We start from the raw sequence: 102,874 nt of genomic DNA, 5'->3' as shown, positions 1-102,874 counted from the left end.
TCGAGCTTATACAGAGCTCTTCAGGTCTGGGCAATTTACCTGCAGTATCACAGCTAAATACAAGATGAAACAGATTGTTTAGCATAAGTAGTTAACGTAGCTTGGTCCTGCTTTGAGCAGGGGGTTGGACTAGATGATCTCCTGAGGTCCCTTCCAACCATAATAATCTATGATTTCAAGGGACCATTCAAGGCGATGGGGCCCCTCCACTTATAAGGAAGAAAGGAAGGGAGAGGAAGTAGCTTAATGGGTTACAGATTGTTGTAATAAGCCATAAATCCAGTGTCTCTTTTCAGTCCATGATTTTTAGTGTCTAGCAAAGATATGAATTTAAGCTCCCAGGCTCATCTTTAGAAAGTGTTGTGCAGGTTTCCTTTGAGGAGGAAGACTGAAAGGTCAGATACAGAGTGATCGTTTTGTCAAAAGTGTTACCCTACCGGTGATGTGATGATTTTGTCTTTTATCATTTTCCTGTGTGAGTTCATTCAAGAGTACAATGATTGTTTGTTTGGTTTCAGCCACATAGTTGTTGTTGGGGCATTTAGTGCACTGGATGAGATATGCTCAAAAGCTTGTCTCTAGAGACCTGCAAATTTGCGGATATCCATTTGATATCTGCCGCTATCTGTAGACCGTGTTGGCGGATCGGATGCAGATACGAATGTTGTATCCATGCATGGCTCTCCTTGTCTGGCTCACCAACAGAAGTTGGTTCTATTAAAAAAAAAAAAAAAAAAAAAGACCTCACCCACCTTGGCGCTCTCATATCCAGGGACCAATAGGGCTACACCACCACCATACATTCATGTAACTTTCATTTCTAAAAGTGGGGAGGGAGGACTTTTGTACTCTAGCAGCTATTAGTCCAATATCTGGCAAGTCAGTGAGAGCTTCTGGGAAAAATTAGGCTAAAAGTATTAATATAAGAACAAACAGATTCTAAAAACAATTTATTTGAGCTGATTTGTACATTATAGCAAAATTGCATTATTCAAGAATAAGTTACTTGTACAGTACATACAGAAACAATACATAGAAAATCTACTATACAAGAATTCTGTTGATGAAAAGTAGAGCTTTGAAATAAATGCACTTGATTCCAACAAAACCCTTGTTGGCCTTAATTTGCCTATGGGATAAAAAGGCAGTGAACGATAGAATGCAATCGCAACTCTTACGCTGTGGGCATGTGCTGGCTAAGATAACATCCTGTTCTCATACAACAAGTTTGTACGTTGAAATATGGAATATTGTACTCAAACTTGTCAGTCAAGACTGAAAGGCCTTATATGCATAGTAAAGTAAAACCACATCGGCTCTAAACTGACAGTTTTCTGTGGTCCAAGGAATATCAACAGTCAGTCAATATTGCATCACAGTGGCACAGACTAGGCTGCTTTAATTCTTTGATGATGTTGGCTTTGATGCTTCCTCTGCTGACCTGGACCTGGACCTTTTCCTCAAAGCTTCACTGTGGAACGCAGCCTTGAAGCAGAAGGATCAATAAGGTTGCTGTCGGTGTTTTAGGTACCCTGTTCTTACACGCTGGGTTAGCCTTTCCCTGTGGGGTTAGCCCATTCAGTGACCTAGACCAGAATGGTACTTCCATATTGATAACACAAACTTCTCTTGCATGGCCTGTCTACCAGGAGGACATTCAAGAGTCGCCCGTAGGCAGTGCCCGTTTGTCAGCAAATAGCAAGTAAGGCTCTCCATACGAAGAAGAGGGTGTAGAGTTGGGGGTGGGAGGGCTGTTTCTGTTTTGGCACAGCCAGTAGGCTCTATCACAGTTACCTGCTAAACCAGGCTTCTGCCTGGCAATAGGCTGCGCTGGCTGAGGCACTGCATACTGTTACATCTTCACTGTGGAGCACAGCCCTAACGCTGCTATGAAAAAAGCAACGTTTCACTAGCCCAGCCACCTGTTATTTCTGTGGAAGACCAGAAATGCTGGACTCCTTTACGGTGCCAGCCCTTAGAGAAGCTGTTTTCAATCAGTCGGCCTCAGAGGTAAGACTTTGGAAACAATCATATTTAATTTTGTGTGCCCCTTCTCCGGACCCTGAGACTCTGGTAGGGGCTGAGAACCTAGGTCAAAGCAGGCAGCTTGCTGGCAGTGTTCCCCGGTATCTGGTAGTTCCAGGGGAGAAGGCAACTGCTCAGCTGCTAAGGTGAAACATGCAAAAGTTCAGTGTCACCCTTTGCCTTTCCATCCTGCTAAGGCTGTGACTACTGAAAGCAACTGTCTTGAGAACGCTTCATAAATGCAGCTAATTCCTTGGCCTACAAGATGTTGTTAATGTGCTTTTAAATATAAAAAAATCTTATAATAAAAGTCAACGTTGAAACATGCCACACACCTTCACTAGTTACTTGGCAAAAAGATCTTAGAGAAGTCCATAAAATTACTTCGAAGTCGTGTATGTTGCAAGGGCTTAACATTTTGTCCCCAGGTTTCTACTAGAGCATTGTGTGTACTGTGTGAGTTATGAAATAGTTTCCCTTCCTCTTCTGTATGACCAGGACTAAGTCAGACTTTGAAATGCATCACAAGCCAACTACCTTTTAGCAAGGATGGAATTCTGAGAAGTTTGGCTTCCCACGACCTGGGAAAATAGATTAAAGAACTGACCCTGCAATTATTGTATAATTGGTTTTAGGACCCCAACACCAAAGTGAGGGGGAGATGAGAGGCTCTGTTGGAGCAACACAGGGAAGGACTGGAAGAATATTTGCCCAGTTAGGGAAAGTAGACCTTTGGCTGGAGAAGGAAAGGAATGAGATGGGTCAAACACTGCTGGGGAAGGCTGGAGGTGGTGAACAGTCAGTCTGTTGTTTGTTAGCGTTCGGTGTACAATTCTTCAGATTCCATACACAATCCCCTTCAGCAGTGAACTGGAGTGGTCTGCCAGCCTTTCAGTCTGGATTATCAAGCTTCTTCCTAGCTTTGGCTAACTTGACAGTGAAATTCTAGAAGGAAACATCTGCAATTTGGTGAATAATCAAACAACTTTCCAACTAGGTACCAGGAGAAGGAACTTACAGTCACGTGCTTGGATTTGTTTGCACAGGAGCACTGAATGAATGACAATGAACTTGGTGTATATTGTATTAAATAAGAAAAACAAGTTCCATTTAGTCCAGAAAGAAGGCCCTAGCAATTCAACATAATTCCAAATGTGTGTGTGTTTGGTTGCTGGCACTTAAACAATAAGACAGGCCAAAAATCTCAACCCAGAAGCAGCCTGGGTGCTTTGTTTACCCACAGGCATGAGAGCTGTGATGAGCATTCCGCCTTCACACCCCGTTCTGTCACAGCCACTCCTGCCTTGCTCTGATCATGGAATGAATACTTTGAGCATGCCTGCCAAAAGTGCAGGTTGGTCAGTGGGACATGTTGATGGCTTTGGAGCAAGGTTTAGCCTATAAAACAAGCACCTCCTAAGGGTTGCAGAGAGAAGTAGCCATCTTCCACATTGTTCTTCTATTTAGTGCTTGAACCTCGTTTTTTTTTTTTTAAAGTCCAAGGGGCAGATCCTTGGCTGGTGGCGTGTCAGAGCTCCGCTGAAGTCACCCGGGGGCAATGGACAATTTACTCCAACTGAGAAGCTACCCTATGGGCTTATAAGTGGACTCAAGTTTGTCAGAGATGGAGGGGAGTGAATTGTTCGGCAGAAACAATCCTGTGGATAGCTCTGCTTACTGAGTGTAAAGGAGCCCCAGTATACTATAGCCTATCACTTTGGGCCTGAGAAATACCTTGCCTCGGAGACGTCCTAGGACAAGGGAACAGAGATTGATGGAAGCTTCAGCAGCTTCTTTTGCAAAGCTGGGATGAAGCTGAGATTGTCTTGGTTTTCCTGTCCCTTGCAATCTGCTTGTGCCTTAGAAATGTGTTTGGTGAGGATAAGGGCACTGGCCACTTGAATTCCGTTCATAAAAAATAGAGATGGCAGAATTCCAGTTTCTGGTGGTGCAGAAATCTTGGTCCCATTTATGTATATAGAACTTAATTCTATGGCCAGAATTTAAGGGCCTTTCCATGAAGGGAGACACTGACTTGACAAAGTGCTGTCAAAAGTGACCTAGAGGGAACAGCATCTTTTGCGAACTTCCAGTAATTGTAAGACACGTACTGGGTGTACAAAATTCAGACATCAGAGGGGCTTTTTAAGTTGAATGTCTCTATGCTTTTTTAAGCGTTGCTCCCTTAAGCCACATTCCAGAGAGTCTCTTCTACCACAGAGCCCCTTCTGGTGTGGCTCAACTCTGGCGTAACTGAAGTGCTTTACCTTGAAAAGAGGTTGGGTCTAGTGACAATTTTAGGGGTTAGTGAAATTACCTATTTATTGCTTGTGAATCTATAAATCTTAACTCCTAACATACAGCTCTGCACAGACCTGTCTCTCAGTAAAGAAGCACAAAGGCAAATATGTCACATCTCCTCCTGTAACTGTAATTCTAACTGAGGAAATGCCAAAGTCTAACCCTAGTCACAATAAGGTACAAGAAGAAAGGGGGTCATTAGTGCATCCCCCTTTTGGGTAACTTTGTTCCACCAAAGGGGTTCATGTTGCTTCTCCATAAATAGCAAAAGCGCTGTCAAAAACCCAACAGTCAAAGTGATTTTCCTGAGACCTACAGGCAAGGGGAATATTGAGGAGAAAAGGTTACACCCAATCTGGCTGGAAAACCATGACACTCATGCAAATAGAACTCCCCTAGCTTTACTTAACAAAATATGATCTAGTATTTGAAGAGTTGTTTTTTTTAAATGCAAGCAACAGTGGCTGGTTATCAACACCACTCCTGCTTTGAAGAACCAACCTGCAGTAACATATTTGGAAAAAAACTTTTGCTGAACTCTAGACTTGTGCCTAAATTTCCACAGCAGAAAGGAAGTTTTACGCCAAGGCTATGACAAGATGTCAGTCTTCTCTTTTGTCCTCTGATCAGTTACATTAAGCCTACATTAATAGGAGGAAGTTAGTGTTCACTTTTTAATCGTGACTAACAGATTAAGCATTTCCTTTGCCCATGGCTGCAGCCGTGGCTTCAACGGCTCCACTGTTCGTTTTGTTTTTTTAAATGCTAACGTGCTTTAAGTTAAAGCCTGTACTCTCCATATCCAAAAGTAATGAATGAACTCTTAGGTTAGCGATAAGGCTACTGCTCTGTTAGAAATATGGAACTATGACTTATGCAATTGCAGCACATTCCTTGGCCATCACGAAGTGACTTTTCTTTGCTTATGCACAGCCCAGATCAGTAACTTGTCACAAACTTCAAATCCATTTTTGTCCAATTATGTGGATGTAATGGAACCTTCTGGTTTCTTTTCTGGGCTCTGTCCATGTCAAAAAGGGCAGCGAAGACCAAAAGCACCTGTGACAGAGACTAAGTGAGATATTAGCCTAAAGGGCAGAGAGCCTGGCATGTTAACAGGAATGAGGTGTAAACAGTCATAAGAAAGCTTTAATATGTAAAACAGGCCCTTTAACAGGCCTAATAGAGGGATCACACCCATAGTGGAGTGAACAATTTATATATCTTACCCCCTCCCTTACCAAAAACAATAAATCCCAAATTACATTCTTTTCATAGGCTTCCCAAAATCTATAGCAGAAGTTCTCTAACAGGGCTCCAAGCCAAAGTGCGTGGTTTCCACCCCTCCCCCACATCGTGTCAGAGTGGTGTGTATTGATTGTCAATAGCCCGAATGTGGCCCCTGCCAGGGGAATCCAGCTCGTAGTCAGAGTCCCGCTGTCGGCTGGAGCGCGTGACGGCCACATCGTTGTCTCGGAGGCTGTTGGCCAGTTCTTCAGGAGAGGGCACCAGGTGGAAAATCTGTTCTGGCTGAGAACTGTGGTGAATGTTGTCTGTCATGTCTAGCCAGGGACAGCTGGAGGGACTGAGGGGGGTAAGGTTGAGTTCGGAGCTCCAATTAGGGACGGAGAATGGGAGCAAGATGGTGTTGCTTGAGCCCAAACCTACAGGGAGAAATCCAAGCATTAGATAACTGGCCAAGGTATGGGCAGGATCCTAAGAGAAACCCAAGCCCTGTTGGCTTAAGACCCACAGCTGAGGAAACTTACCCTTCTGTGTCCTTCCTAAGCACCTAGCCCTTGATCCTGCATGTACCCTGGCCAGTTATCTAATGCCGTGGGGGGCGTGTCAGAGGGAGTGATGGCACTAGAGAAGGTGTATGGTTATCCTGTCCACACTCTCTGGCTGACTCTCCCTGTTCATGGCAGCTCCTACTTCCCCCCGTTGGCCAAGGAAGCAGCAGGGGTCTGGAACAGAGAGCTGCTCTATACTAAAGAGCTGGCTGCAGAGGCAGAGCAGCCTTCAAACTGGCTCTACTTGGAAAGGTTGGGTAAACCTCTCCTTGGTGCAATGTACAGATGGAGGGGTGCCTCCCCCTAAGGTGTCCGTGCCACCAAAAGCATCCGGGGCTGCTCCTGCTCAGCCCATGCTGGTTGGCAGAGGCATTCAAGCTGCAGCCTACAGCTCCAAAGCCTGGAGGTGGCGCTGCTGCGCTCCACCTCTGGTGACCTGTTCCATGCAAAGGAGTTTGTCCGACTCCTAGAACAGCCTGTTCTGAATCAGATCTCCATGAGCCGGCCATGGGAAACAGGCTGAGCCGCCCCTGTGGTCAGTGGTTAGAGCAGCTTCTCTTTTAGAAAGAGGAAACATACACAGGGTGACTTTCAAGCTTTTTCTATCTGTAGAGGCGCTTCCTGCTCTGAATACAGGCTCCCAGGCCTTGCTGCACCTGTCTGCCCCAAGGAGCCAGTGCGATCACTCAGCTAATGAGTGCTGCTGCCATTCACTCCTGCTGAATGCAGGAGGGAACTGGGCTTATTTAGTCTGCTCTCAAATCCCCCCTCACTCTTCTCTTCTGCAGCCTTCAACTGACTGAAGGTGGTTTCCAATGAGGATGGAGCTCGGCTGTTCTCAGTGGTGGCAGATGACAGATCAAGGAGTAATGGTCTCAAGCTGCAGTGGGGGAGGTTTAGGTTGGATATTAGGAAAAGCTTTTTCAGGAGGAGGGTGGTGAAGCACTGGAATGGGTTACCTAGGGAGGTGGTGGAACCTCCATCCTTAGAGGCTTTTAAGGCCCAACTTGACAAAGCCCTGGCTGGGATGATTTAGTTAGGGTTGGGCCTGAGGTCTCTTCCAACCCTCATCTTCTATGAGTCTCCCTCCTCTTGCTACCCACTCAGTGACCAGCTACCGGCACCAGCTCTAGGAATGCAGTGGCAGCTTTGCTCATGTTTGACGGCAGAGCCCATAGCTACCAAAGGGAGGGAGTGAACTCTTCAGGGCAGAGCTCCCTCTAGGAACCTAGGACCTACGATTTTCAGCAGGCCTCTTGGTGCCTGGCCCATACTCCTCCCCTTATTGCTTGAGGCCTGAATTACCTCCTGCTTCAGTTCTGTTCTATCTACTCTTTCCCTGCAAATTTGTATTCACTTTGCCAGAGCTAGAGCCTCCAGCATCTGAAAGGTCTGTGCTCATCTAAGTTGGCTTCACACCACAGCATGGTTAAAGAGCACAGTGGTTAATTGTTCTCCATGTCCACTGAAGACAGAACAAGAGGTAACTGGCTTAGACACGAGGAAAAACTTTCTACGGATAAAGCTCATTAAGTAGTGGAGCAGGGTACCAGGGTGACGGTGGGATTTACATCACTGCAGGCTTTTGTGGGAGAAAAACTTAGTTCTCACCTTTTGTTGGGTGCAGCAAAGGCAGATACTTTATTATTTTAAGCAATTGCATAGAGGGAGAGTGTGTGCTAGGACACAGGGTTTTCCCCTCCTGGCAGGTCTTTCTACAGGTAAACAATTACAGGAAGCATTTATGCTTTTTGTTACATATAATAATAAGCAACAGCTGCATTTGGTTTATATCTAGGCCATTTTAATATCTTATTTTTCTCACTTCTATTTAGACACTAGTCTGCATTTCACCTTATTGACACAAGGTTGCAACACCTTCTCACACAGTGTTTTTTTCCACTCCCCTTACCTAATCCTTGCTTTTGCAAACCTCGTGTTATTAGGATTATAGCTAGCCTAATTCTTGCTAACAGAGGTAACTGTTTACATTCAAATCCCTGTCAGTTCTTGCTCTACTTCCACCTTTCTAAGAACAGGCTGGACAAACACCTGTCTGGGATGGTCTAGGGTTACTTGGTCCTGCCTCAGCCCAGGGGGCTGGACTCCATGATCCCTTCCAGCCCATTTCTGTGATTCTCGGGGTCAGCTAGGCCCTTAAGATTTCAGCCACACTGTGTTACCTGACCATGGTTTTAAAATGTACAGAAAGAGGAGGCGAGTTCAGGACACAACGCTAAACTAAGCTTAGCTTCTCCCCCTTTCCTTCCATGGCAGTGTGCAGTTCTGCTTCCCACCCTCCCCTACCCCCGTCATCTGACTCTCCAACGCTTGATCATAAGGCAACTGAATGAAAGTGCCAGGGGCTCTTTGGAGATTTGTTCTATCCAATCGAAAACCATTCGAGCAGGAACATGCCTCTCTAACCACTTGGGGGTCACAAGGCAGCACTCCAGGCTCGGTCAGGACCACAGTCTACCCACCTCCACTGAACCTCCAGGAGGAAGTTAGCTAGAGCTCCCCCCTTTGGACTGCACTCAGTGGGACTCTTAAAATCACAGCTACTGGGCTGCCGCACCTGCACTAGGGCAGTGTAACCCCACTAACGTAACGGCCCGGGGGCTGCGTTGCCACTGCACAAAGCTGGGCAAGCAGAGCGAGTTGGCCTGGGGCCCGCTGCGGGCGGCCCGGAGAGGCAGACCATTAACCGCATTTCCTCCATAAACCTAGTGCAGAAGCAGTGCTGAAGTTTAAATAACCTGACATGTAATTAGTCTAGAGTGACCCCTGCAAAGCAATTGAAGTGTGGAACTGAAAGGTTCTGCACCTCCTCTAAAGGCCACCTCACCCCTTTCAAAGGGGGAGGGGAGGGAGTGGTAAAAGCATCTTTCACAAGCTGCTTTAAGTCAGGCGAGGGCAGAAGCAGCCAGCAGAGCCAGACGCTGCACCTGGAACCTGAGGCTCCTACATTCAAGCCTGTGCTGAACGAACTGCAGAGTCCAGTGGGGTAACACCCACTGCAGCAGGAGGCCAGATGGCTGCTTGAGGAATCCTGCTGGCCTGGCCTGGCCACATGTCGCACCAGAGGTGTGAGGGGAGACTGGGTGGTTGGCACAGATTTTTGCTCTTAGGACAAAGAGGAAAAGCACTGCTGATACACACTAGGCTGGGAAACTAAAGGGTTGACATAGAGGCGCCTGTAAATGGAGGCTCTATCATTGACACTTGGGATAAAAAATACCTGGTGTTATCAGCTCTCTCCTCATTCGACGGCAAGGTGTGAGCTCCTGCCAGAATCGCTCCCCTCCTGGGTAAGCGTGTCCAGCACAGTGCACAGATGACAGCAGCAAGGAGCGTGGTGTTGCTAGGCAGTGGCACCAGCTGCTGAGCGCTGGGGGAAAGGGAGGGGAGTGGCAGGATAGGCCTGTGGGCTAATTTAGTTTAGCCAACAGGCCCACAGCCCTGGCCCAAGGGGCCAGGATCCACCTTTGACGCCTGCGAGCCATCCACTGGGCACCCGGCTGCCGGCTTTGCTGAGGCACTGAGGTAGTGGCGGGAGGGGGGGGTCAGCCTGATCATTATGGGCCATGTTGAACGCTAACCCTGTGGTATTAGTGTGGCCACAGCCTCAGATGGGCTCCAGCAGCTACTCTAGGCTGGGCTTGGGATTAATTCAATAATTAATTAAGCCACAGTCTAATGCTTTGGCTCAATTAACAGACCGGATGGTCCGAGCAGCATTGGCTGGTTGGAAGATGGGTGAGGCCAGCCGGCCCCAGGGGCGTGCAGAGAGGAGAGGCTGGCAGCTTCTCAGAGCAGGGGGTGCAGCAGCTGCCCCAGGAGCGCCTGCCAATTGCAGCCATGCCTGGAGCCAGGGATGGGGTCGGTGGGGGGCAGCTGCTCTCCAGTGGGGCAATGGGGGGGGAGAGACAAACTTCCCCCTCTGGGACATGCACACGCAGCCCCCCTACCCCCTCATACCTTGGGGCGATGGGATGACCACCACGTAGCTGGAGAGCTTGACGTTGCAGGCCGCGCCGCACTCCAGAGGGATGGGGCACTGCTGGAAGTGATGCAGCATGTCCAGGATGGAGGGGAAGCGCAGGTGCTGCACCCGGCACTGCCCCCGCTCGGTCAGCGAGAGCCGCAGGTGCTGCGAGGGAGACGGGCGCGTTACAAAGCTGCTGGCTCAGCTGGGAGGGGGGAGTGGCAGCGAGCTGGGGCCAGAGGCTGGTGGCTGGGCACGGGCAGCAGAATTGAGCCCCATCTGTGTCACCGGGAGCAGGTCCTTTGAGCCAAACACAACCGGTTTGCAAAGCCGGAGTTTACTTTCCTCGGCAGAGGCGGGTTCTTTCCTTCCCTCACCCCAAGAGTCGGACCAGCCTGGCCTTGGTCAGGTTACGTCCTGTGCTGGGAGGGGTGGGACTGTCTCCTGCCATGAGGGGATGGCAGGGCAGGGGCGGGAGCAGCCATGTTTCCCCAGGGGCTCTGAGCCAGCCGCTAGTGGGGAAGGCTTCTGCAGGCAGGCCTATGGCTGTTCAGAGCCTTCTGCGAGGGACATAGGCCTCCAAAGGCCAAACATTGGAGCTCAGGAGAGACCTGAAAATTGCCCTGCCTCTGGGTCTTGGCTCTCAACCCTCAGAGCATAGGCCGGGTTGTTGGAGTCAGACACCCTCAGGGTAGAACAGCCCAAAGACACACGGGAGCCTCGACCCAGGGCGCGTTAGAAACAAGGCTGCCCAAATACCACTGCTGGTGCTCTCCGGAGGAACGCTGGCTCAGCAGGGAGAGGGGGCTGGGCCGGGGGGTTCGGGCCCCTCTCTGAATGGCAGCGGTCTGCATGGGGAGGGCTCAGGTGTCCATCGAGTCGGCCAGAGAGAGGAAACCCTGAGCAGAAAAGCAGGGCTGGCGCCTCTCGCACCTCCTCCCGCACAGGCCCTACCTTCGCTCTTCCTTGGAAATTGAAGGTGAGGACGTATTCGCCCCTGCGGGTTTCGCTCTGTCGAACAAGGAAAACCCCGTGGCCTTCCAGCCCCCGCAGCTGCACAAGTTGGGCGGCTTTGACACGCGAAATGGGGCCGTGGAACCAGGGGTAGGACGAGAGAAACTGGTCGGTTTTCTGGCAGGACGGCTCTGGCTGCCCACAGTGCATAGCGCCTGGGGAGGAAGAAGAGCATTAGAAGCACGGCCGTGGGGACAGGCCCGGCGGGAACAACACTGCCACCCCATAGGCCAAACTCTGAGCAGGGCTGAGGGGCTCTGGGAAAGCTGAAGTCTTGGCTACAGCCCAAGTGGGCCCAGCTGTGCCATTCCCTGGCAGGCTGCCCACCCCCACCCACCCTGTGGGACCAGCGCCTTCAAATCCCCACTCAGCAGGGCAGGGCAGGGCAGGGCAGGGCTCCTACTTTGTTGCTCTCTGGAAAGCACCTGGCACAGCTTGGGCAGGACTTGGAGCCAATAAACCATCCTGAGCCGGTCAAACAGCAAAAGCCCAACTGGTGACAATGAGAACAGGAGCAGCCCTGAACACATGGATCTGGCTGGCCCTAGGCCCGCCCGACGCCTCGTCCCCCTCGCCACACCCCTGCTTAGCTGCTGTCTCACATCATTACTGTGCGTCATGTGCCTTAGTGAGAGAAGCTGGTTTCCCCCCCACTCCCCCAACATGCCGTGTGACGGGCTCCCCCAGCACCCTGCATGGTTTAGCTTTGAGTCAGTCACTGGCCACTTCTGCTTTATCCAGAGCCTGATTTACGCCAGGTCCTTCGCCTTGCGGTACCGGCATTCGGCAACAGCACAGAGGGAGCTGTGTGACACTGAAACGCAGTGTTCAAACGATCAATAAAACCCTTGTTTCCTGTCAACTCAACCTGAGACCCAGGCAACCCTAGTTCCTCTTTCCAGGAAACACAGGCACCAGCCTGACGTTTCAGAGTTGGAGCAGGAGAGAATCTCAAGCTCTCCCTCCGCTCACCCTCCAGCTCCCAAAGCAGCTGCCACCAGTTCCAGAATGGTTCTGGGGGCCATGGTTCATATTTAATCTCTTGGCTGGAAAGAAGGCAAAAGCAGGGTGCTAATCGGCCCCTCCCGCCTCAGCCTCCCACTGGCACGGTGCTGTGAATCAGCTTTGTGTGTCAGCGCCTGATAAGTAGTTTCTTGGCAGAGGATTGGGAGCACATGTCTTGCAGGGACAGGTGACCAGAGCGGGAAACTCTCAGAATCCTGCTCTGCAGGGGCCCAAGGGTGCTTAGCTCCCTCCCAGATCCAGGGGAGTTTAAGGGTGTTGAGTCCTTCGCAGGATCAAGCCCCCAATTAGCAGTTCTACCTTCCCCAGAAGCTGTGTAATTCTCTAGGCTAGTGCTCCAGCTGCTGCCCCGGGCTGGTTGTTCCTCATTCGCTCTCCAACCAGAGACCCTGGCTAGTTTCCTGGGGCTCCTTGCTGGGCTTCAGCATCAGCTCTCTCAGGTAGGAGCCACCTCCGCCCCGACCCACTGGAGACACTCCCTGGGTGACTGGCACTAGACACCCCTGCAAGTGGTGCCCCCTGGAGCCGCTCACGCCAGCAGTGAGGTATGGCTGGGAGCCCCAGGACTGCTGCAGGCTGGTAAAGGTCTGTCTGCTCCGTTAGCCCTTAGCCATCAGGGACTCTCCCATGCAGGGCACTCACCTTGCGTAAGGGAGTCAGTGCTGCCAGTGGCAGGGCTGGATGTCACAGTGTCAGAGTGCTGGCCTGACAGCAGCTCTACATCGGCTCCCCCGGACCTGCCAGGAAGACACAGGAAGGATGTCACAGCTTCCGCCACTGAACCCAGGTGGAGAACAGGCTGCTCCGCTCGGCAAAGCACCAGGGCAAACAAGAGAAACACAGCTCCTTTTGTGCAAACGTGCCAGGCAGAGAGACTGCCTGGACGCAAACGTGACAGCTCAGCTGCTGCCCAGAATTCAGGGCTCGTGAGGATACTAAATGCTGGGAAATTCCAAGTGTTTTTATGAATTAAAAAAAAAAAAATTCGAGGGAAAAAAGTTTCTAAACACTGCGGGGCTGCAGCACCATGGGGTCCTACTGCAGACGCATTCCCAGAGCCATCCTGAGCAACACTCCCAACTGGCTGCAGGGCCTGGGCCATCAGCCAGCCTGCCGAAAGGAAACACACAGCAGCGCTGGGGAAAACCCAGCGAAGCGCTGCAACCCCCCTGCTAGAGTCGCAGGCCTCACTAGTAACACAGGAGGGAGAGCGAGAGATGTGTGATTTTAATCTCTCTCTCTCTCTCTCTCACACACACACCCGCTCCCCCCCCCCCCAAATGACAGAAATGTCCTCTGACCATGCGCAGGTCGCAGCCCCGCCTGCTGCCTCAGTTTCCCCATCTGTCTCCACCTGTGTGAAGTGCCTTCAGGTGGTAGATGGGGATGCTCAGGGGAGGAGAGAAAGGACAGAGTTGGAGGTGGGGGTCTGCCTGGCCAACCAGGGACGAGTATACTGCTGGCCTGCATAACTGGAGAAATAAAGTGCTGAGCTCCTTGGGGCTAACGAGACTCGGCTGCCAGCCCTGGAGCTGCCCAGGGGTCGACTCAGTGCACTGGAGCAGCCTGGGAGGCACCCTTGGCTTGCAGCAGATGCTGTATTCAGCCCCCACCCCCTCCCTGAGTTTGAGGTAGGGGCAAGTTTCCCTGCTTCAGAGTGGGCCTCAGCTCCCCCCTTGGGTACAGGTGCACCGTCCCTGCCCCTGAACAGCCTGTGAGCTCTCGGGACAGGGCTGAGGTTGAGTACTCAACACGATGGGGCCCGGCTCCTCTGGGCACAGCTGCGATGCAAACAGGAACCAGAGGAAAAGGACACATGCTGCCCTGGAAATGCATCAAGTATCCCCAAAATACACAGGGGCAGGGAGAAGATCTCAGGACCCCTGGAATGGTGCTGTGCCCTCTAAGAACTATTGGAGCTGACCCCTGCCCAGATCCCACCATAGGGAGTGGTTACAGCCCTCCCCCCCCCCACTTCCACATAGGTACCATCCCCACGTGCAGCAGACTGCACAGCACCCCCCAGCCCCTCTCTCCCCAGCCCAGACAGCCCTAGCAGCAGATGGCACTGGGACAGGTGCAGACTTCTACCCAGCAGGGCTCTGCACCAAGATCTGTGAGTCCCAATGTCCCCAGCCTGCCAGAGGCTGCGAGGCCAGCCCGAGTGCACTGAGTCTCTGTGCAGCTACTGCTACACGGGGCTGATGCTCCCTGTGCAGCCAGGACCCAGGTTCTGACAAGTGCTAGTCCCTAGCGGGGGGATTCAGGGCCAAGGGCTGAAGCAATCCATGGGGCCTCAGTAGGGCTGGAGTCAAACCAAGGCACGCTGGGTTCCCAGAGGCCGGGCTGGAAGCAGGCCCTAAGTCAGGGGTTGGCAATCTGCAGCACCAAGCCGATTTTTAATGGCACGCTGCTGCCTGCTGGGGTCCCGGCCCCACTCAGCCCCCCCACCCATCGCTATCTCCTGTGGGGGCAGGAGGCAGACGGTTGGTCTTGCCAGCAGCCAAGCTCCCCACTCCCCAACTTCTTCCCCAAGCATGGTGCTTTCCTGCCCCTGATCAGCTGATCGTCCTTGCAAGGGGTGGGGGGGGGGAGCGGAGCCACAGCTTGCTTGCTGCTCCGCAGAGGAGGCAGAGAAGAGATGGAGATGGGCCCCTGGGTGGAATCGGGGCATATCCCTTCCAGCCCCCTGCTGTGAGAACCCTAGCCCTCTGCCCTGACCCCTGAACCCCCCCACACCCAGTCCTCTGCCCTGACCCCTGCACCCCCCCACACACCCAGCCCTCTGCCCTGACCCCTGAACCCCGCCACATACCCAGCCCCTCCATACCCCGTGCCCTAACTCTTGCACCTTCCCACATCCCCACCCCCATCCCGAGCACCAAATGGGAGCTCCTGCACCACCACCCCCCACACACTCCCATCTGCACCCTCGGTCTGGGGTCCCAGCTGTCAGCCCCACTCAGCCCGCTGCCGATCTGGGGTCCCGGCTGCCGGCCCCTTGCCAGCCAGGGTCCCGCAGGACCCCCTCAGCCCGCTGCCGAACTAGGTGAACGGAACCCCAGACCGGCAGCAGGCTGAGCGGGCCGGCGGCATAGGATTTGCATTTTAATTTAATTTTAAATGACGCTTCTTAAACATTTTGAAAACCTTGTTTACTTTCCATATGACAATAGTTTAGTTATATAATACAGACTTACAGAGAGAGAGAGAGACCGTCTCAAAAACGTTAAAATGTATTACCGGCACGCGAACCCTTACGCTGAAGTGAGTAAGTGAAGACTCAGCACACCACTTCTGACAGGTTGCCGACCCCTGCCCTAAGTCATGGGAACAAGGAGCACAGCAGGGACGGGGGAAGCAGAGCGCTCCGTAAATCACAACAGGGCTCGGCCCTGGCACGCCACAGGGTATTTCAATAACAGGAAGCGCCTTGCTCGCAGGACTGGGCGATAGCCGGGCCAGCCGGGGCTTCCGGTGCTTTCTCCCCAGGGAGCGGCACTACCACCTCGCTGTGCCAACCCAGTGCCCCTCAGAGCCAGGCCCCCCCGTCTCTCCTGGCCTTCCAAGCAGGGATTTGGGAATCACGCCAGCCGGCCCCTCCCGGGAGCTTTGGGAACACAGGCTGGCAGCTCCCCAACACGAGCCAGGGAACCACAGTCCCAGAGCTCGAGGCCCAGAAAGAGGCAGAGACCAAGCTCACGGAGCGCAGCAGCACAACCCAGGCTTCGGGGCTCCCCGCCACGCTCTGCTGAGTCCTTCCATCTCGCTCAGGGCTAGGGCCCAATTACTCCCCAGTATGGTTCCCCAGCCCAGGTGACTCACACCAGGGATGTGTCTCACCCAGCATGGCTGGGCTGGCTCACCACTAGCCCAAGGGAGCCCGGCAGAGCCCAATTCCCAGGCAGTGGGTGGGCAGGGGGTCAGGACGGGGGGAAGACCGCGCCCCCGCCCTCAATCCACAGCAAGGCCCAGGCTCGTGGGACCCACAGGGCCGAGCTCGGCCTGGGAAATCGCCAGCCACACATGCAGAGCAGGCCCTGGCAGCCTGAGCGGTGAGTGTGTCCATGGGGGGAGCAGAGCCACGTGCCCGTGGGAGGAGGAGCCTAGGAGGGGAGATGGTGCTCGGGGGCTCCTGGGAGGCGGGACAGAAGAGCAGCCCAGCTGGGAGATGTGATGTTCAGGGCAGCAGCTTGTGTTGACTGAGCCCTGCTTGCAGGGCTCCAGCTCACCAGCCCTTCACCTCCTTCCCCAGAAGCACCCACAGCGCATCCCCCACACCCTGATTTGCAGAGTGCACCGGGCGGCACAGGCTGGTGGCAGCTGGCACAGGGGCCAGCCCTCCACCCAGGGAAGGGAGCCACTTGCTCTGCCCTCCCCTCGCTGCCATCCCAGCAGCAGCGTGCCGGGGGTGAGTAATCCCAGTCCCCAGCCAGCCCGGCTCCTGGCAGGTGTTCAGAATATCTGGCTCTGGCCACTTGTTAGGAGGCCTGGCTGCCAGGAAAGGCTTGGCTGGCACTTGGGGGAATCCCCACGCACCCGAGGGCAGGCTCCGAGCCACAGTGGCAGAGGAGTCTCCAGGGACAGGGGCGTTTCCGTTTGCAATGCAGACCGTCCAGGGGATCCTCAGCTGGCAGGAGGGGCTTCCTTCAGCCCCTCAAGTGCTCCCCCAGCCCGCTGTGGACCTGGGCAAGCTCCTTTAATGACACTAACTCTGTGACAGGCGTTTACGGTGGCACTGGCTGGCTGTATTTCCATATTAGTGCCCGAGCCGGGCAGCTCTGCCAAGTGTGCCAAAGTCCCAGTCTCTGTCACCAGCGGGGGCTTCGCGTCAGGGTGACGGATCCCGAGGACCCCACCCTCCACGGGCATTGACCCCGTGAGCAAGTTCCCCCTCCCTATTGTGTTGGATTTGAAATCCGACATTTTCAGCACAGAGAGGGGAGGGCGCAAGTGGCCCAGGGAAAAGCCTGGGCAGGTCTCCCAGGGAGCCGCATGGCACTGGGCTAGTCTCACCTGCCCCCACCGGCTGCAGGAGGCTGGAGAAGCCAGGCCAGCCACTCTGCATCCTCGTAAAGGGCTTTGGACTGTGGCTTCTAGCACCTGTGTCTTGATGCAGCCTCTTCCTAGAGCCAAGTTCTGGGCACATGGAGCCCTGGGGCCTAGCAAAACTGTGGGCAGACTGGCCTGGAGGGGCTCACTCACCCAGCTCGGCCTTGCCAGCTGCAGGCCCTGCCAGTGACTCCCCTGCAGCCCTCGCTCAGGGTGTCTGGAAATCCCGGCCCAGAGACTCCCCTTCTCACCGGGCCCACGCATGGCTACAGCAATGGGACAGCTCCATCTTGGGATTCCCAGAGCACAGCTCTGCCCGGACCAATGCAGGGCCTCAGCCCCTTCCCTTCCCTTGGCCTCCAATGGGAGCCAGAGGCCCAGAGCACCCAGCAGGGCTGGGCCCTACATGGGCAATGTTTTCAGGAGCTCAGCTGACCTGCCCTGTGCATTTGAAGGGCTCAAAGCCGCCCAGCCACCGAGAGGCAGAGAGTCAAAAGGTCTGTGTCCTGAGGCCCGTGGACGGGAGGTGGAGTTTGGACAGGGGGAGCAGGAGGAGGGTAACAAGGGGCAGCTCCTCCACCATCTGGCCTGGACATCCCTTCAGCTCTGCGTGGGGAACGTGTGCACAGGCGATGCCCACTGGAGTCTCAGGCAGGGGCCCAGCCCCCAGGGAGGCAATCGCACCCATCGAGTGTAAAGTGTCAAGAGCCAACTGTTCCCAGTGTCACATGAACTAGGGGTCAACCAAAGCAAGTGCTCAAGCAACTGGCCCTAGCGCTCCTTACCCTCGGGTCACACATTCCTTGATTTCGGCTGTCCAGGAACTCAGCTGCTGCTCGTCCCCAGCCTCGAATACAATGTCTGTGCAGTTATTCACCTAGACAGGAGAGAAGGCAAGTATTGGACGGACGCCTCATGGCACGAAATCACAGCTACCCTGTCCCACCCGGGTCTCCACGGCCCACCCCACAGGAGCGGGGATTTCCGCCTGGGTCCTGAGAATCAGCTACAGTATCACTTCCTTCACAGCCTCTCCCACCAGCCCCTGGGAGTTCCCTCTCTGTTCTTCCCTCTGGCTCTCTGCTTCCCTGCCCCACTCTCCCTCCCACCCCAGCTGGGCAGCCATCTCCAGGGGAAATGATTCATAGCCTCTGCAGCGGAAAAGAAGGGGAGGAAGGAAACTCTTGTGGGGAAGGCACTGGCTCCAGGGTGGGGAGATCTGGGCCACTTACTTCCTAGAGGAACTTGGCCACTTATGGCCTCACATTCCACCTGCCCTTCACTGGGCCCCCATGGCTGGGTGGCACAAGTGACTGTGGTCAGAATGCTGTGCCTGCAGTCAGGGAACTGAAGAGTAAATCCCACACCATGGCCCCTGGAGCCAGCGGTTCTCAAACTGCACTGGCCCCCAGAGTCTTGGCTAGCTCTGCGACTTGTACCCAATTGCTTTTGTGGGCATGGGCCAGGACGTTGCCAGCCCCTGGAGGGAGAGGGAGAGGACTGCTCGGGGAGAAGGAGGCCAGGCAGCAGAGCGGCACCAGAAGCTAGCAGATGGGAGGGGGAGACGTGTGCTTCACACAGGGAAACCTCAGCACAAACGAGCCAGAAGCCAGTGTGGCAGTCACACCTCTGGGAGCCTTGGTCCCCAGTCTAAGGATGAGAAACCTCTAGCAGAAGAACAGGGGCAACTAGGAGCGATGGCTGCTTCACCAGGTGCCCACAGCAGCATGGGCACAGCTTAGGGGCCCCGCACATGCGCCTAAAGGAGCGGATACATGTGACAGGCTGTTCTCCCAGCTTTGGGATAGGCAGCAGGCAGAGAAGGGGACGACAGTCTGGGGAGGGGCTGGTGCCAGCTCGGTCGTCCCCACTTGGGGAAGGAACGGACAAGCGCTGCTATGAAGAATCTGGTCACTGCAGCATCTATAGAGCAGCAGTGGGGGCGCGCACCAAGGAGGGGGTGACAGATGACAAACCGGCTCCTGGGAGCCCCCAGCCCAGATGCTGCCAATGACACAGGTAGCATTTACCATCCTTCTGCTAGTCTCCAGGGGGCCAGATCCCCCCGCAGCTCAGTGAATTATCCACACAAGGAAATACCCTGCATCTAACCAGCGTGACTGCGAGCTGAGAGAAAGCTACCAGGGAAGGCAGCAGCCTGAAGGGAACACCCAGCCCAAGCCAGCAGCGCCCACTCCCCCGCAAGCAGAAGAGGAACTGAAATCTGGCATCAGAGCTCCAGCAAACACGTGCTGCGAAGGGAGAAGGAAACCCCAGAGCCTGTGATGTGTCCTGAGGCAGCTGCTGAGTCGGTGCAAGGAGGCTGCTTGCCCAGACAGAAGGCGTCTGGCTCTGCTCCACCTGCACACTCGGACTGCAGGCCCCGGGGCTGTTTGAGCAGCAGCTCCAGCACCCATTGGAACATGCCGAGGCTGCGCCTGCAGGGAGAGCCACAGAGAACCACGCTCGCTGTCCTGTACACGCCCCAGAGCTGTCTCTAGGGACAGGGCCTCTGGGCTCCCCAACCCTAACTCAGGAGCCTCTGCTGGGCCCCTTGGTACTGGCAGGAAGAGAGCTGGGGATGCGGCAAGGCTCTGGCAGAGGGCTCCGCTGTATGACGAGCAGGAGGCACTGGCTGGCGCAGCATGGGCGTCAGCCCTGTAAAGTGCCCTTGCTGCCCCAACGGCTGGTAACTGCTGGCCTGTTTGAACTCGGATCACTGACAGGGGCAGAGAACGAGACACAGATTGAGGTCACGTGTTGGGCCGGCCCTGGACTTTCACAGAGCGTTCGCTCTCTGCTGCAGGACTCTGTCCGGGGCTCAGAGCCAGGCAGTAGATCTCTCTGGCCCCCATCCCAGGGGTCACTGCCTGTAGAACCCTACGGTCAGTCCTCGCAGGCCTTCCGTAAGGGCAGGGGAGATGCAGGCCCTACCTTGAGTACAAAGGTGTTCATGTTGTCTGGCATCTCGAGGCGGGTACATCTCCGGATCTCTTGGACGGCGGAGCAAGTCGTGAGCAGCTTGGGTTTGGAGCACTGGAGAGAGAAAGAGAGATCACTGAGCACGCAGAACCAGAACCCTGGCACCCGGAATGACACAGAGCCCACCCGGAGACTCTTAAGGCTGGGCCTCATCCTTTGTGATGCTGAGCACCCTCAGCTCCCACCGCCCGGCATGGGAACAGAGGGTGCCCACATGTGGCAAGAGGTGCGCTACAGGGAAAGCACCAAGACCTGCTCCTAATGGGAGGTGGGAGTGGGGGGGAAATCAGACTTCAGCTCCCTTCTGACCTGACTGAATTGCTACTAGCAACCTTGTGGTGAAAGGCTCTGGGTCCTGCTTCCTGTCTCCAGGGGCATCCAGCATATCACCCAGCAAAGACATACGTTGCGTGCCAAGATAGTAATATTCTACGGAGGAAGGTTAAACTAGTGAACAGTTCTCATCTGCTCTGCAGCACTGCATCTTGGCTGCTGTTCGTGACCCCTGCTGGAGCCCATTTTGGCTTCAGTTACATAAGACAAACTTCAGAACAACTTCTGAGGCAGCCCCTGGCATTGCATTTTAACCTCTACTGTCCAGATCTGCAGAAACACAAACCAGTCCTTTGTGCTTAAGCAAATAACTGGCACAAGCTACCAAAACAAGGCAGAGGTTCTGCAAGGAATCACAATCAATGTTTTGCACAACATCTGGCCCTGGCACCCTCCTCTCAGACACGCGGCGCAGTCAGCTTCCTTGCAACCTCCTAATGGGATAAAAACAACAGACACCAGCCTGAAGGCAGCTGATCTCTAACACACGAGCTGTGCTCTTGCTCCTAAGCTTGCAAATCTGGGCTCCTTGCTTTACCCAGAGAAGAGCTTCAGAGCCTCATTGTTTACCCCCTTTCAGGATCGAAATGTGCAAGCAATTGCTTTTTAATCAACAACAACTATGGGAAAGTACTGCAAAAGTAAACTACATTTCTGCATAATCTGGTTCCCAGATGCAGGCTAAGTTTCCTCCCACAAGTCAGGGCTGCCAAGTTGCATGGCCCTGCTGCCATACGTTTTCTAGGCCTCCTAACCTTTCATCTTCGTCGTTCTTGGAGAACTAAACGATCAGCCTGATTTTCAAATCCCTATTTATAGGCCAGACTGCACAGAGCGCAAGTGGAAAAGGCACCAACATTTCCAGGGCTGTTCCCAATTAGGCCTTTTGTTGCAGCCTGAAACATTGCAGTTTTGATGCTGCAAATCAGGACCCAGTACTCAGCCAGCATGAAAGGTTCGCATGCCTCCTGGTACCCCCGGGCAGGATTCTGCAAACAGCTATCAAAAACAGAAATTCTCCGTGGCGGGACTTCAGTGGAGTTACAGCAGGGGAACGCTGGGCCTGTGGACTTGAAAATCTGACATGGGATGCAGCTCTTTAAGTTTAAAAGGCATGATCAAGATTTTCCAAAGTGGCTAGTGATGTGGGATGCCCAATTAGACACACCTTAAAGGGGCCTGGTTTTCCAGGCATGGATGATCAGTGTTACAAGCGTGCTCTTGGTCTGAGTACATGTAAAGACATGTAACAGGTAAGGTGCCAGTAGAAAATACACAGTGTCACATGGGTTTGCTACAATGAGAATGTCGTGCCCTGCAAATGGCTCCCTCTGAGCAGCTCTTCCCATCAGCTCTAAAGATGGGGTTGGATGCACCCGGAAGCCCCTTTAAGGTTCTGGGGTTGGGCACCCAAACTCAGTAACCCCTTTGTAAAATCTTGGCCCGTGTGTTTTTCAATCCCTCACCCCCCGTTTTGTTATCCAATTGACTAATACACAGGAGAGGATTAGAACTCCATGAATCCTAAACAGCGAGTTTACTTTTCACTGTGCTTGCTGTTTGTTTAAACCCAGATCTGGCCCCAGAAAAACAGACGGGAGAAGAACTCGGGCCTTCCACTTAGCACAACGAGAACATTGAGCCAGTTCCTAGCTGGCCAGAATTCCCACCACCAGCATCAGCGGCACATCCTCACATTTTCCTATTCCCGGACATCTAACGAGAAAGCGCCCGAGTCCGATCTATCCTGGCAGCCTTGGATACATTCCTGACTCTTGCGTGGGCTGCTGCGCTGGCCTCTAACTGAAACATCTGTTCGATGACCCTGAAAATCCCTGAAGGTGTAAAAAGGATCACAGGAACTGCTGCTAGGCTGGGCTGCTCAGCTGTGGTTTAAAAGAACCAGCACTTCTTCCCTTTCCCCGGGACAAATCTCCCTTAGCCCCAGGCTCTGGACACCCTTTCAATCCTAGTTATACCTATAGGGTTTATGGCCCGCTCCAGGGAGGGGAATTCCACCCTCTGAAAGCTACGCAGAGTGCACAGGACTTGTTTAAATAGGCAGAGTAAGCTGGTGGAAGGAGCCAGTCGACCTGACTTCAGTAAAAGGGCAGAGACCCAGACAGCCCTGTTGCAGGAACATCATTGGTCAACCCTTAGAAAAGGGAGGGACCAAAAGGAACGAGGCCAATCAGTCAGGTGGGGTAAATCAAACGGGGTAAGAAACGGGAAGCGCCAGTCTGTTGGAACCCTGGGATGGTGGGTGGTCCCCCAAAGGAACAAAAGGCCTGCCCCCGCTGATGAGGGAGAGCCAAGGGGGTCTCTATAGAGCAGGTACAGTCTGGGCAATGGTAGGGCAAACATTCCCCACCCTTTCCCACCATCATCTGCTCTGTTCCAGCCTTTGCTTCCAGCAAGGGGGCCAGTTAATACTAACTTGGCAAGTGGTTTCTATGCTGTGGACACCCATCCACGAAAAACCCTCATGCTTCATGGCATGAGCCAGCCCCTGTGAGGGGTCAGGAAGGAACTTACTCTAGGGGCAGGTCACTCCATAGATGGCAGCTAGGGGGGTTTCTTGCACCTTCCTCTGAAGCAGCCTTGTCAGACAGAGGACCTGGATGACGGCTGAAGGCGCAGTGCTGTGATCCAGTTGTATTAACATCAGTAGGACTAGTCACAGGGCAGGAACCTGGATGCTCTCTCTGGAGCAGGAAGAAACAGACTCAAGGGGAAAAACCCAGCGGGGATCAATCCATTTGTCAGAACCACATGGCTTTTCAGATGGGCCTGTATGTGTGAAAACACTAGCACTGTTATTACTTCGTCTTGAAACTAATGAGCCATTTTGAAATCCAAGTGAGCAAAGCTAGTTAAGGAAGGAAACCGAGGCAGTGACACCCCTTTATATTTTTACCAGAAACCCTTCGCTTCTGGGAGCAGTTACCAGCCTCAGCCAATGACCTGGGCTTTTCCACCGGGATCTGAGTTAACATCTTTGGTTGAGATGAGCTGCATGATTCATTGGTGTCCAACAGAGCAGCAAGGAAGTAATCCCTGCAAAGCTGCTAACAGATGGTGCCTTCGTGACCAGCGCAGAAAGTGTCCCTATGCCAGATTGTCCAGCCCTTGAGAATCAGGACAACTAATCACCCCAAAGACTGGCCAGCTCCACGCAGAGAGAAGTCACCAGGCAATTCTCTGGAACTACTCCCTACAAAGCCAGTCAGGACTCTGGGGGAGCCTCCTCTCTGAGCAGACTGTCTCCAGAGAAAGAAGTTCACACAGCTTCAACCTTCCTGGGCCTGACCTCTGACCATTCAGCATCCCCTTCCCACACCGTGCACTTCCCACAGTGAGTCCACCCAGGCGGGGTCCTGGGGAAGCCAGAGGGCCCTGCACTCTCAACTCCGCAGTCAGACGTGACTCTCAGCCAGCCAGTAAAACAGAAGGTTTATTAGATGACAGGAACAAAGTCCTAAACAGAGCATGTAGGTACAGAGAAAAGGACCCCTAAGTCATGTCCATTTTGGGGCCAGGGAGGCCAGAGCCCCGGAGGTCAGGGGCCAGGAGGTCACCTGATCTCTTTGTTCTCCAACACCTTCAGTCGACACCTCTGCAGAAGAGGGGCCCAGGCCATCGGTTGCCAAGAGACAGGGTGTTGGCCATTCTCTGTGCAGACACCATCACACTAGCTCTCTAGGGCTCTGTAACAATCACACCCCCTTATCCCACCACCTAGATACTTAAGAACTGCATGGGGGAAACTGAAGCACCCACACAGTATTCAGAGAAAACTGTAAGACCATTCCCACTTCATCACACTGTGTCAATGGGGTATTTGGTGAAGGGAAAACATGTTGAACAAGTGCAATTATAAATGAACAGTGGCAAAGCTGGCTTGGTTCAGCGTCTGCGAAACCCTCACTCAGATGAAACACAGAGATTCAGTCTGAGGCCCTGAACTTGGAGCAGGTTGGCACTGTGGTCTCAAACCAAGGGAGTGGGGAATTATGCCCATCAGTTTCACCTACAGATTGCTCAGCCAGCCTCATCCAAGCGCTGAGGAAGTGGCCACTGAACGCCACCCGCGCGGAGCTCACTGCCACGAGAATGAGGCGCAGGGGCAAAACCTGCCCCGTTCGAGGGTTTGGGTGTGGGGGGAGAGGGTGGGGGAAATTTTGCAGGGTAGTTCCCTGGTGGCTTGGACTGAGCCGGCTTTAGCCCGAGCAGTAAACTGTGCCTAGGTCTGAGAGACACTGAACTCAGCATCCGACTGATCACTGCCCTACCCCATCCGCCCAGCTCCAAGGCCACTGTTCTCCCAGCCAGTTCTCCAGGGGCACGGCCCCAGGCAGGAAAAGCTCCTCTCCTACCTGGCACTGCCAGAGCATCCCAGGGATGTGGCTGGCCTGACGGAGTCACTGAGCAACGTCCTAGAGCGTGCCCACTATTACCATGCTGGGACAGGACACACACAGGAGGCCATGCTGACGAGAGGCCCTAAACTGGCCATTTCCCGCCCGTCACAGTCCCACACCCAGCTCAGCAACAAGGCAGAGATAATAGGTGCACTTTGAGCTACGGCCCACAGGTCACCAGCGTTCATGGGCCAGATTCACCTGGGCTTGATATGGTGCATTCCACTGGCATCACCAGAGCGGCTCTGGATTTACACCCGTGTGACTGAGGGCATAATCTGCCCCTGGGTGTCTCAGTCAGCCCACAAGAGTGACCTACCGAGCTGACGGCGATGGGCCGCTGCTCACCCCGAACACCGCGCTGAGAGCAGCCCACGAGAACATCCCGAAGGCAGGCCACAGGTGGAGGAGACAGGTGGCCATGGAGCCAGCTGGGCCTCACTAGGGAGAGGAAGTCAGTGCTTTGAATAGCACCCAAAGCAGCTGGGACGATTTCACTCTGACATCACACACGCCATGCTTCAGACGCAGGCTCGCCACCGAGTTCTGGCAGAGACTCCTTTCCTCCCAGCCCCATGGGCTGCACTGCACAGCCAGTATGGGGATTTCACAGCCTCCTCTGGGAGTCAGGATCTGGGGCATGAAGGAACGCTGGCCGGCTCTGCTGCAGCTACTCCTATGTTCCTGCCATGCCTAGAGATGGACCTCAGCCCGAGCCCGGATCCAAACCCCTTGGGTTCTGGGGAATTCTCCTCTGCCCCTCTTTGGCTCTCTTACTGCACGGCTGGGGGCAGACATCTCAAACAAAGCAGAAGGGCAGCCACTGAAGTCGCAGAGAGGCCGCACGGTCTGACTCCGGCATGAGAACAACCCACATGCTGAATGTTGCGCTTGCTTCGTGCCCTCCGGGAACCGAACCCCATTAGGGCACCATCACAGCAGCCGTGCCCACCCCATCATCACAGCCCTGGGAAGGCTTCATCCCTCCGCGTTCCAGCAGGCAAACAACTTGCTTCCCATCCAGGGGCCCAGTCCTGCTCCCATTGAGGGCACTGGGTGTTCTGCCGCCGAGGCAGGACTGGGCCTTGGAGAGTTATTTTTCAGCCCACCATTCCAAACTCAGACAGAGGCTTTGGCTTTTTGGGATTTGTTTCAGTCAGTTTTTCCTACACCCCCGTCTCTGATGTTGGGTTTCCCATTCTTCTGTGCACATCTGGGAGCTGGGCCATCTGCAGGGCAGAGTCTGAGGCTAGATTGGACGAGCTTTCGGGGAGAGGAAGCAGCGAGATGTGCATAGACAGAGCTCTGCTGGGGAGAGACAAGGGGTTCTGCTCACTGCTTGGGAGACATGCATGAGAACTGGATCAACCTGAAGGCCTGGAACCGGGTTCTGCCATCCCTTCCTTGTGGGAGTTAACACTTGCTCACGGAAGTGGCTTTGTGGGAGCTGGGAGAGGGGGCTGCTTTTGGGAATCAGAGCTACTCATGCAAGTAATGCTTTTCCAGCAGGCACCAAAAGCAAACAACAGCCAGAGTCGCCTCCCCTGAGATTAACCGGACAAGACAAAAAAGAAGAAAGATAAAGTCTACAAGAGCACTCCCAAGGCACGTGGCCTGTGCTGAACAAAAAATGGCTGCCAAGGGTCCTTTGAGATTTAAAAGTGCAATACACAGCAAGCAGATGCTTCGCCATTACATAGCAAGGGAAGCCACATGCCAGAGTGGGTTTGTAGGATCGCCCCAACCCACTCTGCTGTCCCAAAGTGAGGGGGCCTCAGAAGGAGCAAGCAATAGGGACAGGAGGAAGGGGAACCAAGGGTTATAAGCGACAATATCCCATTGTCATGCAAATCGCTAGTGTCAGTGATGACCCTAGTGATCCAGAGGGATAAAGACCAGGAAAGAGCGACAGAAAATCTGCAAAAGAGAGAGAGGCACCTGCACTTAACAGTGACTAATTAACCCCTCCAGCTCCAATAGCGGGTCACCAGCATTAGCATCTCTGTTCCAGATGGAAAAACTGAGGCACAGAGAGGCATTTAAATGACTCTCCCAATGTCAGAGCTGTGATTAGGGCTCTGGAGAGCCTGGCTCCCAGCTCTGTGCTGTACCCAGAGCAGCCATCGCTCCAGGCTGCCCTGTGTCCGTGGGCTGGCCTGGCAGGACGTTGCTGGAGGATACTGATTTTATGCCTAAGCCTTGCGGCTGACCTTTCCAAAGCCAGCTTGGGGATTCCCAGTGGAGACGCAGCACGGAGGAAGAGGCTGGGGCGTGTGAAAAGCTCTCGGCAGGGTCAGCGGAAATACAAGGCCCTGGAATAGCCTCTATCCCTGTGGGTAGAAATGAGCTCCCCCACAGCTGAGCGCTGGAGCCATTTCCTGAGGCTAAGCCATGCCACTGTGACATTGCCTGTGGGCATGCAGTCAGCAAAAGGCCCAGCGCAGGGGATTTACTGTCCCTCGGTGGCTGGCCGGGCCAGGCCTCATCCCCACCACCGCAGGGGGATGGGAGTGACGCAGAACAAAGCCAGTGACAGAACTGAAGTCAGAGGCTACGGCGCGGTACCAGAGCAGGTACTGGGGAGTGCTGAGCTGTTCTGGGAGCTCGGCTCACTGCTCCAGCCTCTCACCCTCCGGCCTAGCTGATCACATGTGCTGACTCCCCAGGATACTTCCAAAACCATTGGGAAAATGTCCCCATTTGGGTGCTCAGAGCAGGCCCACGCCCTCCAGCACTTCCCCTCCCTGCATGACTTCCTACCTATCTCAGGAGCCCCCTGAAACCCGCTGGGCCAGTGTCCCCACTTGGATGCACCAGAATAACTCCATTGACTAGGGCAGGCTGTTACAGAGATGAGGTGGGTGAGATAATATCTTTTCTTGGACCAGCTTCTGCTGGGGAGGAAGGCGAGTCTCTGGAGTGAGCTAAAACATTTCAGTCTAGTAAATTGAGACTTGTTAAAAAGAAAAGAAAAACAAGAACACAATATCGCCCAGCTCCCTGTGAAGACTGACAAAACACAGATGTGACAAGCAACTCCACCCTGCAGTTCTCACCAGGCAATCTGCATCTGATCAGGAGAGTTCAGCGTTGGCTGGTTTTAAAGGCTTCTTGTCTGCTTGGGTTTTGGACATCAGATCTTTGGCTCTCAATTCCCACTGGAAGCCACTGAATGGAATGGTCAACAGAATTGGGCTCCCAAATCCCATCTGTGCCTTTGAAAATCACCCCCCTTATTTACACTAGCAGATTCCATGGACAACTGGAAGGATGAAGACATCCCAAGTGCCACAGAAGCAAACCCCAGTTAACAGATAGGGGAAGTGATTTTGATTCAGACTGATCAGAACTCTTCATTCCTGACTTATTTTTCTCAGCAGCTGGTTAGGAAAAAAGCCTCCTTGTTAAGGCTTCAACTTCTCCAACCTCTTCAGCTGAGGACAGAGAAAGTTCCCTAGAGACATCTCTAAGTCATCCAAACAGTTCTTCAGCAAAAAAGAGGGGGCTAAGTCAGACCACAAACAGAATCTTCCTTCTCTCTTTAGGAGGGAGGGCATAGTAGACCCTCATCACAACATTCAAAACAGGATGAAAGGGCACAAGGCACTGCCCACATGCTCAGGGTTTAGCTGATCACCATATCTGGGAGTGGGAAGGAATTTCCTGCAGGGCAGATTGGCAGAGGCCCTGAAGGTTTTTCGCCTTCCTCTGCAGCATGGGGCACGGGTCACTTGCTGAAGGATTCTCTGCACCTTAAGGCCTTTAAACCATGATTTGAGGACTTCAATAGCTCAGATATAGGTTAGGGGTTTGTTACAGGAGTGGGTGGGTGAGATTCTGTGGCCTCCGTTGTGCAGGAGGTCAGACTAGATGATCACAATGGTCCCTTCTGACCTTAAAGTCTATGAGTCTATGATCTCTCCCTTGCATCTCCTCTTCCAGCATCAGAGGCTTCATACAGCTGGGGATGAATACAAATATTCCAGATCTCCAGGAGTCTGTGCCAGCCTCACAGAGCTTTAACATGTCTCACTTGGCTCCTGGGAGAAAACATAGTGTGGATTTCAAGTTTGGAGCAAAACCCTGAGCAGGGAAGCATTTGTCCTGTGGTTGGAGTTTTGCAATTCAAGTTCTCCCCAGGTCGGGTGGCATGTAATTTTAACAGGGTAGCTTGAGCTCATCATAGGACCTGTGGGCAGAGGACATGGCGGGGGGGGGAGCTTGCTTCTAGACCTCATTTGATCACTCTGTAGGTCTGTAGGTGATTTAAAAAAAAAAACCAAACAAACCCACCCACTAGTTGCATTTTTAGTTAGTAGTATATGTTCAAAGCAGGCCAGCCACATGCACTTGCCAGTCAATCCTGTCTGAACAATTTCCCTGACATACAGAGAACAGGACTGTGGATTCATTGCCATTTAAGGTATAGAACAAGTCCTTGACCGTTAGAACAACAGGAACAGGGATTAAATGGTGCCTAGACTTTGCTGGCCCACATGTATGTCACCCACTGATAGTAAGTTAAAATCCACTTTTATTTAATCATTTACGCTGTTTGCTTGCTTTCTGGCTTTTCACTGAGCAGAAAACAGGCCAACCAATTTCAGTGCCTGGTTCTCAGGCATTCCCACAAGGTTGCAAGGACTTTGTTGCAAACAACAGAGTCACATATACAGCTGTGCAAACAAACCCTGGTTTCATATCAAATTTAAAAAAAAATCACGGAAATTTTTACGGTGACCTGACGTTTTCTAAAAGCCTCATTATTACAAAATCAGTACCTGGGACATGCACTAAACCAGAGCTGTCCCTTTAAAAGCCGCCCTCTTCTATAAACAGCACAGGGGCCGACAGGAACAGCTCGAGGCAGCTGGCATCACAGGAACTGCCGTGCAATGTACAGCTCCACAAAGGGTGGAATTAACAAAGTGACCAGAAAGTAACAATAATAGAAAAGGGAGCTAATGCATTTCGGTTAGAGAGACAAGGAATACAATATGCAATGGAACGAGGCCTGCTGCCATGGCAGCACTGGGTCTTTTGGGACACCTTTATTTAACAAAAACCTGCACTCTAGTATTGACAGCAACAGTCCTCAACGACTGCACCAGTGCTCCTGTGTTTTCAGCTGTCAACAAGAGAACGCTGGGGACGAAAGACACCCTAAGTAAGCCTTGCCTAGGAGCTTAGCTGATCTACCCGGCTTTGAGGATAAAGTAGGAGAAACAGCATGAAAACGAAGCCATCTAAAAACCAGATGTTGAAGGTCAGCCGTAATGCATGACAAATACCACAGTGTTCTACAGTACGGGCCAAACTACGCAGCCAATTCAGAAAACCACTAATCTAGTGACTGCAGTAATGGCTCAACCCCCTGTAGCAATGATAGGGGACCCAGAGGCCAGCAGAGTCTATCCTGATAGGGGACGTTCCGCAATAGTGACAGAGTCTGAACTCTTCAGCTTCACACCCAACGAGGGAAATGAGAAAACAAAAGAAAAACCCCAGACTGGCAGAGCAGATTTGTCTCTTTGATCTGAACTGGGCGACATGGGTCCCAGCTCAGTGCAATCTGCAGGTCTGTCAGCAGAGACACTCTAGGACAGGGGTAGGCAACCTATGGCACGGGTGCCGAAGGCGGCACGCGAGGTGATATTCAGTGGCACTCACACTGCCCAGGTCCTGGCCAGTGGTCCAGGGGGTTCTGCATTTTAATTTAATTTGAAATGAAGCTTCTTAAACATTTTAAAAATGTTATTTACTTTACATACAACAATAGTTTAGTTATATATTATAGGCTAATAGAAAGAGACCTTCTAAAAACGTTAATGTATTACTGGCATGCGGAACCTTAAATCAGAGTGAATAAATGAAGACTCAGCACAGCACTGCTGAAAGGCTGCTGACCCCTGCTCTAGGAGGCTAACAAACCCGGGGATGGATTGTTTTTTCAAAGCTGTGCTTCTGTTCTCTGGGAGCGCCCAGCACTGCAAGACATACAGGACTGAAGTGCTAGAGGAGCTTAAAAGCAGTTTTGGTTGAGGAAGGACTTCCCCAGAGCGCCAGAGGTGTTACTGGGGGAGATTCCTTCAGAAGAGCTGGACTGAGCCAGCACACCTCTGCCCTGCACTGGCCGTACAGTCACTGAAATGCAGCTACCTCTAGAGTGGCGCTGGGCAGCTATTGAACAGCTGACAGCAACACTGTACAGCGTGTGCTAGGATGAGAAGAGATGTTTCACTACCTGGACCAGGGGGAATGCAGGTAAAACGTAATGAGGCCTGGACACTGGACAAGACCCTGGTCCCCCTTAGTCTCTTCCAAACACAGGCATTATTACAGTTCTCCTGCTTGGACAACGCTTCTTTCCAGACCCCAGCTCTAGCCTTTGAATCCCTCCTTTCAGTCAGCTGCTACATGAAAGCACAAAGGATATGAAGAGCGCAAAGGATGCAGCAGCTGACAAATCAATAGGTGTTGTGTTGCAGGACTAGATAAAAGCGAGAATACAGTCTCCGACGGATTTCGTTCCCATTGTGTGGAAACAAACAATTCTGACCCATTAGAAATGGGATCTCCGAAGCCGTGCATGCATTCAAAGCAAAATGGCCACGGCTGATGGGAGAGGCTGTCTTACCCCTGTTCTCGTCCAACGCCTTGGATTTTAATCAGGGCTGTTTGCCCTTCTCCCCAGATCAGTTGGGAGAGTATAAACCACAGGTCTAGTTGCTCCCCCCTCCGCAGCATAACTGTTACAAACCACAGCAGCTGTTTCCTAATATCTTGCATGTGAATCCTACCACCCCTCCAGCAAGGCCTGTAGATTGGTCAGCACAGAATCTGCATGGGTGACACGTAGGAGGACTGTGTTCTGGACTCAAAGGGGCAGTGTCACAAATCAGGACATTTCCAGAAATGTTCTCAGGGTGGCAGGTGACAGACAAGCTCTCACTCACACACACACACGCAATCACAGATCAATATGCATGCCACACACAATCTCAACACACACACAAATATACTCAGTGCAGTAATATGTGCGCACCATATTATGAATGCCCTTCACTGGTTATTCTAAGGATAGTGCTTCTAGATATAAGAAATGACAGTTTTGGACTACATTACCCATAATCCTTAACAAGAAATGGGGCGTGAGGAGTCGGGGTTCAATGAGCGAACTGGATTGTTGTCAACAAACCTCAAGGGCTCTATCTTTCTTCCTGAAAAACCCACAACCCCCACATGTGCACAATATACCACAGTGAAGAGGGCACAAGGTTGTCTCTCAACACAGTAGGGGGTCACATTCTGCCTCCCTCCCACGTCGGTTTAGTGAAACCCTGCTTCTCATCCTAACGAATGCTGCGCAGCGTTGCTCTCAGCTGTGAAATAGCCGCCAGGCTCCACTCTAGAGGCAGCTGCATTTGAGTGACTGCACAGCTGGCAGGGCCGGCTCTAGCAATTTCGCCACCCCAAGCACGGTGGCATGCCGCGGGGGGCGCTCTGCCGCTCGCTGGTCCCGTGGCTCCGGGGGATCTCCCGCAGGCGTACCTGCAGATGCTCCACCGGAGCCGCGGGACCAGCGGACCCTCCACAGGCATGCCTGCGGGAGCTCCACCGGAGCCGCCTGCTGCCCTCCTGGCAACCGGCAGAGTGCCCCCCGCGGCGTGCTGCCCCAAGCACGTGCTTGGCGCGCTGTGGCCTGGAGCCGGCCCTGACTGCTGGGACCGTTCTGAGTGAATCAGCAGTATTAGAGCGTAAGCTCTTTGGGGCACAGACTGTTTGTTATGTGTTTGTACAGCACCTAGCACGACTGAGGCGTTTTGGTGCCATCCACAGTATACATGCTCTATAATAAGGGATTCCTGCAGACTGTCCCCCCAGGAGCTGCTCTCTGAAGATTAACTGCCCTTTGGTTTCACTGACTGAGACCAACCAGCAAAGCCAGCCCTGCTTGGGGCCAAGCAGCACTGCTAGGCCAGCAAGCTGCCCATCCTTGGGATCCAAAAATGCTCTAAGTATGGTACTTACACAGCTGCCATCACCACAGTCTCAGGGCACCTCACAATCTTTACCGGATTTATGATTAGCTGAAAGTTTGTGCTGTCACACGGGTGAGGCAGAGGGGCCGAGTAATCCACAATCTGTGCTGTCTCCCTAAAACAAGCCGTGAAACCACTGCACGCAAATTAGCTGCCCAGCAGGGTCGATGATGGGTGAGTGAGATAAAGACGTGGTACACAGGAAGGCTAGAAACAAACTGCCCTTTGTATCCTGGCCTGTCCCAGGGGAACAAAAGAGATCGCTCTCAAGTGACTCCTGTTACAAGTGCCCTGCTGAGCGACTTGGATGGACGCTGGGGATGCTAGGAGGCAGCAGGGACTAGATTAGCCTCCACGCCCCTCGAGCCCGTGCAGTGCAGCAGAACAGGGGGTCGGGAGCCCACAGATGCATAGCAGTGGTTGAGAAACTCCTCTTGACCAGACTCCGGGAGAGCCAGCATTTTCCAAGTGACTGTTTACCAAGAAATCAGCCTCCCCTCCCACTCCCACCCTGCCCGTGTACACACATGGGACACATGGATGCATTGTGTTTCTATTTACTTTCTCTGAGCAAAGGAAGTTATTCTCAGTGCTGCTTCACAGAAGCTGTTTACAGGAACCATCCCTACCTAAACACTGACAGGATGTACGTCCAGCACAGGAAACCAGCTCCGCCGAATCTTTGGAGTTTACTCTGGGAGCTTTTAGGGTATTCTAGGAAACAGCTAAAATACACAGTTTACATGGAGCTGGTGGGTTGGCTTCCTAAAAGTGCTTCCAAACAAACAAAGGTTCATCCCCATGGAGGGCTGTGGGTGGGAGGTGAACGCACCACTCGCAGATACAGCCAACCCCTTTGGTTTATTCCCAGAGCATGGTCACGAGGCCTGCTTTAAATCCAGGGATCTGGAAGGGCATTCTGGCTCTCAGCACACCCATAATTAATTTACCGTGCACAGCACTTGCTTGCAGGATGGAGGTTTATCGATAGCGGATTCGTTCCTATTACCTCATTAATAGCTTCTAACATATCTGGGCTGGCTGTTTGTGCTGGACCATCCCATTTCCCCACAACCCACCCCTTTGAGTCATTCCCTCTCTCTAATTCTCACCTCCACTCTTTTCCCTTTAATGTATGATCACCTCTCGTCCTTTGAGAAGTTTTACGATGCTGCACATCACAGCTAGTATATATAGAAACAGAACACATCGCAATTAACTGGCATGTGTATAGAGAGACAAGCAGAGACATGAGATAGAGACAGCTACCACTGCTCTGTACTGAATGGAATCAGAATTGCTGAAGTGTGTGTCATATGCCCTATACTGCCAATAGTTGAGAGATTCTCTTCTAGCTCAAGTGGTCAGGGCTTCCGTTTTTGGAGCAGGAGGCTCTGCCCTTTATTGCTGCATGGTCCACAACTTTGCAAATAGCCCCTGGGTGCGCTACACTGAAAAAAAAGACCCACAGCAGTCAGTCTCAGAGACCTGGTCAACTGACTCAGGCTTGCGCTATGGGGCTAAAAGTAGCAATGTAGACATTTGGGCTCGGGCTACAGCCTCCGCCCTCCAGGGAGGGCGGAGGCTCCCAGAACCCAGGCGCAGCTAGAACATCTACACAACTGTTTTTAGCCCCGCAGCGCAAGCCCAAGTCAGTTGACCTGGTCTATGAGTCGCTGCCATCTGACCTCCCATACAGCATAGGCTACCACCACCACCTGCATACTACACCCACCATACATCAAGCCCTATGGTTTCCCACACTGCTGTCTTGCTGAGCTCTCCAGAAAGTGTTATCTGCTGCCGGCAATTAGAAACAGGAAATAATAATTCTCAGCCCTGATGTGGGCAGTTCTCTCTCAAAACCAGAGCACCGAGGCAGGGAAAAGACATGCAAGTGGATCCTGGAACCCCTGAAGTCAATGGTAAAACTCTCACTGATTCCAGCAGGGCCAGGATTCCACCCCATGGCACAGAGAACACAGGAAAAACGGGCTGACAAAATCGATTTCAGCAAAGCACAAGGCCACATTTTCAAAGATGCGCATTACGGCTATGCCTACAAAACTCTTGGCATGCCCACGTGTACAAGTGCAGGTTTGCAATCACAATCTATGTGTGTATGCTTACGCATAGCTGTGGTCACAATCCACCTGCCAGTTTCGACTCCTCCACGTAGAACTGACCATATGTTGGCCTAGGAGTTCTACTCTCCTTGTACATGTAACTGGGACAACTAAACACATCTGGTTACTCATTTTTGTGCTTGGCAAAATTAGATTTATGACTTCCTCAAGCTTAAAGGAAAAGCTGTGCTCTCTTCAGGCGGAGATCTGCAGGATGGACAAGTTATCCTATTTTTCCTCCACTCTGAATGTTTTGTTACACTGCTGCCAATGCTCACAATACTTAGGGTGTTTCTCAAAGCCCCAGCTTCTGGAGTCAGGTGATTATCGAGTTTTTGCGTTTTTTTTTAAAGAAAAGTTTTTAGGACTCCTGATTGCAGAGAAAAGCTTGAAAATGAGCCACGGAGTGCACTCTAAAGCTCAGAAACCAGAAAGAAAAAAACCCCACACATTCATTTTTACACTTCGTGATTTTTAAGCCATTCATGGAGTTGGGGCCTGGCTCATGATTTCGGAACTTTTGGGGTTGACTATGCTGCTGTTACCTTGTCCTTCCATCCACCCCGTGCTCAGTTCATCTGTCTAATCTCTGTTGTGATACCTAGGCTTCGATCTCTCCAGGGCATGGCCAATCCATACGGTACCTAGCACAAAGGGTGAGCTGATTCTTGACTGGCTTCCTGGGCACCACCATGATACAAGTAAATATGACAACAGCACACCACCCTGTGGATCCATGTCGATGCAACCCTCCACAAGGAGGGGCAATTCAACACAGCCAGCGCATTCCTGGAGATCAACACGGGACATAGTGTGCACTCAGGGTCTTGTCTGTTTCAGAGGCTGCATGCTGCTGCAGCGTTGAGGAGGAAACCTCTCGGCAGGCCTCACTGAAATCTGCAGGCTCAGAATGGAGCATCAGGGTAGCTCCTGCCATTCCATCACACCCCTCTGCCTTTGCCAGCCTCTTCCAAACACCAAGGGAGCAGCCAGAATGCTAGCACCTGGGCCCCCACTAGCTCAGCTAATTATCTGCCTCTGAAACAAAGCTCTCCAGAAAAAGCTCTTGCTACAGAGCTACAGTTCAGCAATTACAGAGGTACTGGTCTGACCAGGGCTGCCCCGGCCAGACAAACACACGGCTCTCAGCTCTTCATTCAGCATGGGCTCTGTCAAAACACACCCAACACAGGACCTCCGTGGCAGCGCACCCCTCGTCACTCTGGGCCATTTCAGATCCTGAACCAGAATCAGTGGGGTCCCGCAGTATTACACAGAGGTATCCAGCAACAGGGCCAGAGCCAGCCTGTGGTTTATGGAAGGAGTCTCTCCCCTTCCTCTCAGCCTGGGTAGCCCCATAGCAGTGAGGCAGGACTCCTGCCTCATGAACCCGAGTGCATTAGGAGAGGACGACCGAGCTGCCAAACCAGCCCCTCTTTCCCAGGGTATCTGTCTTTTTTTTTTTCCAGCTTGGAAAAGAGACAACTAACGGGGGATAAGATAGAGATCTATAAAATCATGACTGGAGTGGAGAAAGTAAATAAGGAAGTGTTATTTACTCCTTCACATAACACAAGAACTAGGGGTCAGTAAATGAAATTAATAGGCAGCAGGTTTAAAACAAATAAAAGGAAGTATTTTGTCACACAACAGACAGTCAACCTGTGGAACTCCTTGCCAGAGGATGCTGTGAAGGTCAAGACTATAACAGGGATCAAAAAATAACTAGATACGTTCATGGAGGATAGGTCCATCAATGGCTATTAGCCAGGATGAGCAGGGATGTTTGCCAGAAGCTGGGAACAGGTGACAGGGGATGGATCACTTGTTCTGTTCACTCCCTCTGGGACACCTGGCTTTGGCCACTGTCAGAAGACAGGGCACTGGGCTAGATGGACCTTTTGTCTGACCCAATCCGGCCATTCTTATGTTCCCACCCCCCGTCTGTCCTGCCCTGGTGGGCCAGGGCTCCCTTCTGGCTCCAGGCGTAGCCCACAGCACCTCCCCTGAATGCTCGATGGCAGGAGGTGAGAGAGACATAGGCAATGTGCTGAGATGGCAGCGAGGGGGGCAGGAAGGAGTCAGTTCTCAGGAGATTGGGCTCCTGAGCTTCAGCTGACATGGGCCCTATTTCCAGTAGAGTCAGGCCAGTCTTAAATAAACCCCTGAGTGACCCCGGCAGCTCTGCCCACAGAACCCAGCACTGAAGATCCATTCTCCCCTCTCCCACTCCACACATGCCAGGTTATGGTTTGACGGCAGACTGGTGGCCTACGTGACCCAAGTCTGGTTCTCTCAGCCTCCACATCCTTACATGCACCCCCCATGTCCACTGGCTCTAATGGCACCCCTGCTGTCAGTCCCAGTAGGGCGGCAGAAGATGGCACGCGCCGCCAAAGCTCCGCTCTCCTCTCACCTCTGGAGGCGAGGTGCGGCACACAGGCAAAGACACGGGCAGGTTAGTGCTGCTACTGGCGATGCTGGACCTGTTTTGTCAATGCACAAAGGATTTTCAGCTGCCACCCTGCAGCAGGCTGGGAGTCAGGAGGCCCACAATATCTGAGCACCAGACAACCATTAATGCCTTTATTCTCCCTGTGAAGCTATAACCCGCCTCTGCTGATGAGTAACTGAGGCACAGAGACAAAGTGACTTCCTGAAGGTCAAAGAGGAAATGTGTGTCAGAGCAGGAAATTAAGCTTGGATTACTCAGGCTAGCCCCTAACCACTGGACGTCCTTCCTCTCTGAAGCGACCTGGCCGCTAGTCCCAGCTTTGCTACTGGCTCACAGCACAGCCATGGGCCTGTCACTCAGTCTCACCCACCCGCTGCCTTTGAACAGGGCTTTGGGATGCAAGGGGACAGCTGGCCACCTGAGGGCCAGCTGTGAAAGTGGGAAGTGTGGGTTCCCCCCAGCCGGCCTCGGCAGGCTGATGTTTGGTGCAAGTTTCTGCACAGCGCGTCTGGGGAGTCCCTGGAGGCTAGAACCCCCTGTGATGCAATGGGACGCTGGCGCTCATCCCTGCGTAAGGTGCCAAGACTTAGCCAAGCCAAGAGAGTTTCCTTCGGGCTCTCTCTGCCATTGCCTCTGCCCAGGAGCCAGCGGGGAGGGTGTGGGGCTCTCCTATTAATGATCCTTTGGCCTTCCGCACAGCAGGATTCTTGTTTCTGGGATGGGGGGGGGGGATTTTTCAGGAAGGGCCTGGAGGGGCTGCCAAGTTAACTGTTTTCAGGCTGACAACTCACCCTCCCACCCCAGCCCCAGCCCAGCTGGGTGTAACGGGCCAGCGCTGCTCTCAGAGGCCAGGGTGGGTGCCTCTTTAAGGCAGCAGAGATGCTGGGAGTCCGGTCCTCGCCCCCAGCCTCCTGCACCTGCTGTCAGCATGGGTGGGGGCACAGGGAACGCTGGTGCTGCTTACATACGGGGGGAGAGGGGAGAAGCTAAAAGCCCCGAGGAGGCACTCCAGGGCTGGAGCATCCACTGAAAAAATTAGTGGGTGCTTAGCACCCACCAACAGCCAGCTCCCCCCGCCCCTCCGAGCCTCCTGTCTGCCGCCATCAGCGGTTCCGTAGCATGTGGGGGGCGGGATTGGAGATGGGAGAGCCTGTGACCTGAGCCCCATCAGGGATTCAGCTTCAGGCAGTGGGGCTCGGGCTTCAGGCCCAGCAAGTCTAACGCCAGCCCTGGCAACTCCATTAAAATGAAGCCCTGACCCAGAGTTTGCAAACTGCTGTAGGGGATAGCGTCCTATCTGCCGGGAAGCAACCAAGGGAGACCAGTCTATAAAGTGCACCCGCTGTGCTATTGACCCCTATGTCCTGAGAGTGCACACGTCTCCCCGAGGAGAAAGCCATGGCTGGGCCGGCATGGTCATTTAACACACAGATAAAATGAAACACACCAGTCTTTGCAAGCAATCACCCCTCCTCCACATGCTCCAGACAATCCTGGTCATGGGTTTTCCTTGGATGCTCGCTCTAGCCGGGCTGTCAGATTCCTGGCACCAACAAGAGCCAGGCTTTCTTTAACAATAATAGAGTTTTATATCCCTGGGTAACTTTTATATTATTACTACTTAGAGAAAATGAACCATCCTGCATATTTCTTTTGTCTAGGAAATCAATTTGAGTGGGATTCTTCAGGGCTGGCGTCTCCCTCCGGACAGCCCTTCCGCCTACACACTGCGCACCACTTCCAGGAAAGTTTGGCGTCCGTTGTTTTCTCTTCGGGGGCCAACTCAGCGATGATCTGAATTATTAGCACTGAGTTGCGCTCACAGAAACAGGAGTCCTGTCTGAGATATTTGTAACCTAATTTTAGCTCGGGGGGTGGAGGGGGGAGGAGAGACAGGAAATAGACTCGTTAGTTGCAGATTAACCAATATTTCTAGGCCAAGAGGAACATAAGAACTGCCCCAGGGGAGTAGAGCAGAGGCTCATCTAACCTAGTATCCGGTCTCTGACAGCATCCAGATGCTTCAGAGGAAGATGCAGGAACCCTCACGGAATATACTGCCCGGAGCGATGGGTTCATTCTAACCACGTGCCCTCAGCTGCTATCCTGAAGCAACAGGCTTTGCACCCCTATGTTAATATATCATCTTGCTTTACTAACAATGTCTTATTATCCACAGAAACAGCCACATCTTCTCTAAATTGCTTGGCCTCAATAATACCTTGTGGCAATGAGTTCCACAGGTGATCTTTTTAATATGTAAACTGGGTTAACAACAAAGCCTAACTACAAATGTCACCCTACTGCACTGATGATCATTGAAGCACAAACATCCATTAATCAGGGAGTGCAGGTGGAGCTTGGGGGTGTGGGTGGAGTTTGAGTAGAGCACCACCTCCCCCCCGCTCCCCTGATCTGATCCCCCAGCGGCAAAGACGAGAGCAGCATCAGAAACCTGGAAGGGACAGAGATAAGTGGCCCCATCCCAGCCAATGCTGTTCAATAGAATCAGGCTGGAGCAGGGGAAATGCATGCTGCACCCGAGGGGAACAGGCTCACAGACACATTCGCTGCCATGTCTCCCCTATGGGTAACATGTCCCCAGGAACAGATGGGCCTTAGTCCCTGCCCCAAACAGGCCACGGCTGAAACCCACAGCCACAGGCGCTGAGTCCATGGGTGTTCCAGGGCTCAAGAACTCAAAGGAAAAAATATAGGGGGTGCTCAGCACCCACCAGCCACAGCTGTTCAGTGGGGCCTGGAAGAGGCAGAGTAGGGGTGGGGCCTGGGGCAAAGCACCCATCGGGAAAAATAAAAGTCCTGGGCCCACAGCTACTTCCTAACCAGGCCCGCACACAGCACAGGAGGCTCAAGGAGCCCCAATGAACATGCAGTTCACACACACACACACACACACACACACACACACACACACACACACACCCTCCCCGCAGCTCAGTTAGCTCTGGTACAAGCCCAGGATAAGAGAAGGAGCCTCCACAGCAGGACTGCAAGTCTCCAGTCTCCACTAGCGGGCGCTCTCTAGGGGCCTCAATGGAAGCCCACATGCCCTGGCTCCTTCTGAAATGGGACTAGTGGAGGACCTGATTCTGCAGCCTCTCCTCATGCTGAGTAGCTCTTCTGCCAGCCTCGCTGGCTTCACCCGCGACGACCATGGAGGGGAAAGCTGCTCAGCATGGGGGAAGGTGGCAAAAGCAGCTCCTTGAGCTATTCCACCAAGGTAACTGGGACTGCTCATCCCAGAACATCCGGAACGGACCTCGAGAAGCCATCAGGTCCATCCCCCTGCCCTGAAGCAGGACCAAGCACATCTAGACCATCTCCAACAGGCATCTGTCCAACCAGTTCTTAAAACCCTCCAATGATGGGGCTTTCACACCCTCCCCTGGAAAACCGTTTCAGAGCTTTGCTCCCCCAAGAGTTAAAAAGCTTTTCCTAACAGCTAATCAAAACTCTCCCTGACTACAGGTTAAGCACATTGCTTCCTGTCCTACTTCCACTGGCTCCAGAGAACAATGGATCACAGTCATGTCACTAAAGTGAGCGGGACTGGGCCCCATCCCAGGATTTGCACTCAGCACCAACCCCAGACTGGCTCCCCTAGTGTAAAGCTCAATCTCCGAATCTGCAGGAATCCTCATGGCCAAGCCCCTCTCTGCACCAGCATTCATCACCTAGCTGGCTTCACCCCATATGCTGAGAGCACCGCTGTCACACAGGCTGGGATTGAGTATCCAAACCAAGTTAGTTTCACTCTGACAAACCATCGAAGACGCACATGACAAAATGCTGAGCAAACGCTTCTATAAACTCTAATAATACCCACTGACGTCAGCTTTCGGTTCCTCTGTCATTGAAGGAAACCGGTGCAAGGTCTGACTCTCAGCAATACTGACTCAGAAGCTGTTTGGTAATGATGGCTGGTCCAGCGGCTGAGCAACAAAGCTTAGCCTCACAGATGATGTAGGCACAGTAGGGATTACTCCAGAACACGACCATCTGTGTGGCCAGCGTACCAATGGCAGCTGGGTGCAGCCTGGACACTGCACGAAATGTATGGAAGAGGTTTCCCAGACTGAGTATACCTGTAGTATTTGAATATTGGGCATGTTAACAGGAAGTGGATTATGACTTGAGGTTGCAAGTACTGATCCCATCTTCGCTCTACACTCTCGTCCTCCTCCAGCCCACCCGGGGCAAGGTGCTGCCATGAGGACGGAGAGTCCAGTGGTTAGAGCATTAGCATGGGCCTCAGACCAGCTGTGCCCAAGACTCCCTGTGTGACCTGAGACAACTCACTGAGTCTCTCAGCTCCCCGCTGTACAATGGGGTAATAGTACCGCCCTGCCTCCTGGGTGCGTGAGGAGACTGTCAGGTGCTCAGATACCACAGGGACGGTGACCTCAGTGTCAGGGACCGCGGACGTTGAGCCCTGGCCCACTGGGCTCTTAGGAGATGGTGAGTTCTGACCTGCCACCCAGTGACCGGCTGAGAGCCCCCAGAACAGCAGCTGACCCCTGCCAGAGGACTCCAGTCCTGGGCTCTGACTGGTTCCCTGCTTCTATGTGAACTAAGCACAGGAACAGGAAGTTGTCCCAGCGACTGGGTTCCCCCTGCTTAGGACAGTCTCCCTTGCGCTACCTGCTCCTACTGCCCGGCTCTGATCTCCTGGCAAGCTGACCTTGCCTCCAGCCACCTGAGTCTCAGCCTGCTCTCTGGCCTGCCTCAGACTCTGACTCCTGTATCTGACCCAGCCTGACTCTTGCTCTGACCACTAGGTCAGCCTGCCCATGTCCCAGTCATACCTAGGGAGAGGGCACATTCTGGAACCACAGCAGTGGCCAGCAGCGCTCCACGGCCCCTTGGAGTTCCGGCCTGGCCAGGGCTCCAAGCCCCTTGCTCATACTCAGAGGACATCCCATGCTCTGCCTTGGCTGAGGGGGTCCTGCCCATGTGCTCTGTCTTTGCATCTCAGGGCGGGGGAGGCTGCTCCATGGCTGTCATCAGACCACGCTGCAGCCTGGCTCTCGCAGCAGGAGGGAGGATTCCTCGCAGAATGGATTGTGGTTTAAGGCAGCTCTGACTTGGTCAATCCTAAACCTCGTCTGAGGTCTGATCTCCCCTGGAGACTCTCTCCCCTTGCCCGATTGCTTAGTGCCACAACTGCGAAGCAGCACCATGGGGAGCGGGCGGGCGCGGCTGTGCGGTTCCATCCCCACACTCTCGTGGGGCTTGTCACCTCCGCTGCCTGGGGAGGCCGCTCTTTTCTCCTGGTCCCAGAGCTCCCTCTAGCACTGGGGGATCTGCAGTCAGTCTAGCAGCCCAGACTCCAGGGCAATTCTCCATCAGGATCGAGTCCTAACAGCCGTCTGGGTTTTTCCACTTCGGCTCCGTCTACACTTAAAACGCTACTGCACTTCAGTGGAGACACCCTCTCCAGCCTGGGAGAAGTTCGCCCGTCATCGAAGAGCAGGTGGCTAGGCTGGAAGAAGACTTCGCACGGTCTACACCAGGGGTTAGAGGTCAGCATAGCTACCTCTCTTGGGGCAGTGGGTTTTTCACACTCCTAAGAGACGCAGTGATGCTGACATGTGTGTCCAGTGTAGCCCAGACCTCCTTCTAAGTAACACTCTTGGTTCTTCTTATAAACTCATCTCCTTACTCCCCGTAGCTGCATGGCTAAGGAGCTGGTGAAGTCAGCCAACGAGCCATTCCTACTCAGCTAACGCGGAGGGTACACGCTGGAACAGCACTGGGGTTGTGGGCATTCATCTTTTAATAGAAGTATTATACTGAATGACAGGTTCAGTCTGCAGTGCACTGGACCTGCCCTCATGTGAGGGAGAGCCTGAACTGAGTTCCCACGGGCCCTGACAACGGCAAAGAAGGGCGGCTTTTACCTGTCCCAGGGAGACTGCTAGTGTTCAACCACAGCCTTCTCCTGCAGGGATCCAAACAGAGATTGTCCTCAAAATCCTTACAGGCGGCACTCTGCCTTTGCTCAGTGCTCACCACCCGGGCTGGGGTGGCGTTTGCAAGGAGATGGCCAGCTCTTTGGGCCACAGGCTTTTGTTCTGTGTTTGTTCAGCATTTAGCACAATGCACCCCCACAATACAAATAAATCATAGTAATAATTAACTTTACCACAGTATCTGGGGCAGTCTCTATGCTGAGTGTGGGCGACGCTGCGGTCATGAAATCAGTCAGAACGGAAAACTCTAAGAATTCTGATAACGACTCCCCCCACCTCGCTGTTTAACAAAAGGTACACAAGATAGGACCTTGCACAGCAACACACACACACACACACACACACACACACACACACACACACACACACATTTTTAAATGTCACAACAAGCTCTGTGGAAGCCAGTGGTTGTTGCCTGAATGGCTGGATTCCTCTAAAAGTTGGTCTTTAAAACGTATACCACAGAGTCATCCAGAAAGGAGAGAGACCTGTGACCTTGTCCCATCCCACATCCTGTCCCAGCAGCACAGTTTCCCAAGCCATATCTACCAGCGCTTTGCCTGGTCTAGTGTGAAAGGCCCCAAGTGACGAGGCTTTCAGCAGGTGTATAACATTCTGCTCTGAATGACTGACGGCACCGCTCCCCAAGATGAACATTTTACAGCCACTTTCAGCAATTTATATTTTAAATTTGCTCCGGTGTTTTTAAATTCTCAATGTGGATAATCACCTGGAAGGGTCTGGGACAGTGGCAGGTTTTTTTGGCTTCTGCAGCAAGACCTTTAGGTGGGGACAGTTTAAATACAGTGCATCACAGAACAGTCCCCCAAGACCTTGTTTCTTTGGGACTAGTGGAGTGGGTCCTACCCAGGGCTTTGGAGAGGAGGACAAGAAGAGGAATTTTCGGCAGAACAGAAGGTATAAAATTCATAGGGCACACAGCCGTCTTAGAGCGTGGGATAGTCTCCCAGGGAAGTGGTGGAAACCGCATCCCTTTGGATTTTAAAACTAAGGGTACATCTACACTACGGGATTATTTCAATTTTACATAAACTGGTTTTGTAAAACAGATTGTATAAAGTCGAGTGCACGCGGCCACACTAAGCGCATTAATTCGGTGGTGTGCGTCCATGGTCCGAGGCTAGCGTCGACTTCCAGAGCGTTGCACTGTGGGTAGCTATTCCATAGCTATCCCATAGTTCCCACAGTCTCCCCCGCCCCTTGGAATTCTGGGTTGAGATCCCAGTGCCTGATGGGGCAAAAATCATTGTCGCGGGTGGTTCTGGGTAAATGTCGTCAGTCATTCCTTCCTCCGGGAAAGCAACGGCAGACAATCATTTCGCGCCATTTTTCCCTGGATTGTCCTGGCAGACACTATAGCACGGCAACCATGGAGCCCGTTCAGCTTTTTTTTTTTTTTTTTTTTTTTAACTGTCACCATATGTCTACCTGATGCCGCTGACAGAGGCGATACTGCAGCGCTATACAGCAGCATTCGCTTGCTTTTGCATGATAGCAGAGATGGTTATCAGTCGTTCTGTACCGTCTGCTGCCATTGTAAATTGGCAATGAGATGACGGTTATCTGCCGTTCTGTACTGTCTGCTGCCATCATGGGTGCCCCTGGCTGAGGTCGGCCGGGGGTGCAAAGACAAAAATGAGAATGACTCCCCAAGTCAATCCCTCCTTTATGGTATCTAAAAATAGAGTCAGTCCTGCCTAGAATATGGGGCAAGTGTACTAGAGAACCAGTGTATCAGAGAGCACAGCTGCTCCATGTCAGATCCCGCAGAAATGATGAGCTGCATGCCATTCACGGGGGTTGCCCCTGCAACAACCCAACCCGTTGCTTCCCTCCTCCCCAATGTTCCTGGGCTACCGTGGCAGCGTCCCCACCATTTGTCTCATGAAGTTATAAAGAATGCAGGAATAAGAAACAGTGACTTGTTAGTGAGATAAAATGAGGGGGAGGCAGCCTCCCGCTGCTATGACAGTCGAGGCAGGACATTAAGAGGTGTGGGGGACAGGAGCCCAGCATCCCGCTGCTATGACAGTCCAGGCAGGACATTAAGTGGTGCGGGGGAGAGGAGCCAAGCATGCCGCTGCTATGATAGTCAAGGCAGTACAGAATCTTTTCTTTACACAGGAAAGGGAGGGGGCTGATGGAGCTCAGCCCCCAGTTGCTATGATGAGGACGGTTACCAGCCGTTCTGTACCATCTACCGGGAATGGCTGGGAATCATTCCTATTTTTACCCAGGTTCCCCCGGCTGGCCTCACCTGAGGCCAGCCAGGAGCACTCACGGGCTGATGACAAGGATGGCTAGCAGTCCTACTGCACCATCTGCCACTGGGGAGGGGAGAGGAGCAGATACTGCTCTTCACTGCCGCAGCATCGCGTCTACCAGCAGCATTCAGCAGACATAGGATGACACTGAAAGAAGTCAAGAAATGATTTCTTTCCCTTTTCTTTCATGTGGGGGGGGAGGGAGTAAATTGTCGAGCTATACCCTGAACCACGCCAGACAATGTGTTTGAACCTACAGGCATTGGGAGCTCAGCCAAGAATGTAAATATTTTTCGGAGACTGCTGTGGACTGTGGGATAGCTGGAGTCCTCAGTACCCCTCCCTCCCTCTATGAGCATCCATTTGATTCTTTGGCTTTCCGTTATGCTTGTCACGCAGCACTGTGTAGCCTGAAGATTTTTTTCAAATGCTTTGGCATTTCGTCTTCTGGAACGGAGCTGTGATAGAACAGATTTGTCTCCCCATACAGCGATCAGATTCAGTATCTCCCGTACGGTCCATGCAGGAGCTCTTTTTGGATTTGGGACTGCATCGCCACCCGTGCTGATCAGAGCTCCAGGCTGGGCAAACAGGAAATAAAATTCAAAAGTTCGCAGGGCTTTTCCTGTTTACCTGGCCACTGCATCCGAGTTCAGATTGCTTTCCAGAGCGGTCACAGTGGAGCACTGTGGGATACTGCCCGGAGGCCAATACCGTCGATTTGCGGCCACACTAACCCTAATCCGATATGGTAATACCAATTTTAGCGCTACTCCTCTCGTTGGGGAGGAGTACAGAAACCGATTTAAAGAGCCCTTTATATCGATATAAAGGGCCTCGTAGTGTGGACGGGTACAGTGTTAAATCGGTTTAACGCTGCTAAAATTGGTTTAAACGCGTAGTGTAGACCAGGCCTCAGTGGGCTAGAAACCATCCCACAGGGAGCAATCCTTCATTGACAAAGGAATGGGATAGACTTGCAGCACATCTTTTCCATCATTGATTTATAGGCTCCAGGAGGAGAGAGAGAAAAATCAAACCCAGTTTGCACCTTCTGTGCAGAAAGGAGAATCTGCAAAGAGTGACTGAAAGACACGGCATTACGGAGGAATTCGGCTAAAGGAGCTCAGAAGAGAAGTAATGTAGAGAGATAGAGCTTCTGCCAGAAACACTGGAAACCTTGATGGTTGCATGTTGTTTTTATTCCTTTCTACTGAGGACAAAACATATTCTTAGGCCGGAAATGCAACATGAAAGAAACCTGCCCTTATCAGCTTGGAGCTCCGCTGAAAGAAAGTTCTTAGAAGTTTCACACGGAGCAGATCGTGCAAAGGGGTCAGAGAGTGGTGCTCAGAAACTGCATGATCACATCCACAAATCAGTGTAGTCAAAGAAATGTGTGAAAAAGACAATGCCAGGTGCTGGGGACTTCCTGAGCCTGCCAGAGACCTGCTGCAGAACTCACAGCCTTTATGCAGCAACTGTAGGGTAATTAAAAGCCATCGCTGCTAAACAGGCTGCTGAGCTGTCCTGGGGTACGGCAGCAGCAGGCGCTAACCAAGGTGAACAGCTATTTCGTCCTCTCCATGGCAACTGGAGCTTGATTTACCATGGGGCTTTACAGAAAAGTGTCTCTACAGAGGGCTAGCAGATCAAGGAGGGACTTGGTGGAGGAAAGCGTGGAGTCATGGTGAGCTAAGGGAGGGAGGGGGAGCTGCATGGTGGAAAGGATTCAGATGCCATGTCAGTGGCTTATAGAAAAGGGCTCTATCCTCTGAGCTCCTCCTGCAAAGGAGACTGCTCTCAACACACACTGACTTAGGAGGACTGAGGACACGTAGCACGTTACACAGATCAGGCCTGCTCCGTGTACAGTGAGAGGGGTTTGTAGTGTGCTAATCTGAGCACAAAGCTGCACCCTAACCTCAGCTCTGACACTAAAATCACTGTGTAGCCCTAGGCGAATCACACCACCCTTGTGTGTTCCCCTGTCTGTAGAATGGGGATATTAATCCAGGACTGATCCGTGCTGCCAGAGAACAGCGAGGGCTCATTAGTTAACTTTCGCAAAGCGCTGCGGGGATCTCGAGTGTTAGCCGTGTACAGCTCCAAACACCTGTTGAATGCTCCTCTGTTCTTCTGGGATCCGCGCTTCTGCTGCAGCCCTGCACCTGCTTTCCTGGCACTGGGACAGAACCAGTTCCCCGAAAAGCACGTTTGCAGTGCGGTGGCTGGAGATGAAGCTCATTGCTCAGAACTAACATCAGGTTCCTTCTCAGAGCAAATACAGGGAAAAAAAAAAGTATTTCAAAAGGAAATGATGCAGCGCAGTGATAGGGTGACCAATGCAAACTCAGGCTTCAGAGAACTGCCTAGCCACAGCCTGCATACGTACCCACCCCACCCCGAGACGGGTCACCTGATCTCAAGATACATGGGTGAGATGGGAAATCGTACCGAGAAAGGGATTTCTGAGTAACCAGAACTGCACACTCAACACTCTGCGTCCAGACGGCATTCAGGAACCACAGGGTCATGCTTCAGAACAGGGTGGCAAAGGCACTCGCATGAGTCATTCTTGAACATTTCTAGCATGCAGACGGCAGCCTTCTCGACTCAAGGCATACGTGTAGCAGCTCCTGTGAGCTACACTCTGAGGGACCTGGCGAGGGAACCCTGGAATCTGCAGGAAGAAGGGCTGGTGTTTCTCTGGGGTGCTCCCGCCCCTGTCTCTGTACTGATGTTTGGTCGGGGTGTCACTGAGCCACGGCAGGACAACGTTTTACGTCAGACACCTGCCACCTACACTCATTAAAGAGCTCCAGGCACAAGAAGGAAGCTCATTGAACCCTGGCATCCTGGCCAAGCTCCCTAAACACATGGCCCTGTGGTCTGCCAGGTGGAGATAGTTTCATCACCTCTGCATACGCACCCAGAATCTCTACAGTGCCCCAGGGGGCATGGGGGGATCACAGACAAATACAAGGGGATGGGGTCCTTGCCTAGCAAAGGGCTTGTGAACTCTGGGCCTTATCTGGCCGCTCTGGACCTTATCCGGCTGCCCTTATTCTGACAAGACATCCACAATCGTGAAAGTGCAAGGGAATCACGTGCCTGAGGGACAGGCCTACAGCTCCCCCAAACAATACCAGTCACTCCCAGCGCAAGATGGGGCCAGCAGAGAGCAAAGGCAGACGTGTCTCTGCCCATCTACAAACCTCAGACAATGCCAAGCTCTCGGAACAGCAGCACTAGCACCCTGCAAAGGGGCTGAGCGCTCCAACCAGGAGCTGGTTCTCCGCACAGCGCTGGGAGCGGGATGTGCCCCACCAAGGGGGATATGGAGGAGCAGCTGGGTTGGGGGGGGGGAAGGGGCAAAGCAGGGAGATGATAGTGAGAGGGAGAAACGGAAAGGGCAGACGGGTGGGCAGCAGAGGTGACACGTAACTGACCGCTGCGTGGCACTTGCCTGCACTCACCAGCCATCGCCCACTGGAAACGAGAGCCAGCACACAGCGGGGGATGTGCTGACAGACCAGCAGGGGGAGCAGCTGGCCCCGCATACTGCATCTTCACCCCGCTACCAGCCTTACACGTCCATCCTCATCATCAGCCACTGGACCACGCCCCCCGCTGCTGGGGGGCGGGCAGCTAGAGAGCAGGAATCCAGCCAGCAGTGGGACATGCCAGTATGGGCCGGGGGCAGGGACACCTGCAGGAGGGCTTAAATACGGGACTGTACCTTTAAATACGGGACTGTACCTTTAAAAATGGGATGTCTGGTCACTCTAGCATTAGCTTACTTAGCAGGAGCATTTGGCTCACGCTCTGCCAGTGCCACACTTGTTCTTTGCCCCGGCATGAGCCATCTCGAGACGTCCAGCTGGCTTCTGGGAAACCTGCTCCACAGAACTAGGAGGAGGTTGAGAAATTTGAGAGTTCAGAGAAGAGCCACAAGACTGATGATAGGATTGCCTAACAGTGAGACTCCAGGAGCTCGATCTACTTAGATTAACAGAGAAGGTTAAAAGGTGACCGGATGCAGTTTGTAAATACCTGCGGGGAGGACAAAAGTGGCTCTTTGACCTAGCAGACAATATGACACGATCCAACGGCTGGAAGTTGAAACTAGACAAATTCAGACTGGAAACAAGGCGTCAATTTTTAACCATGACAATAATTAACCACCAGAACAACTGACCAAGGGCCCTGGTAGATTCGCCACCGACCCTTAAATCAAGAGTGGATATTTTTCTAAAAAAAATCTGCTCTGGGAATTATTTTGGGGCCGGGCTATAGCCTGTGCTATACGGGAGGTCAGGCTAAATGATCACTGGTCCCTTCTGACCTTGGAATCTACGAATTCAAGGATCCCAGAGAAGATTTGGTTTGGCTAGAGAAACCCCAGCCCTCCCATGCCCTTGGCACAGCAGCAAAGTCATGACTTTGTCCCCGTGTGCAAAGGCGACCTCCTGGATTTCAGCCACACACGTAATTGCTCATGAAGCAAGAAAGCCACGGGCCATAAAGCTTGCACCGGCCTGCGAAGTGGAACCATCTGCTAACGTGATGGACGGGTCTGTTTGATGAGCTGAGCAGGGGCAGGTCTGGAGCTGCTCATCCTTGCCATCCTTCCTAGTAGGGGGCTGCCCAAGTGCTACGTGTAACAGGGAAGGGTTCCAGGGCTCACAGGAAGGAAGGGACGTTAAAGCAAAACAAACACATCAAGATGATTTCCAGTGGCTCAGCTGATGAAGTCCTGCTAGCACAAGGAATCACAGCCCATGAAATTCACTACAGCAAGGTGCTGCCTGGCTAACGCCAAATCAGTCAATGGCACATAGTTACTCGGCTAGAAATTTGCAACACTGAACAAAATTAAAGAAAGAGGGTGCGGGGGAGGGGGGAGGCTCTGAAAGAAAGGAATGGTTTGAACGAATGAAATGTAAGCACTCCATAAACCAATGCATCATGGTTTCATCCGATGCTCAGGTTCTTTAGGGAGCGCTTGCTCTCTGGGCTGGGGCAGTGCGCAGACAGTAAAGAAAGGGGTCCGGAAATCAAGAGCGTGTGAATGAAACGCCACTTTACCAAAGAATGATGACAATGGTAAGATGGCCACTGCTGCCTGGGCTCTGCGGCTGCTTTTTCTATAGTCTGAAGCAGCTCTCACCCAAATCAGTTGCTTTGCAATGTCTCTTTTTTCCAAGCCTCATAATACTCACAAAAAGAGACTGAAGTCTCAGCTGTTCAGCTCCATCTCCCCACCTCACATGCCCTGACATGCGACCGCCCTTCCAGCGATGTTTCTTAGAAAACAGACCCTGCACGGTGCTAAAGTTAAGAACGGTTCTGAAGCGAGGGCAAAGGTGAAACTATGGTGTGGAGAGACTTCATGCCCCCAGCAATCAGTGGCTGCCACAGTGGAAAGCAGAGTTAAAGTGTGTGCGATTACTATCTGCATGATTTGAATGTCTAGGAGCCCAGTCACATCATGACACCATGTGCTAGGTGCAGTACAAATGCAGAACAAAGACAAGGGACAACATGTAGTTAGACAGATAGGGCTGTACAAGGAGCGGAGCCTGATGGGCATGAATGATGCACTGAGACATGAACATTCTTTTGCTGGAGTTTCAAATGCGCCATTGGCAAATATTTTAAACTCTGCAATTTTTACCAAGAGCTGGTTACAGGGGTAGAGAAGAGCCAAGTGAAGACCTGCACGGCCCCTGGGGCTAAATGCTTTGGAATGGGCACATCTGAAGAAGGGGGAAAAGGAAGACATGAGATTTTTGCCTGCCCCTTCCAAACACAAATGAGAAACACGACAGCTCACACTAAGTGGCAGATCTGTGGTTGCACCGGAGAGAAGACCTTAAGGTCAAGTCAAGGTCACAGCTGCACGACCCGCTTTGAAGACTTAGCTTCTCCAGTAAGAGCACAGGGTAACTGCTGAATTTCCGGCTTGAAAAATCTCCAGTGCCAAACATTACCACAGCTTCTTTTCAGTTTACTTTCTTTAATACTTATGTGTCCTGAAGACTGTAGGCATGGAAACTAGTCTGTCCTTGGAGCTGCAGTGGGGAGGGAGTTCTTAAGAGCACAATGGAGGTTCCCCTGGCAGAAGTACTAAAGCAATGCTCCTGGGGTAGGAGACAGGCCCATGCTATTTGCTCCGAAAGAGCACTAATCTAGAATAGATTCTGTTCCCATTCCGAGAGACCTGCCAGCAGAATGCAGAAATGCAGCTTTCTGGTTTGTTTGTTTTTAAACATAAAGTACAATAAATATATTTTGACCAAAGTCACTCATGGAGAATTAGTTGACGCAAGCTTGCTGGTTCAGCTACATCATCCTAAAGCACTAGATTCTGTCTCCACACCCTGGCATGTGTCCAGTGCTAATTAACTCACGGGTTTCTTTTATTTGTTATTAAATAAAATTTATTCCAACATACTCACATGCCCAAAAGGTATAATTTAAAAAAAACAAAAAAACAAAAAAAAACAACATCCCTTTCCACCCTTCAAATCTTTCCATTCACCTCAGGCAACTGAAACGATCTGCTGTAAAAGGAAATGTGGAGATACTAATATTGGGCCATTATTATCGGCTTGTTTAAGGCTGTTGTGAAGGGCGACCACTGTAGCAAAGATGTAATGTTCCATCGTCCCACTGTGATCATCTCAGAAAGGAAGGACGCTGTAAACTCACAAGAGCCTAAAACGCAGACGTGGAGTAGGATGTGTGTACGCATCCGTGCACCCTGGTACTTATATGGCCATCATGATATGATCGCAGGCAGATACAGATACTAAGAGAAAGCAGCATCCTGGATTTATCTCTGTAAGGTCACCACAAATAGCATCACTGTGACGTCAACACCTTTTGCAGCATGTTTTTTTCCCTCGGGGCAGGGAGGAATAGAGCAATCCCACAGTGATCTTGGGGTGACCTGGAAATTCCCAGCAGAGAGATGCTCCCAGCTGTTTGTTAAATTTGGTTTGAAGCTTACAAAGCTCACGATTTAAAAAACTTTCCAGATCCACCCGCCTACACACCGAGTCTGTCCCAACTCTCCTGGAAGTCAACGGAGAGACTGCCACTGGTTTCCACAGGCGCTGGAAAGAATTCATGGAGAGTGGGTGATACTGAGGCTCTCTGGGCTCTCCCAGCCACTGATGGATTCCACGCAGTCCCTGCGCTAGCGAAATACCAAGGACCTGGACTTGGCCTTGGCAAGTGGCTCTGCATCCAGACATGCTGCAGGATCCCACCACACACAACGAATCATAGGGGATGGGACAAGAGAGAAGGGGGGATTTGTTGAGCAACAGAATGAGAAATGGCAAGTAACTCCGGTTGCTGATCGGGTGGCAAGCAGGCTGTCGCTCAGGCTGGGGATTTCCCGGATTTCTTCTTTCGGTTCTACTCTTAATCACGACAAAGCCACCGAGAAAAAAGAACCAAAAAGACAGTGCAACAAAACAGAACAGAGTTTCGCAGGTTCTTGCAAATGGCAGGTCACAGCTGAGGCCTGCGAGTCATTATGCAACAGGCCAAACCTCACCCGTAATGACCAATCATGGCCCAACCAGGACACCCTGCATGGCAGAAGGCTCCACGGGGACGCACTGGTTCCCCCACAACGGATAGATAGTTAAAAGAACCACTGGGAGGAACAGATGACACCATCTGAGAACCAAGCCCTGCACGCCTCACTCAGGGTGGAGGTTTCTAAAGGGAGTTGGGAACATTGAGCCTGGATGGGATTTGTGTTCCTAAATCACTTGGGTGTTTGTCACCTCACCCCAACCCCTATCTCGGCAAATCTCCCATTGACTCACTGCTGACATGTGCCGGCTCTGGCCCTTACCTGACCATTTCCTTCATTTGTACAATAGGGGGGAAGAACTAAGCAGTGCCTGCTATTCCCCCCACGCCCGCAGCAGAGGACAAGCCTCAGCCGTTAGCTGACCGTGAGACGGTAACCAGGTCACGTCTCCTCGGAGGGGAGCCCCAGGCCGAAGGAGCGAGAAACATGTCTTCTGTGTCAGGTTGTGGCTCCAGTTTGTTGGCAGAACCGGGGCTCGGTAAGTAAGAGACGCCACCGCTCGTTCCAACAGACTTTTCAGGCCATGATCAATGATGTGAGAGGCCCATTATAGGCCAGGTACGTAATTGCCTCCAGAAGGAGCCCAGTAAGTGCCATCCTGGGCTCTCAGCCTGGATCTACTGCTCACAAGCCTTCCTGTGCGGGGCTTTGGACTGGAGACCTCAGACCGAGGACTATGTCCCCAGCATCTGCAAGTGGGGACCCCTTGGAAGAGGGAGTCTGAGCCCTTAAGACACATCGGTCCTCATCTCTCGCCATCTCCAGGTGCAGTGTTGTAGGTCCCCCACAAAGGAACCCATGGGACTTATGGGTGAAAACCCCTCCATTTCCAAAAGGCAAAGAGGCCCGTTCCCTTCACTTTTTCTCATGCGGTTTCCCCTTTACTTGTTATTTTCTTTGCTTCTCACTCCTCTCTCCCCCCCCGGGATCCTTCTGCTCCTTTGAATGGCTGTTTGACTTCGGCCACTTAAGGCGGCTTGGCAGCCCCAGCCCCGGGGGATTCCTCAGGGGATTCCTCAGGGGTTACACAAAGTTTTGCCAAAGCTAACACGGAGTCTTGTTTTTTCATTCAGTTACAGTTTTTATGAATAGATTTTTTTATTCTCCATATGCCCCTTTCCCCCTGCTCCCTTAAATCAGCACCACGCCTCTTGCTGCTCACTTGTCTCTCCCCCTAAATCTCTCTCCGTCCCCGTTTTTTTAATAAAGGCTTCAGTAGGTCTCTGTCCAAAGGAGATTCCCTGGAAGGGGTTCCGCTGATGTACGTAATCCATCTTGCCGAGAGGGACAGCCAGGTGGACAGATGAATCCTTCCAATAACCTAGCCGCATCGAAACCGGGGCTTTGGGCCACCTCACTGCTGTGCTCAGGCCAAAGTTTTTCACAGCCCTGAGCGACGTAGCTAGATTGATCCAGGAGTGCTGGAAGCAGCCTAGAAGAGTGGGCCCCACTCCTTCCCCAAGGCCCCACCCCCACTCGCTCCTCTCCACTGCCTCTTCCCTCATCACTCGCCCCTAAGGTGAGTAAAAAGTGATGGAGCCATGGTCCTCTTGGCCCCTGTTCCATCGCCCCTGGACTGATCTCATTTTTAAGTGTAAACCAGGCCACAGTACCATCTTGCACCCTATCCGTCCCCCACACCACTCCCCATCCTCCTCCTCTCGGCTCCTGGTTGCACTGGAGTAACTCCATTGATTTAGCAGGCGTGACTCTGGATTTACACCTACGTGACCGAGAGCAGAGTCCAATCCGTGTCCTCCTAAGAGAGATCGTGAACAGGACCAGCTTAGCCACTGCCTAAGCCTTCGCTCGCAGATTGTTTGCACAGAGTAAGTCCCTTCAGAGCCCATAAATGAAAGGGACATGCAGAAGGTAGGAGAGACAGGCTCCTTGGATCCCCCTACTACTGGCGTCTCAGATTGCTTAAGATACTGAACAGGCCCTGGACTCTCCAGATTTCCTTCCTCTGCTCCCAAGTAAAACCCCGAACAGACCCAACGTTAGGCCCAGAAGCAGGGTCTTCTTCAAAGCTGATTCCCAAGTGCTGGAGGAGCAGAGAGCCAGTGGACAACCTCCACTGCACCCTAGCCCTTATGTCAACAGCTGCATTGCGGTAGGGGCCCCAGAGCCAGCCAATGAGGCCAGGCACTAGCTACCTGCCGCCCCTGCAGCCTCTGTGCACAAGCAGCACCAAAAGGGGTTAATTCAGGTGGTCAAGGGGCCATTCTGAGAGGTGAGTGGGAAACACTTAACATCCAGGTGCCAAGTCTCAGTGATGAACTTTACTGTGGGGTGTTTGTCTCACACAGCATCTCAGCACCCAAGCACCTGACCATGGCTGCCCTGCGGGAGTATCCTCACAGCACAAACTAAGCCCCCAGAAGTGCCCAGAAGTTCCCAGAGCACACCAAGCTCTGGGTAAAGCCTGGGCTGGGGCCGGTCTCTCTTCTCTGGCCACTGCTAAGCCCTGGCAGGAATTTAGAGAGGTTGCCCTGAGGGTAAAACAGATACAAATCCAATAAACTGGTAGCTTAAGACAGAGTTGTAAGGAACAAACATCTGTACCATTTACTCCCTCTGCAACATTAGCAACGTCTGCAAAAATACAACAGTATCGGGTCCCATATGAAAGACCCACTTGCTCTTGTCAGCTAGCTACCTCGCCAGCGACACCTGCACTTGTGCCCACATGCAATCAGTAGCGTCCTGACTGTAGTAGTCGTTTTAAGGCTGTAAAGGCTTCCAGTCCAGTTATCTTCATCCCTCAGGTAAAGACCAACCTCTAAACAGGCAACTGATTTTGACATCCCTTGGGTGGTCCTTTCAGACTGGCTCCATTGCATACACTTCTCTACGCATCACACTCTTCTCTCATGTTTTCTCCACCCCACGCCTTGGTCGGGGGTCTAATGGGTTAGACTAGTACTGGCCAGCAGAGCCACCCCCTCCTTTCCAGCCTCTCTGATGGCAAAGGAAGCCTTCCCCGCCCCCGTGTCTCAGTGCAGGACTGCCCCTCTCTGCCAGCAGCCAGACATGACACAATAAGAGCTGTCAAGCTGCCAACTGCCCCCATCTGTCCCAGTGGCGTCTTCACTCTGGAGTCTATTGATGGAAGTGCTAAACTAGGATGATTTTTCTTACCCAGAAGTATCGATCTGCTCTTAGTTTGTGTGTGGAGTACGAGGCTTTGGAGGTGTGGGGAGAGCCTGGGTCAGGAGCCCTCCCTACTCCATCCCTGAGTCTCACTGGTGGGTTCATTGGAGTGTGAGTTGCAGAACTGGAGAGGGATGAGCCAAAGTTGCAGCACGGCCGGTGTGAGAGAAGCCGCGCTCTGCTCCGACTTCACACCAGCTTGGTTACACAGCACTGGGCTTCCTAAAAAGACACCGCCCCCGACAACAGACTCCTCATCTGCATCCTGGGGCAGAGTCTGCTCCCACTGCAATCAGTGGTGCACAATCCCATTGGATTCAGCAGGAGCATGCTGAATCCTGCCCTCAGGACACCCCCTGCACATGCTCCAGGCACAGACAAATCGTTAGATTCTAGGGGGGAAAAGCCAAGCTGAGGCAGTGAGGTGAAACCATAAACAGCTGTGCAACCAAAGACTGCAGAGCAGGAGAATGCTGGGTCTTGCCAGGGCTTAGCTGATAGCATGTGGGAAGAAGCAGGGAAAGCCCGTGCAGTAGACACCTGCCCAACAAGTCTTGTTAACCATGCAAGAGAATATCCCACCTGCGTGTCCTCTGGTCCCAGTGTGGGACTGCATCACATGTGAGATGAATCAGGCAGTCTCAGACTAGTTCCCTCCTCCCAGGGCAGACCAGCTGGCGTGATCGGCCCAGGAGAGTGCAGGTCCAAGGAAAGCAGAGGTGATGGCAGGGCAGGACTCAGAGGAAATGGGCTGGGCTCTAGACTCAGCATTGGTGCATGATTTACAGCGCTGAAGTGCTCACTGTGTTTTATAAACTGTTACCAGCTTGATGCAGAAACCACTCAATGAAGTTCTCTGGCTCAGGCCACACGGGAGGTCAGACTAGAGCAGGGGCAGGAAAACTTTTTGGCCTAAGGGCCGCATCGGGTTTCGGAAATTGTATGGAGGGCTGGGTAGGGGCCCCACCCCTCCTTCTTGCCCCCTGACAGCCCACTCCACCCCAGGACCCCTGCTCCTTTTACCCCCCACTGCAACCCCTGCCCCCGCCGCCCCATCCAACTCCCCCCCTCCTTCCTGACAGCCCCCCAGGACCCCTGCACCCATTCAACCCCCCCGTTCTCTGCCCTCTGACCACTCCGATCCCTATCCACACCCCCTCCCCCTGACCACCCCCTGAACTCCCCTGCCTTCTATCCAACCCCCCCACTCCCTGTCCTCTTACCGCACTGCCTGGAGCACCGGTGGCTGGCGGCACTATAGCTGCGCCACCCAGCTGGAGCCAGCAGCGCCACTGCGCAGCGCAGAGACCGGGTCAGGCCGCGGCTCTGCAGCTGCGCTGCCCTTCCACCCAGAGCACTGCGGGGGAGGGAGAACAGCGGGGGAGGGGCCGGGGGCGAGCCTCCCGGAGCAGGAGCTCAGGGGCTGGGCAGGAGGGTCCCATGGGCCGAATGTGGCCCGCGGGCTGTAGTTTGCCCACTTCTGGATTAGAGGGTCAAAATGCTCCCTTCTGACCTTAGAATCTAGGCACCTCTCTCCTCCCGCACTTGGTTACGAATTTCCAGTCATTTAAATGTCCTATGCAAAGATCTATCACATCTTCCACTGATCTAGACACTACAGGAGCTAGATAGTACAAGTATTTCTCCAACAAGTGACCGTATTATGCTGACAGTCTTAAAGGCCCTTTTATACATGTGCATTCCTGATCTAGCACCCTGTCGCAATTCAGGAGGAAGTAGAGATCCTTCTGAATTCCCCTCCTGTACTTCCCAAACTACGACAACCCCATCCAGCAGCTGGCGGCTTCCCTACAGAACGACATTCTAGACTGTTTGATGCAGAAACTTCGTGCAAAGAATGCCTTTTTGTTTTGCTTCTTAAAAAAAATGTTTAAACTGTATCTTAGCTGTTTTGAAACATAGCTCTCTTTTTAGGATTCAAGTGAAAACCTGTTTTTCTGGGTTAAAGTACAGGCATTCCTCATTACACACAAGCCTTCATACTCTTGTGGTTAGCAGCGTTTGTCACCTTTAACACCTTTCCTTTAGCCTAACTGCACTGCCGATCACACAACAATAATATTCTACAGGCTAGGAAATGAGGTAATGTTGTCTAATGGGTTAGATAACTGAAAATGGGAGTCAGGATTCCTGGGTCCTGTTCTCAGCTCTGTCACGGACACTACATAGCCCTGAGCAAATCCAAACCTCTCCAAGCCTTTTTACCTATTTGTAAAATGGAGCTAAAAAAGTTGTTCTTGATCAGCTGTTACCAGAGAAAAAAATAAGCAGGCTTTTGTAAATAAAAACCTACCTGAAAGAAACCCCGCAATCTGACTGCAGAACTACCCCAGGGACTAGACAAAAGGATCTGCCCATCAGAAATGGACTTTCCTAGTTTTAAACAGATACCGTAGTTCCAATCTGAAATGCTGACTTATAAACAGAACACTCAAAGCTCTGCCATTCAAATTGCAAACAGCTGCTAAATAAGAAATTAATTAAAATAAAAAACAGGCTCCAAACCACATCAACCAGCCAAACATGTTTTTCTTATTAACGAAAGCTCGGCGTGCTGAAAGGAAACACATCCTTTAAAGGGCTGTGGCTGGAAATTAAAATTGCACTGGTGAGAACTAACTCATGAGCAAATTATAGAAGCTCTTTTGCATCACTTGCATATGACTAACCCTCTTTGTCCATTGACAAAAATGTCAATAAATAAGGCAGAGGTTGGCCTGTTTCCTATGCAGGGTATGAATATTTACTCATTCACTACTGAAAGTCTCAAAAACCACAGGTACTTTCATTCTGATCGAGATTGAATGTCAGCTATTCAGCTGGTTAGCTTTCAGCTGGAGTCTGAGGCTGCAATTCTTCTCAGTTTTTCAAACTGAGAGTTCAGAGAGCACAGCTAACCTCAAGAGGAGTTATACAGTCCAGGAGGGGAAGACAGATTATACTGGCACAGGGAAAAGCGGCTGGAATACCATTGTTGAAACGAAGGTAGAGGGCACAGGAGCAAAAACTGTCCTGCAATGATGCTGTCTCACTCATTTCATCTGGGGTCACTTTGTAAACTAGAGAGAAAGGATTCGCTTCCTCCCCCGCACCCTCCCAGGGCGGAAATGCAGTAAATCAAGTCAATGGGAGTTTTGCAATTGACTCCAATGGGTGTATGGTCCGTTGGTGAGTGTGTGACAGATCACAGCAAAACTGGAGGAGCCTGCCTCCAGCTGAAACTGCTGGCCAGGGCTAGGAGGCCAGGGTTGGCACTTTTACTCTTGCAAAAGAGGTTTAGGAATCACAAACGCATGGCCAGCTCCAAAACAACTGCAGCAGGCCACATGAGTGCTGACATTTCCCACTTGGGAGTGTTAGGCACTGCACATGACAATTTCCTCACTATAACAGAGACATGGCGGATACCAAGACTCACGGGAGCCCCAGGCTATCTTGGCTCCAACCAAAAACTATACACAGTACTTGGATATTTTGTTAGCCTGCGGCTCTCCATCACAAATTCATACACCATGAAAAACCCAGACTCCCACCATATTTCAGTTTTGCGTTCCATCCAGTGAACACATTCACTAATGTTTTCACTGTCTGCTAAACACTGTGGTGTTAAGAGATTCCACAGTTAGGCCCAGCATCTAGCCCCCTGGTCAAAACGCCCGGCCCTCTCTGACTCGAGAGAGAATTTCCATTAACTTCTTTAGTGGTATAGAACATTTCAAACAGCTGAGCAGTTCTGATTCCTTCCAACAGGGGGCGGTGATGTGCATGGAAACACAAGCCAGTCCAAGGCATTATATGAACTGGTTTCTTTTCATTGCTGTTTTCTATCTTGGCAACATGTAATAACCAGTGAGAAGTGAAATAGCAGAATAATATTAAGTTTTATCATTGGCTGCACTGCCTGATCAGAGTTTTAAATGGCTGCGGGACACATGGCAGGATGTTACAGAAGATAATACCCCAGGAGGTCTTTCTGGGGCTTAGACGCCATAGAATGCACCTATGTGTGTGCTATGCACATGAAAACTATGCTAAAAGAACATTATTAATGCTGCAAAGTGAAGTTCTCAAAAAGTTAGGGGGTGCCAGAATAACGCTGCGAATTTGCATCATTATGGCCCTCTTTAATGACATGATGATGTAATACTTCCTCCATAGGACCCCCGCAGCACGCTCTGTGCAGACAAACCTTCAGCAAATACACCTGCTAAAATCTAAGAAGTCTCTACTGAGCATGTACAACCTATAACTTGGCCAAAGTTGGGTGGATTTTCAGGGATAGCAAAAGACATCCCTGAGAAAGACCCCCATCCTCTCAAATTCCAAGTCACCGCTCCAAAGCATGGAGATGGTGGAGCATTTCAAAGATTTTCAAAGAATTTCAGTCCAAACACTTAAATTTTCGGAAAGTTATCAGCAACTGAAAACAAGATCTTATAGTAGGAGGCACTGGGCAAGCTTAACTAGAGGCAGTGCTACCAGCCCCGCCTCCAATCCAAAGTGACTAGCATGATTCACACAAGTATAGGCAGATAAATAATACCTCCGAACAGACACCTTCACCCACTCCTCCTGCATAGAGTCATAGAATATCAAGGTTGGAAGGGACCTCAGGAAGTCATCTAGCCCAACCCGCTGCTCTAGCCCAACCCATCATCTGTCCAATCCCCAGACAGATTTTTACCCCAGTTCCCTAAATGGCCCCCTCAAGGATTGAACTTACAAACCTGGGTTGCCATTGGCTTCACTTCAATGTCCGAGGCAGAAACATTCTGAGGTGCATGCGAACAGGGTGATGGAGTAGTGTGAATGCAGCCCATATAGTTTTAATATAGAGGTGGGACCTATGGAGAGTACAACCCCCCTCACCTCGAGCCCCAGACTGCATGTGGGTCCTGATGGAGCACTGCCTGCTTGGGCCTGTCATCTCTGTAGACCTCATCTCCGTATTAGAGATAATGCAGCTGCCGTCTCCTCCACTGCATGAAAACTAGGGGCACCCCTGAGTTGGGCAAAGGCTAAAGGCCCCCTTGTTGGAGAGGTGCTGAGAATGCTGTTCTCACGTCAAACCCTGCATAACCACCATGCAGCGCTGCTGCAGGCCGATATCCTCCCTTCTGTGCGAGTGGAGGTGGCAGGCTGACCTGCTGGAGGAAAGGAAGGCTTCGGCATGAGAAGGCATCAACAGACACCTCCTGTAGGGGCCACACCGCAAGAGGAGTGTTGGGACAGAAAATTGTACAGAAGGAAGGAGAATCCACCTCAGCCAATGAGAAGCTGTTCTCAGCCTTCTAGCACTTTGAGATCTAGCGGGGGGAAATGTGCAAGGTATTAGGATTTCCACACATCTCCATCAGAGCCGGCCCTAGAGAAAACTTATCTCCTCTCTCCAGATCATCTAATGACAGACTGATGTGCGCCAAGGAGCCTTTGTTATCACCTTTAAAAGACGTCTCCAGACAGGGCATTTCGCTCCACAGCCCCAACCCGCCATCTTACTTTGCTTCTTCTCAACACTTATCAGCTACTTCACATGCTATTATTTTTATGGTTTCTTTCTTCTTTCCTCTTAAAAAGAGGGTGAGTGGGAGAAACAAACTGGCTGCCTTTAACCCACATTCCCCACATCAACAAAGCATGTCACAGGCTGGATGCTGGTTTTGAAGATCAGGGCTATAAAACAGGATCTTCAAACAGACGATTTTTGCCAGCGGTTTTATTCTTATTTTAAGCCAAAGTCATTCTAATTGTGGGCAGTTTTAATAACTTCCTGGAATAAATAAAGAGCACAGAAGGTAAACACAATATCCGCATGCAACTGCAACAGCTTCATTCAGTCCATGTACTGAAGTTTCCAGAAATTATACTGTGGGGAAGGATTGTGAACTGGCTGAGTGAATACACTAGATGTTACCCAGCAAGGCTATGAGGGTTCTCAGAGAACGTAAGAACGGCCAAATTGAGTCAGAACAAAGGTCCATCTAGTCCAGTATCCTGTCTGCCAACAGTGGGCAATGCCAGGTGCCCCAGAGGGAAAGAACAGAACAGGTAATCACCAAGTGATCTATCCCCTGTCACCCATTCCCAGCTTCTGGCAAACAGGCTAGGGACACCATCCCTGCCCATCCTGGCTAATAGCCATTGATGGACCTACCTGCCATGAATTTATCTAGTTCTTCTTGAACCCTGTTATAGTCTTGGCCTTCACAACATCCTCTGGCAAGGAGTTCCACAGGTTGACTGTATGTTGTGTGGGAGAAAAACACAACAACTTCCTTTTGTTTGTTTTAAACCTGCTGCCTATTCATTTTATTTGGTGGCTCCATTCTTGTGTTATGAGAAAGAGTAAATAACACTTCCTTATTTACTTTCTCCACCCCAGTCATGATTTTATAGACCTGTATCATACCCACCCCTTAGTCATCTCTTTTCCCAGCTGAAAAGTCCCAGTCTTATTAATCACTCGTCATACGACAGCCGTTCCATACCCCAATCATTTTTTGTTGCTCTTTTCTGAACCTTTTCCAAGTCCAATACATCTTTGTTGAGAGGGGCGACCACATCTGCACACAGTATTCAAAGATTCACAGTATTCATAGTATTTATATAGGAGGTAATACGATATTTTCTGTTTTATTATCTAACCCATTCTTAATGATTCCCAACATTCTGTTTTTTTGACTACCACTGCACATCAAGTGGATGTTTTCAGAGAACTATTCACAATGACTCCAAGATCTCTTTCTTGAGTGGTAACAGCTAAGTTAGACCTCATCATTTTATATGTATAGTTGGGATTATGTTTTCCAATGTGCATTACTTTGCATTTATCGACATTGAATTTCATCTGCCATTTTGTTGCCCAGTCACCCAGTTTTGAGAGATCCTTTTGTAGCTCTTCGCAGTCTGCCTGGGACTTAACTATCTTGAGTAGTTTTGGATCATCTGTCAATTTTGCCACCTCACTGTTTACTCATTTAAATGCCTTAAGGCAAACTGCTAGAATTTAAATTGGCATGCTTAATATCATGTACAAGCTACAGAAATCAGGTAGGTTTTTCCAATTTTATATTATATCTAGGATTGTCAAACTTAAAAAAATTAATTGTGATTAATCACACTGTTAATAATAGAATATCATTTATGTAAATATTTTTGGATGTTTTCTACATTTTCAAATACATTGATTTAAATTACAACACAGAATATAAAGTGTACAGTGGTCACTTTATATTTATCTTTGATTACAAATATTTGCACTGTAAAAAACAATACTATTTTTCAATTTACCTCATACAAGTACTGTAGTGCAATCTCTTTATTATGAAAGTTGAAAATACAAATGTAGAGTTATGTACAAAAAATAACTGCATTCAAAAATAAAACAATGTAAAGCTTTAGAACCTACCAGTCCACTCAGTCCTACTTCTTGTTCAGCCAATTGTTTGGACCAACAAGTTTGTTTACATTTTCAGGAGATAATGCTGCCCGCTTCTTTTTTATAATGTCACCTGAAAGTAAGAACAGGCATTTGCATGGCACTGCTGTAGTCAATGTCACAAGACATTTACATGCCAGATGCGCGAAAGATTCATACGTCCCTTCATGCTTCAACCACCATTCCAGAGGACATGCTGATAACTGATTCTGCTTGATAACAATTCAAAGCAGTGCGGACCAACACATGTTTATTTTCATCATCTGAGTCAGATTCCACCAGCAGAAGCTTAATTTTCTTTTTTGGTGGTTTGAGTTCTGTAGTTTCCACATCAGAGTGTTGCTCTATTAAGACTTCTGAAAGCATGCTCCACACCTCGTCCCTCTCAGATTTTGGAAGGCACTTCAGATTCTTAAATCTTGGGTCGAGTGCTGTAGCTATCTTTAGAAATTTCACATTGGTGCCTTCTTTGCATTTTGTCAGATTTGCAGTGAAAGGAACGATGGCCAAAGCATGAAGGGACATATTAATCTTTACTGCACCCGGCACACAAGTATCTTGCGACTCTGGCCACAACAGTGCCATGCAAACGCCTGTCCTCACTTTCAGGTGACGTAATTAAGAAGCGGGCAGCATTATCTCCGGTAAATGTAAACAAACTTCTTTCTCTTAGTGATTGGCTGAACAAGAAATAGGACTGAGTGGACTTGTAGGCTCTGAAGTTTTGCAATGTTTCATTTTTGAGTGCAATTATGTAACAAAAAACCCTACATTTGTAAGCCGCACTTTCATGATAAAGAGATTGCACTACAGTACTTGTATGAGGTGATTGAAAAATACTATTTCTTTTGTTTATCATTTTTACAGTGCACATATTTGTAATCAGAAATATAAAGTGAGTACTGTACACTTTGTATTCTGTGTTGTAATTTAAATCAATATATTTGAAAATGTAGAAAAAACATCCACAAATATTTAATACATTTCAATTCGTATTCTATTGTTTAACAGTGTGATCAATCATGATTAATGTTTTTGAGTTAATCGCGTGAGTTAACTGCAATTGACAGCCCTAATTACATCTAAAATTATTTCATCTCTCACTAAAATGCAGCCACTTCTGGGGTGACTCACAGCAACACTATGCAGCAACTTCAGATAAGAGCAGCACCCAATTGAAACCACAGGAGGAATTTAGGTTGACAGGATGCAATTACCCACACTGAAGCCGGGGCAGGACGTCAACTTATTACGACACTTGCGTTAAACCAGGGTTAACACCTTGACTGCTGTGAGATGCACCAGAGATCTTTGAAAGAGGTTCAGTGAGGTTGCACTGTGAGTGAGTGGCACAGCTGGGAATGGGAACCCAGCAGTCCTGATGCTCAGTCAGTTTCCCAGTGTAGCCAATAAACCCGCTCCATTCCATAAATAAATACATACAGATTTTTATAAGGGAGGGAAGGAGGGAGAGCAAAGAACCTCTGTGTGAAGTCTCCTTCCTCCCCCCGAAATGGGATAAGGGAAGAAATGTCTAACACCAGATGTTTAAATTACTGCTGCTATCAAACTTGCACAGTCTGGCTTAAAGGAGGAGACACGTTTTCAAGGGAGGGAGTGTGGGGCGGCGGGGCTGGCCAGATACAAGCACCTGCATAACCATCCTCCCTCTCTCTCCTCTTCTAATCACCACTCATGTTTTCTTCTTGGATTCTTTCATTGGACATGTGATTGTAATTCAGCACATGAGAATGTAGGAAACAGGGCGATAAGGGCCAGAGCTGGCAGCCTCCGACTCTGCAGACAAACCCAGTGCGGATACAGCCTGCAGGAAATAAAGATAGAGCCACAGAGGAGATTGTTACTGCAGTCTAAGATCTAGCGGGGTGACCGGCCAGCAGCACAAGCGGAAAAGCAACTCGGGTTTTACCAGATGAGAAACTGCTGAGACAAGAACAAGGCAAAACACGGCGGGAGATAGAGGGAACGACGGATGGAAACCCAAGCAGAACTTTCAGGAGCGTCAGAGAGATGCAAGAATGAGTTTTCCCTTATCCCCACTCAGCACGTTTTGGAAGATCACCCTGTTCGGTCAGAATTCTCCTGCCAATCAATCGTTCCCTTGGGTTGCACCTTAAAGGGCAAGTTCAGGACAAAAGAAACTTCAGGGAAGTAAAGAGATCATAGGCTCAGCTGTGTGCATTCTTCAGCAAAGCCACTGTTCCCCTGAGTACATGTCTGAGACACAGCCACACAGCGCCCTGCAGAGAGGGACCTTCTCTCTTGATGTGCTTGTAACACAGCCAGTGAGCTTGAAGCAACAGCCCTGCAGCTATAGATACGGAGGCTGCCCCAAGCCAGCCTCCAGGGTTTATTTTCCCCTTTTCCAAAACTGGTGGGGTGGGAATCCTTTTCTAACTTAATCTATCAAAGAGACTTCCCCTCCCGGAAGGGTTTTCCTGAGACTACAACCAAACTCAAGGAGAATTATTTATCTTTTTCCATCTTGTGTTTCATTAAAACTAGAAAAAGCTGAAAAACAACAAAAAAAAAAAACTAAAGACAATGCTGAAATACAGGGGAAGCTGCTAGCAGATAGCAAAGGGTCGTTCTCCCAGCGCATTTCACTGAGGAGTCAAAAGGCCTAAGGGAAAAGTCTGAAAAGTTCCAGCCAGAGCCAGCAGGTGCGCCTGGTGGGGAACGTGCCCTTGAGAAATGGTGATGTTTTGCTCACTTCAGGACACAGAGTAATTACAAAACTAGAGCAGAGACCTGAAGCAATGTTCTGCCTTCTCTTACACTGGTGCAAATCTGGAGTGAAGCCACGTCTACACAAGAAGAGCTGCAGCCACACAGATACAACACTGGAGCCATGCCGCTGTAGTGCGGCTGCTTCCTATAACGACAGACAGAGTTTTTCCGTTGCCGTAGGTAATCCACCACTCTGAACAGCAGTACCTAGGTCGACGGAATTCTTCTGTCAACCTGGCTCCATCTAAACCGTCCACGTGTCATTTCTCTAATCATGCCCTCCAATGCCCCAATCTTGCTGAGAAGATTGTGATTTTTTTATGGGAGGGAGGGAGGATGGTGGTGGTTCGGGGGGTTATATTTTCCCTGAATCTGCTCTTTAAAAGGGCCTGACTGAATTCATCCCGTTGATTTTGGTGCTTACCCAAGGTTTTAACAACCTTTCTTATTGCTGTGAAAGGTTCTGTTGCTTTCCACTGAAGGTGCGTTCATAGCAGGGAACAAGGGCACCTGCCTTTTAAGTCCATTGGAAGAGATTAATCGTTGGCTTCCTGTGGGCGCCAGCAAAACGCATTGCACGTTTCCAAATTCTTTATTTTCCAGCAAAAAGAGCTGTGGCAAGAGCATGACATTTCCTCGCTATGTCCGGCCCAGCTCAGTTTCTGGTGACAGCGGATTTGGTGCAAAGTTAAGTAGAAAAAGAGGCTGGCTGGCGGGTGAATGACTAAGTTCTCCACCTATGCCAGGGTCTTGCTAGATGAGGCTGGGCCCAGCAGGCCATGTGGATTACTAGCTGGATGTACAGGAGCTGCTTTCTTGCCAGGCTGCTTGTGCGAATGGTGCCTGGGGGGTGGTAGATCATTGTGCTCAGAGAGACGTTTGGTGTTTGCCTCAGTTCAGTTCACGGAGGCCAGATCAGAGAAACCACAGATGGCAGCGTCAATGGAGACACCAGAGTGAATGAGCCTTGGAAACTGAGCTGCCGGTTCATCCGTCTCTCCAGGACGGGTGCAGTCCGATGTCAGGGGAGAAGGGGCGGGCAGGTTGTATTGGTGCTGGCCGTACCACACATGCTTTGTGCCGGGACGGCTATCACACTTCCCCCTTCTACTAGCTTCCAAGCACTCTTAGAAGCCTCTCAAGAGCCATTTTGAGTGAAATAGGTTTGAAAAGTAGAGGCTAATATTTGCTTTTGTGTATTAGTGGGTGAAGGGGTCCCTGGGACCGGAAGGGCTCTGAGCGACTTGCTGAACGTGGGCAGCGTCAGCCCTGGAAAGCAACGTACCATGCCTCCTCGTTGTGTAATATTTTTTTTGTTCTGGTTCAGGATGTGGTTGGTTCAAGGCTGCGTGCTTATTTCAGAGGTAAATATTTATGAGCTTCTGTAGAGACCGTGTAGGATGCAAAAGGAGGCCTCATGTCTGCACTTGATCGCAGATCCCAGGCCCGGCCCTGCCAGCGCTGAGGTGCTGTGCACCTCACGGGCTGGCTCCACAGTTGGGAGCATGGCACCTCCAAACTCAAGCGTCCAGGATTCGGGCTTTGAGAAAAGTCATGGGATTGGTTTAAAAATCCTGCTGTTTGGGGCAAAGGTGTCTTTATTTTTATTCTGTTTCTACACCCCTAGCACAATGGAGTCCTGGTCCACCACTGCGGCTCCTAGGCAATAATACAAGTAATAAATAAAATAAAATAAATAATAATAATAATGAGAATTCAGGGGGGAAAAGTGGGTTCTTTTTTATTGCCTTCTGGCTTTAGGGTCATGTTTTCAAGCTTGTCTCTGCAGCCGTGAGAGGTAGAAACTTACTCTTCTTTAAAGATAAATCAATCAATTCTCTTTCAAAATCTCCTGACTCTGGGAGCTGGGACTTCAAGGGAAAAACCAACTAGGAGGAGACTTGCGATAACATCCCAAGAGTTGGCAAGTACAGAACCTCTGCAAGTAAAACCAAATGAGGGAGCATAGAGCTGGTCCTGGGGAGAAGGTTACAAATCCTGCGTGTCATGTGGTTTAATTTCCCTACTAGAAAGTCACAGGGCCCTACTCTGTGGAGTGCATCCTGAGTTAGTGGGAGCTGAGGGCACTGATTCTCAGGTCGTCAGTCTGACCTCCCACACAATACAGGCCAGAATCTGCCCCAAATAACTCCCAAGTGACCTAGAACGGATCTTTTAGGCAAATATCCAATCTCGATTTAAAATTGCCAGCGATGGAGAATCCACCACCATGACCCTTGGTACAATTCTGACACGTTTCTGCTGAGTTTCAAATTGGCAACTTTTCACGTGTGAGGTGACCGCAGTAATCACTACACTATATAAACCAGTTATGCGGAGCTGGACTAAGGGACAGCCTAAGGGACAGGGTGAGTGGTGCACGTCTGCAGATAACTGAAGGATGGAAAGGACTTGTTTGGCGTGCTACAAACAGAACCAGTTTGCTGGGGGTCAGGGAAAACTTCCTGATAACCACCACCAGCTAGCACTCATATATGGCAAGATGCATTAGCCAGACAAATTCCCCATGGGAAATTGAGGAAACTCCCTCACTGGAGACATTTAAACTCAGTCTAGACAAAACATTGGGAAATTAACTAGAGGGAACAATCCAGCACGGGCAGTGAAATGAGCTAGAGAACGTCAAGTTTCCTCCACCTGCAGGCTTCTAGGACTGGGAATGCAGAGCAGTGAACAGTTCTCAGCTGCTGTGCTCAAAGCTGAACGCGGTGAAGCCGTCTCTACCCAGGCAGGTTGGGGATTTTTTTCCCTGTGACCTTCCCTTCATAAGCCAATCAAACACAAGCTAAGTTCATCCCAGCAACACAGTTTCCAAAATAAGAAACTCCGTTCTTCAGCGATAAACGCTGGGGCTGTGGTTACGCTGCTAAAAGTGTTTTTTCCGTGCATGACCAAGGATGGAAAAAGTTGTGGTTAATAAATGACAAATAACCTTTTGTCACATCTTCCTCCCCCTCACCCCCCATCACCATCCCCCTCCCCCCGCTTGCTCACCAAAATGAAAAAAGTCACCGCTGAAATCTCAAAAAGCCCCAAACACCCAGCCCTGTTTGCCTTCGAAGAACGACGATCGAAAGAGAGAGCCGAAAGTGAAGCGCCGAGGGGCCTGCCAAGGAGGCAGCCGCTGCGATCGGCAGCAAACGCCACCGTGGGCAGGTTTACACCAGTGGGTTTGTGCTGGATTGTATCACTCCTGGAAGAACCGCCGGGGCCAGGAGCGCAGTACAGTGTGTCCGTTCCCTATCAGTATCTTGAGCCTTTAACTCCTCCCTCCGTAAGGGCTGGATCCAGCCACCTTTATCCAGACAAAGCCCTTGTAATGCCAAGGGGCTAGTTCTGCTCTCACTTACATCCACCGAGCCCCAAAATCCCTCTCTGAACTCCCACACATCACCTCCCGCTGCCCTAACATTTGGGAAGATTCTATCGCTCCTGGCCAGCACCCACCCACAGGTCAAGGGTTCAGGCAGGAATCCCCAGATGGAGACTCAGGAAATCAGGCTAGAGGGTTGTACTGGTCCCTTGTGGCCGTAAGATCAGTGACCCAGCTCCCACTTGCAGGGGATTTGCTCTCTCCTAGGATTTGAAAATCCTTATTTAACTTTTTATTGTGACAAAAAAATGTCCAACATCCAGCCCTTGATTTTCTATGTGAAAATCTGTCAGTACAAGCAGTCAGTCCAAATCCAAGAGCCACCCAGGGTCCTGCATTTCTCCAAAGGCACAGCACAGAAGCTGGCTTGACAGGCTGCCAAACTGCTGGGTTTTTTATTCCAGCTGTTTAAACTCCTTAAACAGGCAATTAAGATTGGATTGAAAAATTAAAGATTTTCTAAAAATATCTAGGGAGAGATTTGCGAAAGCACCTTGAGGATCACTGACGTCCCTTGGTTTTCAATCCAGTATGAGCTTTCGAAAACCTCTCCCCTAAGTACTGCACTCCCTGTTCCTCTCTGGCCTGTGCAGAGCCCGTGTAAAACGGTGCTGACTCCAGCTGGGAGTGTCTCACACCTGTTTGGCAGGGGGGAAGTGAGCATACAGTGGGGAACTAGGCGCCAAGCTGTCAAAGCCTGTCCTCAAGCCGCTGAGATGCCCACAGACTTCAAGAGGAGTGGAAGCAGGCTCAAAGCATGCCAGCGAGTGCATTAGCCATTTTATTTACGCAAGGCTGGATCCTCCAGGCATGTGGTATGAGTGCGTGCGTGGGTGGGGGGTTATTAGCTTGACTGACAGCCTCCTCTTTGGTGCTGGCATCTGTACACATTAAAGCAACGGACCTGAAGTAGCTTGGTGATACACAACCACACCCACTTGCCCAAGGGGGAGCACAAGATGCAGTTTTTCAAACAGCAAAGCAATAATTTGCACCCAGAGCGGTGCTGGTGGAGATTCTGTTGCTTAGCTCTGGCTCTGCCACACGGCAGGTTAGGGCCCCATCCCGCATGGTTACAGCCACGCACACGGGGTCTGAGCTCCCGCAGCTACCACTGACGACAGCTGGTGGAGGTGTGAGTGCTCAGGGCTCCTGAAAGGCAGGCCCGATCCTACAAGCAGCTGTGTGTTGAAGAGAGGTGGTAAGTGCCCTCATGCACTGGTGGGGTGTCAAACCTTGCCACGGAAGTTGAAGGCAAGCACTGAGGTCGAAGTCCCAACAGCCCCTTCAAAGAACACTTCCCAAATCTGCAGAAATTAGGGCTTCGCTTCAGATTTTGCTTTCTTCAGTCCCCGCTTCAGTTTTAACCGAACACCGCCCTCCCCCAGCTCCCCGAAGGGCCTGTGTTCCCACTGGGGCGGGAGCAACTCACGAAGCAGACCTCTAGTGGGCCCTTCCTGCCTATGAATGAAAGGAAGACCTTTTTCCATTCACAAAGACACCAGGGTGGGGATTTCCAGCGTGTACATAAAGCTGAGCTTGCAGTTAAGTCCTCATCAGCTCGTTTTTTAAGTAACCACCACAACATCTGAAATAATCAGACTGGTAACTGCATAGTGAGACACGATTCAGTTGGATTGCCATGACACAAGTCAAAGCAGAAGGTAGACGTGCTCAGATGCCAGCGACAACACAGGCAGGCAGGACAGACAGACAGCCCTGTTTCTGACAGAGGAATATATTGCCAAGACTGTCTATTCCAAAGCTGTCCCTGGAAAAATGTGCCCTGCTGACATTTCATGCAGGACCAGTAACACACAGAGGAAAAACAGATTTTAAGTGAACATTTCTAATCAAGATGATAACTCATCTACATTGCTCCCTCTTGAATGCCCGCCACACTGGCCTCTCCCCATGCTAATGACCAAGCATCCTCTTTCTCCTTCCCAGCCACTGGCAGGAGAAGGGCAGACTCCTGGCTAATGCACAGGACAAAGTCAGGCCAGCCAGGTTCTGTTTCACAGCCTCCCTGGGTAAGAGTCTTTTGCCTCTGTGTTTCGGATTCCCCCTCTGTGAAACAGGGGTAACAACTAGGCGGTTGTGAGGCATCTTGTGGCTGTGAGCTGCTCTCAGGTGCTGGGTGGAAGGGGCTCCGATACGACCATGACTAATGTGGGATGAGAACATACACAGAAAAGAATCTATGGTTAACTAACTTCTTTTGCAAAGCTGATATCCACGCTAACCCTGTCTGTGCACTAACCCGCTCTCAGTGCCTCCTCGCACCTGGCCTGATGCCCTGGGCACTGTAGATCTGGAGTCAGAGCATAAGGGTGTGGATGGGAGCGAACCTCCTCGTCCAAGTGGACAAACTTGCACTAGCATGGCTTGAGCTTGCGCACAAGAAATAGCTGTGTGCATGCACCTTGCAGTTCGGGGAGAGTTGGGCTAGGCACCCAAGCTCACACTCAGGGGGTTGGGGCAGGTCCAAGCCACCACGTCCACACTGGTATTTTTAGCACACTAGGTCACATCTGCCCACCCAGACTAGGAGACTTGCTTCCAGCTGCAGTGCAAACAGACCCTACATTTCCAGAACACAGAGCCTGGGTTCCCCGTGCTCTCTGAAGTGCTGTCAGACCCAAGGCACTATACAGAGGGTGGGGTAACAGTAACACATCGCGCACTAACTTCGCAGGATGCACTCACTGACCTTCGCCACCCTCCGCCAACTCTCAGCTGGAGCGCCCCTGCTGCAGGAGGCAAGGCCTATGCAGGCCAGCCCACCTGTATTTTGTGCCAGCCATGAGTCCCCCAACCAAACCAACTACAAGGAAGTTCCTACAATCTGTTACTAGTTAAGATTTGTGTATTACTGACAAATGGTGTCCCTGCTACCCCATCCCCCACACAAAGCCTGAGTGAATCAGACAGACATTATCCACTGTTTAACCGCCCTGCTTCCCATCCCCTCTGTTACAACCACAGCTGCTGCTGAAGGTACTATCTGCTTCGCCCTGGGGAGGTTCAAAGCCCCTGCATAAAGCCTGTTTGCTTCATCTACTTCTAGTACTCATATGCCCCCTCTTATTAGCTTAGCACCCCAGTGCCTATAATATACAGGCCCTCACAATACTGAAAAGTAGGAGCCGCAGTGCGCAAAGACATCAGTGCTTTGCCACAGTCACAGCAGGGAACTGAACCCAGGTCTCCAGAGTCCCAGGCCTGCATGATAACCACTGGGCCATCCTTCCCCCAAGAAGCTGACGTCTATGCACGTAACAGGGTAGGAAAGCTGCTGGCTCCGTAGGCTAGAAGTCTGAGAAACATACTTCGGCGGCTAGCCAAGGAAGCTGAAAATAGCTTTGCTCAGAACACAAATGAGATAAGATTTAGCCTCACCCCACCTTAAGCAGAAAGCCTGACTCAGGCAGCCCACTGGCAGGATTCATCTTGGCTCATCTCAGAGCACGATCATTACAAATGCCGTAATAAAACCTGTGGAAATGAAAAACCCCTTTCCCCCTCCCTTCTCTTCTGTAACAACATCCAGGGACATTTCCATTAGAAATCCCAATTTTCATGGGGTTTAGGACTTGGCTGCAAAAATTTACTAAGACCTGGAAACTGGCAAACACATGTGTCAGCCTCTGCGAAAGCGTTGCTAGAGCTGTTTATTTCTGCAAGCCCTCTGGGCATCTTTAAGTCCCCTGCTTCCCTCTGATGCCACATGGTGACTCCAGGACAACATACGGGAGCGATGCCAATGTAAGTGAAGCAAACCGTGCATTTATACTAAGGAAATGGGGGGAGGGATAGCTCAGTGGTTTGAGCATTGGCCTGCTAAACCCAGCGTTGTGAGTTTAATCCTTGAGGGGGCCACTCAGGGATCTGGGGCAAAAATCAGTACTTGGTCCTGCTAGTGAAAGCAGGGGGCTGGACTCGATGACCTTTCGAGGTCCCTTCCAGTTCTAGGCGATGGGTATATCTCTAATAAGAAACAATCACAATTTGGAGAAAATCAACATCTATTTATACCTACAAAATCCAAAAGCAAGGTAATCAGCAGCCTGAATCAGGCAGGCAGGTAAACAAGGAATTGTAAATGTCTGCTGAAACTACAGCACTAAGGCTAACGACCCAGGACAAGATTTGGAAAGGTGCCTAAATCTCTTTGAAAATCCAGCCTCCAGTGACTGAAAAGTTATCTGTTTAGGGGCTGACCCCCAATGACTTTGATGGTTAACTCCTTACAGGATCAAGCCTTGATATCATCTTTCATCAAATAATCTTAAAACACGTTAGAAGCAATGGTTTGTTATTAATCAGTTCTTCTTAACTCCATTGAGCTCTGGAGAAAACGGAGGTTCAAGGAGGTTAAGTGACTTGCCCAGGGGACGTCTACGCAGTGAGTCAGAAGCAGGGCTGGGAAACGAATTCAAGTGAACTGCTCTGTAGTTTTCCAAACACTTCCCTGGAACATTCTGCTCACAGAACCTACGTCATTTTCCTCGCTTGAGGGAGTGATCCTGGATCATCGTTCCCAGCCTAGAACATCTCCCTAGCCAGCGTTACCAGCAAGAGAGGGTAGAACAAGTCAAACCCCACATTCATTCATGTTTATTTTATTTTTGCCTATGTTCCTCTCCCTTGAGGCCAGCCATACGAGCTGCATTCCCAGCAATGCTCAGAAGAGCACCCTAGCTCTCGGTTACAGATCTCCCATTGCTAAATTTCTCATATAAAGCTGATTGGTACCTTGGATCCCACCCATGCTAAAAAACACAAGAAAGGCTCTTTCTGTGAACCTGCTGAATGCTGGGCTCCCCAGAGAAAAACAGTATTTCCACGGATCCCCTGCTGCTCTACCAGCTCCCTGATTCTGAGGCCAGCTCTGCAGAACTTAGGGCACTTTGGAGGCTGTTCTAAACCTCACTAGCTGGTAATGATCCCCAAGGGACCAGCCACCAAATGGGGTTTGCTGGAGCAGAGCAGGCTCCAGCCACGCTTCATCACCCAACTTCCCACCTCCTATGCCGGGGACTGTAGAGAAGCAAGGGTGAAGGCGCCAGCTATACTGACTCTACATCCACTGGGAACTCCCCATGCCAGTGGGAACCCCACTCTGCATTCTCTTTGCATCTCCTAAGCGGAGTAAGTCACAGAATTGGGCCCAATATGTTTCCCAACAGGACAGTAGCTAATTAAATATCTGCATTTGAATGTTCTCCTTTTTTGAGTGATGCAAGGCCAGGCTTTATACCAGCCACGCTGACATAAATCTGGAGAAACCCTCCAGTGATTTCAGGACGTGAGATCAGGATTCAGCCTGCAGCGTTTTCACAGCTTTACAAGAAAAGAGAGATCAAAATTTGCATTTGCAGCTTTGCCTCTGCACAGAAAAATGTGTTTAAGGAGTAGGTATTCGCAAACCTCAGAACAGGTGTTTGTCTCTAGCCACAACCAGCTGGGCCAAATGGCTCAGAATTCTTACCTTCTCGGTGTGCTCTATTTCAGATAAAAAACAGAACAACACGAAACCCTAAAGAGCAACCCAAATCCTGTGTGATCAGAGCACCGCAGTGTTTAAAGGAGAAGGCTCACAGCAAATACAGACCCATTGATCTATTTATAGCTCATGAGGGAAAAAACAAAACATGTAGCTGGCAACTCAGACTGAGTTTAAATCCAATTCCCATCTCGTGGTCTTCGATAAGTCTCGGTTTGTACACACAAGCTGAATGGATTCCTAGTCAGTGTCCCTGGAAGCTTTCGAGACATGAAATAATTTTTAGATAATTATTTTTAATCCTCTTTAAATCCCACATTCCAATACCTGGGGGGAGAGGAGGAGGACACGACAAACACCTACCTACACATGAAATAAAGCTGGTTGCACGTTTCAAGGGCCGAATCCTCCCTATTAAACCACATGGAAGTTTTGCATTTGACGTCTATGGGCCCAGCATCCAGCTCTCTGTACCTACAGGCTACCACCCAGGAAAGCAGCCCGTGAGATGTCAAGGAGGGCATTTGAGAGGCTGGCTGATCAGACCTTGGCACTGCACCCTGGCTTTCACTGCGTGGCGGGCCAAGTTCTGCAGCCACCCTGCTGCCAGATGCAATGCCAGCCCCAGCCAGCCAACCCACCCCGAGATCTGAGCTCTTCAAAGCAACCCTAGTCTATTTGATGCTGTGCACAGCGGGCTTGACAGGATTAGGCCTCTTTCGAGTTTACTGGGGGAGAAGGTGGGGAGGGGAAAAAGGTTTCTCCAGAGGAGAAAGAACTGAAAAAGAATAATCCTAGAGATCACCCTAGCAGTTCTCAGAGGAGAGCAGCTCTCCGGAAAACAGCTTGGTCTGCCCGAGTTCAGCTGCAATGCTCTAGCCTACCAGAGCCCTCTGACTGCCTGCCTGACTGACACACACCCCATTCGTACAGCTTCAGATCCTGCAGGTATAAGATTAGGTGAGAATCTCACTTTCAGTTAAACAAACAAACAAAAACCCCAGTAAGTTTCTAGTCCTTGGGGTGGTAGAAAAAAAGCTTGAAAATGGGGCCCGAGTGTGACCCCAGTGGCTCAGGAGCCCAAGGCAAATGACCAAGAACCCAAAGGTGCAGCTGTCTGTTTTACATCTCATGATTTTTGAGAGACGGAGGTTGATCATACTGGGATGTTGATAAGAGAAGAACCACGAGGGCCAAACTTGAACTCCTCCCTCAGTCAAAACTGCCACTGAAACAAGCTATGAACAAAGCGTGTAACTCCTGAGTCGCTCCACAGAGCTCTGGGAGTACGTATACATAACAGAATCCCACCCGCTTAGCAGGCATTTGGCCTGAGAAAGAATTCAGGATTGGGCCCATAACCTGAAAAAGACGCCTTTCTCTGTTACGAATGACAACAACTTCAGTTACTTTAACAGGGCAAGCATTCAAAAGCTAAATATACTTTCCTCCCTTTCTGCAGTTTGTTTTCTTTTTGCATTTCAATCAGCCTGGCTGAGAAACTAGACTGATCAGTTTCACTTTCTGTTTCCAATGAGTTTCATTATCTGGTATTAATAAAACTAAGAACAGACAACCGCATTTAGGTTTCTGAGGCTGCCACTTGCAGTTTACATTTTAAAGATGTTTTCCATTGTTTTAACACCAATTAAGCATTTCAGTTCATATCCGATTGTTAATCACCACCTTTTTCTTACTTAAAACAATAAAAAACAAAAACCCAACTTCAAATTTGAAGCCAAAATTATTTGTATTTGGACCACATTCTGATTCCGCACATGGAAAGCAAATCAACTGAAGTCACTGGGAATTACTCCAGATTTATACTGGCGTAAATCACATTAGAGCATTCCCCTTAATTCAGACAAAGGGCCAAATTTAGGATCCCATCCCTGAAAACATTTATGTACAAGTCATTTTACTTATGTCATTCCCACTGAACTAAATAGGGCTACTCTGCTGCGTGAAGTTACCCGTGCGTAAGTGCTTGCAGGACTGATCATTTAGTAGTGATGTAAACAGAAGAATAAATGCCACATTGGGCACAAATCGGTTAGAAATTGGGTGTGATAACTGGTAGCCTGCACTGATTTAGCATTCAGTGAGTGTGCAAAATGAGTGTAACATGCATGGAGAGATCATGGCCAGAAGGTATACACAGGTTCGGGTACATGTACCAGGCCCCTTGCCACTTATACCAGTTTCCTGACTAATCTGCACCTAGCATGCCTGATTTTCCTCTTCTACCTTGGTGTAACTCTACTGACTTCTCCAGGGTTACTCCCTGGAGTAATAGTGTAATAGGATCAGACTCAGGCCTGATGTGTAACACCAGCATCTGTGCCATTACCACTGACTTTAACTCTAAATACACTTCTACACCAATATAACATGACCCGATATCAGACGGGTTCGCATATAGCGCAGTAACCCTGGGGCTTCAGCAGCGGGGCTCGGGCAGCGCTTTAAAGGGCCCGGGGCTCCGGCTGCTGTGGGGAGCCCCGGGCCTTTTAAATCATCGCTGGAGCCCTGCCGCCGCTACCCCGATATAACGCAGTCCTCAGGAGGCAAAAATCCCTACGGCGTTATATCGAGGTAGAGGTGTATAGAAGAAAAAAAAAACCCTAACAAACAAAACTCCAGCAATGTAAATAAACTGGTTAAATTCCCAATTTTCTGTACATACAGTACTGGAATAGTATTATTCTTTATTTGTTTTACTGTAGCCCCTGGGAGCCCTCCTCATGGACCAGGACCCAGAGAGACAGGGGTCTGCAAACAGGAGCTCAAAGGAGGAGCTAGCGTTATTCTGTGGAGGATACCCCTACTTGTCTGTGTTTATTGTTTTATCCACCTCCACGGGCGTTCGCAGTTTGTGGCTTTTCCTTGGCAATTATTTCCTTCAATACAAAGACATGAAGTACAAAACCAAAAATGGCATTTAAGATAAAACTGGATCAGGGAAAATGCACGTGGTTACTACAGTTGCTTTCAGATTGCAAGCCAGGCTGCGCTTTGCTTTGAAAAGACAAAGACTATTTGGAAACACAATAGGTTAATTAGAGCCACTGGCCACAGGTAGGACTGAAAAGTATAAACTGACAGAAAGGAGAAAAACGTATCTTGGTGCCCTGTCTGGGCTAATTTCACATTCTCCTTGAACGTGGTGGTACTCTTCAGTTCTGATTTCAAACAACTGAGCAGCATTGCTGTGTGCGGCTAAACATTTGCAGTGAGCCATCCCAGAGGCGGCTGCACTTCAGTGGGTATTTGTAAAACCAGAAAGACTTGGGTCAGCTTCGGAATGAAAGGCTCTGTTGAAATGACTGTCCTCAATCTCACCCAAGAATGCAGCTGACTTCAGCTGCTCTTTAATGAAAGAGGGAATGCCACTCTCTTGGCTGCAACTAAGTTGCTCCCACTTGCCCTAGCAATGAATTTACCCCCGAGACCTCTAAAAACTGACCAGAGCTATACAGCCTGATATCCCAGAGCTCCAGCGCTCATTTGCCTTGCCCAACTGCTTCCTGGTCCTGTCACTGCAGCTGTACAGTTTAGCAGATGGATCCTGCTTTGCCAGCTAGCACAAGTTGATGGTTGCGTAGCGCCAACAGCAAACACAAACCAAGTATTGAGAGCTCGCAATTTGCCTGCCCCTAGATCTGATTTTCGAGCTTATCACCACATCCTCACGTCAGGTCACGTGCTGCTCCGCAAGTTGGCTGCAATGACTAACAGCGAAGAGGGAGAACTCCCCTTTGGGGGAAATTGTGAAATCCCCCTTTCTCTGCAGACACAGAGACGCTGGTCGCAAAGACGCCGGCGTGGGCTTGGGTGGAGCGTCTTCCCCTCTCTGCACCACTGAGAGTGAGCAGAAAAAGGAGGGAATTGGAGGTGATGTCTGCTTGCTTCTTCTTTCCATCTAAGTCTTCTGGGAGCCAGAATTCAGTGCTGCTGCCCAGTTAAAATAACTAACCATGCTGCAGGTCAGAAGGCCCTATTCGTGCGGCTTACCTGAGCCGAGTTCCCTCTCCTCCCGGCTCCACTGAGGGTTGCTGCCGCTGCTGCATTTCCCCAAGCCCAGAGTTTTCTTCTGAGTCTGGCCCCTCAGGTGAATCTGGATTGGCGTGAGATGCTCTGCACAGAGCTCAGCTGTGACGACATTTCATGAAGCATTTTGGCAGAGCGCTGGGCGTAGGGGTCTCAGCGCCGGCTGTGGCTCTGGAAACACTGCCTAAGAGCAGGCCTGCTCTGATCGCTGGGAAAAGCAGGGGTCACTAAACATTAGCCTCCAAATCAAATCTTATTGGGCTGGATTCTGCTTCTGTTGCAGTCAGAGGTCAAATTCGTTTCTGGGGTAATTCTGCTGCAGGGCATGGAGTTATGCCCAGGGTGAATTTGGCCCAGTGGAAGGGCCATTATTGACCTGATGGGAGCAGGACCGAGCCCGTTGTGCCTAGAACTGTCTGAGGACAGAGGCTGTGTGAGGCCAATCTCTGAATAAGGAGTGGCGCTAGATAGACAGCCCATACGGAAGACATTTCAGTTTCTGTGTGAGCGTGCACGTGCGCAGAAAGGCTCAGGAGAAACTGCAAGGAGGTGTAAATCTGTTACAAATTCTACCCGTTACTGAAACTGATTTCATGGGGAACTGTGAAAAGTGAAACCAATACATGTAACCCAGGCGTCACCACAAACATGTCAGGGTGCAAACTGCTCTCTCTTCATTTGTGGTCTATGTGGTACTATGAGCAGACCTGAAACACTGCTCATTTCCACATGGACTGGATGAAACGGACAGCAGGCGGTTCCAGGGACGTGAGGTGGGTGCTCATTTCAAGCGACCAGCAGCCATTTATAAAAGCAACACAGAAGGCAAACTGGAAAGCCTTTTTTAATTTTTGTCTTTTTTTTTTAAATTGCACTTCTCAGTGATACAGAGGCAGCCTGATTTTTAATTTTTAAAGGGTTTTTGGGAGGGTGGAGTTTGCCTGCTATTTAATTTAGAAATATCAAGAATTTCAAGTCTACTCTTCTCTGGTTTTGCTGGAGGACCTCGTGGATCTGTACAGATGCACTGTGCACTAGAGAACCATTCGGAGACAAGGTTCTCGAAACTTTAGCCAAGGCTTCTCTTTTCCAGAACGTTAATTAGTCTTTGAAGTTAAATGGGAGATTAGCCATCCCCCTCCCCCCTTAAAAAACCACCACAGAACTTAGTCTTAAACAGTCTGACTAAAAATCCATCCCCCCAAAAAATTACTCAACTTTCCACTAGTTCTCTAATCATAGACTCTTCCAGAGTAGACAAGATCTGACGTTCTAATGTAAGCACCTCATTAAAATAAAGAAAGACATTTATCCCACCAGGCCCTCTGTCCCCATCATAAAGTCTTCAGAAAGGGCCTTTTCTCTTTGCTGGTCACCTTTAAAGGCAAAAGAAGCAGATTCTCTCTTTCTCCCATGCCCTCCTGGCACTATCCCTAGGGTGACCATATTCCTTAAAGCAAAGACGGGATGGCCCTGGGCTCACCAGGGCCGCTCTCCCCATGCTGCCTGGGGCAGGGACTGACCCCTCTGAGCTCCGTGCCACCCAGGACGGGGGCTGACCTCCTGAGCTGTAGGCCCCTGACGGGGGTCAGCTCTGAAAGCAGCGCTGCCTGCCAGCAGCAAATTTCTCCATTGTTGCTGGCAGGCAGCGCTGCCTTCAGCTGACCCCAGGACAGCAGCCACCGCTCTGCCTTGCAGCCAGGACAAATGCCCAGTTTTGGCAAAAAGTAGGGATGGCCGGGACAGAACTGAAAAAGGGGACTGATGTATGGTCACCCTATTCCTAACTCTGACCTGAAACAGCTGCATCTAGAGCCCAAGGGAGTTTATTTATCTCTTCCAAGGCTGCCAACAGGTGACAGCTGGGATGGGCGTTAGGGGCCGCAGACCAGTTCTCCCCCCGCCACCCCCGGCAGACTGGAGCTCGTTGGTCATGGGCTGTCAGCTTTTATTAACCTGACCAATTTTCCAGCAAACTAGACCCAATTCCCCCCCGAAGCCAATGGAGTTACACAGCGGAACGTGGCCCACAGTCTGGATATTAAGTGCTTCAAGCAGATAAGCCAACCATGGATGCCTCCATTCGCCAATATCAAATCCTACACAGGGGTTTTCCTGGGGACCTTTTTGCCCAGGCTCCTTAGAACCAATCTTTTCACGGCCACCTCTCCCCAAACTGGACCATGCAGACCCATCAAACCCTCCAACCGCTCTAGTCAACGATCAAAGTCCCCCCCTCCGAGGCAGCAGCCAGCCCTGCGGAGCCATCAGTCCATTGTGCAGGCATCTGTCCCACATTCACCTTCCCAGTGACAATCAATGATCCAATATCTCTGCTGGACACAGCCATTCTTGGGCCAATCAGCCCTTCCTAGTAAGGTCTGCATTTCTTAGCCGGCACCAGCAGAGTCACCAGCGTCCATGTCCTTTCATTTCCCTCCTTCTCTGTATCACAGGTGTGCGCTGAACAGGTACCCAAGCCTCGGCCCTCCCCCGAGTCCAGGCCCTCCTGCAAACTCCCTTCTCCCAAGACATGTACAAGAACCAACACTGGAAACCAAGGAGATGCGCCCAGTCAGTACCCAAGTGATACTATGAATTATCTGTATTGTAGAGGAACCTACGGGCCCCGAGCTGGGATCAGGGCTCCCTGTGCTATGTGCTGTACATTTCTGAAACCCTTCTCCAACCCTCCACCTTCTCTGTGTTTCTCCTCCGGTGCGGTGTTGTATCTAAGTTCTAGACTACCAGCTCTTCAATAGAAGCATCTGCTGCTCTTATTTTGACAGCACCCTAAAGTGCAACAACCAGCACTTTCGACATGAGGAACTAGACAAGGTTTTCACAGGCCATGGTCAAAGACCCAACAAGGAAATCAGAAGGTTATAAAATAGCCCAGAGAGTCAGCCCAGAGAGGGGCTCTCAAGGAATCTGAAACACAGAGATGTTTTACTTTCTCTGACATAGTTAGCGGTGGTTAGTCAACCTATTTATCATAACAGCCCTGCTGGGGAATAAAGGAGACCACGCGGGTACAGAGATACAGGGCTGTGTTAAGTGTCTCTACTAAGCTAACACAGACTCTAGGGGGCTTTCTCCTGCAGTTCTGGCCCAGGCAGAAAGCCCACTGGCCCATTCCTGTCAGACTCCTGCAAGAAAAGCTCCCTGGCACTTCAGGAGCTGACCTGCCTGCGTGGGAACAACCGATTCAGGTCCCTGATAGAGAACAGTCTGTGCCCTTCCACCCAGGAAGCAGCATAGGTTCTCCCAGTCACCACAGGGCACCGCTCACTCGACTGCATAGCCAGGGCCAGACTGCGCCCTTCGGTGCTGCAAGTCTGGCTGTGCTGATTCAGGGTGGGCATGTCCCAGCCCGGGCTGGGCATTGTGAACATGTAACCTTGCGGCTGAGATTGAAAGGGAGCATAATCCTCTCCCTCCACGGAGCAGGGCAGGGGCCTACGTGCGAACGCCATGCAGCCCCTTTGTTACAGAGGAGCATCCTACTTCCTGGCCAAATATAGCACCATATACCCAAGCAGGGACAGCCCCAGTCTAGCAGAAGGGGAGAGGAGGGGAGAGAAGAGGGGCCAGGAGGAAAGACTCCATACTCAGTTACTACAGTGATAAGGGCCACATAAGAACCCAGACAGGTGGACTCTCAGAGCCCAATTCACCAATCACACCAGTTAGTCACTTCTTGAAGTTAATGGGGTCTCCCCAGGATAAGACCAGAATCAGGTCCCTGGGTTCTCTTCCTGGCTCTGCCACCAATTCCTTGCATAATCTTGGGCACATCACCTAACCCCTCCGTGCCTCAGTCCCATTGGAAAAGCAGGGCTCGTAACGCTCACCCAGCTTTGGAGGCTCCAGATGAGATACAAAGGACGTCTAGTAACAGAGCTGAGAATTTCCTGCTAGCTCTTTCTTCCCACTCCCGGCCTTTTCCCCAGGGTGCTAGCGCTCTAGTGCCTCATCAGAGCAGAATCCCAGAAAGCTCAGACACCTGACAGCTTAGATCTCAAACCATTCTAAGCACCAGTCGTTCACAAAACACGAGAAGCAGGTTTCACAACAAAGCTAATCTTGCCAGACATCAGGCCCTAAAGCCTGAAGCAGAAGCAAAGGAGAAACTCTCCGACAGGAATCCATATGACTCTCACCTAGCATCAAAGTTCTGAACATGTAGGGCACAAAGTCTAAGTGTGGTGAAGTTTCACTTTCAGAGCGGCACCAAGGGCCCAGTCCAGCTCCCATGGACGTCACTGGAGGCAGGATCAGACCCAGGACAGGTGACCCTTTATTATTCTGAGGCTCAATCAAGGTTTAAACGTTAATGCTGTATTCCTCCAGTAAGAAAATAAACCAGCTGAAGTGTAGCTTTCACCAACTGTAATCAATAAAACACTCACGCACAAGGCTTCTTTGCTTATTTCCAAAGCTGGAAACTCATTTCAACTCCATATTTTTGAACAGAGGTTGACAACCCCTCCCTGCAACTGAATCCACTGGCAGTTCAGTTCCCACTCAGAGAACGCTCATAATGGAAAAGTGATGAATCTCTTTGCCCAAGGGAAATATGCCAAGGAATTCCTGGAATGAACACCCAATTCACTCGCTCAGAGCCAACCACTAGAAACCTTTATAACTTGAAGCTGATTCACGTTTTGTTTTTGTTTGTTTTTTAAATAAAACCACGATACAAGTAAAAACAGCCAGGCAGATTTAGGCCAGTCGGAGATCTCATCCTGAACTTGTAGAGGAAAAGAAACATCACAGAAATGCAGAGGTTCCTTCCAGCCCAAGAGCCTCCCTAATCCAGTGTTTCTGTACCTTTTTGATACCAGGGATTGGTTTGCTGCCTTCCCAAACAATGTCAGGGAGCTCTCACGGACCAGTGGTTGAGAAACCCTGATTTAGTCCATCTTACTGCAGGTAAACCTAGACCACCCGGACAGGATTCCCCAATCTCCCTAGGTCACCTGTTCCTTGTCTCCATTGTGGGATTCTTTCAATAACAGCTGCGTAAGGGAGGAGCCGCAGCTCTCTGTGCAGGGGAATTCCACCCTACACTTTATGGGGATATAAGCACCAGGAAGCAAAGGCCACTTCCTCAAATCAGACCTAATCTGGCTCCTCCAGTGGGGACAAAGTGGAACCATGGCTCACAAACAGGCCCTGAGTTCTAAAAGAAAAGCTAGGGACATGTCAGGCCAGACCAACTTGCCCCAGCTGAGGACCTGGCCTATTCCTCTCCAAGACAAAGGAGTAACCACAAATCCCACCATGCAAATCCAGCCCAGTTCGAGCAGCTAGGGACGATTCTCTAGCCCAGTGGCTGTCAACCTTTCCTGACTACTGTACCCCTTTCAGGAGTCTGATTTGTCTTGAGTACCCCCAAGTTTCACCTCACTTAAAAAACTACTTGCTTACAAAATCAGACAAAAATACCGAAGTGTTACAGCGCACTATTCCTGAAAAACTGCTGACTTCCTTAGTTTTACCATATAATTATAAAATAAATTAATTGGAATATAAAGATAGTACTTCCATTTCAGAGCGTACATAGAGCAGTATAAACAAGCCATTGTCTGGATAAAAATTTTAGTTTGTACTGACTTTACTAGAGCGTTTTATGTCGCCTGTTGTAAAACTAGGCAAATATCTAGATGACCTGATGTACCCCTGGAAAACCTCTACCTACCGCCAGAGGTACACGTATCCCCGGTTGAGACCCACTGCTCCAGTAATGCATAAGCAATGAAGAGCCGTGGCCAGCAGCAAACAGGGGAGCGATTTGAGATACCTCCGGCCGCTTACCTTGGGGGGATCAAACAGCTCCAAGACATATTCCTCATTGTCTGACATCCCTGCCTTCCGTAGAACCAATCGGCACCGCTGCCAGCGGGTCCCACTGTCCATGGTGGTTTCATCTACCATGCCATATTTTAAGAGACCCTCCTTGCACACCTCGTGAGCCTGATCTCGGGACAGGGTCCACGGCAGGATCTTTTTGGCCAGCCCAGGCTTGAGAGCAGGCTCCGGCGTCTCCCCCTCTCCCGGGATGGCCTCGGAGGATCCCCTGCGCAGGAACCTGTGCCAGCTCCTCCGCAGCTGGGTGAGGGAGAAGTGTCTCCTGGTGGTCAGAGGGGAGGCTGCCCCCGTCAGCTCCTCAGAGCTCCACGACTTGGGCAGGTCCCGGACGTTAGTGTCAGCAGCTCTGTCGGACTCAGAGTGGGCAGTCAGCTGCGTCTCCACCTTGGCTGCGACCGGCCCCGAAGAGGCGTCTGCGTGCCTCTTGCTGGTCTCCCTATAGTCCCGCACCCTGCTGCAGGGCAGGACCCTGAACTGGCTCATGGCAAAACCTTCCTTCACCTCGTTGCAGAAGTACTGCTGGAAGAGGTCTGTGAACTGTACCGAGAAGTTCTCGGCTGCCAGAAGGTCATGGTGGGGGTTCTCGGTGGCAAACAGCAGGTACTTCTTAGCGAGCTCCTTGGCCGTGCTGATGGCGTGCCGTTCGCAGAACTCATTCCAGCCCTGGGAACGCCCGGGAGTGCTTGCTGGGATAGTCTGGCCATTCATTGCAGTGACTGGAGCGATTCAGGTGCGCTGCAAAGACAAAGGAAGAAAGGCTGCATGAGGGGTTTTCTCGGGGCCGGTGGGGGGCTCTGTCTGTTTGACAGGCCAGCAGAGGGCGGTTCAGAGACGGAAACGCCAGGCCTGGAGAGCCCAGGCCTTGTCAACACAGGGACTTCAGGCACCAGTGGAGTGCACCAGATCAAGCCCCTAGTGCAGCCACACCTGCCCTCCGTGCACTACAGTTTGCACCAGTGCAAGTCACAAGGGTTTGCGCTGGAGCAGCTCTATGACAGAGCATTGGAGTCCCTGGAAGGAAGAACAGGTTCAAATGATCAAATACCACGCAGATGACTTGCGGGGGGGGGGGGGGGGGGAGGGAAGGGGGCGTGCTCTGGGATAACACCTTATAAAAGCCAACGTCCCACCCACTCTCCACACATATTACAGATCCTATGACACTTCCCCTCTTGTGACTGCTGTGTGACGTGCTGCCTTCCACCCCAGAAGTGGCTGCATTTCAGTAAAGTTGTACAACGTGTACACAGCGCCAAATCCTGAAGCCCTCATTCAGGACCCAATTCTGATCTCACTCGCAATAGTTCTATGCTGACTGAACTGCACTGACATCAGTCCAATCACTCCACGTTTACACCAGTGAGAGAGCTGCGGTTTTTCCAGTCCTTATTCAGACAAACTCTCATTAATTCAGGGAGGGATTTCCCCAAGTACTTAGCTGCACACAAGCAGTGGGAATCAGTTTAGAAAAGAACTCGAGTCTGCTCTCACTCTCCCTGAGATGAGTAATGCCTGGGAGACCCACAGAACTGCACTAGGGTAAAGCTAGGCAGGCTACTTATCCAGTTTTATACCGGAGAGTCCTCTTTAACAATGGCTTTGTCCCCTGTCCGGTACCGAGACAAAACAGGACGTGGTTTTATCCAGTATCAAGAATGAGTGGCCCCTTTATGAAGAGTACACCCCTCTGCAAGGTCCCACTGGCAGGGGAGGTCCCATGCCAATCCTTCCCGGAAGCACCGGAACGTCCGGTATTCCAGGGATGCAGCAGTGGCCACGCTAGGTAAAAAGGGGAGAGACCAGAACCAGGCCCTACGCCATCAAGTAACAACAGGCCACGATTCTCTGCTACAGGCAGCAAGTCAGTTCAAGCCCATGTTATGTAGCGTTTAAGCACACAGTTGGGACTGAATTCAGAACCACATCTCCAGGTCCACTGGAGGATTTAATGGAAGTTTTGCTGCTCAGACAACAATTAAAGTGAAGATTTACCAGTATGTGCAGCAATGTGCCTTGGGGGATGGGGGGGGGAGGAAAATCAACCTCGAAAATAAGCGGATAAAAGTTCCAGAGTGGCACGTGGCGCTTGCCACTTCCACGGCAGCTTACTCCAAGGTGACCCAGGGAAGCTTTGGGCGGTATTGTATCCTTGCTGGGCTCAGGACATTAGAGAGACAAGGCGGGTGAGGTGATGCCTTTTACTGGACCAAATTCTGGTGGTGGGAGAGAAGCTTTCGAGCCATTCAGGACTAGGAAAGATGCTCAGAGTGTCAGAGCTAAATACCAGGTGGGAACAGACGGTTTAGTATATGGGACCATTCAAGGCCCATCAACACCCCTGCAGTCATAGGACAGAGAAGGGAGGTGACCTAGTGGGCAAGAGATTGCTGTAATAAGCCATTACTCATCTCTGTGTTGTAATAAGCCATATAGTGTCTTTATGGCACTGGATTTATGGCTTATTACAAGAATCCCTAACTCACTACTTTCCCCCCCACCCCCGGTTGACTGGCTACTTCACCTTAAATGGTCCCTGAAGCTAAACCATTTTTCCACCTAGCATTTAGCTGTGACACTCGGTACTTTTCCGAGCCCAGAACAGGAGCTCTGTATAGCTACAAAGCTTGTCTCTTCCACCACCAGCTGGTGCAATGAAAGGTGTTATCTCACCCACCTTGTCTCTCAAAGGAAAGCTTTGTTTTTTAAACATCAAGAGCAAGGCACCCATCAGCTCGAGGTTAGTGAAGGGACTGGGAATCAGGATTCCTGGGTTTGATTCTTGGCTCTGCCATAATTGTGTGTGGCCTTGGGTGGGTTCCTTAGCTGCACTGTGCCTCAGTTTCCCTATCTGTAAGATTGGGCAAAAATTACGAGTCCCAAGGGAATGCTGAGAAGCTAAATTAGTTCAGTGTCTTACAAGCATGTTGAGCATTCCAGGGGTCCTTGTTCACATAGCTGCTTTCAATTCCTTTCTGTGCATCTCTCCCTTCCACTGCCCTAAGCATGCACAGTTTCATTTTACCCATGCGTAACAGCCTGGCAGGTTTCACTTTAGTTTAAGATGTTAGTTCTCAAGAGGATGAGCCAATAAAGCCAGGGGTGGGGAGGATCAATAACTTTCTGCAAAAGTCCAGGTAAAGAACAAACACTTGGCTTGCCGTTTGGCAGGCTCACAGGGGAGTGTAAAAGGCAAGTAATTACACTGACGCCACAACTAAACTCACGTGCACCAGCTCCCCCCCAAAACAAGCGCAAGCTTCTTACTCTGCATGACTCTCCATGGCCAGACACGTTTTCCTGCAGGTACAGCTGCCAAAGCCAAGCTTCCCTCAGACATGCCTGTTATCTGAAACTCTCTGCTCTTCTAAGCATATTACCTAGAAAGATAGCACCCCTGCCAGCTCAGCTCTGCGAGAGACGATTCACTGGTGCACCCATTCTAAATGGTATGCTCGTAACCCAGCCGTAGGGATCTGATTTACAGATGATTCTTGACACGCAGAATTGAGCTTAACCACCCAACACTTAACCCCTGTGGTTTTCCTGGTGCGTCATGTTTGTTTAAATCACCACTTTAATGCTCGCAAACCTAATTCTCACACGCACAGGCCTGAGTGCCACAAGTGGATGGGAAGTGATGAAGAAAGGAGTTTTTGCCTCACAGTCTCAGCTGGGATTCACCCTATGGACTTCATCAACAGGAGGGATTGTTTCGGAGCTTTGGATATTTGGACCGACGCCAACATAAACAACAGGGTTTGCAGTTATTGTTGTGCAAAGCCAAATCTGGGTGGCTCAAACAGGTGTCAATATTTGAACCAGAACAGCAGCATCGTGGCATTTCCCCTGCCCATGCAGCAACCAGCATCCTCATTCCCCTAAAGCAGCAACAGCAGCCACTCTCCCTCTAGGTAACTGTCAGGGTGGTTAAACACTGGAATAAATTGCCTAGGGAGGTTGTGGAATCTCCATCTCTGGAGATATTTAAGAGTAGGTTAGATAAATGTCTATCAGGGATGGTCTAGACAGTATTTGGTCCTGCCATGAGGGCAGGGGGCTAGACTCAATGACCTCTCAAGGTCCCTTCCAGTCCTAGAGTCTATGAATCCTTCCATTACCTGGACCCGAGACAATTCCCACCTCCAGAGGACGCAGTGCGTGCGGAGGCAAAGGTGGCAGCTGTTTGCACTGCCTGATCCCGGATCACTTCCCTTCCTTGGGAGACAAGACCAGCCCTTATTGCCTGAACAAACAGGTCTGCTAGAAGCGACACGAAGTCCAACTCAGTTGCCCCCGCTGTACATTAGCCCACAAGCCCAGTGACAGCCACCTGTGCCCAGGCACACCGTGGGAACCAGGGGTCTCGTTGTAGTAACATGGAACAGTGGTGTTGGGGACGGTTTCATTTTTTCCCCAGTGTCCGTGTGGCTGCAGCTTTGTGAACCCAACAGAAAGCAGGCCCTCCACAAGCCATCTGTGAGCCACATTTTCAAGGGAACTGTTGCATGCTCCTAAACCAGTCAATCTCACCTTCATTAGCTCCCCGCTAAATCCACAGGACCCCTTCATCTCCAAAGAGCTCCTTCTTTAGTGCCGATGACTGAAGGAGTCCATAATAATAAAAACACATCAGCTGGCTGGCTCAAACCGCAGGGGTCACCAGACAAGGGACCATGAAAAAAGGCTCCTTCTTAGCCATGCTCCCAGCGTTGACTCTCCTCTCACCTACATAAGTGTCAAACAAGAATAATTCCACTGACATCGACAGTCACAGCTCTGTAAAAATGGCTAAAGGCAGACCAGGATCAAGCCCACCATGAGTCTCCAGAGTCATAGCGTCCAACCTTAGTGACAAAGTGTGTGTTTTTTACCTCTTCTTGGCCCTGCACAACCCAGGTAGCAATGGAAGAGTGAGCTGGATTTTGTTCTGGCACATGCATCACATGGTTTGTTAACTCAGACCCAGATTTTGCCTCTCACTCATATTGGTTTCAACGAGACTACTCATGGAATACGGTGCTACTCACCATGAGAAAGAGCAGCATCATTGGGCCCTCAATTCCAGGTGCCGGGTCCAATTTTGCCTTCAACCACACACGGGCAACCTCACGGAGGACAGCAGAATTTCGCAGATGTAACTAAGGACAGCTGTTGGCTCTGATAACCTCTATTACAAGTAATTAAGTGTGAGCCTGAAAGAACCCAGCTTGACTCTCAGATCCCACAGAGAGATTACAGGGCTGACAATTAGAAAAGCCACCCTTACACTAAGCAGATTTGCTCTGGAGACAAACCACATAATGCCTTGCGACTCTGACAATGCTGTCCTTCTAATGGCCTTCCAGAGCCTCTACCTTTTAAGGACTGCCTCACTCACCTTCAGAATGCCACCAATACGAGAAGATTAGAGGACTGAATTCCCTAGCCCCTACTCCTGGCTACTGACTGCAGGATTTGACCTTGAATTTACAGACACAAACATTCCACGCTAGATTTGTAACTACCCACTAACTTGTCCTTAACCACCACATTCTGCAGCTTGGCTCTGCGGAGCCTGCTTATTCCTGTACCTTTTGCTTGTACCTTTTGCTTGCCTGAAGCATTTATCAAAGTCGTACATTCTGTTCAAACAGGAAACATCCTTCGTCCGCACTTAGCTAAATATCCTGCTGCTCCGGGGACGTGTGACTTAGTGCTCCTCTGGTAAGCCTCCCTGTGATTAAGGCGGACAGTTAGTGACGTCGTCTGGGAAGCCCTTTCTAAAAGGGATTGATTACATTTTTCTAGAAAATCCAAGGGGTTTAATAACTTGGATGGAAAGAGCAAGGAGATTTGGAGCACGTCAAAGCAGAGAACACGCCACTTCTTGTTTACATCCAGGGTCCCCCAGGATGATAAACACTTTAACCTGTGCAGAAAGTGGACCAATATCTATGCAGACCCACTGCGCTTCTTATTACGTCTTTCGAATGTTCGAGGCAGGGAGAGATTGTATCTGTCGAGAGCCATCCGAGCCTTGCCCAATATTCTCAGAATAACAGTGTGTGTTTGGAAATAACTGGAATTGACAGGACATGAAACAACCCAGGAAGAAACAGGTCCAGAGACAGAACCAGGCAGAGTGGGATGTGCTTCGTTGTGACTGTCCCAGCCATTCACCCCCCTTTGGGCCCCTGAGTTTCTCCTTCTATCAGCTCTGCCAGCCTGCGAATGACTCAGCATCCTCGGGCACAGCTCTGGCTTCCTCCCGCAGACAACAAGAGTGCTCAGCTCATGGAATTTCAATGGCTGCTGAAATGTGGATAGACAGCAGGGCTGTTAAAGGAGCCTTCTCCAACTGCACTTGCCCTCCAGGGGCAGAAAACAAATCCAAGCTCCCCATGCACACTTCTACGAAGGAGACAACTTGTCTTGTTTCCCTGGCAGACTAACAGAGTAGCCAAGAAACCAATGGATTCTTGCAACTCTCTCTGATTTAACACACCATAACATGCCCCTTGCACACACCTATGGATCAGCTGACCCCTTCCCATGCACACCACCATATACACATATAGAGCAATTCAGTTCAACAGAAGTGCCTTTAATACGCTGATAAATGACAGCAAGTTACGAGGCTTTGCTCACAGGAACTAGCAGATCTTCCCCTGGCCTCCATGAATGTGCCAGCAAAACCAGCTAATGAACGAGGTTGTTTGCTTGCACAAGCTCCATGATACCTGCCCAAATCCAATGTTTGATATGTGACAATGGATTGCTGGGAGCAGTAATGGCAAGCAGTTGAAAATACATTTCAAAATACAATGTATTTTTCTAGCCAGGACTATAATCAGAAATATAGTCCCAGAGTTTCCTCCATTTCAAAAGTGGACAGAATATATTACATTGCTGGGAATTCTGACTGCATGCAGATGCAAATATCTCCTAAATTACATGGGAGCTGAAGCATGTGCCCTATTTCACCCAGATTGGCAATAAAAAACACTGGTTTTGTAGTTGACATGGCTTGCCAACTACAAAACCAGTTTCTTCTCCCTTGGTTTTCACACTTCAACTGCTAGAACAGGGCCTCATCCTCTCTGATTGAACTAACCTCGTTATCTCTAGCTTGCTTGCATATATATACCTGCCCCTGGAAATTTCCACTACATGCATCTGACGAAGTGGGTATTCACCCACGAAAGCTCATGCTCCAAAATGTCTGTTAGTCTATAAGGTGCCACAGGACTCTTTGCTGCTTGAACAGTCTCTGAATCTTCCTAAATGTTTGGTCTCGATAACATCCTGTAGCTATGAGTTCCACAGTCTAATTATGCACCGTCTGAAAACAGTATTTCCTTGTAATCCGTTTTGAAAATGAACGTTCTTTCCACTACACTTTGTTATATTCCATGAAACTGAACTATGGTAATCATCTCTGGTTTGGGCTACGTTTCTTTTTAGATCCATTTTATTGGCTTTGAGGCTATGAGAAGCACCGCCCACAATTAGGCCCGGAGAGATTTACTTCATTGGTAAATGTGATGGAAACACCGACTGAATGCAAACATTCCAAAAGCTAGCTGGTTTTACACGCTGCATGCAAACCCCTTTGCCCCCCCCATGTGTACCTCAGAACCCATTAGAGCTATCATCATTATTTCTACATGCACAAAAAAAACATTCAACCATAAAACAAAGCACATCATGAAACATATACCACAAATCTTGCTCTGTATCAGAGGGGTAACCATGTTAGTCTGGACCTGTAAAAGCAGCAAAGAGTCCTGTGGCACCTTTTAGACTAACAGACATATTGGAGCATGAGCTTTCGTGGAGCATGATGCATCTGACGAAGTGGGTATTCACCCATGAAAGCTCATGCTCCAATACGTCTGTTAGTCTATAAGGTGCCACAGGACTCTTTGCTGCTTCTGGTGATGGAACACTTCTAGGTCTGTGCAGCGGAGTTGGTAACAGGATACAAAATCTTCCACCTACAGATCAGGGGTCAAACGCGACCTGTCATGGAGGCAAAGTTATATCTGGTGACTGGGGGCCTGCCTGCAATGAATATAGTGGTCTCAGCCTAGCTCCAAAAGGAAGAGTCGTTCTCAGAAAAATCACTTTCACAGTTAGCACCTTTGTTAGTTTAGCCCATGCCGGGAAGTGGCGGCCTCAGGACCTGACATGGGGTCAGCCCATGCCAGGAAACGGTAGCCTGGGGTTCTGGCATGCCCTGACCAAAACAGATTAGCATGCAGCTCAGCAGCCATGCTCCAATAAGGTTTCAAATGAACATTGCTTTGGGTCAGCATTTCGGAGACTGGTCTCTAGGAGGTGCAGGCATGTGAAATGTTTTCCCTTCCTGTTTATCATTGTCTTTCGGCGCACAGCAGAGGCTGCGCTGCCCTTGTGTGCAGAATAGAGTGGGGGTGTCTCTGTTTGTGCTGAGTGGAAACAAGCTGCCTAGAGCCCAGCGTCTCAGAAATGCTGACCCAAAGCAATGCTGCCTGCTTACACATCTGGTCCAGGCAGCACAGGCTGCCCTGTTGGAGGATCCCACTAGAACACCATAGTCCCACATCTGTGTTACATCAGCACTGGTTGGCCTAGTCTGTGTAAATCATCAAGCTGGGCTGCAGTCCTGTAAAGGACCATGTTCTAGTGAGGTCGCATTGGCAGCAATTCCCTAATACTGTAGGGTAGGGTGACCAGATGTCCCGATTTTATAGGGACAGTGCCGATATTTGGGGCTCCTATTACCCCCCACCCCCTGTCCTGATTTTTCCCACTTGCTATCTGATCACACTACTGTAGGGAGATGTTAATAAATTGCTTCCCAAATGCTTTGGCCCAGAATGTGTCATGCAGACAGCTCCAGAAACAAGCTCTAAGGGTGATCCACGAAGGGGAGAAAAAAGTGAGCTTGGGGCTTCTTTTTTTGGCACGTTTTTATGACGGTAAAAGTTGTTGCTGGTTGTTTGGAGTGTGTGCGTTTGTTTGGTTTTTTAACTTAAAACCCAAACTTGCTTTCTATTTGTTTCAATACTTTAAAAATTCAGGTCTCAGCGACCAATGGGGAACCGGTGGGGTTGTGACATCACACAAAGCAAGGCAATTAAAGCTGGTTTGTTTGAGAGGCGGGGGGATGTTTATTCACTGGGTTTTGCTAACACATGGGAGAAAGTCCCCTTCAGAAGGATTTCCCAGCCCTGCTCTAAGAGGACAGACAGCTTCTGCATCAGCCTAACAGACCAACACAAAAAGGGGGGACTTGACGTACCTGATATTTCTAAAGGAAAAACAAGCAGGAAAGAGGCTTCTTTTACACCACAAAGCAGCAAAGAGAGGCACCACTCCAATAGGTCACCTGGCATAGGTCACACTTTAAAAGAAGTGATCTATCACGAGCTTCCATTTTTCCACATGCTCATTTGAGTGCTTCTGACAACAGCAATGAGCTCTGCTTTACTCAAAGCAAGGAAGCTACAGCAGAATAGAGAATCTCTCTCCTAGCTGAGAAGTGCTGAAGCTTTTAAAAGAGCCCGAACAGCAACTGGCCCCAGAACTACCGATAGCATCAGCACAAGCACATGATCTACTTGGCGTTCACGTTCCTGTGCCCGATGCAGATTCCCAGTGAAACCAATTGGAGTTTTGTCATTGACTATAGTAGGAACAACGCGAGGGAGGCACACTGGGCCAGGTACTCAGTTCGCATGGAGCTAACATTGACCATCTGGCCTAGTCCCCCTGAGCAGTTCACTAACACTGTAGTCACATATCAAACTGGGTCCCTTTTGTAGAGATGTTGGGACACAATCTAGTGCAGCAGTTCTCAACCCGCTGCCCAATCAGCACACGGCTGCAGCCCATGTGACATCCTCAGGGGCATAATTAGGATGGGGTGGGAGGGGCACTGCCCCAGCCCAGAGCCGCCAGGGTGAGTGCAAAAAAGAGGTGGCACAGGATCAGGCCCCGCATCAGCACTCCCAGTAGGATCAGGCCCAGTGGCATCAACCACCTCCTCCCCCTCCCAGCAAGATCAGGCCCAGCAGCACTGGCAGGAGGCCAGAGTGCTCAGCACCCCTCCACCCCACAGGTCTGTGGTGCAGTGACACCCGCTGCAGCAGGCTCTTTGGCACTAGGACTGCAGCAGCAGGTGGGCAGAGCAGGTGGCATGGCTGAGCGATGTGCAGCTGAGGTAGGAGACCAGCAGGCACGGGGAAGGGGGTGCAGGGGCCCAGGACAGCGCAGGGAGGGATGAGTGCAGAGGGCTAGGGCTGTGGGGGGCGGGAAATGCAGCTGGTGCATGGGGGACAGACTCGGGGGGGGGACGGGTGGCTGGGGGCAGTCCCTGGATGGAGGGCTATGGGACACAGCCCCTGGATAGGGGGAGCTGAGTGCACGGGGGACAGTCCCTGGCTAGGGCATGCCCTGCACCAGGCAGAGCTCCCCATCTTTGCAAGCAAGCTCTGCAGCCACACTCCCCGGGCATTCCGTCAGCAGCAGCACAGCAGGGAGGGTGGCACAAACCATGCCATGCCACCTCTACAGGAAATTAATTCATTTTTGAGTTATTTTTCTAATTTAAAAGCTCCTGCCAGACTTTTGCCAGTGCTGAATTGACAGGTACTGTTATCGATTTAAATCATATTGCTGTCATATAACAAATACAAAACCTTCTTTTTTTGTAAGTGTACAGGTAGTATATCTTTGCATGGATACAGCCCACACAATACACAGAGAGCTGCATACGTGGCCCACAATGGTAAACAGATTGAGAACCACTGCTTCAGCGAGGGGTCCTAGTGATAAATGCAAGAGCTTCAGAATCAGGCCCACCATCTATCACAAAAGAGATACACACACACACACACATGCAAAAAGAGTCTATTTTAAAAGGACACTATCAAATGAAATATGGCCCCACACTGAGGATTCGTAAAATTCACCTTTTACAAAACCCAAGAACAAACTCTTCTTTTGCCATTACAATGGAAATTGTTAAAACATAGTAAAATAAAACAAAACAGAACAAACAACAAAAAAACTAACAACCCCCGCACCCCAAAAGGTAACATCCCCAGGGAGCATTTGCAACCCAAACATGGCAAAAATAGAGCTAGGCAAGGCAAGCTGAAAATGAAACTGACTGCTCTGTTTCCACTCTTGGGGCCAAAAGAAATGTAAACAATTGATGTAAACCCTGAAAAGTAAATTGGATGTTTAAAAAAATACTTTCCATTTTAACATTATCAGCTGAACATAAACACACACATAAGGAAATCAGAGTTTTCCAGACTCATGGATTTTAAGCTGACAGCTACCCTTTAAATTCAAGGAGTATTTAACATGACTTCTGCATACATTTACACTCTTGCCCTGCTTACGACTTACTTCTCAAACAAAACAAAGTTCTCAGAACTAAATTCTACGAACAAACTCACTGTTTTTCTCCAGGATCACACACATTAAAGGAAGCATTGTATGCCAGGCAGTTGCCTAGCAGGGTTGAGGCTGCTCTGTCTAGCACGCTGCCAGCACGATCATACATGAACCATGCTTTAGAACCTGACACAGCAACCAGTTTGAGTAAAGTAAACGTAGTGCTGCAACTGGGAAGACTGAAATCCTCTGCATCTGCAGAGTGGGTACAACGTGGGTGGGAGCAGCAGAAACTGCTCTCTAGTCTTGACCTGAAGAGACTATCCCTCGGGGGGTGAAAAGGTGCTTAAGTCCCATGCCCCATTCATTCACTCCTTAGCCTCTCTAACAAGACCGGGGGAATGCACCCGATCAGCAGATCACCTGGCTAACCCTGGTCCTGCCACTTCCCAGGTCATGCTGCTGGCAGGCTCCAGCAGCCTGGCAAGAACTTGCACTATTGTTCCCCACACCTCTGGGTGAACTCATAAATGCGCTACTCCCCTGCATCCATGGTTACTGTCCATGTGGCTGCTATTCCCCTTCCCTTTCCCAGCCTCAGAGGAATTGGGACACTACTTGACATCACCCTGACTGCTACACTTCCATTCAATTTTCCAACTCTGATCACTGTTTTATTTCAAGTCAAGTACTGTTAACAGTTAACATTTTGCAATGCTATAGAATTTCAAGGGGCTTTTCCTTTGTAATTAAACATATACCCCTGCAGGTAATGAAGAGGAAAATCAGGTTAGCATCATGCCACTGACTTTGGTGGAGTTATTCCTGATTTACACCAGTGTGGGAAGAGATATCAAACCCAAACATACCTATATTTATACAACATAATACGGTCATAACTGGCCACATTCTGATCTCACTTGAGTGACTCTGACTTTTCAATAGTATAATATAGTGTATAAAGAAATCTTAAGTGTTCGCCCCAACATTTTTTTAAAGGTCACTGGAATCTCACACACATGACAATACTTGCACACCTTAAAAACTGCCCCGTTATTTTACACCTGCATGAAAAGCCAGCGGGCATCCCAGTGACTGGCAGGTTATTGCCACCATACCAGGCTGTGACCTGCTCATGAACTGACCTTTGCAAGTGTTAGCCACCCTCTGCTTGAAGGCTGAGCAGCTTCCCACCGCAATCCTGACAATAAAACGTGTGTTCCAATCACTCAAGCAAATGGAAGTTAGTGTAGGATCCGTGAGAAAGACTCCGTATGAATAATGATCGAACACACCATTAGAGGTATTACAGTAGCTCCAAACTGATCGAATAATGAGAGATGGTGAAATAAATGCACTAAGCAGGCAAAGGATGTGGAAAGTACTTCTGGGAACTTTTTTCTACTGATCTCTAAAGATCCAGAAATATTTAAAAACCCACCAACCCAGGGAAAGATAGAAAACTGATGTGCGTGTGTACAACAGAGTGAGACTGAAGCTCAGGGAGCAGGTGCCCTTGATAATGAAAGAACACATCCCTTGCAACAAGCAGAGGTAAACTATAGAACCCTCTCGCCACGGTGGGCAAAGACAAACTGTGGTGCACGTGAGGGGGAGGAGGGGCGACGAAGGCATGTGCCTGGTGAGTGCACGCTGGTTTCCTCCCCCCCTCATCAACATGGGTTTTATTTTTAAATATCAACGTTTGGAAAGATAAAAGGGTTGCTGGAGGCCTTGTCCGTACACAGAGCTGTGTTTAACTCAAAGAGTGATTTTATATCAATTGAGTTAAACCCGAGCAACTTGTGTGTTTTCACAATCTTATATCAGTTTACAGCTAGTGTATCTCGGTTTAATTTGCATTGGTAAATGTACAGCTGCAAGCTGAACCAACAGAACCAGTCTCGAACAACCCACACAGAAAAGCTGCACTGCTTTAACAAGGCCAAGTCAAGTTAAACCGGTGCAACTTCTGTGTCTAGACAACGTCTCTTTAACTCAGTGATGCGAGCAATATAAATATCAAGGCAGCCTCACGTACCCACTGGGATCAAACCACATTATAATGGACGTAAGGTCTAAGTTACGTATCAGCACATTGGCGTAAGCTCAATGGGGAGGTGGAAGAGCAGAGTGCCGCTGGAACAGTACCTAACAGAAGAGTTTAAAAAGCAGACGCCCCCTGCTTAGTCATACACCTTCTCACACCCCCCCACCCTTCTCTTGGGACCTACTTACCTAGCTTTACAAACGTATAGTCACGCCAGGTCTGAATTTGGTCCTTTACAGGTTTGCAGTGGCAACACTAGTGTGTTACAACATGATCCTTCTAACAAAACAGGCTATTTAAGCAGCTTACACTTTGTCTTATGCCCACACCCTCTGCAGGATTTGTGCCAATTCTATCATCCTGCCGAGGTTTTTCCACAACCGAACGAGGAGCTCGCACAAAACAAGACTTGAAAGTAAAAACCATTGATTTCCCTGCTTAGACACAAGGCAAAGCCACAGAGCTCTCCTTAGAAACAAACAGTTTGGGGTGCCAGCAGGCTGGCCACTCCTGTGGGTCCAATTCAAAAATAAAAGGGTCCTTCTTGAGGTTTTATCATCACAAACAAGAAATTGTAACTGCCAGAAATGCCCAGTTTTGTAAATTATAAATAAAAGTGGAGTTTTTTTGGGGGGGAGGTAACTGATAAGGAAATATTAGTGTTTGATCCGCTTTCAGTGAAGCTAAAGGCGAAAACCTCCCTTTGATTTCACAGGCCCTTCTACTCGATCAAATCACCTGCTGGTAAAACTCCAGTCCCAGCAAAGGTGCCTCAGAAAAAGGCTTCTCCCAGCATGTTGTCAGTTCCCCTCTCCGCCACCTGTTCAGTTACCTCATTGCAAAGAATAATTCGAGCCCCCAGCGGGCCACCTACCACCCCCCTTCCCCAGCCCATCTTGACTCAACCGGTAACAACAACTCCAGTAAATCCCAGGTCGGGGGCTGTCAAACCACCTCAGCAAACAGCCGCAGGCTTGGGAGCGTCCCTGCTGGGGGCAAGGAGCCGGGCCCGGGTGCCGCGGCGGCAGGGCTGGTCCAGGGAGCGAGCATCCCAGCCCTGAAGACAACATCGCCAGCGAGCCGAGTCCGGCTCTGCCCCGGTGCGATGCACCGACCTCAGCGGTCCGGCTGCCCGGCCCGGGGGCAACCCCCGCTGTGAATGCAGGGGGGGGGGGAGCCGGGTCTCTGCCTCGCCGGACTGAGCCTGGGGCTGCCCCAGGGAGACCCTGCCCGGGAGATCAGGCCGCAGACCCGGGGCGCGCTCCATCCAGTCCCAGGGCCGGGGCTTGTCAGCCCGCAGCTGGGCGGCTGGAACAGGGGCCCGGGCACGTGGGGGGCGCCTCGTGGCCAGAGACACAGAGTGGGGTCCCCCGGCCCGGACGGGGACAGCTTGACCCTGGAGCCTCAGGCCGCCTCGCTTAGGCTCCTGCTTGGAGAGGCCTGAACAGCCCCCCCAGGCTCCGGGGAGCGGCTGCGGAGCTCCTAGCCCCTGTGCCCCGCAGCTCCCGGGGGGCTCGGGAGGATCTGGCCGCGCCCCACCCCCGCGCGGCCCCTCCCTACGCAGCAGGAATAGGAGCCGCGGCCGCCGCTACTTTCACTTTCCAGGGCAGCCCGGCGGGAAGGGCCCCGGCCCCTGCCCGGCGAGCCCCGCACCTGTCCCTGCCTAGGGCGGATGGAGTCGGCGGCGCTCAGCGCACACGTGGTGGTGCCAATGGGGGGGGATCGGGCCCCTTGCACCGCCGGGCTGCGCTCCGGGACAGCGCCAGGGAACCAAAGCCACATCCCCGGGCACCCCGGGAGGCGGGCTCCGGGCAGAGGGATGCCCCGGGCCAGGCGGCGAGGGGACGCGGGCAGGGGCCGTACCTGCAGGAGAAGCCGTCCGTGTGGCGCTCGCCCATGGTGCTGGCCGCGGGGCCAGGTGCCGCTGCCTCGGGCAGGAAACCCGGGCGCGGAGAGGGGTCGGCGGCGGCTCCGCCCCGCGGCACTTGCCTGGAGCGCGGGACCCCCCCGCTGCTGGGTCCCAGCTCCGGTCCCCGGCTGGTCGGCCAAGAGCAGCGGCGCTGGGGGGTGGAGCGGGGGAGGAGCAGGCCAGCTGGCCCCGGGTGCAGACGGGGGGGGCCTGCCGCCCCCAGCGCCTCTTCCCCGGCGCCCACGTGCGCCGCACTCCGGTCTCCCCGGGGGCCGCAAAAGTCGCTGTCCCGCTGCTGCGCGGGTCTCTTGCCCGGCCGATGAGCCCGCCCCTGCGCGCCGCGGAAAGGGGCTGCGTGTTTACAGCCCTCGGGTTAAAAGGCAACTTTCGGACCAATAAGAAGAGAGGGAGTCGGAGTCCGGCCGCAAACGATACCGAAAGTAGCCGGCTTCTCTGTGCCGCCTTGCGCCCCGCCGGGGCTGATAGGGGAGGGGAGACCGAGCGGCACAGAATGAGCCCCCCCCCCCGGGTCTTATCTACGGCGTGAAAGGCGGAGAAACACCACCAGCCTGCGCCTTTAGTGCACCGCTGCTCGCACACGGCCGGGAAGCCATGGCCGTGCGCGGGGAGGAGAAATTCGGCTCGGTTGGTTTTCCAGCGACAGGAAAAAAACCTGCAGCCTGACATGAACCTGCCGCCTCTAGCTCCCTCCAGCACGAGGTTTCCAGTCCCCTTCTGCTGGGGCTGCGCTTCCACTGCTCCGCAACGGCGCCCCCTGGAGGGGTGGTTATGTCATCGGGGGGGACTTTTGGGGTGATTTAAAGTTGTATTTGGTTTAATTCTTCATTTCCTTTTTTATCCCTTCCATAGGATGGCAGGGTTGGAAGGGACCTCAGGAGGTCATCTATTCTAACCTCCTGCTCAAAGCAGGACGAATCCCAGATCTTTACTGCAGGTCCCTAAATGGTCTTGTCAAGGATTGAACTCACAACTCTAGAGTTTAGCAGGCCCATACTCAAACCACAGATCAATCCCTCCCCCAATTTAAAAGTCAGCTGCCTTTAAGTTAAAGAAGAATCAAAGGAAAAAAAAGGTCTTGGGAAGCTGAAGGTATAGTGCTGGGATCCTGGGTTCAATTCTTGTCTCTGCCACAGACTTCCTGGATGACCTTAGGCAAATCTCTTAATCTCATTGTGCTTCAACTCCCCAGCTGTAAAAAAAGAGAGATGACAATCCTTGCTTTGTTTGTTGTGTCTAGTTAGATGTAAGCTCAGCAGGTAGGGACTGTCTCTTACTGTGTAGATGTACAGTTCTTAGCACAGTGGGACCCCAGTGCAACCATAAGACAAATAGTAATAACAGAACAATACTACACCAAATCCCTACATTGTTACCTGTATATAATACCATCCCTCAAACCTGAGTATGTAACAGATCTTGTAACCATCCCTATAAAACACAGACTAAGAGTTCTTTTAATTGCCTTTTTCCTGTTGCAGGGGAACTCGTTATCCACACCAACTCAGCACTAAATATAGGGCAAAGCTCCTATTGCCGTCATGGGGACTGCTGGGTCTGCAGCCAGATACAGGATCAGGCCGAGTGCAGGTAGCAGGAGTGTCTGACGGCCTCCGAGTTCATGGTGTAGCACTGTGGAGCAGGCCATATATGGTATCCTCTCACTGTTGTTATTGCGTCACGTCAGTTGAAGTCACAACGTGTCCCATCTGTGCCCGATCACTCCACACAGGCAGCACAGCCATTCCGTTAGCGGGTTAAGACGATGTTTACTTTTAGCTAAGATTCTTTGTTTGATCTGGTGCTCTTGGGAAGTGACTTCCCGTCAGGAATGTTAAACATCACTGTGACTGGCCCTGCGGCTGGGCCAGGTCCATGCTGCTCCG

At 50.8% G+C, this 102,874-nt stretch overlaps 1 protein-coding gene across 4 annotated transcripts; it reads right to left on the bottom strand.

Moving 5' to 3' along the window:
- Positions 1-933: 933 nt before the first annotated feature.
- Positions 934-101,023, bottom strand: SH2B3 (SH2B adaptor protein 3). Of its 4 annotated transcripts, none has more exons than XM_050924339.1 (8): positions 94,907-95,143; positions 85,588-86,376; positions 20,131-20,232; positions 17,982-18,073; positions 12,787-12,881; positions 11,062-11,276; positions 10,101-10,272; positions 934-4,638 (listed from the first exon to the last, which is right to left on the bottom strand). In XM_050924339.1, exons 2-8 carry the CDS (start codon positions 86,347-86,349, stop codon positions 4,490-4,492), a joined length of 1,587 nt encoding a protein of 528 aa, XP_050780296.1. In that variant the 5' UTR covers positions 86,350-86,376; positions 94,907-95,143; the 3' UTR covers positions 934-4,489. The 4 variants fall into 4 exon arrangements, with proteins under 4 accessions (XP_050780296.1, XP_050780294.1, XP_050780293.1 ...); XM_050924337.1 differs by lacking the exons at positions 934-4,638; positions 94,907-95,143 and adding exons at positions 5,456-5,990; positions 100,925-101,023; XM_050924336.1 differs by lacking the exon at positions 934-4,638 and adding an exon at positions 5,456-5,990 and having other exon boundaries at positions 94,907-95,135.
- Positions 101,024-102,874: the final 1,851 nt, after the last annotated feature.

This window comes from Gopherus flavomarginatus, chromosome 15 (assembly GCF_025201925.1).
Source record: "Gopherus flavomarginatus isolate rGopFla2 chromosome 15, rGopFla2.mat.asm, whole genome shotgun sequence".
NCBI classification, from domain to species: Eukaryota; Metazoa; Chordata; order Testudines; family Testudinidae; genus Gopherus; species Gopherus flavomarginatus.
This window is presented reverse-complemented; position numbering and strand designations above follow the sequence as displayed.

What these genes read in the sequence shown, in the direction of transcription:
- SH2B3 (XM_050924337.1), bottom strand. Translation starts at nt 86,349, where the DNA reads ATGAATGGCCAGACTATCCCAGCAAGCACTCCCGGGCGTTCCCAGGGC. An exon ending in AGCTGTTTGATCCCCCCAAG is followed by an intron (nt 20,233 to 85,587) that starts GTAAGCGGCCGG and finishes TTCTCTCTCCAG; the next exon opens with TGCTCCAAACCCAAGCTGCT. An exon ending in GGTCATCCCATCGCCCCAAG is followed by an intron (nt 5,991 to 10,100) that starts GTATGAGGGGGT and finishes TTCTCCCTGTAG; the next exon opens with GTTTGGGCTCAAGCAACACC.